The sequence below is a fragment of the Mustelus asterias genome, chromosome 18, assembly GCF_964213995.1.
Source record: "Mustelus asterias chromosome 18, sMusAst1.hap1.1, whole genome shotgun sequence".
Taxonomy (NCBI): Eukaryota; Metazoa; Chordata; class Chondrichthyes; order Carcharhiniformes; family Triakidae; genus Mustelus; species Mustelus asterias.
This window is the reverse complement of record NC_135818.1, coordinates 14923423-15067601: the sequence shown is the minus strand read 5'-3', so window position 1 is coordinate 15067601 and position 144179 is coordinate 14923423. Positions and strand designations below refer to the sequence as shown.

The 144179-nt window shown below is 47.0% G+C and overlaps 1 protein-coding gene and 1 non-coding gene across 7 annotated transcripts; one reads left to right on the top strand and one right to left on the bottom strand.

The window, feature by feature from the left end:
- Nucleotides 1-30185: 30185 nt before the first annotated feature.
- On the bottom strand, nucleotides 30186-141620 carry LOC144506971 (regulator of G-protein signaling 6). Of its 6 annotated transcripts, none has more exons than XM_078233446.1 (16): nucleotides 141527-141620; nucleotides 71869-71919; nucleotides 68679-68785; nucleotides 62658-62709; nucleotides 60451-60515; nucleotides 60203-60279; nucleotides 55630-55711; nucleotides 52359-52433; nucleotides 50951-51049; nucleotides 49917-49978; nucleotides 45277-45387; nucleotides 43760-43885; nucleotides 39026-39212; nucleotides 36171-36278; nucleotides 32273-32326; nucleotides 30186-30279 (listed from the first exon to the last, which is right to left on the bottom strand). In XM_078233446.1, the coding sequence occupies exons 1-16, from the start codon at nucleotides 141609-141611 to the stop codon at nucleotides 30232-30234; spliced, it is 1389 nt and encodes a 462-aa protein (XP_078089572.1). In that variant the 5' UTR covers nucleotides 141612-141620; the 3' UTR covers nucleotides 30186-30231. The 6 variants fall into 6 exon arrangements, with proteins under 6 accessions (XP_078089572.1, XP_078089570.1, XP_078089573.1 ...); XM_078233444.1 differs by having other exon boundaries at nucleotides 36189-36278; XM_078233447.1 differs by lacking the exon at nucleotides 45277-45387 and having other exon boundaries at nucleotides 36189-36278.
- LOC144507421 (U2 spliceosomal RNA) lies at nucleotides 106443-106641 on the top strand. Its single transcript, XR_013500102.1, has one exon. It is a non-coding gene; the product is annotated as a U2 spliceosomal RNA (small nuclear RNA).
- Nucleotides 141621-144179: the final 2559 nt, after the last annotated feature.

Sequence of the window (144179 nt, the reverse complement as noted above, 5' to 3'; positions counted from 1 at the left end):
GTTAGATGGACTGTACTACACTAGATGGCACAGTGGTTGCCTCGCAGCGCCAGGCACCCAGGTTCGAATCCTGGTTTGGGTCACTGTCTGTACGGAGTCTGCACCTTCTCCCTGTTCTGTGTGGGTTTCCTCCGGGTGCTCAGGTTTCCTCCTATAGTCCGAAAGACGTGCTGGTTTGGTACATTGGCCGTGCTAAATTCTCCCTCAGTGTACCCGAACAGGTGCCGGAGTGTGACAACTAGGGGATTTTCACAGTAACTTCATTGCATAAGCCTACTTGTGACACGAACAAATAAAATTATAGAAAAACACTGGAATAAAGGGAAGTGAAGAAACAGTTTTGTTACACATTGGTGCCGCATTTTAGACTGTTGAACACCAATCCTTTATTACGTGCCGCTTGCATCAAGAAGTGCAGATTGTGGTCATGTTCTTGCTTTGTTCTTCCCACAACAACTCTATCATTTGCTATACAGATGTATCCTGGCACAGTGCATGAAATGTGGTCCATGTGAACTTGAGAGAGATCCTGGGGCTCACACATAGCCCGGAAGGAAGTAGCTGGAAACAGAAACAGGAAATGCTGGAAAATCTGAGCAAGTCTGACAGCATCTGTGGAGAGAGAATCGAGCCAACGTTTGGAGTCTGGTTGAGCCTTCTCAGAGCAGCTCTGACATTTGCAGGAGAATGCAAGCCAGTCAATTGGTCCACCACATCAGTGCAGCATCCACAATGAGGACAAATGGAGAAAGATCTGATGAAGGGTCTTGAACGAAGGGTCATCCAGACTCAAAACCTTGGCTCTATTCTCTCTCCACTGATGCTGTCAGACCTGCTGGGATTTTCCAGCATTTTGTGTTTTAGTTTCAGATTCCAGCATCCGCGGTATTTAGCTTTTATCTTATTTGGAAGCAGTGTTGCCTGAATGCAGTACGGAATGTAGTAAGCACTTGGGACTTCTCTGTGAGATGAACTGTAACCAGGATTAGCATTAAACTTTGAGAATTGTGCACCTGCAAATCTCAGATTTAACTCTTCTAATTTGTTCGGACAAGATTTCAAAGCTGTGTTGAAATATTGTGGATTGAGGCCTATTCTCAATGATCTTTTGTTTAAGATACAAGTGAGTGAGCTGCACTGATCTGAGTACTCTTCTGATGAAGAGCTTCTAGTCTTTTTCCATTTGTCTTGATTTTGGATGTTGCACTTATGGAGGATCAATTGACTGGCTTGCATTCTCCTGCAAGTGGAATGTTGCAGCTCCCTTGAAACTGCCAATTTTGTCAAAACATTCTGGATTTTTCGCTGTTTGGTTATGAGCTGAGGTGATAAGAGTAATTTCCGAGTTTAATCCATCTGCAATGTCTGTCTGATTTGATGAATTGTTACTATTCTGTGGTAATGACATGCCAGCAAACTTGCAATTGCTTTAGTTTTCATGAAGTAGAACAACTGAGACACCCAGGGGGATCGATTATACTTTCACTCCAGGACTATGGATCTTATACATGGAATTAGTGAAACGTTGCATGCTGAAAGTTACACAAGTTTCACCATGGCCTTCTACATCTGTGGATACATGCCTTTTAGAATGTGCAGAGGGACTATGTTGGCATTTGCCCCTTTGTAAATCTTGGACAATTATAAATAGTTGCCAACTTCATTATAGCAGAGAATCCGAATCTAGGCAAATGCTTCAGATGGGGTGATGATATTGGTGTTGTCCACGAGGTTGATGGTGTGAAATCTGTGCTCACTGCTCTTTGTCTCATGATGCACTGAGCAAAGTGTTATAAAACAGAGGTGGATCCCCCCTCTGAGAACCAACACCCAAAGAGGAATACCTCACCTTATAATCTGTAAAAAGTGTGTGTGAAGTGGTGTGACCTGCTCTTCAGCAACCTCTAGTGGTTAAATAAAAATAAATTCTTGACACTTACTCTAAAATCAACATGTAACAACTTATTTCTCTAAATAACAGTGACCAATATACTAAACTATTAATAAACCCAATAAATCCCTTCTGACTATTAACTATTCGCGAATAAAACAAGATTCTAATGGTATGCTGTTCCAATAAATACAATTCCCACTCATTAACAAAAATAAAATTTAGTCACTCTCTAAATTACAACCAGGTTTTGTGTCTTCTGGAATATTCCAGGCTTTCTCTGTCTGGAACCTCTTTCTTCTTTGGTGTCTTTGCTATCCAGATGCTGCTTTCTCTAAGACATAGATAAAGCACAGAAAAAGCACCACCTTTTAACTTCCTACCTCCTAATCTACAATTACTCTACCCAACTTTGCAACAAAAGCAAAGATATGTGGGTTAGATGGATTGGCCATGCTAAATTGCCCCTTACTGTCCAAAGATGTATGGATTAGATGGATTGGCCATGCTAAATTGCCCCTTAGTGTCCAAAGATGTGCGGGTTAGATGGATTGGCCATGCTAAATTGCCCCTTACTGTCCAAAGATGTACGGATTAGATGGATTGGCCATGCTAAATTGCCCCTTAGTGCCCAAAGATGTGCGGGTTAGATGGATTGGCCATGCTAAATTGCCCCTTAGTGTCCAAAGATGTATAGGTTATGTTGATTGGCCATGCTAAATTGACACTATATAAAGGAGAGTAACAGGGTAAGTATGTGGGGTTACGGGAATAGGGTCTGGGTGGGACTGTGGTCAGTGCAGACTTGGTATGCTGAATGGCCTCCTTCGGCACTGTAGGGATTCTATGATTCTATGCATAGCATCGTTAATCTGTGTTTCTGACAGGACAATGGCTGATCATTCTTATTGCTTAACGGTACATGTTGTGTTCACTCTGGATCATTGCACAGCTCTTCCTATCTGCATCAACCTTTGCTCCAGTGCACTACCTTTCTGCCACATGCCTTGCATAATTGATGAAAATCTGGACATTTCTTTGGTGCATGCAGAAGTCCACACTTTCCACATGTCCTGCGAGGTTTGGGTGTTCCAGTAAGCACCTCAGAAATTGGATTTATCCTTTGCTTCACGGCCTGCGAGAATCCTGTGTCCATCCTTGCGTCGGTCTTCAATGCTAAAAAAAGATGGCTGGAATTCTCCAGCTGTTCACGCCCCCCCCCCTGCCGTTGCTGCCAGCGAGGATGGAGAATCAGCCAAATCTTCATTCACTGCAGCGGGACCAGAGAATCCCATCGGTGTGAATGGTTGGAGAATCCAGGCCCATCTCTCTGGAATACGTCCCTGGGAGTGGATGTGATCACCAATTCAACAATTCTCTCTGCTGGCTCTGCATTTGAAACATCGCTGGAGTGTGGCGACTGAGGGATTTTCACAGTAACTTCATTGCAAGGTTAATGTAAGCTTACTTGTGACACTAATAAATAAACTCGAAACCTTTCTTTAAATCTGCTGACGTTGTCAATGGATGGCACGGTGGCACTGCTGCCTCACAACGCCAGGGATGCGGGTTCGTTTCCCAGCTTGGGTCACTATTTGTGCGGAGTTTGCACATTCTCCCCGTGTCTGCATGGGTTCCCTCCGGGTGCTCCGGTTTCCTCCCACAGTCCAAAGATGTGCGGGTTAGGTGGATTGGCCATGCTAAAATTGCCCCTTAGTGTCAGGGGAACTAACTAGGGTAAATGCTGGGTTATGGGGCTAGGGCCTGGGTGGAATTGTGGCCAATACAGGCTCGATGGGCTGAATAGCCTCCTTCTGCTCTGTAGGATTCTATGATTCTATGTGGTCTATGGATTCTGTAGGCTGTTGTCAAAATGATATGATCTCTAGCCGATGAATACAGAAATTTAACCTGATTCTGAACCTGCCTTCCAATATTGTCCACATCTAACGGGGATCCTTTGGTTCTTCTTCTGTTAATCCTGATGTGTTCAGCCTGTGTAAATAATTGCGAGGTGAATTTTTATGGCTTGCTTCCCTGATTCAGACACACCCTGAAGCAAGAACCCATAACTCGGTCAGCTGTTTAAATATTTTGAATTTGGATAGCAGGTCAACTTGCGGGCATCCCATTTCCAACTGGGGAATCTTTCAGACAATTTCCTTTTGACCATCCTCCTTATGTAGTAACTGGAGCCACTTCTGTGGGCTTTTTCAAATTTCTGCCCACAAAGTTAAGCTGTGGCGGCTATGCAGCACAGAGTAATGGCATCATTGCTTTTCATTCAATTTAGAATCATAGAATCCCTACAGTGCAGAAGGAGGTCATTCGGTCCATCAAGTCTGCACCGACCACAATCCCACCCAGGCTCTATCCCTGTAACCCCACTTATCTACCCTACAAATCCCCCTAACACTAAAGGACAATTTAGCACAGCCAATCAACCAACCCGCTCATATTTGGAGTGTGGGAGGAAACCGGAGCACCCGGAGGAAACCCACGCAGACACGGGGAGAACATACAAAATCCACACAGATAGTGACCCTAGGCTGGAGTTGAACCTAGGTCCCTGACGCTGTGAGGCAGCAATGTGCCCCCGTGCCGCCCATTCAGCAAATCCCCGAGCCGCCCTTGTAATTGCAACCTTGAGATAAAAGCAAAATGCTGGAAGCTGAAACAAAAACAGAAAAACGCTGGAGAATCTCAGCAGGTCTGACAGCATCTGTGGAGAGAGAATGGAGCCAATGTTTTGAGTCTGGATGACCCTTCATCCAAGGGCCATCCAACCTCGTTCAGAGTCTGGACGAAGGGTCACTCCAGACTCGAAACGTTGGGTCTCTTCTCTCTCCACAGATGCTGTCAGACCTGCTGAGATTTTCCAGCATTTTCTGGTTTTGTTACTGTTTCAAAGGCTGTGTTAAGACATCACATTATTTTATATATATAAACCATCTGAGCCTCTCGATTAGATTCCAGTCTGTAACTCACTCCCGGGTATCCGTTATTCTATATATAAACCATCTGACCCCTTGATTAGATCCCAGTCTGCAACTCACTCCTGTGTATCCTGGGGCGGCACGGTAGCACAGTGGTTAGCACTGCTGCTTCACAGCTCCAGGGTCCCGGGTTCGATTCCCGGCTCGGGTCACTGTCTGTGTGGAGTTTGCACATTCTCCTCGTGTCTGCGTGGGTTTCCTCCGGGTGCTCCGGTTTCCTCCCACAGTCCAAAGATGTGCGGGTTAGGTTGATTGGCTAGGTTAAAAAAATTGCCCCTTAAAGTCCTGGGATGCGTAGGTTAGAGGGATTAGCGGGTAAAATATGTGGGGGTAGGGCCTGTGTGGGATTGTGGTCGGTGCAGACTCGATGGGCCGAATGGCCTCCTTCTGCACTGTAGGGTTTCTATGATTCTATGATTCTATGATTCTATCCATTATTCTACACATGAACCATCTGAACCCCTCGATTAGATTCCAATCTGTAACTCACTCCCGGGTATCCATTATTCTATATATAAACCACCCCGAACCCCTCAATTAGATTCCAGTCTGTAACTCACCCCCGGGTATCCATTAATCTATATATGAACCATCTGAATCCCTCGATTAGATTCCAGCCTGTGACTCACTCCCAGGTATCTATTATTCTATACATAAACCATCTGAACCCCTCGATTAGATTCCAGTCTGTAACTCATTCCCGGGTATCCATTATTCTATATATGAACCATCTGAATCCCTCGATTAGATTCCAGCCTGTGACTCACTCCCGGGTATCCATTATTCTATATATAAACCATCTGAACTTGTCAAATAGATTCCTGCGAGCCTGTAACTCACTCTCCTCATACATTTTTGCAGCGCCACCTTCTCTGAGTCCAATTTTATTGATGTAACTAAATCAACAGTTGCAGCACATTGGGTAGAAAAATATTTTTCAGCTAAGCCGCCGTTGGAATTCTAATTCTTTGTGGTGAGGTTTGAATATTCAACAGGAACTGCCTTGGTATCTGAATGTTTGATTAAGTGCCTGAAATGGGCACAGGAACAAACAAAAATAGCAATTAGATATCCTGAACGGAAACAGTTTCAGAACTAACTTTAGGAAAAGAAAAGAAGTTGTGTTGCATTTCGGAGGTATTTGCTCTCACAACCTTGGCCTGCTCGCTGTATTTTGCAGTGTAAAAGTTTACTATTTAACCCACCTTGCCACAAAGGTAGCTCTGAGTGAATCCGGCATTTACGAATACCACAAAACCATGAAGCTAGGCGCACATAACTGTGCCATTGAGAGCGGCTGGCACAGCCTGACATGATCAAAAGCTACATAAATGTTAGTTATGTTCAATGGCAGCATCAGTCGGTGTAAAAGTCCTACCTTCAGATCTCCTCTGTTCTGCCTTCACCTTAAGTTACCAAGATCTTCATGGTGGAGATTTTATTTTTGTTACTTTTTAATTCCATAGAATCATAGAATCCCTACAGTGCAGAAGGAGGCCATTCGGCCCATCGAGCCTGCACTGACAACAATCCCACCCAGGCCCTATCCCCATAACCTCACACATTTACCCTGCTAATCCCCTGACACTAAGGGGCAGTTTAGCACGGCCAATCCATCTCACCCGCATATTTTTGGAGTGTGGGAGGAAATCAGAGCACCCGGAGGAAGCCCACTCAGAAACGGGGAGAATGTGCATAATACGGACCCAGGCTATTCAGTCTCCCTTGATGGGATAACCCTCTCATCCCAGGAATTAATCTGGTCAATCTGCTTTAGACTACCTCCAATGTTACTGTATCCTTTTTTAGGTAAGGGGACCAAAACAGTACGCAGTATTCCAGGTGAGGCTTCACCAGCACCTTGTGAATTGCAACAAACTTCCCTGTTTTTAAACTCCAACCTCTTTGCAATAAAGGTCAAAATGCCATTTGGCTTCTTAACTACTTGTTGGACCTACCTGCTATCTTTTTGTGATTCATTCACTAAAACGACTAGATCCCTTGGTACCAATCCCTACATTGCAGAAGGAGGTCATTCGGCCCATCGAGCCTGTACCAACAACAATCCCACCCAGGCCCTATCCCCATAATCCCACATATCTACCCTCCTGATCCCCCTGACACTAAGGGGCATTTTAGTGTGGCCAATCAACCCAACCTGCACATCTTTGGAGTGTGGGAACAAACCGGAGCACCCAGAGGAAACCCACGTATACATGGGGAGAATGTGCAGACTACACACAGTGACCTGAGACCGGGATCAAACCCATGTCCCTGGCACTGTGAGGCAGCAGTGCTAACCACTGTTCCACTGTGCCACCCTAACTTCACTTGGACACTTTGCGCACAGAAATCTGGAGTTAAAGCAGGTTTTTTTAATTCTTTCACGGGACGTGAGCATCGTTGGCAAGGCCAGCATTTAGAGAACATAGAACATAGAGCAGTACAGCACAGAACAGGCCCTTCGGCCCACGATGTTGTGCCGAGCTTTATCTGAAACCAAGATCAAGCTATTTCCTCCCTATCATCCTGGTGTGCTCCATGTGCCTATCCAATAGCTTCTTAAATGTTCCTAAAGTGTCTGACTCCACTATCACTGCAGGCAGTCCATTCCACACCCCAACCACTCTCTGAGTAAAAAACCTACCTCGGACATCCTTCCTATATCTCCCATCATTTGTTGCCCATCCCAGTTTGCCGTTGAGCTCAGCTGCTTGCTCGGAAGGCAGTTAAGATTCAACCACATTCCTGCGGATTCAGAGACATCATGAAGTCTCTTACAAGGGCCTTAGTGAACCAGATGGATTTTCAGAACAGCCGACGATGGTTTCATATTGTGGGATTTTCCATTCCCGCTGCAGAGGCTGAGGCAGCCTGCCATTGGCCACCAGCGGGATCTTCCTGTCCCGCCACTGTCATCGGGGTTTCCCATTGTTCACACCCTCCGCCGCCAGGGAGCCCGTGTCTGGGGCGGGGGTGGGGGGGTGGAGGGGGTTGCTGTAGCTGGGAGCAGAACATCTCACTGACAGGAATAGTTGGAAAATCCCACCCCGTGGCTATCGTTGCTGAGGCTAGCTTCCATTGCTAGATTGTTGTCAGCTGACTTAAAATTCCACCAGTTGTTGCCATGTTGGGATTTGGACCCCAGAGCATTAACTAGACCTTTGGATTAATGGCTGCCTCTGGATACATGACCATGCTCCCATTATCTCCCTCCCTCCAGATGGCCCCTTCATGACTGATGATCATCAAAGAATCTCTACTGTGCAGAAGGAGGCCATTCAGCCCATCGAGCATGTGTCTTAATTTCCTCTAGTTGCCATGGCTCTATAATACCAAATAACCATCAAAAATCTCTCAACCTCAGACTTGAAGATCTCAGTTGAGCCTCGACAGCCATTTTGAGGGAGAGAGTTCCAAAGTTTCATTAACCTTTGAGTGAATTAAATGCTTCCCTGACTTCACTCCTAAATGACCCAACATCAATCGTAAGGTTAGCCACCTTGCTCTTGATTTCCTCACCTGAGTTTTTACTTGATCTAACCCATCATTTCACCAATTTAAAAACCTCGACCACATCATCTCTCAATCTTCTCAACTCGAGAGAACGAAAGCCAATGTGTAACCTGTGCTTGGCAACCTTAGCCTGGTGTTTCTTTGGTGACATTGGCCGGAACTCTACCACCTTGCCCGCCACGGAATCGGCGCGGGCGAGTGTCCGACAATGGAAATCTCTGTTGACATCGAGTGAGAATTCCGGACTCTCTCGGGCGAGACTAAAATCTGTGCCCACTCACGTTTGTCGCTTCTCTTTATCTTTGTGCTCGAGTTGATGTTTTATCCGATGGCCCTGATATATCATCAGGAGCTGGGTGACTCGTCCAAATGGCTGCTCTTTATCCATGGAATCCAGGCAGTGTGGCCCATGTCTATATCCCATCGTCCATCCATACCATCCAGGTGCTCCACTTACTCAGGTGCCGTCAGTTTGCACTGAAAGGCAGCAACATCGTCTGAATTTTCATCCTCTCTGTCTCTGCAGAATGAAAGATTAACCCATGGGCCCCGCCTCGGTCCTTGTGGAGGGATGGAGCCTTCTTGGTATGTGTAGAGTTATAATCATAGAGTCATAGGATGGAATTTTACTGCCTTGCTTGCCCCGGAATCGGGGTGGGCGAGGCTCACAGAACGCAATTCTCCGTTGGCCTCGGGTGGGATTTTATGAGCCTCACCCAAGCGAGGTCATAAAATTCCGGCCACAGAGTTTTATAGCACAGAAAGAGGCCCTTCGGCCCATTGTGTTTGTACTAGCCATCAAGTACCTATCTGTTCTAATCCCATTTTTCAGCACTTGTTCCGTGCCCTTGCATGCTGTGGCATTTCAAGTGTTCATCTAAATGCTTCTTAAATGTTGTGAGGGTTCCCGCCTCTCGCACCCTTTCATGCAGTGATTTCCATCACCCTCTGGGTGAAAAAGCTTTTCCTCAAATCCCCTTTAAATCTCCCACCCCTTACATTAAACCTGTTCCCCCCCTGGTTATTGACCCCTCTACTAAGGGGAATGTTTCTTCCTATCTACCCTATCTATGCCCCTCATAATTTATATACATTTCAATCAGGCCTCCCCTCAGCCTCTCTGCTCGAAGGAAAACAACCCCAGCCTAACCAGCCTCTCTTCATAGCTGAAACACTCCAGCCCAGGGAACATCCTGGTGAATCTCCTCTGCACCCTTTCACAAGAACACAAGAAACAGAATCAAGAGTGGGCCACCAGGCCCGTCAAACCTGCCCTGACATTCAATACCATCATGGCTGATCTGTGCCAGCCTCAGCTCCTTTTCTGTGCCTTTTCCCCACAGCCCTCTGTTCCTCAATCTATCAAATATTTACCCACCTCCACTTTAAATACTCCGAATGATCCAGCCTCCAGTACCCTCTGGGGCAGAGAATCCCAGAGATTCACCACCCGCTGCAAGAAGAAATGTCTACGCACCTCAGTTTTAAATGACTGACCCTTTATCTTGTAGATATGTCCTCTTGTTCGAGACTCTCCCACTAATGGAAACATCTCACCATCTACCGTCAAGCCCCCCTCAGGACCATATATGTTTCAATAAGGTCACCCCTCACTCTTCTAAACTCTAAGGAATGCAGACCCAAACTATTTAGTCTCTCTTGATGGGACAGCCCTCTCATCCCAGGAATTAGCCTGGTGAATCTGCTTTGGACTGCCTCCAATGTTACTACAAGTCTTTTTTAGGTAAGGGGACCAAAACTGTATGCAGTATTCCAGGTGAAGCTTCACCAGCATCCTGTACAAGTGCAACAAACTTTCCTATTTTTAAACTCCAATCTCTTTGCCATAAAGGTCAAAATGTTGTTTGCCTTCTTAACTACTTGTTAGACCTGCCTGCTACCTTTTTGTGATTCATGCACTAAAACGTCTAGATCCCTCTACACTTCATGGGGTCATAGAATCATAGAATCCCTGCAGTGCAGAAGGAGGCCATTTGGCCCATCAAGCCTGCATCAACAACAATTGCACCCAGGCCCTATCCCCGTAACCCCATGTATTTACCCTGCTAATCCCCCTGACACTGGGAGAATGTGCAAACTCCACACAGACAGTCACCCGAAGCTGGAATAGAACCCGGGTCCCTGGCGCTGTGAGGCAGCAGTGCTAACCATTGTGTCATCCCTTCACTCGCCTGAAGTCTCTCTCCATTTAGATAATAGTCTGCCTTTTGATTCCTCCTATCAAAGTGCATGACCTCACACTTCTCCAACTTAAACTCCATTTGCCAGGTTCTCGCCCAGTCCATACGATCATAAGACCATAAGATATAGGAGCCTAATTAGGCCATTCAGCCCATCAGGTGCTGCTCCGCCATTCGATCATGGCTGATATGTTTCTCAACCCCATTCTCCCACCTTTTTCCTGTAACCTTTGATCCCCTTACCAATCAAGAACCTATCTATCTCTGCCTTAAAGACACTCAATGACCTGGCCTCCACGGCCTTCTGTGGCAATGAACTCCATAGATTTGCCACCCGCTGGCTGAAGAAATTCCTCCTCATCTCGGTTCTAAAGGGTCGTCCCTTTACTCGGAAACTGTGCCCTGTCTCTCCTACTAATGGAAACATCAGTCACCCAATCTAAGGATATCTCATTACAGATTCACAATATCCTCAAGCACCTATAGTGTGGTGACCAGAGCACTCGACCCAAACACAGCCTATGTATTAACCTTATTTCTGTACCTCTTTTTCTGGTTTCACTTCTTTTGATCATTGTCCATAGTGGCACGAAGTGGCAAGGGGCGGCATGGTGGTACAGTGGTTAGCACTGCTGCCAGTCAGTTAATTACATTTTAAACTGCAATCATGGTTGCCATGTGGGAAATGTGGAACCCAATTTTCACAGCAAATCTCCCACCACCGCCAATGAGATGCCCCATTGCCCTGGTGATAAATACTGGACTGGACACAACAAGTAGACCCCCGCCCCCTCCCCCCCATTCACCTTTGAATATTTTCCAGGGAAATGTTGCGTCTACCTGAGAGGGTAGATGGCGGCCCAAATTTAACACAGAATCATAGAATCCCGACAGTGCAGAAGGAAGCCATTCAGCCCATCGAATCTACACTGACAACAATCCCACCCTATCTCCATTACCCCACGTATTTACTTCATTAATCTCCCTGACACTAAGGGGCAATTTAACATGGTCGATACACCTAACCCGCACATCTTCTGAGTGTGGGAGGAAGCCGGAGCACTCGGAGGAAACCCACGCAGACACGGGGAGAACATGCAAATTCCATACAGACGGTCATCCAAACCGGGAATCGAACCCTGGTCCCTGGCGCTGTGAGGCAGCAATGCTAACCACTGTGCTACCGTGTCAGAGGAAACCGCCAAACCATGCAGCAGTGCCGCAGAACCACACTGAAGTGTCAACCTGTATTCTGTGCTGACGAATTCCACTGAGGAGTCTTGAACCCATGGGCCTTTGACTCGTAGGCGAGAGTGCTAACCACTGCGCCATGGCTGGCACCCAAGCCGGTGTTTGTTGCAGCTATTCAGGTCAACCCTGACTGCCGCCAAGCATGAAACACTCATTTGTGCAGAGCGAGAGGTGGTGAATGGAAGTGAGGCAGAAACACTGAGGAGCTTTCAATGAACCGGTCTTACTTTGGGCTTGTTGATTTATAAACTCAAAGATATTTCCTCTGGGGCCTAACTTACAGGACTGGAGCCAGAGAAGCAAAACAGGCAGACTGGTCACGATCCCTCCTTTAAAAAGCTGCCGACATTTTCATACTTCAGTGAATCCCACAGGATTGCAGGAAATGTGTAAAACAGCGTCAAAGGAATGTCGTGGGAGGGGATTATATTTGATTCCAGATGACACAAGGCAGGTTAAAGAGGTCCTTCTGCTCCTGAAAGGGGTTGGGAGAACCCAAGGTTGATTGTGTTTTGCATGTGAGGGAGAAGATGGCCGCCAAGGGAGTGTTGCATTGTGGGAGACATCATCTGTTTGGATGAGACGTTAATTCTGAGACCTCATCTGCCGTCTCGGGTGGATGTTCGAGATTCCTGACCATTGCTTTAAGGAAGAGAGGCAACATGATACTCTGGCATGCCTGACAATATTTGTTCATAGAATCATAGAAATACGGGATCCTTATAGTACAGAAGGAGGCCATTTGGCCCATCGATTCTGCACTGACTCTCCGACAGAGCATCTTAGCCTGCCTTATCCCCGTAATCCCACATATTTACCCCGCTAATCACCCTTACTACACATCTTATGTTTTTTTGAGGTTATTTATTAATGTCACAAGTAGGCTTACATTAACAGTGCAATGAAGTTACTGTGAAAATCCCCTAGTCACCACACTCCTGTTTGGGACACTGAGGGAGAATTTAGCATGGTCAATGCACCTAACCAGCACGTCTTTCGGGCTGCGGGAGGAAATCGGAGCACCCGGAGGAAACCCACGCAGACACGGGGAGAACATTGGGCAGCACAGTGGCACAGTGGTTAGCACTGCTGCCTCACAGCGCCAAGGACCTGGGTTCGATTCCCGGCTTGGGTCACTGTCGGTGTGGGGTCTGCACATTCTCCCTGCGTATGGGTTTCCTCCGGGTGCTCCGGTTTCCTCCCACAGTCTGAAAGACATGCTGGTTAGGTGCATTGGCCATGCTAAATTCTCCCTCAGTTTACCCAAACAGGCGCTGGAGTGTGGAAACTAGGGGATTTTCGCAGTAACTTCATTGCAGTGTTAATGTAAGCCTACTTGTGACGAATAAATAAACTTCTTACTTTAACTTTAATGTGTAGACACCGCACAGACAGTGACCCACGCCAGGAATTGAACCCGGGTCCCTGGCGCTGTGAGGCAGCAGTGCTAACCATCGTGCCACCCACTGGGACACTAAGGGGCAATTTAGCATGACCAATCCACCTAACCTGCACATCTTTGAACATTCCCTTCGTTCAAATCGGTAAAATGGATTATCTGGCCATTTACCCACTGTAGCAGGATCCCTCTTTTTAACTCCACTGGGCTTATTTTAGGTTGGGTTCTCCATTACCCAAACCCCACCAATGCCCGAGTGATTCTCTCTCTTGCCGATGGAACAACGGCCACCTTGCGTCTACTTCATTAGAGTAGCGCTCCCAAGAGAGAGAAAAGGAAACTGCTGCCTATCCACTACCTGGCAGCCTTTCCTGACTGGGCGGTTTCGAAGCGCCCAGGGTACCCTCAGTTCTAGACTCCGGAATTATGGTAAGGGATATTTAATATTGTGACTTGGTCAGAGATCATTGGTGAGAAATTGAAAAGATCAAAACGGACTCCAATGGAAGTCAAAGATATATATATATATATATATTTATTAAAACATCAAGGTCAATATCACCAAACACCAGGAAAACAACACACCATGCCTTATGCTCTATAAGACTATAGCTATGGAAGGAATACTAAAACGGACACAACGGAATGCTTACTTTACACAAGTTTACCAGTGTCTTAAACTATGAAAGGTGCATGCAAAAGCCCCCCCTTTCCCCAAAGCCTCATTCCACTATGATGATCTCGGGAACTTTGCGAATTACCGGAGGGTACTCACAATCCTAGTTTAAATTGCTCAGTGGGCTTCGGGCTGCGTGCTGGAGACGAACGAGAGGCAGGAACAGGAGAAGAGAGTGGATGGTGCTGTCATGCTGGTCCGAAGAGAAAAGAGAGAGATGGCCGGCCTGACCATCCTTTTATATTGTAAAACTTGAATTTTTTTTCCTGCCAACTCCGCCCCCTTCCAACCGGCAGTTCCACAGACAAAGGCTTGCTAGTGTTATCTGCAGCTGCGATCTTACAGTCCATAGAGACCAGATGATCCCATCCCAGGTGATAGGTCTCTTGCTGTCCTTTATTGTTCCATCGGAGATCGTTTAATTGTTTTCCCATTATGGAAATGGGCTTCTCCTCGCTCTGGGACAAGGCCATTATCACCTGTATTGAGTCTAGGCCAGGTGTATTGTCTTGCTGCCGGCCTAGTCTAGTGATGTCGTCAGTTCCTTTTTGTGCTGCTGATAACCTAATCAGCAGTCCGTCTGGTTTCTGGCTGCTTGCAATTTTTGGACTGGGCCCCTTCACACACACACACACACACACACACACACAGGCTGGCTGGGCTCCCTGGGAAATCTTTGGTCAAGTCCTGCAGCCAAATGTGGCCACTTTCACAGTTCTTTAGGGTTCAAGTCCTTTTCCCAGCTCATAAACAAAGGCCTGAGTTGCCCGAAAAACTTACACCACCTTGATGTTTTTGAGATCTTGCTGTGCACAAAACTTCTCTTTCCTCCTTCCCATCACAATGTCTTTAAGATAACAGCACAAAATGCCAGCTTAGGCCTCACAAACTGTAGGCCATGAGCTGAACCACATCAGCAGATATTCGAGCAGGTGCCTGGAAGCTTGGTCAAAGAGGTTGAGGAACATCAGAAAGAAAGTGAGACACTTGAAGAGCTGGAGGGATGAACACCCGGAGCCAAGAGCCTGTGACACCCACCGAGAGACAACCAGAGGCAACGGCTGCCAATGGCTGGGTGATGGCAATCGGTGATGCGCCCAAAGGCCAGATTCAGAGAACTGCTGGGGTGTCAGAGACTCATCCGAGCCTTATACAACTAACACAACCTCCATCGCCTCATATTGTGGCCTCCTTCAGCTTTTCCCTCTGCAGTGATTAAGATCCCATTCTGAGCATTACTTCCAGTTCTGAGCAGCACACTCACAAAGAACCCATGATGTGGAGATGCTGGACTGAGGTGGACACAGTAAGAAATCTCACAACACCAGGTTAAAGTCCAACAGGTGTATTTGGTAGCACGAGCTTTCGGAGCGCTGTTCCTTCCTCACTCACCTGATGAAGGAGAAGCACTCTGAAAGCTTGTTGTTCCAAATAAAACTGTTGGACTTTAACCGCATGTTGTGAGACTTCTTACTGTGCTTACCCAGTCCAATGCCGGCATCCCCACATCATGGCTATCAACGACACCGCAAACTGCCGGCTCAAAGTGGAGAGGATCTCCAAGAAGATTGTGCATATCAACACAGACATGAAGTTTCTACACTCACTTGATGAAGGAGCAGCACTCTGAAAGTTCGTGATTCCAAATAAACCTGTTGGATTTTAACCTGGTGCTGTAAGACTTCTTCTTACTGTGTCCACAAAGAATCCATTAGCCTTGGAGAGGGTGGGAGAGTGGGGAGAGTGTGCAAATTCATTAGAATGATACCGGGGCTTAAAGAGTTAAGAAAAGAGAGTAGACTTGGCTTTTTTTCCTCTAGATTATGGAAGATTAAGGGGTGGACTAATTGAAGCGATTTAGGTGATTAAAAGATTTGATAGGGCGTCTCTGACTGGCAACATTCGCTCCAGTCACCAGCTGTCTCAACAGTGGAAAGTTCTGGCATGCAAATTCTTTTCCTGACAAACAGGAGGGGGTCCGCCCAACAGGAGAAAAGGGAGTTGTGGCTGGATCTGGACGGGAAGGGGACAGGAAACCGTAATGCTTCATCTCCCAGCTCAGGAGTCAAGCAAAGAGAAAGCTCATCATCGTTGCCATGGGATTGGCAATAGTGGGGTGGGGGGGAGGGGGCGGGGGGCGGGGGGGGGGGGGGTGGAGGTGGGTGGCAATGCACTGACTTTACATGGACTAACCAAATGTAGATCATGACTTGTGTTCACGGGCCTAGAGAATGCACCAAGAGCCAGGGGACTTAGTGAATCAACCTAGTGAGTGCCCAATGCCCTGGCACAAAGGGGAGTGCAGAGTGGTTGACATGAGTTGTTGTAGGGGGAGGGAGGGAAGGGGGCAACTTGTTAGCAAATCTCCTTTGTTCAGGCCACTGTTGTCCCAGGAAACTCAGCCAGCGGGATTAGAGAGAAAACGCATTCCACTCTCAGATTCAGAAAGACTATGTCGTTGCCATGGTGACCAGAAAATATGGCTGGAAGCAGGGGAGAGAATAGGCCAAGGCACAAAGGCAAATCACCACACACAGAGCGACGGGGATACAATAAGCACTCACCAGCGATAGGGATCAGACAGTGCCCCTCCACATGTTGCCAATACAGGGTCACATCTGCATTAGTAATGACGGGAGAACGTGTAGGAGGAAGGGGAGCTGAATGTATGAAACACAATGTTACAAGAGATCTATATATGCTGAAAATTGTGTTACTGGTGAAAGACTGGGTGTATTAGACAAGATGTGGAGATGCCAGCATTGGACTGGGGTAAACACAGTAAGAAGTTTAACAACACCAGGTTAAAGTCCAACAGGTTTATTTGGTAGCAAAAGCCACACCAAGGGAATAGTGGCTTTTGTTACCAAATAAACCTGTTGGACTTTAACCTGGTGTTGTTAAACTTCTTACTGTATTAGACAATGCATTACACAGGGAGAGCTGTGTATACTGAACAGTGTGTTACACACAGGGAGAGCTGTGTATACTGAACAGTGTGTTACACACAGGGAGAGCTGTGTATACTGAACAGTGTGTTACACACAGGGAGAGCTGTGTATACTGAACAGTGTGTTACACACAGGGAGAGCTGTGTATACTGAACAGTGTGTTACACACAGGGAGAGCTGTGTATACTGAACAGTGCATTACACACAGGGAGAGCTGTGTATACTGAACAGTGTGTCACACACAGGGAGAGCTGTGTATACTGAACAGTGCATTACACACAGGGAGAGCTGTGTATACTGAACAGTGTGTCACACACAGGGAGAGCTGTGTATACTGAACAGTGCATTACACACAGGGAGAGCTGTGTACACTGAACAGTGTGTCACACACAGGGAGAGCTGTGTATACTGAACAGTGTGTCACACACGGGGAGAGCTGTGTACACTGAACAGTGTGTTACACACAGGGAGAGCTGTGTATACTGAACAGTGTGTCACACACAGGGAGAGCTGTGTATACTGAACAGTGTGTCACACACGGGGAGAGCTGTGTACACTGAACAGTGTGTTACACACAGGGAGAGCTGTGTATACTGAACAGTGTGTTATACACAGGGAGATGTGAGGAGTCACATGATGTGTTGGTGGATTTGAAGCTCTGTGCACCATTATTTGGGACAATGGTTGCGAAGAACAAAGTCAGCTCAAGGCCAGGAAAGGAGTTATGCAGTTTATAGAAAAGGGTGTTGTGGAGCTTTAATTCAAGGCTTTATTTTACAAAGCTGGATTCAGCACTGAGGGGGTGGAGTTCCCACTCGGACCCCGTTATCCAGCCCCGCCCTGTTTCATGCTGCCATATTTGGCTCCAAGCTGCGATGTTTTCTGGGTCAGGGCAGGGGTGTGTGGAGTCCACCCCTTCTGTATTATTCAATCCTTAGGGTGGCAATGTGGCAGACTGCTTACTTGTCTTTGGATGAATCTATATAGCAAGTTCCATCGGAGGTGGAGATAATGGATCCCGTGGGACTTTACACTGGAGAGTGGAAAGCATTCCTAATGGCTAATATTCATCCCTCTGCAACACTAAAAGTCTTGATCCGATCTCTTTTATCACTTGTGAGAGCTTATTGAGTGCAGATTGGCTAGGTTGTGAGGCGGTAGATTTAAAACTGAGATGAGGAGGAACTTCTCGCAGAGGGTGGTGAATTTGTGGAACTCGCTGCCCCATCGCGCGGTGGAGTCTGCATCATTCAATAGTTTCAAGAAGGAGATAGATATATTTCTGATTTAAGAAAATGAGTTAAAGGGATATGGGGAACAGGTGGGGAGGTGGATTTGAGACCAGGGAGAGATCAGCCATGATCTGATTGAATGGCAGAGCAGACTCGAAGGGCTGAATTAGCCGACTTCTGCTCCTAATTCCTATGTTCCCTTGTTTCTTAAACATCCCCAGGTACCTTGCAGAAGTGTAATCAAGCAAATTGTGACGTGGTACGGAAGTTGGTATCAGGACTAAGAACTTGGTCAAAGTGAGGGGGCGGCACAGTGGTTAGCATTGCTGCCTCACAGCACCAGCACTGGCTTCAATTCCCGGCCTCGGGTCACTGTCTGTGTGGAGTCTGCACGTTCTCCCCGTGTCCGTGTGGATTTCCTCCGGGTGCTCCGGTTTCCTCCCAAGTTCAAAGATGTGTGGGTTGGGAGGATTGGCCATGCTAAATTGCCCTTTAGTGTCAGGGGGACTAGCTCGGGTGAATGCATTGGGTTATGGGGATAGGGCCTGGGTGGGATTGTGGTCGGTGCAGATTCGATGGACCGAATGGCCTCCTTCTGCACTGTAGGGATTCTATGAGACAGTTTTATGGAGCGACCTTAACTGACTTGTAGCTTTCTGCTTTCTTCCAAGTTTGGATACTCAGTAATGGTTTGACAATATAAAACCCACAGGTAAATGAACATGATGATAAGGACATTAATCTCCCTCCTGATCACCATGCTTTCCTCTCTTTTATATCATTGAATTCTGTGCTTGAGCTCATCAACACCCAGTTTAAATGGGGGTTGTTTGTCCAAAGTGTAAATGTTCATGTCTCCAAACCCTGGAGGTAGTGAATAAGGATGATACCTCGAGATTTCTTGAGTGATGAGCCTTTACATATGGGGATTGAGGTGTAGATCCACTCTGCCATAGAACGATGCTTTGAGGTTTTTTAATTCATCCATGGGACATGGGTGTCGCTGGCTGGCCAGCATTTATTGCCCATCCCTAGTTGCCCTTGGAGGGCAGTTGAGAGTCAACCACATTGTTGTGGCTCTGGAGTCACATGTAGGCCAGACCAGGTAAGAATGGCAGATTTCCTTCTCTGAAGGACATTAGTGAACCAGATGGGTTTTTCCGACAATTGACCATGGTTTCATGGTCATCAGTAGATTCTTAATTCCAGATATTTTTTATTGAATTCAAATCCCACCACCTGCTGTGGTGGGATTCGAACCCAAGTCCCAGAACATTGACTGAGTTTCTGGAATAATAGTTGAGTGATAATACACTAGGCCATCACCTCCCCTTATCTGCATTAGGAACTCAGAGATGTTCTTTAATTCGCTCCTTCACTTAGACCATAAGACGATAAGACATAGGAGCAGAATTAGGCCACTCGGTCCATCGAGTCTGCTCCGCCATTCAATCATGGCTGATATTTTTCTCATCCCCATTCTCCTGCCTTTCCCCATAACCGCTGATCCCCTTATTAATCAAGAACCTATCTATCTCTGCCTTAAAGACACTCAATGACCTGGCCTCCACAGCCTTCTGCGGCAAAGAGTTCCACAGATTCACCACTCTCTGACTGAAGAAATTCCTCCTCATCTCTGTTTTAAAGGATCGCCCCTTTAGCCTGAGGTTGTGCCCTCCGGTTCTAGTTTTTCCTACTGGTGGAAACATCCGCTCCACGTCCACTCTATCCAGGCCTCGCAGTATCCTGTAGGTTTCAATAAGATACCCCCCTCATCCTTCTAAACTCCAACGAGTACAGACCCAGAGTCCTCAACCGTTCCTCAACAAGCTCTTCATTCCAGGGATCATTCTTGTGAACTTCCTCTGGACCCTTTCCAAGGCCAGTACATTCTTCCTTAGATACAGGGTCCAAGACTGCTCACAATACTCCAAATGGGGTCTGACCAGAGCCTGTCACTTGAAGCTAGTGACAGATGCAGGGTCTTGATTATATTGGGGTTCGCAGACCTCATGGCTATTCTTCTTAAGCTCAGGCTCCATTGGGTTGTGTTGTCTGTGGTTGGGCAGCTGCCGAGATCGATTGAATTCAGGAAGCCCAGGCAAGCTTTAATTGAAACAGCAGGCAGGATTAATTTTAGGTGTGCAAGGTCCAGGTTTCAATTCCTGCCAACAGCCTGTGAAGATCCCCATGATGTCACACGGTGGTCATGTGACCATCCGCTTAAAAGGGCCACAGTAATTCCCCAAGTGCATAACACATTGTAAGGACAGTCAGAGCCAAATACAATCCCGCCTCCATCTGACACCCTCTCGCACACTTCCCACTTCCAGTGAGCAATGGTCAGATAGCTCTCCTTAGCTCAAATCGACCATGAACAATCCCGGCGACCTTATGGGTCTTGAGGCTGACAGCAACTCACTCAGTACAGACATAGAATTCCTACAGTGCAGAAGGAGGCCATTCAGCCCATTGAGTCTGCACCGACCACAATCCCACCCAGGCCCTATCCCCTAACCCCTCGTATTTACCCTGCTAGTCCTCCTGACACTAAGGAACAATTTAGCATGGCCAATCAACCTAACCCACACATCTTTGGACTGTGGGAGGAAACCGGAGCACTCGGAGGAAACCCACACAGACACAGGGAGAATGTGCAAACTCCACACAGATAGTGACTCAATGCCAGAATTGAACCCGGGTCCCTGGCGCTGTGAGACAGCTGTGCCACCCCAGGACCATTCACCCCTATGACCATTCTGCCTTCATGCAACGCTGGGTGCTACACTTACCCATTGAACCAACACAGGGAGAGGCTGATGGATCACACTGGAGGGTTCTCTCCTCCTCTCCTGCGCTAACTGGACCTTGGGCTAACATTGCAGAGGGACCCACCTTGTTCCAATGGGCTTGATGAGAACAGCAAACACATCATATATTGCCATTTTCAGTCATGTTTATTTATAAAAAACATCACAGAGTGATACAGCAATTGCTCAGATTTTGGTGCATTCAACTAAATTACCAAACAATCAGAAAGCTTTGAAGTGCCAAACCTTTGCAGTCTTTCCATCCATCAGTAAACTGTTATTCCAAAAAGCTGGAAGAGCTCCTGTACATATTTTACATGCATAGTTTTGTGCTCGCGTTTTTGTGCTTTCAAATGGAGTGATAAGCCCACTGGGGAGGTAATGTCATGAATGAACGCTACATTAACTTGCGGTATTTCTGAATACAGGAATAGAGACAGAGCGCCGCTTTGGTGTAAGGCTCAGCTGAAGTGCTTTGTCTATCCTCATGGATAAGAGGCCCACCATTAGCGTGACTGGAGTTCCCTCTCACAACATGGCCTTCTCTTTGCTCTGGGTTTGTTCATAATGGAAACTGTAATGACCGCAATGAGGCCCATCAGGTAGGCCTCTTGGAGTACGAGCTCCCTGATTGAGGTCACGATTGCCTGTCCAATCTGGGACTCTCACCTGTGTACATATTGAGGAGTAAGAAGTTTAACAACACCAGGTTAAAGTCCAACAGGTTTATTTGGTAGCAAAAGCCACACAAGCTTTCGAGGCTCTGAGCCCCTTCTTCAGGTGAGTGGGAATTCTGTTCACAAACAGAACTTATAAGACACAGACTCAATTTACATGAATAATGGTTGGAATGCGAATACTTACAACTAATCCAGTCTTTAAGAAACAAAACAATGGGAGTGGAGAGAGCATCAAGACAGGCTAAAAAGATGTGTATTGTCTCCAGACAAGACAGCCAGTGAAACTCTGCAGGTCCACGCAACTGTGGGAGTTACAAATAGTGTGACATAAATTCTGATTCTAGGATCGCATGATAAAGACTCAGGAGGAAAAAAGCAGAAATATTTATGTGAAATAGTGTGACATAAACCCAATATCCCGGTTGAGGCCGTCCTTGTGTGTGCGGAACCTGGCTATCAGTTTCTGCTCCGCGACTCTGCGCTGTCGTGTGTCGCGAAGGCCGCCTTGGAGAACGCTTACCCGAATATCAGAGGCCGAATGCCCGTGACCGCTGAAGTGCTCCCCAACAGGAAGAGAACAGTCTTGCCTGGTGATTGTCGAGCGGTGTTCATTCATCCGTTGTCGCAGCGTCTGCATAGTTTCCCCAATGTACCATGCCTCGGGACATCCTTTCTTGTGAGGACATCCTTTCTCATCTCACGTGAGAACACCATCCACCAGGTACACGGTACATACTCTTGCAACTCGGCCAACGTTGTCTACCTGATACGCTGCAAGAAAGGATGTCCCGAGGCATGGTACATTGGGGAAACTATGCAGACGCTGCGACAACGGATGAATGAACACCGCTCGACAATCACCAGGCAAGACTGTTCTCTTCCTGTTGGGGAGCACTTCAGCGGTCACGGGCATTCGGCCTCTGATATTCGGGTAAGCGTTCTCCAAGGCGGCCTTCGCGACACACGACAGCGCAGAGTCGCGGAGCAGAAACTGATAGCCAGGTTCCGCACACACAAGGACGGCCTCAACCGGGATATTGGGTTTATGTCACACTATTTCACATAAATATTTCTGCTTTTTTCCTCCTGAGTCTTTATCATGCGATCCTAGAATCAGAATTTATGTCACACTATTTGTAACTCCCACAGTTGCGTGGACCTGCAGAGTTTCACTGGCTGTCTTGTCTGGAGACAATACACATCTTTTTAGCCTGTCTTGATGCTCTCTCCACTCCCATTGTTTTGTTTCTTAAAGACTGGATTAGTTGTAAGTATTCGCATTCCAACCATTATTCATGTAAATTGAGTCTGTGTCTTATAAGTTCTGTTTGTGAACAGAATTCCCACTCACCTGAAGAAGGGGCTCAGAGCCTCGAAAGCTTGTGTGGCTTTTGCTACCAAATAAACCTGTTGGACTTTAACCTGGTGTTGTTAAACTTCTTACTGTGTTTACCCCAGTCCAACGCCGGCATCGCCACATCATATTGAGGAGTGTCAGGGCTACCGACACTCCAGATTCTGACTTTATACCTGAAGTGCTCTTAGGAGTGGAATCAAGTTTGTAAATAAAGGGAATCTGGTGACGGGCCAAGAAACCCTGACACACCTGTGAGGGTCCTCCAGAACAGGCTTTCAGGCCTAGTGCGCCTGCTCTGCCAACCTGATTTCACCTGCCTTCGCTTCCCAACAAAAATCTGTCAATGTCAGTCTTGAAAATTTCAAGTGACCCCCTCCTCACCACCACATCCACAGCCTTTGGGGAAGAGATTCCAACTCCCCTTTGTGTGTGGGGAAAGGTGCCTAAAATAGAAACATGACCATCCTAACTTGTGGGGCTCGATTTTAACTCTGTAAAGATGGATGGAATTTGGATTGAGTTAATTTCTCCCCCTCACTGATTAGCAGTTGTAATCATTTTCCTCTTCTTTGTTCAACATATCAAATCATTCAATTTTTCTCTCAGTCCCCGTTGGTCTCTCTGAGGCTGAACATGATTCCCAATGTTCTGAGCCTATAGTAGGTAAACAATAGCATCCTGGGATCTTTCTACCTGGTGGGAAACTCTGGTCTCCATGTCTCTATAGCAGGAATTCTCTGGAGCGAGGGGTCCGGCAGGTGGGAGATTGGGGGGAGTCGTGCTTGATATTGCCCATGGCGACCAAATGAACTTTTCCACTAAACCACTTATCGCTAGTTTCTTCCCACCTGGACCAGTTCATTGAATGATAGAATTCCTACAGTGCAGGAGGAGGCCATTCGGCCCGTCGAGCCTGCGGACAACAATCCTACCCAGGCCCTAACCCCGTAACCCCACATATTTAACCCGCTAATCCCCCTAACCTACGCATCCTGGGACACTAAGGGATAACTAAGCACGGCCAATCCACCAAACCTGCACAGTGAGAGGAAACCGGAGCACCCGGTAACGGGTCCCTGGCGCTGTGAGGTAGCAGTGCTAAGCACTGTGCCACCATGCTGCCCATAGGGTGCAGCTGGTGCCCAGTTATTGAAAGACTAAAGACTGATTAAGACAGTTGAGTACAACAGAGTGAGTTGAAAACCTGCTTCATGAAAGCAAAACTGAGAGGAGCACCAATTCACCTTTGCTGAAGTGTTTTAATCAGGTTTTCTTTGGAGTTAGTCTCTGCTGACAAACTGCCCAATGCCTTTTGAAGACCAGAGTTATCTCTTGGCTCTAACTCAACATTCCGCCATCTTGCTGCTTCTGACTGAATATCCAACACCTTTTAAACTCATTTTACTACAGATCCTAAAATCTAAGTTATCACTTCAGAAGAAGGGTGAGATTCTTTGGCCTCCCAGCCGTGTTTCCCCCCTCCCCGCCCCCTCCCCTCCGGTGGGAGGTGGTGCATTGTTTGCTCACGGCGGGATTCTCCGGTCCCACTGCTGTCAATGGGAATTCCCTTTGCTATCACCCCACACCGGCGGGTAACCCACAGATTGCTTTGCGGGGAAGGGGTGGTGGGGCGGGGGGGGGGTGGCGCTGCCGGCGGGGTCGGAGAATCCCAGCTCACATATTTTTCTTCTCTTCGACTGGAATTTTGTTTGTTTAAATTTGCCGAAATGTGTTTAGATTATGAAAATTTTCCTGACGAGAGTTACAATGATGCTTGTAGTTCGTAGCTAAGGTTCATAGAATCATAGAATCCCTACAGTGCAGAAAAAGGCCATTTGGCCCATTGAGTCTGCACCGACCACAATTCCTCCCAGCCCCTATCCCCATAACCCCACGCATTTACCCTGTTAATCCCCCTGACACTAAGTGACAATCTAGCATGGCCAGTCAACCTTACACATCTTTGGACTGTGGGAGGAATCCAGAGCATCCGGAGGAAACCCATGCAGACATGGGGAGAACATGCAAACTTCAGACAGACAGTGACCCAAGCCGGGAATCGAACTCGGCGCTCTGATGCAGCAGTACTATCTACTGTGCCACCGTGCCGCCCCAAGGGCATGATTCAGTATATCGAGATAGGTTTCCCTACATTACACTGTCTGCCTTGTTGCCTCCTCATGGTTACAATGCACAATGAATGTTCTGGACAGAAAATGTGCTACAAAATATGATGACAGGCTATCTCTATAACATACTTAACTGTGACAATGACCATAGGACAGACCGTTAACGTAATTTTAATTGGAATTGCTAATTGTGCATTGAACTGTACAACCCTGTCTCCTGCCCCCCTATTAAATGACACAAACAAGCAAGATAAAACAAATAAGTTTTTCTCCAGTTTTGTTATAAATATGTACATGCTTCAATTTATATGTTTTTACATGTTTTTCTACATATATATGCATGTGGAAATTTTTCTGCCATGTGATTTTCAAGAACGCAACCAATGATGAAACTTTCTTCCTGGCCTGGCACCGAGCTCCCTCCGTTATATAAGATGCTGCATGTGCATCTGACATTAAGAAGCTGCATTGACGCACCGTGACAATATTTCCTTCCTAAAGCCAATATTTACTGAAACGTAGTCATTCATAATTCGATGATGTTCTCTGCTGGACCAGTATTGGGTTGGATGTCATGAGAAGTCACACACCTCTTCAAATATTGGCGACGATGCTTCAGTTTAAATCCTCGAGGGCACCAACAGCAATGCAGCTTTCCCTCGGTACTGTGCTGAAGCATTAGCCCAGACTGTGTGAAGACAATTTGAGTTGATAGGTGGGCCCCTCAGTCTATCATTCTTGGGAGAAGTGCACAGTACCAGAAGGGCTGTTAATATTTTTCAAGATGGCTTCTACTTTCCCAGCTACAGCCAATCTCGAAGGCAAAGCTTGAATTACAGTATCAAACCCAGGGTTCAAAAGTCCCCTTCAAAAGAGCTGGCATCACCTTAAGTGTATTTCCCAAATATCTCATCGACCGTAGCAAACTAGTCGTAGGTGCGAAAACAAATGTTTTATCTTTCATAGAATCATAGAATCCTACAGTGCAGAAGGAGGCCATTCAGCCAATTTAGGGTGTACCGACTATCTGGCAGAGCATCTTACCCAGGCCTGTCCCCTTTGTTGCCTCTGAGTTTCGCGATTGACACAGTGAATCATCTACGATCATGCAAAAATATAATTTATTTACTTAATTAATTGGGCCGGCACAACGCCAGGGACTCAGGTTCAATTCCAGCCTTGGCTCACTGCCTCTGTGGGACTGACGGATTGCTATATTTAACAAGAGAGATAAAGCAAGTCCAGAGAACTATAAACCATTTGGCTTAATACTGATGGTCGGAAAGATAATGGAACCTTTACTTAAAGTTGTAATTGGAAAACATCTAGAAAATATAAGGAGCTTGTAACTATCAGAGCTCTAAGATGTGGGCGGCACGGTGGCACAGTGGTTAGCAATGCTGCTTCACAGCATCAGAGACCCAGGTTCAATTCCGGCCTCAGGTCACTGTCTGTGTGGAGTTTGCACATTCTCCCCCTGCCTGCGTGAGTTTCCTCCGGGTGCTCTGGTTTCCTCCTACACTCCCAAGATGTGCAAGTTAGGTGGATTGGCCATGCTAAATTGTCCCTTAGTGTCAGGGCAGGGTAGCAGGATAAATACATGAGGTTACAGGGATAGGGCCTGGGTGGGATTGTTGCCAATGCAGGCTCAATGGGCCAAATGGCCTCCTTCTGCACTGTAAGGATTCTATGATTCTATGAATTGGAACCATTTACTGGCAAGTAGAGGTAAGGGAAGGGGGAAAGTGAGTTTTACAGTGTGTACAGGACTTCATTTTAAATCAGTTCATGAGAAGTCAATCAAGAGAGGAATCACTGATCAGTCTAATAATGAATGGTGAACCAGAGCACATTTAAACAATGAACATAATGGTAGATCTAGGCAATAGCACAATGGGAGTTAAATTAAAGCTTGAGAAAGATTTAATTAAAACAGAAATCAAAACGACAGATTGGAAAATAGGTAGTTTTTTAAAGAATGGAAATAGAGTAAGGGAAGGTAACCTGGGAAAAAAATGAACAAATAAAGAGGTAGAACAGCAGTGGGAAATATTTAAAATGATCAATAGTGTTGAGGGGTAACATATTCCACTAAGAAACAAGAGCAAACCATCTAATAATGAAATGCCATGGATGAATAAAGAGATTGGGGTCAAATTGTTTAAAGTTTATTTATTCATGTCACAGGTAGGCTTACATTAATACTGCAATGAAGTTACTGTGAAAATCCCCTAGTTGCCACACTCTGGCGCCTGTTTGGGTACACTGAGGGAGAATTTAGCACGGTCAATGCACCTAACCAGCACGTCTTTTGGACTGTGGGAGGAAACCGGAGCACCCGGAGGAAACCCATGCAGACACGGAGAGAATGTGCAGACTCTGCACAGACAGTGACCCAAGCTGGGGATTGAACCTGGGTCCCTTGTGCTGTGAGGCAGCAGTGCTAACCACTGTGCCACCGTGCCGCCCACACTGAAACTGAAGAATAAGAGGTACTTCAAGTTCTTGGGCAATTAAGGCAAGGATGACATATTGGCCGGAACTCTACCACCGCGCCCACCACGGAATTGGAGTGGGCAAGGGTCCAACAACTGAATTCTCCCGAGCAAGCCCATAAAATCCAGCCCATGGGAATATGAAGATGTAAGGAAAGAAATTGATAAGAAAAACTGAGGGTGGCACGGTGGCATGGTGGTTAGCACTGCTGTCTCACAGCACCAGGGACTCGGGTTTGATTCCCGGCTTGGGTCACTGTCTGTCCGGAGTTTGCACGTTCTCCCCGTGTTGCGTGGGTTTCCTCCGGGTGCTCCGGTTTCCTCCCACAGTGTGAACGATGTGCTGGTTAGGTGAATTGGCCGTGCTAAATTCTCCCTCAGTGTACCGAACAGGCTCCGGAGTGTGGCGACTAGGGGATTTTCACAGTGACTTCATTGCAGTGTTAATGTCAGCCTACTCGTGACACTAATAAATAAACTTTGAACAATGAGGAACTAAAAAAAATGAAATTATCAAGGAACATAAAAATAAATAGAGAAGTATTTGACAGAGACTAAAACCACAGGGTAGGGATAGAGCCAGAAAACTATTCACAGATAAGGACAGGGAAAAATGATCGAAACATTGAATGCCTCTTTATCTAACTCTGGGAGGGATGGGGGGGCTGGGGTGTAATATCATTAGCTGATATAAAGACAGCCAAGAGAGCAAAGGGGGAGATCATTAATAAACTACTTAAACTGAGAGAGGATAAAACTCCAGATCCGGATGGAGGCCACCATTGCATATTGAAAGAAGTTAGGGATGGCAGGTGTGTCATATGAGGAGAGATTAAATTGATTAGGATTATATTCATTGAAGTTTAGAAGAGTGAGAGGGGATCTCATAGAAATGTCTAAAATTCCAACAGGGTTAGACAGGGTAGATTCAGAAAGAATGTTCCCGATGGGGGGTGAGTCCAGAACTAGGGGTCATAGTTTGAGGATAAGGAGTAAACTGTTTAGAACTGAGGTGAGGAGAAATTTCTTCACCCAGAGGGCGGTGAATGTGTGGAATTCACTCCCACAGAAAGTAGTTGAGGCCTAAACGTTGTCTGATTTCAAGAAGAAATTAGATATAACTCTTGGGGCTAAAGGGATCAAGGGATATGGTGGGGAAGAGGGGATTTAATGATTAGCCATGATCAATTTGATTGGCAGAGCAGACTTGAAGTGCTGAATGACCACCCCCTGCTTCTGGTTTCTATGTTTTTAAATAAATAAATTCATTAGAAAACTGTATAGCACTAAAGGACTGGTGGACTGCCAATACAATTCCTACACTTAACAAGAGAGATAAAACATGTCCAGAGAACAATCGACGGTTTGGCTTAATACTGATGGTCAGAAAGATAATGGAACCTTTACTTCAAGTTGTAATTGGAAAACATCTAGAAAATATAAAGAGCTTGTAACTATTGGAGCTCTAAGATGTGGGCAGCACGGTGGCACAGTGTTAGCTCTACTGCCTCACAACGCCAGAGACCGGGGTTCAATTCTGGCCTCGGGTCATTGTCTCTGTGGAGTTTGCACGTTCTCCCCATGTCTGCGTGGGTTTCCTCCGGGTGCTCTGGTTTCCTCCCACAGTCCAAAGATGTGCAGGTTAGGTGGATTAGCCATGCTAAATTGATCCTATGTCAGGGGGATTAGCAGGGCAAATATGTGGGGTTAAGGCAATAGGGCCTGGGCAGGATTGTGGTTGGTGCAGACTCGATGGGCCGAATGGCCTCCTTCTGCACTGTCAGGATTCTATGATTCTATGCAGCAATGTGAATATGAAATACTACAGCAGAGGCTTATAGCAATGTGCTAATGAGGTTATGCTGCATGTAGGTAGTTGGTGCCTGCGGGTACAATGTGTAAATGGCTCCTCTCATTAATCCTGAGGCTGAGGGTTGATTCGTGCAATGGTTCTGCCTGCCTTCTCTCCTCGCCCATGCCCTCATCCATTTAGAGTTTGCTTTAACGCCAGCCAACGTTGAACTAAAGGTCCTTTCAGCTCTGGGCTAGCGTCAGTGCTGTTCCCTTTTGGCTGACAGAAGGTGCGTTAATTACCATCCACCCTGGTTGCTTGAGATGCTTAAAGATGGAGGAAGAAACAGCAACAGTTGAGTTGAAGGGTGAAGCAGCCAGCAATCTACCTGTTGGGAGGTACAGTCAGCCTTGAAGAAGAGAAAGCGGTGGAAGGAAATGCCCCAAGTGGCCAGGCCAGCATGCAGTTCATAAATCTCTTGCTAACGTGTATTGCTTAACTAAACAGCGACTGGGTACAAAGTGGACCCGTGAATTTATGAGTGTTTCACGACCCCCTCCCCCCACTATTCAGATGGTCGGAAACTATTTTATAGTTTCACTGACAGACAACCATTCCATTTCTCATCTCGATGCCTCCGCTGCTCTTAAATAAAAAAAGGGAGGTTTTTTTTTTCAATGACATTTGCGGTAACTCAAATTCATTCTGCACAGAGGTGAGGTTAAAATGTTCAATGATGATCCTTGTGACTAATTGTACAGTGCGGCCCTTCACAGTGGCTCCCTCAGATGGCGACTCCCAGGAGTGCAGGTATAAGCCCCTTCTCGTTCTGCAGCAGGCAGCCCTGGATGAGTGTCAGGAGGACTGCATGAGACCGAGACGTTTAGCAGTCAGTGACTTACCCTGTAAAAGATAAGGTCAAGTTTCAATACATTTAACACAAAGTATTAAGATTCATTTATCGCCACCTATTGGGAACACAGGAATCAGGAGCAGAAGTAGACAATTCAGCCCTTCCAGCCTGTTCCACCATTCAATTATAGTCATAGAGGTTCACAGCATGGAAACAGCCCCAACTTGTCCATGCCACCCAGCTTTTACCACTAAGCTAGTCCCAATTGCCCACATTCCAGGGAAAAATGTCCCAGTCTATCCAGCCTTTCCTTACAAACCATCAAGTCCTGGTAGCATCCCAGTAAATCTTTTCTGCACTCTTTCTAGTTTAATAATATCCTCTCTATAATAGGGTGACCAGAACTGTACACAGTATTTCAAATGTGGCCTTACCAATATCTTGTACAACTTCAATCAGATCATGGCTGATCTCTCCCTGGTCTCAAATCCACCTCCCCACCTGTTCCCCATATCCCCTTATCCCTTTTTTAAAATTAGAAACATATCTATCTCCTTCTTGAAACTATTCAATGATTCAGACTCCACCGTGCGATGGGGCAGCGAGTTCCACAAATTCACCACCCTCGGCGAGAAGTAGTTCCTCCTCATCTCAGTTTTAAATCTACCGCCTCGCAACCTGTACCTATATTAACCATTGATATTGGCAGAGGTGTCAGAGGAGGTTGTAGAGATGGGCACAATGACAACATTTAAAATACATTTGGATAGGTACATGGATGGGAACGGTTTAGAGGGACATGGGCCAAACGCAGGCAAATGGGACTAGTTAGTTTAGGAAACTTGGTCAGCACGGACGAGTTGGGCCGAAGGGCCTATTTCAGTGCTGTGTATCTCTATGACTCTATTCAATGTTGCACATGAATATTTCATACCATCCTCACTTCCATCATCTACTGCATTACAATCACAGTTTTTTCTCTTGTAATCTTGAGTTGTCTTGGAGGAAGGGTTTTTTTCTGTAATAAGGGAGGATTGCATTTCTGTTAAAACTTACCCTATCGCCGGAATTCTACCACCCCGCCTGCCACAGGTATCGGAGCAGCCGAGGGGGGGACAATGGGAAGGTCCATTGACCTCGGGCGGGATTTTCCGGTCTCGGGTCAAGCGAGACCATATTGAAATGCTGTCACATTTTCAGTGCTGGCCCGATGGGCTGAATGGCCTCTTTCTGCACTGTAGGGATTCTATGATTCCAGTCTATGATTCTATACATGGGACACTATGGGACAATTTAGCATGGCCAATCCACCTAATCTGCACGTCTTCGGACTGTGAGAGGAAACTGGAGCACCCGGAGGAAACCCACGCAGACATGGGGAGAATGTGCAAACTCCACACGGACAGTGACCCAGCCGGGAATCGAACCCAGGCCCCTGGCGCTGTAAGGCAGCAGTGCTAAACACTGTGCCACCGAGCCTGAAAATTAGCCATGTTTGTACAGAATAGCGGAACAGGCTTGAAGGACCAATTGACCTATTCCAGTTCCCATTACGTTCTTCTCCTGAAAGCTCACGATTCCAAATAAACCTGTTGGACTTTAACCTGGTGTTGTGAGACTTCTTACTGTGCCCACCCCAGCCTAACACCCGCATCCTCACATCATTTCTTCTACTGAAAGTGTTAATGCTGCTAAGAGTCCGTGTTTACTGGGGGTGCTCTCCCAAGCAGCCTTCCTTCATGTGCAGGGCTAGACTGTGGGTGCCGCTGTTTGACAATGATGCTATTTGCATTTAGCTTGCAGTATAGAGCTTTGATTGCAATTACCTAATTCCGTGTACACAAGGTACTTACAGTCGTGTCTGGCCCAGTTCCACATTGAGTGGAATGTCCGGTATCCATCTCATTAATCAAGCATGGTGTTTTACAAAGAATACCATTGACATATTATTTACACAGCGTTCAGCTTCTCCCGCTCGGAGGATGTTTATGGGCCTGTTGGCACGCGTTTCACGTCAACAGGGCTGTGAAGCTCTCAACTTACCACGCTGCGAGTGAATTTTTCCAACGAGGTTCTGCGACCCTGCTCGTTCTCAGACTGGAGAGGGGATGTGGAGAAAACAAAGCAGAAAGAATCACGACAGGAAAACCAGCGTAACGCGTAGCAAAGCGATGCAGAAATGATGGGCAGAGAGGAAGTTAGGCCTGAGGTGCACAGAGCTCCAGGGGAGCGGTGACACTAATTGCTGTTTCAAGTGAGGGGGGCTTGAGCTGCTTTGAGGGATCCTGTGTATGCTTAGTCCTGTTTGCTTCAGTCTATGCAGAGACTTCATTATAAGATATTTCTGTCTAACTCTGCTAAGCTTAACAGTTGTAGCTAACTTGACCACATGTAGAATCAGAAGGTTAAAGGTTAGCTAAAAATTGACTGCATTCCTAAAGGGTACACAATGCAGGCAAACATGTTTTTCACAATAGTAGTTGCAAGGATTGTTTTTCCAGATGGAGACAGACTGTGAAAAACACTTCCAATAATGAGATAAGGGTTGAAATATAGTTTGGATTTTGGTGTGAGTTTTTTCAGTGTTTGTTTTCGAGATCCATTCAGTGTACAGGGCTGTACAGGGACTGGCAGTAGAAGCCAGTCTCCAAGTTCACTTTTGCTTTTCACTTCTGTCATGTAAATTTTAAGTTCTGTTCAATAAAAGAAAACCATTTTAAAACTCGTATCAGTGTTGTCCCCTCGTCTATTCAAATGAATGAATGGACCCAACATGCTTAAAGCCCCATTGGCCTGACAGGAATAACATAGCGCAGTAAAAGAAAATGTCTCCAGTCGACTAAAGAGGGTGTATTTTATTTATTTATCAGTGTCACAATAGGCTTACATTAACACAGCAATGAAGTGACTGTGAAAATCCCCGAGTCGCCACACTGTTCGGGTACACTGAGGGAAAATTTAGCACGGCCAATGCACCCAACCAGCATGTCTTTAGGATTGTGGGAGGAAACCGGAGGAAACCCACGCAGACACGGGGAGAATGTGCAGACTCCACACAGACAGTGACCCAAGCTGGGAATTGAACCCGGGTCCCTGGCGCTGTGAGGCAGCAGTGCTAACCACTGTGCCACCGTGCCGCCCTATTGTGCCAGAACTAGATACATTTCTAGGAGTTGAGGAGGGGTAAGATGAGCCTTCGTATCTCTCCCTGATTGGCAACCAGTCACAAGTTGGAAGTGTATATGTGGATGTTGCGTGATGCCTCCTGCAGTCGAACAACCTGCTGACTCTCGAGCCTCACCCATGAATAAAAATCAATTGGAAATCGGGCTAGGTGTCTGGCTCCCGGGAGAAAAAAAAATTTGCCCTCACTGAGGGAGGAAGGCAGAAAATAAGAGATTGAAGCACTCACTTAATTAAAATTCCTGATTGTGATAATTCCCGATGGCCTCACTTTGTGGGGAAAATGGAAGTGTTTTTCAATTGCTGCTTGCTCTGCAGACCCAAGAGTTAATGTCCAGCTCTTCTCACCAGATGGTGGTGAGCTGCTTATCGAGAGCAGGCAGACAGAGTCCTGTATCCCGACCTCTCATTTTCTTTTATTTTATTGCTGATCTCTCAGGTCTCGTACCCCCCCACGGGGTGATCTCCCCATGAGAGCCACATCAAAGTTCCTCTGGGATGATGCCCGAAAGCCGATGAGCTTGTTCCGTAGCAATAACGTGCCCTGTGGAGTCTCACAGATCAAGCTGAGAACCACGAAGGACCTAATCCACCAGATTCTACCTTAGAATCATCAAATCCCTACAGTGCAGAAGGAGGCCATTCGGCCCATCGAGTGCACCAACTCCGACAGAGCATCTTACCCAAGCCCTATTCCTGTAACCCCACATATTTACCCCATTAATTCCGCTAACCTATCCCATCTTGAGATCCCAAAGGATAATTTAACATGGTCAATCCACCTAACCTACACCTCTTGGGACACTAAGGGGCAATTTAGCATGGTCAATCCACCAAACCTACAGATCTTTGGACTGTGGGAGGAAACCGGAGCACCCAGAGGAAACCCATACAGACACAGGGAGAACGTGCACACTCCACACAGGTGGACAGTCACCTTAGGCCGGAATCGAACCTGGGTCCCTGGCATTCTGAGGCAGCAGTGCTAACCACTGTGCCACCGTGCCACTGTGTTCAAATGAATTTTTAATTTTGCTCTTGTTTCATGCCCCTGTGTCCTAGCTCTTGCTGAGGTGCTGTTCCACAAGCCCTCGCGCTCTCACCCAGATATCATTTCTTCTTTACTCTTGTCCGGGACGTGGGCATCACTGGGAAATCCAGCATTTGTTGCCCATCCCTGATTGCCCTGGAATCGTGTGGCTTGCTGGGCTGTTGCAGGGGGCAGCTAAGAGTCAACCACATTGTTGTGTACCAGGAGTCACAAGTAGGCCAGACCAGGTAAGGAGGGCAGATTTCCTTCCCTAAAGGACATTAGTGAACCAGATGGGTTTTTACAACAATCGTTTCATGATCACCATTACTGACGCCTCGCACTTTTTTGAACGTTTCAGATTTTATTGATGGAATATAAATTCCACCAGTTGCCATGTTGGGATTTGATCCCATGTTCCCAGGGCATTGGCCTAAGCCTCTGGATTACAAGCCCAGTGACATTACCATTATTGGTTTTCCCTTTCTCTGAGGGAATCTTTGGATACCTGCGATGAGCTTGCTGGGGGGTGAACAGATCTGAGGTTTTGGGCCTTAGTAACGCATCAGCATGGCCGATTTACCCAGGAGCTGAATTTCCCAGCCTGCCCCGGTGTCCATTCTGCCGGCAGAGTCAGCCCACCATTGGCTGGCGGCGGGATCTTCTGTTCTAGCCGAGAGATCCTGTGTATGCTTAGCTCTGTTTGCTTCAGTCTATGAAAATACTTCATTTTAAGATATTTCTGCCTATCCAACTAACTGTGCTAAGCTTAACAAGTGTAGCTGCCTTCACTATATGTAGAATCAGAAGACATGATGGGTTAGGTAAAAATTGACTGCATTCCTAAAGGGTACACAATGCAGGCAAACAACAGCATAACAGCAGCTACAAGGATTGTTTTTCTGCGAAGGATACTTCCAATAACGAGATGAGGATTGAAATATAGTTTGGATTTTAGAGTGTTTCAGTTCAGTGCTTTCAAGTTCAGTACAGGACCGGGCTGAGAAGCCAATCTTCACTTTTCTTTGCATCTGTCATGTTAATTTTTAAAAAGTTCTGTTCATTAAAGGAAAACTCGTACCAAGTGTCGTCCCCTTGTCTCTTCAAACGAATGAATTGACCCAACAGCGACAATGTTTGTGGGGTTTTGCATGCCCCGTGTCCTCCAGCGCCAGGAAATGCGCTGCCGAGGGGTCACCATCGGTGGGACTGGAAGATCTCGCCGGCCGGAAAGGCTGGAAAATTTCAGCCCCAGGGCCAGTCAGCTGAAAATGAACTTCACTGGGCAGCAAACCAAAACTGGGGAGGCGGTGGCCTGGTGGTATTATCACTAGTTAATTAATCTAGAAACTCAGCTCATGTTCTGGGGACCCGGGTTCGAATCCCACCACGGCAGATGGTGGAATTTGAATTCAATAAAAAAATATCTGGAATTAAGAACCACAAAACCATTGTCGATTGTGGGAAAAACCCATCTGGTTCACTAATGTCCTTGAGGGAAGGAAACCTGGCGGCCTTACCTGGTCTGGCCTACATGTGACTCCAGAGCCATAGCAATGTGGCTGACTTTGAACTGCTCTCTGAAATGGCCGAGCAAGACACACAGTTCAAAGGCAACTAGGGATGGGCAATAAATGCTGGCCCAGCGACGCCCATGTCCCACCAGTGAATAAAAAATTAAATCACAAAAAGAGATTCTCAAATATTATTTTGAAATGTCAGTGGGACAGGAATCTGGGACATTACCTTCTTTTTAGATTGTAAAAGCTCCTGATACCCATTGGAACGCAGGAAGCGAGCGTAGCTGTCACTTTTCATCAGCTTGTAGATGTGTTCCTGAAAAGCAAGGTGAATTTCAGCTGTTTCCCCATCACTCACTGTTGATCACATAATTGCTCACCTAGGACATCTGACAGCACATACCCACAGCGGAGGCAAACTCATCCGATCTTATCAGTGCGGTGTCTGAGGCATTTTAGTTCATAGAATAAAATCCCGACAGTGCAGAAAGGCCATTTGGCCCATCGAGCCAGCACCGACAACAATCCCACCCAGGCCCTATCCCCGTAACCCCACATATTTATCCTGCTAGACTCCATGACACTAAGGGTCAATTTAGCATGGCCAATCCACCTAACCTGCACATCTTTGGACTGTGGGAGGAAACCGGAGCACCCGGAGGAAACCCACGCAGACATGGGGAGAACGTGCAAACTCCGCACAGACAGTGACCCAATTTAGTCATGGCCAATCTACCTAACCAGCACCTGTGGAGGAAACTCACGCAGACACGGGGAGAATGCGCAAGCTTCACACAGACAGTCACCTGAGGCCGGAATTGAACCTGAGTCCCTGGTGCCAATTAAAGGTGGCATGATGGCACAGTGGTTAGCACTGCCACCTCACAGTGCCAGAGACCCGGGTTCGATTCCCAGCTTGGGTCACTGTCTGTGCGGAGTCTGTACATTCTCCACGTGTCTGCGTGGGTTTCCTCCGGGTGCTCCGGTTTCCTCCCACAGTCTGAAAGACATGCTGGTTGGGTGCATTGGCCGTGCTAAATTCTCCCTCAGTGTACCCGAACAGGCTCCGGAGTGTGGCGACTAGAGGATTTTCACAGAAACTTCATTGTAATCTTAATGTCAGCCTACTTGTGACACTAATAAATAAACTTTAAACTGTGAGGCAGCAGCGCTAACCACTGGACTTCCCATTTATCTGCTTTGTCGGTCATCAGGTTCCTCAAAGCTGTTACCCCTCAAAAAACACTCACAACTTAGTTGAACATGATTTGCCCTTAATAAATCCATGCTGGCTATCCTTAATTAACCCACATTTTCCCAAGTGACTATTAATATTTAATACCTAGTCCTGCCCTTCTTCGAGCCAGGTCTCTGTTATCACCACAATATCATATTTCCATGTGGCTAACTGCATCTGCCATTCACCAATCTTATTTACCACACTCCATGCATTCACATACATGCACTGCAACACTCATTCAGACTTTATTTCCCTCTTACCCACTTAATATTTTCCATCTAGTGCTATCTGTATCTCCATATATTCTTTTTTGCCTTGGTATCCCCTCTCTAATTTAATCTGCAGGCGTTCCCACTCCCCTGCCAAGTTAGGATCAACCTTCTCCAGGAGCACATGGGCAAATCACCCCATGAGGAAATTGGTCCCAGCTCTGTTTCGGCACCATTTATCCAGTCTGTACTGGTCCCATCTCCCCCAGAACTGATCCCAATTATAGAATCATAGAATTCTTACAGTGCAGAAGCAGGCCATTTGGCCCATCGGGTCTGCACTGACTCCCTGACATCTTACCCAGGCCATCCCCGCCGCCCCGCCCCCACCGCCCTATCTCTGTAATCCCCGTGCATTTACCCCGCTAATCCCCATAACCTACACATCTTGGGACACTAAGGGGCAACTTAGCATGGCCAATCCATCTAACCTGCTCGAGCAATGCAGCAAGTTGGGAGAATCCCGGACTATGACTTTAAGATGTTCAGTTCAGGTAATGGAGGCAATATCCAACTTGCCTCCAGGATGGAATCTCTCCTTTTCACTGGATCCACACAGGGATGAACAGCGACTGTCAGTGCTCTGAATGGTGGACCAGGACACCTGGCACAGGCAGCGGGGTGGAGGTTGCACATGCTTGTTGATATGGTCACAGGGAAGTTAAATTCAGGCTGGGACCTCATTACTATGAGTTGGGCCTGCGACCCATGCTAATAGAGCAATTCACTGTCTGCTTGGCCATTTGATGGGGGAGGAGGTGGTGGAATCGGAATCTGTTCAGATGTTCCTTCTGCAACCTCTTGCTGAACAGGTGCTGGCTATCTCCAAGTGGTGCCCGAGACACTGGATGCCCCTTCCCACCAAATAGATCCACCCCCAATGAGCAGCTCAGTTGTGCACTGTAGTTAACTTAGAATCATAGGATCATAGAATCCCCGCAGCGCAGAAGAGGCCATTCAGTCCATCGGGTCTGCACCAGCTCTCTGACAGAGTATCTTATCCAGCATCCCCCCCACACCCCCCACATCCCTGTAACCCCACACATTTAGCACAGCCAATCCACCTAACCCGCACATCGTTGGACATTAAAGGGCAATTTAGCATGGCTAATCCACCTAACTTGCAGCATGAATATCACACACTGTCTGAGCCAACACTAATAGCAGGATGCAGTGTCTAAGTGACTCGTCATGTGGGCAGCCCCATCCCTTGCCCATCCCTCTCACCTGATCCCCCCACCCCTTGATCACCCTGCCACTGTGCACCCATCTCTGGGCCCTGCCCCCAACTCCATCATCCCACCTCCTTGATCATGCCACTCCTACGCGTTCCTCCTTCTGCCTCTTTGGCACTTCACCAAGTGCCTCTCCCTCTCAGTGTGCCATGCCCTGGGTCCACCATCCCCTCTACTGGACAGCAGAACAGACTGGGGGGGTTGAGTGATAAACTCTCAGGCATGACCAGCTCTAACCATCTATCAGGCTGCCAGACCTTAAAAAAATACCCCCATGTTTGTTTTGCCGTGAGTGGCTAAAAAATAAACTTCAACAAACCTGCGCATCCTCAAATATGTACCTCCCGGGATCCTTGACATTCTGGCTGGTTATCTCGTATGAATGGGAATCCAGGTTGATGGCACTAGGAGCCCCTGGGGCAAGGAACTCCTGCCAGGTTTCTTGAACCTTGTCCGGGACTTCCAGAAGGGGACGCTTCTTCAGGTCCTCTGCAGCCAACCAGAACCTGCAGAGAGAAGGAAAGGACATGGATTGAAACTGGGCAAAAAAGGTCATCACTTAAAGAGAATTGGTCAATCCAATCTTTTGCTGACAGACAAGCAACCTCATCACGTTAGTTTATGTATTAATGTCACAAGGAGCATTGCATTAACACTGCAATGAAGTTACTGTGAAAATCCCCTTGTCGCCACACTCCTGTTCAGGAACACTGAGGGAGAATTTAAGTTGATTTATTAGTGTCACAAGGAGGATTACATTCACACTGCAATGAAGTTAATGTGAAAATCCCTTAATCGCCACATTCCTGTTTGGGGACACTGAGAGAGAATTTGATAATGGCCAATGCAGCTAACCCACACATCTTTTGGACTGTGGGAGGAATAGGCGGCACGGAGACACAGTGATTAGCACTGCTGCCTCACAGCGCCAGGGACCTGGGTTCGATTCCCGGCTTGGGTCACTGTCTGTGCAAAGTCTGCACGTTCTCCCAGTGTCCGCGTGAGTTTCCTCCGGGTGCTCCGGTTTCCTCCCACAGTCTGAAAGACGTGCTGGTTGGGTGCATTGGTCGTGCTAAATTCTCCCTCAGTGTACCTGAACAGGTGCCAGAGTGTGGCGACTAGGGGATTTTCACAGTAACTTCATTGCAGTGTTAATGTAAGCCTACTTGCGACTAATAAATAAACATTAAAACCAGAGGACCTGAAGGAAACCCACACAGGCACAAGGAGAACATGCAGACTCTGCATAGATAATGACTGAAGCCAGGAATTGAACCTGGATCCCTGGCACTGTGAGGCAACAGTGCCAACCATTGTGCCACCGTGCCAATAAGAGGTTACAGCTCTGAAGAAAGACGTGGAGATGAAAAAGTTTTCAAAGGGTCAGAGAATGTTAAAAAAAGAAAAAGATTTTAATTTAACAGGGACACCCTGAACACAGTTCCCTGGACTTGTTAAAGGAATCCTGGTAAAGTCAGGACTTTGCTCTGGTTAATCAAATTGTAAATGAAGGTAAGGCTGCCCTCAAGTGGTCACAAATCTTTTGGCAGAATGACAGAAATATTTTAATATGAATTCCCCAAGCTCTCCAGTGCCCTCCGTACACCAGCAGCGTGGTGGGAACTCTGTCAGCGTGGATTGGTGTGGGCTGCTCTGCAGTGCAGGAAGGGTTGGAATATACAATGGCGGAGTGTCAAATGAGACTCATGGCCCTGGGGGGATCTTCTTAACGTTAGGGCTGGGATCTTGCCGGTTTGGCACAGCGGTCAATTGGCGTGGCGAGAGGGTAAGATAGGGCAAGAGGTGAAAAATCAGTTTGGCACCTGGTTTCCCGTCTTTCACGATCTTGCCGGCCCTGTTTTGTCGGCTGATTTCAATATTAACAGTGTCATGAACAAGCCCAGGATGTGATAGCCCGGCCTCACTTATCTTAGTCCCCTCACCGGCTACACCCTGTGCCAATCAGGAACCCGACAAGCCAGCAGCTGGTCTTCTTCCGGGTCAAGGACCCCTGGAAGGCAGATTCCGCCTGCCGAGAGCTCCTGGCCAATCAGAAACTGGCAACCGCCCCCCCCCCCCCCCCCCCCCGGCCCCCCCACCCCCCTCCCCATACATCAGCAGCACCACCCCCGGCTTGTGGACGGAGCCAGGTGCAGGTGAGTGATGGCAGGGTGGGGGAATCGCGGCATGGGGGTCGCAGGGGAGGGTCAGCATCTCGGACAGGGTGGCACGGTGGCACAGTGGTTCGCCCTGCTGCCTCACAGTGTCAGGGACCCGGGTTCGATTCCCGGCTTGGGTCACTGTCTGTGTGGAGTTTGCACTTTCTCCCTATGTCTGTGTGGGTTTCCTCCGTGTGCTCCGGTTTCCTCCCACAGTCTGAAAGACGTGCTGGTCTGGTGGATTAGCCATGCTAAATTGCCCTTTAGTGTCTAAAGATGTGTAGGGTAGGTGGATTGGCCATGCTAAATGTGTGAGGTTTTGGGGATAGAGCATGGGTGGGATGCTCTATGAGAGAGTCGGTGTAGACTCGATGGGCTGAATGGCCCCCCTTCTGCCCTGTAGGTACTCGATGGTTGTATGACAGATGATCATTTGATTTTTTTTATGGGGTGTGCCCGAATACCTTTCATGCTCCAACATGGTTTTGCACCTGATTAAATATCCCCCTGGCACCAAACGTGCCATGGGGGGAGGGCACAAGAACATGCCCTCCATCCGCATTCTTGGTTCCAAAGTCTAAATCATCAATATAAGTTGTTGTTCAGTTATTTAATAACACAAACCGAACCCCCGTCTGTCTGCAACACAAACCTTTAATCATCGTAACATTCGAGTAATTACACTGAGTAATTACAGCTTGTGAATGTAATAGGCAGAGACAGTGGTGTAGTGATGTTGTTGCTGGACTCGTAATCCAGAGACCCAGGGTAATGATCCGGGGACCCGGGTTTGAATCCCACCACCACAGATGGTGAAATTTTAATTCAATACAAATCTGGAATTAAAAAAACTAATGATGACCATGAAACCATTGTCGATTGTCATAAAAACCCATCTGCTTCACGAATGCCCTTTAGGGAAGGAAATCTGCCGTCCTTACCTGGTCTGGCCTACATGTGACTCCAGAGCTACAGCAATGTGGTTGACTCTTAAATCCCCTCAGGGATGGGCAATAAATGCCGGCCTAGCCAGCGACACCCACATCCGTGAATAAATTAAAAAAAGAATGAGTAGAGTCTGAGCCACACTCACTGATTGCTGACATAGTTACTGTAAAGTTTATTTATTAGTGTCACAAGTCGGCTTACATTAACACTGCAATGATGTTACTGTGAATATCCCCTAGTCACCACACTCCGGTGCCTGTTCAGGTACACTGAGGGAGAATTTAGCACGGCCAATGCACCTAACCAGCACGTCTTTCGAACTGTGGGAGGAAACCGGAGCATTTGGAGGAAACCCACGCAGACACGGGGAGAATGTGCAGACTCCACAAAGGCAGTGACCCAACTGGGAATTGAACCCAGGGCCCTGGCGCTGTGAGGCAGCAGTGCTAACCACTGTGCCACCGAGCCTGATGGGGTTGATGCTGACAATGAAGCAACAGGGTTTTTATTGAGTAAGAAGCAGGGAAGATTCACAGCTTGACTAAAGTATTCAGCAACATTGAAAACAATTCAGGCAGATCCGCGCTGCACGCTCCTGCTGGACTCACCATGAAAGCGATTGATTGGAATTGTCATTGATGTTCACAATATAGAACTTGCAGCCCTCATCACGGGGAACAGTTTGTTACATCAAGGCCCCAGAGTGAAATTTAAACCCGCTAAAGTATCTTGAAGTGCACTCTTGTCTTTTCAAGCAACGATGAAAGAAGATTATTGCAGTTATTAAATATTGAACACCATGACTCTGTAACAGCATGAATGACAATGTTGGGTTTGGCAGCAGCCACACACTCTCATCAATTCAATGCTGATTCTTTCATCTCAGCGGTTTATGAAATAAATCCCTCCCCTCCTAAAAAATATAATGATCGGCTTCGTCTGGAAGCTTGGGGGTTCGTTCATATTTCCATCAGTGGCAGTACACAATGGTAAAGGACACAAGGGGTAGATTAGAGGTGAGGGAAGATATGGAGGTGAGGGAAGATATGGAGGTGAGGGAAGGTATGGAGGTGAGGGAAGGTATGGAGATGACGATAGGTGTGGAGGTGAGGGAAGATATGGAGGTGAGGGAAGATTTGGAGATGAGGGAAGGTGTGGAGGTGAGGGAAGGTATGGAGATGTAGTGGACCAGGATGTCATGGAGGGAGCGGTCCCTGTAGAATACTAATGGAGAAGCATGAGGGGAAGATGTGTTTTGTGGTGGCAGAACCATGATCGGGTCTCCCTTGTCCTCACTTTCCACCCCACCAGCCTCCACATTCAAAAGGATCACCCTCCGTCATTTCCACCAACTCCGACATAATGGCACCACAACCAATCCATTTTGGCATTTATTCCCCACAGGAGCACTCATCCTAAAGTATATTTCAACACCCATTTATTTCTGCTTTCAAACCTACCTAACATATTCTGAAATGTAGATATTTTCCTTACTGAGAATTCTACAGTTTCAAAACCCCCTGCGTTAATAAAAAACTCTCCCGTACTCTGTGCTAAATATTTTAGATTTCATCTTTTGTTTTTTTAACCCACTGGGATGTTTGCATTCCCAAACTGATGTTGGGGGCGGCACGGTGGCATAGTGGTTAGCACTGCTATCTCACAGTGCTAGGGACCCGGGTTCAATTCCTGGCTTGGGTCAGTGTCTGTGTGAAGTTTGCACATTCTCCTCGTGTCTGCGTGGGTTCCCTCCGGGTGCTCCGGTTTCCTCCCACAGCCCGAAAGACGTGCTGGTTAGGTGCATTGACCGTGTTAAATTCTCCCTCAGTGTACCCGAACAGGTACCGGAGTGTGGCGACTAGGGGATTTTCACGGTAACTTCATTGAAGTGTAAGCCTGCTTGTGACACTAATCAATAAACTTCAATGCAGCGATGAGTGTCTTACCTTAGATTCTCAGAGCTGAATTCAGATTCTAGAAACTTCAGAAATTGTTCCCGACCCGCAGGATCCTTTAGCATCTCATCGAAGGAGAACCCCCATCTCTTCACACGCTGCTGGTTCGGTTCTTTGCTTAACATACACAAGAAAGAGGGGAGATAAATTCTTTATTGCAACAGCAACTGTATCATTACATTGGGTGGGATTTTCTGCCCCCTCCCCCTTGTGGCACGTTTTCCATGGAGGCAGCTCGTCATTGGCCACCGGTGGGACCTCCCACTTGTGTTACACTTCATTGGACCATTGCAGAAGGCCAAGGACAGACACATGAGTTATGAGGGCAAGGTTCTGAGTTAAAATGGCAGGACACAGGAAGCTTAGCGTCATGCTTGCAGACTGAGCGAAGGTGTTCCATAAAGTGGGCACCCAGTGTAGGGCCCATTCATTCCTTGGAATAGACGAGGACAGCACTGGTACAAATGAAACCTAAAGAGAAAATGCTGGAAAATCTCAGCAGGTCTGGCAGCATCCGTAAGGAGAGAAAAGAGCTGACGTTTCAGAGCCAGATCTGAGATTTTCCAGCGTTTTCTCTTTTGGTTTCAGATTCCAGCATCCGCAGTAATTTATTTTTAACTGGTACGATGAATTTCTTTTATTGAACAGAACTTAAAGAAAATTAAACCATTGCAGAAGCAGAGAGAAAGCAAACATCGAGATTGCCTGTGAAGCCAGTCCCTGTACTGTATTGGACAGGATCGCAAAAGACAAACTGTCCACTGAACACGCACTGAAACCAAAACATATCTTAACTCTTATCTTGTTATTGGAAATGTTTTCCTCAAGCTCTCTCTGTCTAGAGAGAACAGGTTTAGCGGCCGTGTTATCAAAGTTTGTTTTGCTTGCTGTGTACTTGTCAGGAATGCGGTCAATTTTCAGCTAATCAGCATGCCTTCTGAGTTTTAAAATGTAGTGAATTTAGCTCTATAAGTTAGCAGTGTTAGTTACCCCCCAGCATTTAAATGTAATTGCAGAGACAGAAATATCTTAAAATGAAGTCTTTGCATAAGTTAAGCAAACAGGGCTCAGCATACACAGGATCCCTCACCCGGTTTGCATTTAGTCTCCCCAATGTAGAGGATACTACATTGGGAGCAGCGAATGCAGTCGGCCAAATTGAAGGAGGTGAGAGTAAAATGCTGCTTCCTCTGAAAGGGGACCAATGGTGACCCTCGCACACCACAGGTACTGCAGAGGCAGAGGGTGCAAACGACAAGAATCCCTGTTGACAGTGACAGGACTGAAAGATCCCATCACCGGCCAATGCCAGACTGTCTCTTCTTCCACATAACTGCCATGGAGGCGGGAGGGGGGGGGGGGCAGTGACCCGAGGCCGGAATTGAACCCGGGTCCCTGGCACTGTGAGGCAGCAGTGCTAACCACCGTGCCGCCATAACTGGTATCCATGCACGTTCCACTCAATTGCCAGTTTCTTTCAACAGTAAACAACAGACTTCCTTTCTTACCTGGCTTCCATATCCCAGAATGTGGTGTCCTCACTGATCCATGGGTTCGGTGGTTCCTGTGGTGTCAGCAGTGGATCATATTCCAGATACTGCTCTGCGTAACCAACCAAACTGCAAAGCAAAACACCAACAAGTGTAAGGACAAGGGCACAAGGCTGCAGATGTTGCATGGCCAATACACCTAACCAGCACGTCTTTCAGACTGAGAGAGGAAACCGGAGCACCCGGAGGAAACCCACGCAGACACAGGGAGAACGTGCAGACTCCACACAGACAGTGACCCAAGCCAGGAATCGAACCCAGGTCCCCTGTTCGGGTACACTGAGGGAGAATTTAGCACAGCCAATCCACCTAACTAGCACATCTTTCAGACTGTTGGAGGAAATTGGAGCACCCGGAGGAAACCCACGCAGACACGGGACAGCAATGCTAACCACTGTGCCAACTGAAAACAGGAAATATCCAGCAGGTCCGGCCTAATCTACGGAGAGTGAAACAAAGCTAATACTTCAAGTCATCAAATTTTTGACAGAACTGGAAGAAGTTAAAGATATAACATTTTACTTTCAACATGTACAGGGCCAGGAAAGGAAGGAAAGAAAGGAAATAAAGGGGAAGGTCAGTGATTTGGATAAAAAAACAGCAATGCTTGAATGACTCTAATGGTTTAATGAATCTAGAAGCAGTTGGTTATAGGATGGCACGGTGGCACAGTGGTTAGCACTGCTGCTTCACAGCGCCAGGGACCCGGGTTCAATTCCTGGCTTGGGTCACTGTCTGTGTGGAGTTGGCACATTCTCCCCGGCCATAACTTTCCTGTCCACCACGGGAATTGGAGTGGGTGAGGGGCGGACCATGGAAAGGTCCGTTGACCATGGATAGGATTTTATGGCTTCAGGACAAGTGAGGCTATAAAATTCCACCCTCCGTGTCTGCGTGGGTTTCCTCCGGGCATTCCGGTTTCCTCCCACAGTCTGAAAGACGTGCGTGTTAGGTGCATTGGCCATGCCAAATTCTCCATCAGTGTACCCGAACAGGCACCAGAGTGCGGTCACTAGGGGATTTTCACAGTAACTTCATTGCAGTGTTAATGTAAGCCGACTTGCGATTAATAAATAAACTTTAAACTGGTTAAAAATCATGTGTCGCTCATTTAAGGCAGAGATGCGGAGAATTATGTTCTCTCAGAGGGCCAGGTACGTCTCTGGAACTCTCCTCCTGAAAAGGCAGTGGGAGCAAAATAGATTCTTGATTAACAAGGTCGGGGTGAGGGTGAAAGGTTATCAGGAGGGGGCAGGAATGTGGGATTGAGTTATGGTTAGATCAGCCATGATCTTATTGAATGGTGGAGCAGGATCGAGGGGCCGAGTGGCCTACTCCTGAACCTCATTTGTATCTTTGGCGGAATTTTTCCGTCCTGCCCTCCATGGGAATCGTAGCGAGCAGGGGCGGGCTATGCAAAGGTCCATTAATTTCAAGCAGGAATTTCCGGCCTTGGGGCAAGTGCGGCCAGAAAATTAGCTGACTGGCAGAAGGCAGAGAGTGGGGATAAAGGGGTCTTTTTCAGTTCGGCAGCCAGTGACTAGTGGAGTGCCTCAGGGGTCAGTGCTGGGACCACAACTTTTCACAATATACATTAACGATTTGGAAAAGGAACTGGAGGCACCGTTGCTCCGTTTGCAGATGATACAAAGATATGTAGAGGGACAGGTAGTATTGAGGAAGCGGGGGGGGGGCTGCAGAAGGACTTGGACAGGTTAGGAGAGTGGACAAAGAAGTGGCAGATGGAATACAATGTGGAAAAGTGTGAGGTTATGCACTTTGGAAGGAGAGATAGAGGCATAGTATTTTCTAAATGGGGAAATGCTTAGGAAATCAGAAACACAGAGGGACTTGGGAGTCCTTGTTCTAGATTCTCTTCAGGTTAACGTGCAGGTTCAGTCAGCAGTTAGGAAGGCAAATGCAATGTTAAAATTCACGTTGAGAGGCTAGAATGCAAGAGCAGGGATGTACTTCTGAGGCTGTATAAGGCTCTCGTCAGACCCCATTTAGAATATTGTGAGCAGTTTTGGGCCCCGTATCTAAGGAAGGATGTACTGGTCTTGGAAAGGGTCCAGAAGAGGTTCACAAGAATGATCCCTGGAATGAAGAGCTTGTCATATGAGGAACGATTGAGGACTCTGGGTCTGTACTGGTTGGAGTTTAGAAGGATGAGGGGGGTCTTATTGAAACTTTCAGGATACTGCGAGGCCTGGATAGAGTGGACGTGGAGAGGATGTTTCCACTAGTAGGAAAAACTAGAACCAGAGGGCACAACCTCAGGCTAAAGGGACAATCCTTTAAAACAAAGATGAAAAGGAATTTCTTCAGCCAGAGAGTGGTGAATCTGTGGAACTCTTTGCCGCAGAAGGCTGTGGAGGCAAGGTCATTGAGTGTCTTTAAGGCAGAGATAGATAGGTTCTTGATTAATAAGGGGATCAGGGGTTATGGGGAAAAGGCAAGAGAATGGGGATGAGAAAAATATCAGCCATGATTGAATGGTGGAGCAGACTCGATGGGCCGAGTGGCCTAATTCTGCTCATATGTCTTATGGTCTAAATGATACTTAGTGCAATCTCCTTTTCACTGGGGAGACCAAACACAGATTGGATGACCAATTTGTTGAACAGGGAAGGGGTGGGGTAGGCCACAGTCAGGGGTGAATTAAATTATTTTAAAAATGCCTGTCACCACTTTTACCTCGACGGAAAACATGTTGTGTGAATGTACTATTTTGCCGAGGAAGACACTTCATTAGCACACTTAAGTTAGCGACCCATTTGGGGGGACCCTGAATTTAATTTACCTGCTGCTGGCCAAGATGTCCCAGGCTCAGGAAAGACGGCAACGAAATGAAGAGTGGAATTTATGAGGAGGCGATGGCCTAGTGGTATTATCACTAGACTGTCAATCCAGAAACTCAGCTAATGTTCTGGGGACCCAGGTTTGAATCCCGCCACGGCAGATGGTGGAATTTGAATTCAATAATTAAAAAAATATACATATATATATCTGGAATTAAGAATCTACTGATTACCATGAAAACCATTGCCGAATGTCGGAAAAACCCAGCTGGTTCACTAATGTCCCTTCGGGAAGGAAATCTGCCGTCCTTACCTGGTCTGGCCTACATGTGACTCCAGGGCCACAGCAATGTGGTTGACTCTTAACTGTCCTCGGAACAAAAGCGACTAGGGATGCGCAATAAATGCTGACCCAGCCAGCAACGCCTCTGTCCCACAAATGAATAAAGAAAATTTAATGCAGCCCACTAGAGGGGGCATGGGACCAAGAAAATAGAAAAGGAGTATGCACATCAGATTCCGGTGTCAGGAAAACTATGCCAGACAGCTCCAGTGGGTGGTGACCAGAGTTCCACCTTAGACGTCCAGGTTAACATCTAGAAGGAAAGCATGGATTGTCTCCTGCTTTCATTTGATGGGGGTCTCATAGCATACAGGGCCAACTAACAAGTGTTAAAATGGTTACAATCATAGGAGAAGCCTGTCAGTCTTCAAATACACACATAGAATCTATAACATAGAAAGAGGCCATTCGGCCCAACTGATCCATGCTGGTATTCATGCTTCACATGAACCTCTTCCCACCTCACCTCATCTCATCAGCCTATTCTTCCGACCCTGTTCTCCCTCATGCATTTATCCAACTTTCCCTTAAATGCTCTTAGTTTCCCCATGCTTTCTGTTTCTTTATTCATTCATGAGACATGGGCGTCGCTGGCTGGCCAGCAATTGTTTCACACAGAGGGTGGTGAGTGTATGGAACTAGCTGCCAGACGTAGTAGTAGAGGCGGGTACAATTTGGTCTTTTAAAAAGTGTTAAGACAGTTACATGGATAAGATGAGTATAGAGGGATATGGGCCAAACACGGGCAGTTGGGACTAGCTTAGGGTTTTAAAAAAGGGGCGGCATGGACAAGTTGGGCCGAAGGGCCTGTTTCCATGTTGTAAATCTCTATGACTCTATCCCTATTTGCCCTTGTTCAGAGGACAGTTGAGAGTCAACCAGATTGCTGTGGCTCTGGAGTCACATGTAGGCCAGACCGGGTAAGGATGGCAAATTTATTTTCCTAAAGGACATTAGTGAACCAGATGAGTTTTTCCGAAGATCGATAATGGTTTCATGGTCATCAGTAGATTCTCAATTCCAGATATCTTTTATTGAATTCAAATTCCACCATTTGCTGTGGCGGGATTTGAACCCGGGTTTCTGGATTAATAGCCTAGCGATAATACCAATGAGCCATCATCCCCCCTGCTAACACCTTCCACATTCTCACTGGACAATGATGTTTCTCCTGAATTCCATGTTGGATTTATTAGTGGCCACCTTATATCCATGTCCAATCACTTTGGACTTGCCCACAAATCGAAACATCTTCCCTATATCTACCCTATCAAACACCTTCATAATTTTAAAAGATCTCCAGCAGGTTACTGCTCCATCTTCTCACTTCTAGAGGAAACAGGGCTAGTTTGTTTAATCTTTCCTGATTTTCTCAATACCATCAGCCTTCCCCAAGAATGTAAAAATGTTGAATACAAAATCCACCTTAGCTCATTACTGAATGAAACCCTTACCTTTCCGCAACTTTGGACATTTTCAAACAATGTCTCTCAAGCTGGATATTTAATAAGGTTATCTGGAAATAGAAGGAGATAATGTTTAAGATGTGTATAAAATCAGGTGTAGCTACATGCTTACTCAATCAACTTATCCAACATATTGTGTGCACATTAAATCTGTCCAGGTCCCTCCACGCCGACGCTATTATTAAGAAAGACCACCAAAGCCTTTACTTTCTCAGGAGGCGAAGGAAATTTGGCATGTCCACGACAACTCTCACCAACCTTTACAGATGCATCATAGAAAGTATCCTTTCCAGATGTATCACAGCTTGGTATGGCTCCTGCCCTGCCCAAGACCACAAGAAACTACAAAGGGTTGTGAACGTAGCCCAGTTCATCATGCAAACCAGTTTCCAATCCACTGATTCTGGCCGATATTTTACGATGTCGCGAGGCTCATAAAATCCCGCCTGAGGCAAACGGAGAATTCCGGATTCTGTCTACACTTCCCGCTGCCTCGGAAAAGCAGTCAGCATAATCAAGGACCCAAGCACCCCGGACATTCTCTCTTCCACCTTCTTCCGTCGGGAAAAAGATACAAAAGTCTGAGATCACATACCAGCTGACTCAAGAACAGTTTCTTCTCTGCTGCCATCAGACTTTTGAATGGACTTACCTTGCATTAAGTTGATCTTTCTCTACACCCTAGCTATGACTGTAACACTACATTCTGCACCCTCTCCTTTCCTTCTCCCCTATGTACTCTATGAACAGTGTGCTTAGCTTGTATAGCACGCAAGAAACAATACTTCGCACTGTATGTTAATACATGTGACAATAATAAATTAAACCAAAATCCAGCAGTGTAAGCATCATATTCAAAATGCATGTACCATGTCGCAATTCACAACAGTCTATATTATCTTGATCGGTGTCACAGTTGGCGGATAAGTGAGCAAAGGCTATTCGATGATTAAGTTATGAAGTGACAAGGTTTACGATGCAATATTATGCAATGAATGGAAGCGCCTTTAGTCTTATGTTACCTGTTTCTTCAGATCTTCTTTTGCAGGTTGTTTTGCTATTGGTGCTAATGTATGTACAGGACTGTGTGTCTGTGATTCTTCTGAAATCCCGTACACTGACTGATTACAAAAAAAAAATGCCACGTCAGAAATGCACCGTCGATCCCTATTTCCTGTTCAAATTCTGCCACAAAACATGCACCATGTAGTCTAACCATGCACCTGAAAATGAGTGATTTAGGGCAGTGCACGGCAGGAAGTCTGCCATGACCGTTGTTTCTCTAAAGCACATCTGGCGAGATTTTCCATCCCGCTCCATCGGCGTGCCTGCTGGTGGTGGGGACATGGCGGGATCTTCTGGTCCAGCCAATGTCAACGGCACTTTACGTTGTCCGCCAGCCACTCTGGCGGGGAGCCCACCGCGGGGTTTCGCCATCAGCGGGACTGGAAGATCCTGCTGGCAGGATGGGCTGGAAAATTCAGAGCATCATCACAAAAACCGGGCGGGGTTTTCCGACCGTGCATGCCCGAAGACCAGAAATTCCCACTCGAGGTCAATGGACCTATACATGGTCTGCCAAATATTCTGTCCTGCCCGCTGCACTTCCCACGGCGGGCAAGATGGGAGATTTCTGGCCAAGGTATCTTACCATGAGTCACACAGTGGTTAGCACTGGGTTTGATTCCCAGCTTGGGTCACTGTCTGTGTGGAGTTTGCACATTCTCCCCATGTCTGCATGGGTTTCCTCCGGGTGCTCCAGTTTCCTCCCACAGTCCAAAGATCTGCGGGTTAGGTTGATTGGCCATGTTAAATTGACCCTTAGTATCAGGGGGATTAGCAGAGTAAATGTGTGGGGTTACGAGAATAGGGCCTGGATGGGATTGTGGTCAGTCCAGACTTGATGGGCCGAATGGCCTCCTTCTGTACTGTATGGTTTCTATTAGGACAATCTTTGCTCAATTAAAGGCAGCAGCGATGACTGACCAGTTCACCTTTAATTGTTTGTCTTTGGCAGAGGGAGGAATGTTGGCCCGGACTGAGAGAAAATGCTTTGTACCATCATGGCCCATCAAAAGAAGCAGATGGGAGTTTCGTATGGCATCTCATCTGAGTATTGGCATCAGTATTCAGTCCAGCATGCAATGCCAGCCTGGAGTGTCTGCTCAAGTCCAGCACAGTTGAACAGCTAAACCAGCCAACATGCAATCCATACACCCAATCCCTCCAGCCCAGATGGAGTGTCTGGTATGCAGAGATACTGTGGGTGCAAAGTGGATGCACATTTTTGGAACGCCATCATCATTTCCTTTCACCATCAACCAGAATTCAATCCAAAGGTGCCACGACAGTGATTTGTTTTGCGAGATTTCTGTAATATATTGAGTATTTCCACGAGGAACGGATTAAGGGGAGGATGCTTGTACGCACCTTCTTCACTTTGTTGGGGTTTTTCATCCTGCGACACTTCCTGATGTCCATTTCCGTGGTGTTCACACAGCCAGGCTGCAGGGAGAACGAGATAGAACTATTTTAAAGAGAGACCGTGAGAATCTCGATGGATTACTATCTAATCCACCACTGCTCATGACAGAGTTTACTTCCAATTGTTAGCCTGGGCAACTTGCTCTTCAACATACCTGAGACACAATATCATGGGTGAACCCCAGTCCTTCCCTCAGTAGCCATTATTCATATGTGAGACTTGACAATGAGTGCTAGCTGGTGGCACAGTGGTTAGCACTGCTGCCTCACAGTGCCGGGGACCCGGGTTCAATTCCAGCCTTGGGTGACTGTGTGGACCTTATACGTTCTCTGCATGGGGGTGCTCCGGTTCCCTCCCACATGTACAGCTTAGGTGGATTGGCCATGCTTGTCCAAAGATGTGTCGGCCAACTTCCACCACTGAGAAAAACTCTGAGGGGAGGCCAGAGAATTTCACTCCAAAGTAATTTTCTACACTTACGTTATTATTCCATTTATTATTTCTTCGTCACAAGTAGGCTTACATTAACACTGCAATGAAGTTACTGTGAAAATCCCCTAGTTGTCACACTCCGGCGCCTGTTTGGGCCAATGCACCCTAACCAACACATCTTTCAGACTGTGGGAGGAAACCGGAGCACCCGGAGGAAACCCACGCAGATACGAGGAGAATGTGCAAACTCCACACAGACAGTGACCCAAGCCGGGAATCGAACCGGGTCCCTGGTGCTGTGAGGCAGCAGTGCTAACCACTGTGGCACCTTGCTGCCCCCGCATATGTGAATGTGTATCCAGTCATTTTTGAATAAAATGGTTTATAAAATATCACGGCAAATGTGTGAATATATAGAATTCACTTTGCCGGAAAGCAAGTGAATTCTTTTAAAATGTTGTTTTTGCCCAAGTTGTTTTGGCAATTGTAGATTTGAACTTTGATCTCTTGTTCTTCCTGAGGTTCAAATATATCATGCTATGTTTTTATCTCCTCCCTGAATCTGTTGCGTATCATCCCACCATGGTCTATTCCAGCTCAGGAATCACCAGAGTATAAACCTGTTGAGTTCTATAAAGGGTTCCAGCCTCGGGTCACTGTCTGTGTGGAGTTTGCACATTCTCCTCGTGTCTGCGCGGGTTTCCTCCGGGTGCTCCAGTTTCCTCCCACAGTCCAAAGATGTGCGAGTTAGGTGGATTGGTCACGCTAAATTGTCCCTTAGTGTCAAGGGGGCGAACAGGGTAAATATGTGGGGTTGCGGGGATAGGGCTTGGGTGGGATTGTTGTCAGTGCAGGCTCGATGGGCCAAATGGCCTCCTTCTGCACTGTTGAACTTCTAAAGCTGATTACCACGTAGGGAATGAAGACAAAAATCTCCCCCCTATCTAAATTTGGTGTCATTTAGCCATAGTTATCCTGGGGTGGGATGTTCCGGCCCTCCCTTGGCATGTTTTCCAGCTGCAGAGGTGGCTCACCATTGGTTGCAAGGCAGGATCTCCCAGTCCCACCGATGTCTACGGCTTGTCTCACCCATCCTGCTGCTGGGGCACCTGCTGCAGGGAGGGGGGTCACATTCAGCAGGGCCAGAAGATCCCACCAGCAGGAAGGCTCAGAAAAGCCCACCCATTTCTCTCGTCTCTTCCTCTCTTTATTTTTAAGCTTTGCAGTGTGCGTTGCTCCTGTAAGTCATTCAGCAATAAACAGGCTGGCAATGGTCACTGATTTTATTTGGTTTTTGAGAAGACTCCAAAGAAATGCACTCGTAATCGCCAAGATCCTGCTGGCGTTCCTGCCGGTACAACCCTGACGGTACAACCCTGACGGTGAGGGATGCGTTGAACAGGAAATCCCATTGGCAACAGCGGGACTGTAAGATTCTGCCGCCAGCAAGCGGCACGTCGCCTTCCACTGCCGTGAAACCTGCCGCAGAGAGGGAACAAAGTCCCGCCCAATATCAGGATAAAATGACAGCAGACTGAAACCTTGCAGCTAAGAAGTGTGACGGAATGAACTTACAGGCTGGAATTTTACCGCTGCGTCCACCACGGGAATTGGAGCAGGTGGGAGGAGCGAACCACAGAAAGGTCCGTTGATCCCAGGCGGGGTTTTACGGTTTTGGGACGAGTGAGGTCGTAAAATCCCACCCTTGATTCCCGTTGGAGGTAAAACTTTCCATGCAAAGTGTAAAGTTCTTGCTTGTTGTTCATTAATCCATTGCCCAATATATCAGAGATTGTCATTTCACTGCTCTCAGTCACTACATCTGACTTTCACCTGAAACAAGTGGTGCTTTCATTCAGATTCACTTGTCGTATAAAGGCAGGATTTTCCAGTCGCGCCTATCCAGAGATCAGAAATTCCTGCTCGAGGTCAACAGACTTTTGAATGGCCCTCCAAATTTTCCAGTCCCGCCCGCGATGATTCCCGGTGGTGGATGGGACCAGATAATTTACCCCTAGGAGTCTTCACAGTGGCTCAGTGGTTAGCACTGATGCCTTGCAGCGCCAGGGACCCGGGTTCGATTCCCGGCTGGGTCACTGTCTGTGTGGAGTTTACACATTCTCCCTGTGTCTGCGTGGGTTTCCTCCGGGTGCTCCGGTTTCCTCCCACAGTCTGAAGATGTGTGGGTTAGGTTGATTGGCCATGCTAAATTGTCCCTTAGTGTCAGGGGGATTAGCAGGGTAAATGTTCGGGGTTACGGGAATAGGGCCTGGGTGGGATTGTGGTCGGTGCAGATTCAATGGGCCGAATGGCCTCCTGCACTGTTTAAAAAAAAGAGATTAAAAGAACTCAAACACAAAAGCTGTTGTTTCAACAAAAACAATTGAGAAATCGTAATGAAACATCCAGTCTGCACCGACAGCAATCCAACCCAGGCCCGATCCCTGTGACCCCACATATTTATCCCACTAATCCCTCTAACCTACGCATCCCGGGTCACTAAGGGTCAATTTACCATGGCCAATCGAACCCAGATCCCTGCCACTGTGAGGCAGCTGTGCTAACCGCTGTGCCACCGTGCCATCCTAAACCTAGGTACTTTTTTCTTATTCATTCCTGGGACATGGGCATCGCTGGCTGGCCAGCAGTCATTGCCCATCCCTTGTTGTCTGAGGGCTGTTGGGAAATCAGCCACACTGCTGTGGCTCTGGAGACACATGTAGGTCCGACCGGGTAAGAACGGCATATCAAACGTATGTGTGCTGATGGTCTAATGATACTCACAACGGGTCGATGAACATCCCAAAAAGCTCTTTCTTGACTGTCCAGAATCTTCCGTTCTGTCTTGTCCTTTTTCCTGTCAATTCTAAAAGAAGATGATATCAACTTCCAAAGACACACTGAATTCACAGGGCTGTTAACATTCTCAGCTGTACTCACACCATTCATTGCAAAGAGTCTGCAGCTGCAATAGTGCTTCTTCTTATCGATGCATTTTTTGCTCTTTACGATGCAGGCTGTGTACATTGCAATCCACCACTTTCTATGCAATGCAAAGAACGAGCAGTCCCATTGTTCTTTTGCACTGTTCAACTGGCACCCAACAAGATAATTTACTAATTCAAAGAGAACATTGTTTCCCTAACACCGCAGGACTGTGTAATAAGTCCTCAGAGGCAGAAGCCCATTCACCAAAATCCCTTTTTTTACAAGTCTGACAACAGCATACAGAGTGCTTTCAGTTTGGAGTCTACACTAGGAGTCCCAGAGGAACTGACACGCCTGGTTAAATACAAAGTAAGAGGCTCCCTGATGGGCCCATCAATTTGGCCCTGAATCAGGAAGCTCATATTCTAACAGGACAACCTCAATGGTCTGATTGAAGTCACTACAGACTGCCAAGTCCAAGGCTGAATGTAGGCAGCACTGGCAGAGTCAAGGCAATGGCTTTTCACTCCAGTTCTGCTGGCTGCTTTACTAATCCTGAGAATTAACTGAAAACTTTAGCTAATAGCAAGACTAGATTTTTTAAATCGATGGGCCGAAGGGTCCCTTCTGCACTATAAGATTCTCAATTCTATGATAAAACCAGAAACTCTTTGATCCAAAATCAGATGGCTCATTTCTTGACGTAGTTTCCAAGGAAGATTAATGCATTACTCATTGATTCCTGCAAAGCAAATAGTGTTCCTCTATTTAGACCCCTTCTGTAGGGAAGTGTAACCCAATATGGAGCTAAAGCATAAAGGTTGAGTTTAGAGGGATTTCAGGAAAGATGATTTTGGGAATTCCACACACATTGAAAGCCTGGATATTTCCCTCAAAGGGAAAATGTAATTACAGCGGATGGCCCTGGTTAAAGAGCTGGCACAGCACAACACAACTGTATTAGGCTGTCTGGTCTTCTGCACATTCTATAATACCAGGTTAAATATTCCAATTCCAATTATCTTCCAGCATCTAGCGATGCACTAAGGCAGACTTTCACCTGTTTCCATAGTTAGTTATTCCTGGAACAGGTTGCTAGTCTGTCACCAGGGTCTTCGAGCTCGAGGGACCACCCCTCCGCATCAAGCACAGCTGATCAGGAATCCCTCCCACTCTTATTTAAAAGACCTGCAGGTTGCTTTAAGAGCCAGTCACATGATTTGATGGTGATGTCATTCGGGTGTTGCTTCAGGCTACTATTCTACTTTCAGCTTGCACTTGGTGCAGCGCAGTGCTCTTCAATAAATATGCTGTTGTTACTTTGAATCCACGTGTGTAAACCACGGGGGCAATTCTCCCAGCCCGCTGCACTGCTCTAGCAGTACAGTGGGCTGGCAGATATCAGCAGAGGCCGTTTAGTGGGCTCTCCGCTGGGCGCCACGTCTGCCACATGTCTCCAGCCGCTCAAAAATGGCGCAGAGCTGATTAAAATATTTAAATTGCTGTTTGAATCTGATTAGCGGGCCCATGGAAGCCCCCCCCCCCACCCCAAGGAGGTTGGGGGTAAGGGAGGTGACCCCCTCGGCATTGCCAGCCTGGCAGTGTCAGCCTGGCCCCCTGGCATTGCCCAAGGGGAAAGATGGCAATGCCCAGGGGGCACCTTGGCACTGCCCACCAGGCATTGGGCAGTGCCAAGGGGGTGGGGCCTACTGGGGCAGAAGGGCCTGTCCCGCTGCCACTCCGCACTTGGGATCAGTGGCAGAGGGAGGGTGGACAACGATTGTGTCTGGCCATCGGAATGAAGGTTGGCCTGCTGGGGGATTGGGGCAGTGGAAGGGGGGATCGGGGCTGCGGGGGGAGCGTGGGAGAGGTGTTGAGGCAGGCTAGGGGGCCATTGGGGCTGGCCAGTAGACATCCAGAAGGCCAACGATCGGGGGATGGGGGATCGGAGGGGCAATGTTGCTGGGTCGCGGAGCTGGCCAGCGATTGGGAGGCCGGCAGTGCGGGGCTACTGCGCATGCGCCGATCTTGATGCTGACAGATCAGCACACGCGCAGTGGCCCACTCAGGCGGTCTCGCCAGCAGGAATAGGCCCCACCCCCGGATTTTCATCGTGAATCTCGCTCGGGCACCCTGCAGTGTGGGAGATTCATTTTGAAAATCCTGCTGAAAAAAGCAGCAGGATTCACTCCAGTTTTTCTACGAATTCGCACTTAGAATTTGTTTGGGAGAATCCCGGCCCAGGTCTTATCTTTATGTGAAGAACGCACAAACCCTAACATAGTTAGGACAATACAGCTCCCTTGGGCGTGGGCGATAGAAGGCACACTAAGGCCCTTCCTGGTAACCTTCCATCCATCTAAATAGTTCAAGATGAGACATGGAAAACCCAGAAGAAAATAATCTATATATATATTTATCAAGTTACCATCAGGAATAAATTGCAGTCTCTATATATCAAATCTCACAGGAGATACCTCCCTTCCAAATGCAGTGGGGATGTGTACATTATAAGTACGTACTGTACTTGTCACAAACAGCAGACAAGATAATAAAACATAATTTATGCTTATCTTAATATTTAAGTTAAGTATCTTAAATATTTAAGCAAGTTTTTTACTCAGAGGGTGGTGGGTGTCTGGAACTCGCTGCCGGGGGAGGTCGTGGAAGCAGATAGGATAGTAATTTTTAAGGGGCATCTGGACAAATACATGAATAGGATGGGAATCGAGGGATACGGTTCCCAGAAGGGTAGGGGGTTTTAGTTCAGTCAGGCAGCATGGTCGGTGCAGGCTTGGAGAACTGAAGGGCCTGTTCCTGAGCTATAATTTTCTTCGTTCTTTAAGGAAGTGTTCATCTCGTTTAGCGGCTGGTAGAAGCTCAGATCGAGGTCGGTGCTAAAAATATTTACCCACAGCTTCAAAATGACTTTTTCCAATAAAGTTTTGAAAATGCCCATCATTTTCCAAATATCGCTTTGCATAATTCACCAATAAATTACAACTGCACAATCCTGAAAAAAACGGATATCTCAATTACTTTGTTTAGATGTATAAACAGGAAAGAAATTAAAAACCTGCCAATCTAGGGGCTTAAAACAAAATTATTTTCTCAGAGTTGCGTAGGCAATGCGCAGAGGAGACGAAACAGGCCCTTAATCCATCTGCTTACTTACTCCAAAAACCGATTCGAATTGAATCCAATTAAGCACGGTGTGACAGTGGTTAGCACTGCTGCTTCACAATGCCAGATTACCAGGCTGTGTGGAGTTTGCACGTGGGTGGGTTTGTACAGTGACTCTAGTAAAAATTTCAAACCTGACTTCAACCCATTCGCTTCTAGTGTTTTGCCAGAACAGGGGAGGGTTGTTGACAACACAGCCACTCGCAGATGGCACCTTGATAGGTAACAAGTGAATATAGAAGCAGGAGGTTAAAATGGATGAATGTGTGGTTGGAGAGAAGGTGCAGGAGGGGGAGCTTCACATTCTTGGGATATTGGTGGCACAGTGGTTAGCACTGCTGCCTCACAGCACCAGGGACCCAGGTTTAATTCCGTCTCAAGTGGCGAGAATCATAGAATTTCTACAGTGCAGAAGGAAGCCATTCGGCCCATCAAGCTTGCACCAACCACAATCCCACCCAAGCCTTATCCCCGTAACCCCACGTATTTACCCTGATAGACCCCCAGACACTAAGGGGCAATTTAACATGGCCAGTCCACGTAACCTGCATATCTTAAGACTGTGGGAGAAAACCGGAGGAAACCCATGCAGACACGGGGAGAATGTGCGAACTCCACACAGGCGGTGACCCGAGGCTGGAATCGAACCCGTGCCCCTGGCGCTGTGAGGCAGCAGTGCTAACCACTGTGCCCACGTACCGCCCCTATCTGTGTGGAGTTGCACGTTCTCCCCGTGTCTGCGTGGGTTTCCTCCGGATGCGCTGGTTTCTTCCCACACTCCAAAGATGTGTAGGCTAGGGAGATTGGCCATGTTAAATTGCCTCTTAAGCCGGATTTTACCGGCACACCTGTCCCGATTCCGGGAGCGGGTGGGGCTCAGGGAACGGCATTCTCCGTTGGCCTTGGGCGAGATCGTACGGAACTCGGGCGGATGTGCCGATAGAATTCTGTCCTTAGTGTCCCAAGATGTGTAGGTTGGGAGGGGGAGGTTAGTGGGGTAAATACATGGGAATCGGGGCTGGGTGAGATGATCTGTTGGAGAGTCAGTGCAGACTCGATGGGCTGAATGGCCTCCTTCTGGACTGTAGGAATTCTGCGATGAAATATTACAATCCTGCTCGAGAACCTGATCAGCTGTGAGCAACGCTATGTGAGGTCACCTCCACACACACACAGAGAAAGCAAAGTCCCGCTCTTTCCTGATGGTTTCTCATTTTATACAGTGGTAAGGTTATCGGTTACGTACTTTACTTGGGCTTCCGCTTGCAAAAAGATGAACTCCCATTTTCGTGCAAATGCTCTTTGCAACCTGGCCAAATTTTCCTGCAGAAGGAATAGCTTTGTGTTAAAACAGAAAACAGGTTTCTGCTTTCCTTTCTAAAATCATTGATCTACGTTCGTGCAAGCACTGACTCGAATCCATGCTGCATCTTTCAAAATGACAAGTGCGGTATTACAATGGTATGCCATTGATTAGAAAATTAGTATACCTACGGCTTCATAATCCGCAAGTTCCAATCTGGCTTTATTCTGCATTGTCCGCTTGCACAGGTAGATGGCTGTGATAGTGAGAAAAAGATCAAGTAATTAACTCCACTGTTCAAATACTCTCCCTTTCCAAGCAGCGTTTTAATGAATGGGCTTTTCACTTTAGCAATACTGATGACAAGATCAGTATGTGGGGAGGCGGTGGTGTCGTGGTACATTAACACTGCAATAAAATTACTGTGAAAATCCCTGAGTTGCCACACTCCCGCGCCTGTTCGGGTACACTGAGGGAGAATTTACCATGGCCAATGCACCTAACCAGCACGTCTTTCGGACTGTTGGAGGAAACCGCAGCACCCGGAGGAAACCCACGCAGACACAGGAAGAACGTGCTGACTCTGCACAGACTGGAATCAAACCCGGTCAAAGGGTGAGTAATCCAGAGACCCAAGGGACCCGGGTACAAATCCCACCACGGCAGATGGTGAAATTTGAATTCAATTTGGACTAACCGTGAAAGGGGCAGCACGGTGGCACAGTGGTTAGCACTGCTGTCTCACGGCTCCTGGGACCCAGGTTCGATTCCCGGCTTGGGTCACTGTCTGTCTGCACGTTCTCTCCATGTTTGCATGGGTTTTCTCCGGGTGCTCTATTTTCCTCCCACAGTCCGAAAGACGTGCTGGTTAGATGCATTGGCCGTGCTAAATTCTACCTCAGTGTATCCGAACAGGCGCCAGAGTGTGGCGACTAGGGGATTTTCACAGTAACTTCATTGCGGTATTAATGTAAGCCTACGTGCGACTAATAAATAAACTTTACTTACAAGCCATTGTCGATTGTCGGAAAAAGCCATCTGGTTCAAAAATGTCCTTTAGGGAAGGAAATCTGCCGTCCTTACCTGCTCTGGCCTACATGTGACTCCAGAACCATAACAATGTGGTTGACGTTTAAATACCCTCTCAAATGGTCAGGCGAGTCCACTTATTCAAGGGCAAATGGGGATGGGCAACAAAGGCTGGCCTTATCAGTGATGCCAACATCCCATGAATGGGTCAAATGGCCTCCTTCTGTACTGTATGGATTCTATGAATGAAAAAAAGATGCATGTTCCTGTTCCTTCCCATCCACTCGAACCAAGATAGCCGGGTGGTTAACAGTGAGGCTGAGTGTCTTGGGCTACAAGACGATATAGAGGGATTGGTCAAATGGGCAGATAAGTGGCAGATGGAATTTACCCCTGCAAACGTGTGAGGTGATACACTTTGGAAGGAGTGATTTGACAAGGACGTACTCAATGAATGGTAGGACACTAGGAATTTCTGTGGAACAAAGGGAAATTGGCGTGTTGGTCCACAGATCTCTGAAAATGGAAGGGCACGTTAGCAGGGTGGTGAAAAAGGCATATGGGACACTTGCCTTTATCAATCGAGGTATAGATTACGTAAGCACAGAAGGCAGCTTGGAGTTGTAAAGAACTTTGGTGAGGCCACAGCTGAAGTACTGTGTGCAGTTCTGGTCACCACATTATAAGAAGGATGTGACTGCACTGTCGGGGATAAAGGAGGCCAGCGTCCCTTCACCAGATTCCTTTTACTTTACAAACTTATCTCCACTCCTAAGGGTGCTTTGGGTACAAAGTCAGAATCCGGCGTGCTAGTAGTACTATTGCCTCACAGTGCCCGGGACCTGGGTCTGGTTCGCAGCTTGGGTCGCTGTTAGTGTGGAGTCTGCACATTCTCCCCGTGTCTATGTGGGTTTCCTCCGAGTGCTCCAGTTTCCTCCCACAATCCAAAAGTGTTGGTTACATGCATTGGCCATGCGAAATTCTCCCTCAGTGTACCCAAACAAGTGCCAGAGTGTGGTGACTAGGGGATTTTCACAGTTACTTCATTGCAGTGTTCATGTAAGCCTACTTCTGACGCTAATAAATAAACTTAGTAGCCCTGACACTCCTCATTATATACGTGGGTGAGACTCCCTGATTGGGCAGGCAATCATTACCTCAATCAGGGGGCTCATACTCCAAGAGGCCAACCTCAAGGGCATCGTAAAGGTCGTGACAAGATGAATGGAATATAATAGAGTCAGTAGGAAGCTTGCGGCCCTATATCCACTCTGCTTGTGCCTGAATAAACAATATGCAAGGAGTTAATACACTGTTGTGTTACGTATTTTGTCAGCACTGTGGCAAATGAAATGAGAGATTCACTTACCATAGTCTGTGTTTTCTGGCTCCCAGCAGTTCGATGGCCAAAAGTATGGAGCCTGTAATAAAGATTTATTTGTTACTTCACTAAATCTGATAACAGTCCAGGCATTCAGGCTGCATGGTGGCCCGGTGGTTAGCACTGCTGCCTCACAGCGCCAGGGACTCAGGTTCAATTCCCGGCTTGGGTGACTGTCTGTGTGGAGTTTGCACATTCTCCCCGTGTCTGCGTGGGTTTCCTCCCACAGTCTAAAGGTGTGTGGGTTAGATTGATTGGCCATGATAAATTGACCCACGTTTTGGGGGGATGAGCAGGGTAAATGTTTTGGGTACGGGGATAGGGTGGAATTGTGGTCAGTGTCGGCTCAATGGGCCAAATGGCCTCCCTCTGTACTGTAGGGACTCTATGATTCTACTCTGTGATTCTATCTGACTGCAGAGAGCATGCTTATTAACTGAGGGAGCAAAGTCTACAGAATATTCAAGAAACACTTTCCTTTTCAGATTATTCTTGCCTCGTGACTATTTACATTGTTCTGGTATCACTCGGAGTCAAGAGTACGGAATAAGACCATAAGGATGGGGAACAGAAATCAGCCATTCTACCCATCGAGCGGCATTTTCCCATCCTGCCCGCCATGGGAATCGTAGCGGGCAGGGGGCGGACCATGCAAAGGTCTGTTGACCTCAGGCAAGATTTTCTGGTCTTGGGGCAAGTGAAATCATAGAATCATAGAAATCATAGAAACCCTACAGTGCAGAAGGAGGCTATTTGGCCCATCGAGTCTGCACCGACCACAATCCCACCCAGGCCCTACCCCCACATATTTACCCGCTAATCCCTCTAACTACGCATCTCAGGGACAATTTTTAACCTGGCCAATCAACCTAACCCGCACATCTTTGGACTGTGGGAGGAAACCGGAGCACCCGGAGGAAACCCACGCAGACACGAGGAGAATGTGCAAACTCCACACAGACAGTGACCCGAGCCGGGAATCGAACCCTGGACCCTGGAGCTGTGAAGCAGCAGTGCTAACCACTGTGCTACCGTGCCACCCAAGTGCCGCAGGAAAATCCTGCCCATTGCGTCTGCTCCGCCACCATTCAATGAGATCATGACTGACCCGATATGATAATCCTCGATTCCAATATTTTGTCTTATCCCGAGAACCCTTGATTCCTTTACTGATTATAGAGCAAGTTGGTAACAATGGGGAATACAACATAAAGAGTTTGAATAAGGTGTCAGTAATACATAGGAGGAGAGAGGGTGTGAACTAGCATTTACATTCTAAGAGATAAAATCATGAAATGAAGTTAATTCAGTTCGACTTCTGAAGAAGTTAATTCAGATACATGAAGATCAAAAGGGGTAAAACTGTATCCCAGAAACAATTCAACCTAAACAAGTGTAGCTGTTTCGAGACCTCAGCCCCCGCACAGCAGGAATAGCTGTTTGTACTCCCAGAAAGCCATGCCTGTGAAGAAAGCCTGCCTTGAACAACCAGTATTTTTCCCCCTACATCAGAAGCAGCTCCACAAAGATATAAGCAAAAATCAAAGCAAAATACTGCAGATTCTGGATTTTGAAACAAAACAGAAAATGCTGGAAAATCTCAGCAGGTCTCACAGTGTCTGTGGAGAGAGAATAGAGCCAACGTTTCAAGTCCAGATAACCCATCATCAGAACTGAAGATATAAAAGAGATACGGAAAATATATAACTGCCTTGTGTAGTAACTGTTGCTGGATTTTGTTTATAGTTTTTAGAAACCTATAAGGAAGTTTGGGGAAAAGTAGCTCTGGAGGTAATGAAATAAAGGTGTTTGGAGCTGTGCAAAGTTAGGGAGGGATACTCCACTAAGTATAACCACTGTTTTAAGTGCACTTCTAGTTGATTTTATTGGTGCTAATTTTATTGTTTGATAAACATTTATTTGATTTAAAATCATCACAAAATATCTGGAACATTATTCTTTGGTTTTCAAATCAAATTTGAGGGGAGGTGATGGCCTCTTGGTATTATCGCCAGGCTATTAATCCAGAAACTCAGCTAATGTTCTGGGGACCCGGGTTCGAATCCCGCCACAGCAGATTGTAGAATTTGAATTCAATTTTAAAAATCTGGAATTTAGAATCTACTGATGACCATGAAACCATTGTCGATTGTCGGGAAAACCCATCTGGTTCACTAATGTCCTTTAGGGATGGAAATCTGACGTCCTTACCCGGTCTGGCCTACATGTGACTCCAGAGCTACAGCAATGTGGTTGACTCTTAACTGCCGTCCAAGACCAATTGGGGATGGGCAATAAATGCTGGCCAGCCAGCGACATTCATGTCCCATTAATGAATAATCAGAAAATCTTTCCTTACATTATATCAAATTGCACAATAAAGTCGAGGGCAGTAAAGTTTTCCTTTGAAGATTTGGGATAACCCAATATTAACCATCGGCCGTCCTCTCCTTGAATCATAGAATCCCTACAGTGCAGAAGAAGGCCATTCGGCCCATCGAGCCTGCACCAACCACAATCCCACCCAAGCCCTATCCCCGTAACCCCACATATTTACCCTACTAATCCCTCTGACATTGAGGGTGAATTTAGCATGACCAATCCACCTAACCTGCACATCTTTGGAGTGTGGGAGGAAACTGGAGCACCCAGAGGAAACCCACGCATACACGGGGAGAAGGTGCAAACTCCACACAGACAGTGACCCAAGCCGGGAATCGAACCCAGGTCCCTGGAGCTGTGAAGCAGCAGTGCTAACCACTGTGCCCCTGTGCCGCCCCCATATTGAGTCTGAATCAGATAGTTCACAACCCTGAAGTCTAGTTTGACTCTGAACTGAGCTTCCAACCTCTGACTATGTAACTGTCTCCACCCTGCTGATGCTGAGAGCCCTGATCCATGACCTGTTACCTCGAGACTCGACTATTCCTATCCTTTCCTTGCCAATCTCCAATTTTACACTCTTCATAAAATCTCTGCTGCCTGTACCCTACTGCATAGAGCAAACAACAAATAAAATTACAGCACAGGCCCATCAGCCATCCAAGCCTGCACCGACCATGCTGTCCGACTGAACTCAAACCCTCTACCCTTTCTGGGACCATATCCCTCCATTCCCATCCTATTCATGTATTTGTCAAGACGCTCCTTAAAAGTCACTATCGTATCTGCTTCCACCACCTCCCCAGGCATCCCCCACCTTCTGTGCAAAAGAACTGCCTCGTAGATCTCCTTTAAACCTTGCCCCTCACATCTTAAACCTGTGCCCCCCAGTAATTGACTCTTCCACCCTGGGGAAAAGCTTCTGACTATCCACTCTGTCCATGCCCCTCATAATCTTGTAGACTTCTATCTGGTCACCCCTCAACCTCCGTCGTTCCAGTGAGAACAAACCAAGTTTCTCCAACCTCTCCTCACAGCTAATGCCCTCCATACCAGGCAACTTCCTGGTAAATCTTTTCTGTATCCTCCCCAAAGTCTCCACATCCTTCTGGGAGTGTGGCGTCCAGAATTGAACAATATATTCCAAGTGCGGCCTAACTAAGGTTCTATAAAGCTGCAACATGACTTGCCAATTTTTAAACTCAATGCCCCAGCCGATGAAGGCAAGCATGCCGTATGCCTTCTTGACCACCTTCTCCACCTGCATTGCCACTTTCAGTGACCTGTGTACCTGTACACCCAGATCCCTCTGCCTATCAATACTCTTAAGGGTTCTGCCATTCAATGTATATTTCCTATCTGTATTAGACCTTCTAAAATGCATTACCTCTTATTTATCCGGATTAAACTCCATCTGCCATCTCTCCGCACAAGTCTCCAACCGATCTATATCCTGCTGTATCCTCTGATGATCCTCATCGCTATCCGCAAATCCACCAACCTTTGTGTCGTCCGCAAACTTACTAATCAGACCAGTTGTATTTTCCTCCAAATCATTTATACATATTACAAACAGCAAAGGTCCCAGCACTGAGGAACGCCATTTGTCACAGCCCTCCATTCAGAAACTCACCCTTCCACCGCTACCTTCTGTCTTCTATGACCGAGCCAGTTCTGTATCCACCTTGCCAATCCACCTCTGATCCCATGCGACTTCACCTTCTGCACCAGTCTGCCATGAGGGACCTTGTCAAAGGTCTTACTGAAGTCCATGTAGACAACATCTATTGCCCTAGACTCATCAATCATGTTCGTCACTTCCTCGAAAAACTCGATCAAGTTAATGAGACACAACCTCCCCTTCACAAAACCATGTTGCCTCTCGTTAATACGTCCATTTATTTCCAAATGGGAGTAAATCCTGTCTCGAAGAATCATCTCCAATAATTTCCCTACGACTGATGTAAGGCTCACCGGCCTGTAATTACCTGGAATATTCTTGCTATCCTTCTTAAACAAAGGAACAACATTGGCTATTCTCCAATCTTCTGGGACCTCCCCTGTATGTGGAGTTGCCGGCGTTGGACTGGGGTAGGTATCGTAAGTAGTCTCACAACATTAGGTTAAACCTTGGACTGGTGTTGTGAGACTACTTACTGTACCTCCCTTGTAGCCAGTGAGGATACAAAGATTTCTCTCAAGGTCCCCGCAATTTCCTCCCTTGCCTCTCTCAATATTCCGGGGTAAATCCCATCAGGCCCTGGGGACTTGCCTACCTTAATGTTTCTCAAGAACCCCAATACCACCTCCTTTTTGATCTTAACATGACTCAAACTATCTACACACCCTTGCCCAGACTCATCATCCACCAAGTCCTGCATGTACGATGCAGTCTAGAATGGGGGTGAAAGTATGCTAAATTTCAACATTTCCAGCAGTCTAAAAAGTCCTTGATTGGACCTAACAAGTTATCAATCTTCTACAATTAGCAGCTATCAACCTCCCATCATAGCTCATGGGGGTGGCATAGTGGCACAGTGGTTAGCATTGCTGCCTCACAATGCCAGGGACACGGGTTCAATTCCGGCCTCAGGTGACTGTCTATGTGGAGTCTGCACATTCCCCCCATGTCTGCGTGAGTTTCCTCCGGGTGCTCCTATGTTTCCTCCCGCAGTCCAAAGATTTGCGGGTTAGGTGGATTGACCATGCTAAATTGACGCTTTGTGTCCCAGGATGTGTGGGTTAGGGGGATTAGCAGGGTAATTACATATAGTTACTGGGATCGGGTCTGGGTAAGATGCTCTATTGGAGAGTCAGTGCAGACTTGATGGGCTGAATAGTCTCCTTCCGTACTGTGGAGATTCTAAAAGGAATGTGAACAAGGTAAGGTATGAAACAATATAAAAAGTTCTGTTTGGTGAGCTGGGGCCATTTAAATTGCCATTGCATGGGTTTGCTTGATCTCCTAAGGTGTCTTTATAGCACTCCTTGTGGGCCAGAAGGAGAAGCAGTGTTACCCAATAAATTAACCCCTTCTATCACTGCAAACAGCCCAACCTCAGCATTGCCTCTACAATTTACTCCCAGATCGCACCTCACTATCATCAACCTTACTCCAATCTTGAACATTGCTGAAAAAAGAGACATGTTGCTGAAGTTTTTCACCTTGCACTCATCAGGACAAATCCAAAAATGCCAAATTTCGAAAGATCACACCTATTTATACTGCAGGAGAAAAGGGTTGTGATTGGTTGACAAGTCAGTTCTGATTGGTCGAGGTGTTGCCATGCAGAAAGAAACAGTGTACAATAGGCTCCCCATGCATCTCCTAAAGACAGAAGCAAGACTTGAACATTCGGACCCCCTGATCCTTCCGTGATACCCAATTCCATCATCTCGTCCCTCTCAAGGTCTGATGCGGAAACTCTTGACACTGATTCTTTGACAGATGGGTCAAATGGAATTCCCCAGCTATCTGAACCCTGCCCTATTTTCCTGGCGGATTCACTATAGTCACTTCGGAGGAACGCCGGAATGGTGCTAAACACTGGCAGGTGACCTTCTTAAGTTTAAAGTATCTTGTGTAAAGGTTTTCTAGTTCTGGCAAAACAGACATTGTTGACTCACCTGAAACCTGTAAAATGTCCCATCATCCTTTAACATCAGCACATGATCTGAGATAGGAAACAGGTATCCTTGCGCGGCAATGAGGCTCCCCAAGTGTATCGCTTCACCTATGAATAGGGGGAGAAAAACATTATAAATGGAGTTATTTTTCTGTTACCAATTCTATTTAAAGTTTTCCCCAAGTGATCCCCATCTCCCATACCTATTTATTTGGTTTGAAAGTACCTCATCATTTTCTTTTTGTATTAATTTGTGGGACATGGGCATTGCTGGCTGGCCAGCAATTTTGTCAATTGGTTCACTAATGTTCTTCATAGAATCAAAGAAACCCTACAGTGCAGAAAGAGGCCATTTGGCCCATCGAGTCTGCACCGACCACAATCCCACGCAGGCCCTACCCCCATATCCCTATCATTTATTGCCCATCCTTAGTTGCCCGAGGGCAGTTGAAAGTCAACCACATTGCTGTGGCTCTGGAGTCACATGTAGGCCAGACCAGGCAAGGACAGCAGATTTCCTTCCCTAAAGGACATTAGTGAACCAAATGGGTTTTTCCTGCAATCAGCAATGGTTTCACGGTTATTATTAAGTTTAAGTTTATTTATTAGTGCCACAAGTAGGCTTACATTGTCACTGCAATGAAGTTACTGTCACCACACCCTGTTGAGGTACACTGAGGGAGAATTTAGCATGGCCAAGGCACCTAACTAGCACGTCTTTTGGTATGTGGGAGGAAACCGGAGTACCCGGAGCAAACCCACGCAGACATGGGGAGAATGTACAGACTCCGCACAGACAGTGACCCAAGCCGGGAATCAAACCCGGATCCCTGACGCTGTGAGGCAGCAGTGCCAACCACTGTGCCACCGTGCTTAATTCTAGATATTTTTTATTGAATTCATATTCCACCATCTGCCGTGGCGGGATTCGAACCCAGATCCCCAGAACATTAGCTGAGTTTCTGGATTAATAGTCTAACAGATAGTACCATCAGACTTTTGAATGGACCTACCTCGCATTAAGTTGATCTTTCTCTACACCCTTGCTATGACTGTAACACTACATTCTGCAGTCTCTCCTTTCCTTCTCTATGAACGGCATGCTTTGTCTGTATAGCGTGCAAGAAACAATACTTTTCACTGTATGTTAATACATGTGACAATAATAAATCAAATCAAATTAGGCCATCAGCTCCTCACTGTTCCATTCAACAATGTACGCTACGTGGCCCAACAGCTTTCATCAGTACAATGAGTAAAATACACCAGATGGACATGGAGATACAGAGTTATCAGAACAATTCTTGCTGGGAGCAAGAGTAAATTCTGTTGTCGTTTTTCAGTTAATTTCCTCTCCCTCTGAAGACTGACCATGATGGATCAGTCTTGGTTACTGAACCAAGGCAGTGAGCTGCTAAGGTTGAGCAGAGCGAAAGAGATAAAGGGAAAAGTGACTATTATGTGACATGGGTGAGCCGAGTGGAAATTAATAACAAAGGCAGCTAAAGGATTATGAGGTCTTAGGCCAGAATGAGTTCAAATAGAATACCATGTGTGGCTTGATTCACTCTAATGGAGATGCAAAGGTGAGTCGGAGTAGGGCCGGTGCACTGACAGGGAAAAAAAGAAATTTCCTTTCGACTGTAGAAATTGGGGTCGGATTCTCCGATCTTTCTCATGGCTGAGATTCTCCAGTCCCGCTGCAGTGATTGGAGTTTTGGCTGAATGCCAAATTCTCCTGAGAGTGGCAGTATAAGACCGGAGAATTCTTTCTGCAGTACCAGGTCAAAAGGGACAACATAGGCAGTGGGAGGTTGGAGACAGGAAATGAGGTAGGAACATTTATTAAACTGCAAAACCCACTGCAGTAACTCACTGATGCGCGACAATCAAGCACGTGGAACAAGGCTTCAGTATTGAAGGCTTTTATTGTCAAACAATGGAACTAACTAACACGAATACACCAGTTCAGACTGAAGGGGTCCTGCCGGAGCAGAGGGTCTTATACCTCTCCTCCGGAGGCGGGGCCCCACCGGGATGTGCCATAATAACATTTACAACAGGTAAACACCCTAACCCAACAACATTGTACAACCCCCACAGTGACAACACCCTAACCCAACAGTAACATAAGAACAACCCCCAGTGGTAACCAACGATGGTTCACCACACTCACCAAGCCTCCTTAGACAGCACCTTCCAAACCCCCGTGTGTGTGCTGCTACTGGGGGTATCCCCAAGAACTGACTCCACAGACAGATGTCGAGGAACACTGGTTTTTATTTGCAGGTCTCACTCGCTCCACACTCCAACTCCTACTGCCCTCCCAGGGCAGTCCCCAGCAGATTGCCAGACAGCCAGAGTTACATGACTCATTCCCTTAAAGGAGCGTTCCCCCCCCCCCCGCCCCCCCACCATACATAACAACAACCACTACCATCTAGAAGGACAAAGACAGCAGATACCTGGGAACACCATTACCTGCCAGTTCCCCTTCAAGTCACTCACCTTCCCGACTTGGAAATATATCGGCTGTTCCTTCACTGTCACTGGGTCAAAATATGGAACTCCCTCCCTAACAGCACTGTGGTGTACCTACACCTCAGGGGCTGCAGCGGTTCAAGATGGTGGTTCAGCACCACCTTCACCAGGGCAATGAGGGATGGGCAATAAGTGTCAGCGATGCCCACATCCCGTGAATGAATGAATTATTCCTATTCACCAAGTCTGAGCTCAGCTTTTGAATTTGTTTAATCTTAGAATCATAGAATTTTTACTGTGCAGAAGGAAGCTATTCGGCCAATTGTGCCTGCACCAACAACAATCCTCCCAGGCCCACTCCCTGTATCCCCATAAATTTACTTTGCTAATCCCCCTTGACACAAATGGACAATTTATCACGGCCAATCCACCGAACTCGCACATCTTTGGAGTGTGGGAGGAAACCAGAGCACCTGGAGGAGACACGGGGAGAACATGCAGACTCTGCACAGACAGTGACCCCAGGCTGGAATGGAACCCGGGTCCCTGGCGCTGTGAGGCAGCAGTGCTAACCACCGTGCCACCCCCCTTGTCGCAGCATTGAGTTGCTTGGTAAAAGTGTTTGCAAGATGGCCTGTGGAAAGTAGGTTGTTAGTGCAGAATTCTGCCTTCCCATAATTAAATCCATAACCGTCACACACTTCCTTTACCTTGATCTTCAATATTCAGGCTTTTCATTAGCCACTGCACAATGTCAGCACCTGCAAGGGAAATGTAATGAAAACAAATGATTGAGGCCAGAACCCAAGGCAGCCGAACGGTTATTTTTAACAAGTCTATCACAGTGAATGATCTGGGAGCGTTGATGAAAATTATTCTTACACTCAGTCTGAGTCTAAGGCCAAGTTCTGAGTTAGAAAGTAACATCGACATAATTTAAATCAAAGCCAAACACGTCTGCCTGCTTAAACCCATGCTCGCTGCATGGTAACCTCGCAGGGTTACAGGGAGAGAACAGTTTCGATAGTACAAACACATCCACCATTGCTGTTTTAAAGTTTATTTATTCGTGTCACAAGTAGGCTTACATTAACACTGCAATGAAGTTACTGTGAAAATCCCCCAGTCGCCACACTCTTGTTCGGGTACACTGAGGGAGAATTTAGCACAGCCAATGCACCTAACCAGCACATCCTTCGGACTGTGGGAGGAAATCGGAGCACCCTGAGGAAACTCACACAGATACGGGGAGAATGTGCAGACTCCGCACAGACCCGAGCCGGGAATCGAACCTGTGTCCCTGGCGCGATGAGGCAGTAGTGCTAACCACTGTGCCACCGTACCGCTCACCAAAAACTTGTTTAGAAACTTGTTTTAAATCAATGTCCATGGCTTAACGTTGAGCTGTGAAGGAAATAAGATAGGAAACATTAGATGTTTCACAAGATTTAAAAAAAAACATTTTTCTAGAAATATGAATCAGGAATGCTTCAATTACTAGGGGCATAGGTTTAAGGTGCGAGGGGCAAGGTTTAAAGGAGATAAGGAGATGTACGAGGCAGATTTTTTACACAGAGAGTAGTGGGTGCCTGGAACTCGTTGCCGGGGGAGGTAGTGGAAGTGGATACGGTAGTGACTTGTAAGGGGCGTCTTGACAAACACATGAATAGGATGGAAATAGAGGGATATGGTCCCTGGAAGGATAGGGGGTTTTAGTGAAGTCGGGCAGTATGGTCAGGTTAGTAGGCTTGGAGGGCCGAAGGGCTCGTTCCCGCGCTGTATTTTTCTTTGTTCTTTGTTCTTTGAAATGCAAATCAGCCGAAATTTTCCAGCCATTCCCACCAGCGAGATATTCCAGTCCCGCTGATGGCGACCTCCTGCCGCAGGATCCACAGTTGGGGGTACGAACAACAAGAAAACCCATTGGCAGCGGTGGGCCTGGACAATCCCATTGTCGGCCATTGGGGGTCGCCACTGCTGCCACAGAACGCACCACAGGGTAGCAGAAAATCCCACCCAAATGACAGTTTGGGGGAGGTGTTTTGCCAGTGTGTTCAATATGCCACACTTAAAATACCTTTTAGAATCATAAAGGCACAGAAAGAGACCATGCAGCCCATCAACTCTATGCTGGCTCGCTATAGGACAACCCAGTCAGTCCCATAGACACATAGAAACTAGAAGCAGGAGTAGGCCATTCGGCCCTTTCTAGCCTGCTCCGCCATTTTGATCATGGCTGATCATCAAGTTCAACATCCTGATTCCCCCTTCCTCCCATATCCCTTGATTCCATTAGCCCCAAGAGTTATATCAAATTTTATGGAAACTATTCTCTTGCTCTATCCCTGTAACCCTGCGAGTTTATCTCACTCGGATGCCCATCCCAATTTCTCTTCCAATCATGAAGATGCACCACTTCCAGCATATTCATCAGCAGCAGGCTCCAGGTCATTATCACGCACTAAATAAAAATGTTTTTACTCATATTCCCCCACATGCCTTGCTCAAAACCTTACATCTATGTCCCCTGGTCCTTGCACCATTCATTGTCTACTTTTTTGAAACTTCTCTTAATCTGTCACTGTGGTGGCACAGTGGTTAGCACTGCTTCCTCACAGCACCAGGGACCTGGGTTCGATTCCCGGCTTGGGTCACTGCCTGTGAGGAGTTTGCACGTTCTCCCCATTGCTGAGTGGGTTTCCTCCAGGTGCTCCACTTTCCTCCCACAGTCCAAAGATCTGCAGGTTAGGTGGATTGGCCGTGCTAAATTGCCCCTTAGTGCTGCAAGATATATGGGTTAAGGGGATTAGTGGGGCAAATGCATGGGGTTACGGGGATAGAGTGGGATGTTCTGTCCAACAGTTGGTGCAGAGTCGATGGGCTGAATGGATTATTCTATGATATTAGGGCTTGATTTATAACCAATAATATTTATAGGAGGTGAGTGAGAACTAAAAATAGCCCTGCCGGCTAACTTGCCAGTTCCCTGATTTCCATTCTGTCCCAGCACCATTTGTATGGTGGCAGCGTGGCTACCCGCCAGTCAGCGACATGGTGAGATGTTAAAAGCCAATTAGCAGAGACAGACTGGATTCCGGCAGGCGGCAGAGAACCAGTTAGGCACCTGGAGGGCCAGTGCTCCAAGTAGGCCTCAAGGCCTGCCCTCATTTCTGAGTGCTGCAGAAGTCCCCATAGGCCATCCTGCAGAGGGGCTTCCTTCTATTTTCATGATGCCCAATGGATGCTATAAGACTATAAGATATAGGAGCAGAATTAGGCCATTTGGCCCAACGAGTCTGCTCCGCCATTCAATCATGGCTGATATGATTCTCATTCCCATTATCCTGCCTTCTCCCCTGAACCCTTGATTCCCTTATTAATCAGGAACCTATCTATCTCTGTCTTAAAGACACTCAAAGACCTGACCTCCTCAGCCCTCTGTGGTAATGAGTTCCAAAGATTCACCACCCTCTGGCTGAAGAAATTCCTCCTCAGCCCAGTTTTAAAGGAGCGTCCCTTCACTCTGAGGTTGTGCCCTCGGATCCTAGTCTCTCCCAACCATGCGCAGACCCCAGGAAAGATAATAAATCCATAGCACGTTCTGCATATATTGTATTTTTGATAGTTTGCTGCAGAATTTGGTGCCACCATTTTATTCACAGTTCCGTGGTGCCAACACCTTCAAGCGGCAGTCACCATTGATGCCCAACATCAAAAATAGACCCCACTTAAAAGAGAAAACATTCCCGCAACGTGTGAAGGGCGATAAATGCCAGCCGAATTCAGATTGGTGTTTGCAATTTTTTCCAAAGCTGCTTGATGTGGTCACCGCCTCGACACTCACTGCTGAATCCTCTCAGACAGACTATCTACTGCTAATGCACACACATTGATAACAAAATACACCTTCTCACAAGATTCCTTTCACGAGTGAGTTTATAACTGCAAAGTCAGTGACTTTGTTGTTGGTTGCCTTCTAAATTAGAACATCGGAACTGGATTTACGGGTGGCGTGGTGGCACAGTGGTTAGCACTACTGCCTCACAGCGCCAGGGACCCTGGTTCGATTCCCGGCCTCGGCTCACTGTCTGTGTGGAGTCTGCACATTCTCCCTGTGTCTGTGTGGGTTTCCTTTGGGTGCTCCGGTTTCCTCCCACAGTCCAAAGATGTGCGGGTTTGGTGGATCAGCCATGCTAAATTAACCCTTAGTGTCAGGGGGACTAGCTAAGGTAAATGCATGGGGTTATGGGGATAGGGCCTGTGTGAGATTGTGGTCGGTGCAGACTCGATGGGCCGAATGGCCTCCTTCTGCACTGTAGGATTCTATGATTCTAACTCACCAGCCAGCCGCCTTCAGAGTCTTTATCCTGTTGAATCTGATCGATAGCAAGCTAGGCACTGAGCTCTGGAATCCCCACTTAGAGGACGACCATCAAAGATCCCTGAAAGAATGCGCTTACTATCAACCGATGCAGTGCCCTCGACTGTCGCGTTAGTATTGGCAAAACATAAGCATCTGCTGAACAAGCCTGCTTCTTCCTACAAATGCCCCAAGCAGCTTCACCAGTGAGAATCTCTGTGGAAAAGATCAACTTGTGGTGGCTCTTCCCAAGAAAGCCAATCTCATGCCACGATGTTTACCTATTTGGCCGGTTCGAGCTTCCAACTTGTAATGACCTCAAATAAGGCCCATGAGACGGACGTCTTGGAGTACGAGCTCCCTGATTGAGGTAATGATTGTCTGCCCAGTCAGGGAGTCTCACCTGTGTATTATATAGAGGAGCGTCGGGCTACTGACACTCTGCATTCTGACTTTGTACCTGTCGCACTCTTGGGAATGGAGATACGTTTGTAAATAAAGGGAATCTAGTGAAGGGATACCGGCCTCCAAGGAGTTATTTCACAACTCCTCTAAGTTTCAGTTTTTAATTTTATTTATTAGTGTCACAAGTAGGCTTACATTAACACCGCGATGAAGTTGCTGTAAAAATCCCCTAGTCACCACACTCTGGTACCTAGCGACAGGACTCATGGGCCATGTCACCCTCCAGTGTGCTGGGACCCATGCAATCATTGTCCCTTACCCTGCCTGCAGGGTACTTGTGCTCAGTATCTCACCACTTGCAGAGCCCACCTATCCTCATTATTCTCCCCCTTTCTGAGGTTGGGTCTCTCCATTGGGCACAATACCCATTAACAAGCCCCCTCCTCACTCCCTCCAACCCCTGGAAGGCTGATGGCAAAGGGTCGGCCACTCCCAGGCCTACAACTGGTGGAATACTAGCTGCTTTGGAACTTTAGGGTGGCACAGTAGCACGGTGGGTAGCACTGCTGCCTCACAGCACCCGGGACCCGGGTTCAATTCTGGCCCCGGGTCATTGTCTGTGTGGAGTTTGCACATTCTCCCTGTATCTGTGTGGGTTTCCTCCGGGTGCTCCGGTTTCCTCCCACAGTCCAGAGATGTGCGGGTAACTGGATCGGTCACACTAAATTGCACTTTAGTGTTACATGTGTAGGTTAGGGGGGGTTAGCGGGATAAATGTGTGGGGGTTACAGGAAAGGGCCTGGGTGGCATGTTCTATCGCAGAGTCTCCCACAGTCTGAAAGACGTGCTGGTTAGGTGCATTGACCCGAACAGGCGCCGGAGTGCGGCGACTAGGAGAATTTCACAGTAACTTCATTGCAGTGTTAATGTAAGCCTTGTGACTAATAAATAAACTTTACTTTACTTTAGAGTTGGTGCAGACTTGATGGGCCGAATGGCCTCCTTCTGCACTGTAGGGATCCGATGATTCTAAGTAATTGGCAACAACTATTTGCCATTTCTGATAAGCTAATTAAAATGGAGCAACTCCCTTTTAATTCTTGTTTATTGGAAGTCAACAATTGTCCCCAGTTCGATAATATCTGCCCTGAGAAAAACATGCATTTCTCATTTTCATGTCGCATTATACTTTATTCTAATTTCATATGGCTTCATGAATCATTAGCCATCTGGTTTGCAGTTTGTTCCATCTTGATATTCATTAATTCTTTAATGGAATTTCTCTTTCCAGTCACGCCATATTTCATCGTTTGGGTTACGTTCAATTCTTTCCCCCCCCCACATCTGTCTCACTTCCTGCTATTACCTGCCTCCTCGGGCCTAGTCCTCAGCCAGACCTCCTTCAGAGTGAGAGTTAATCAAATGGGCGACTGCCCTTTCGTTGGGGGTTTCAATTTATTGTTATAGGTACGGCGATGATCCAAAGATCAGAGCGATGTTAGGCACGGTCTACAACAATGTGCAATTTGTGGAGAAAGCAATGATTCATCCACCAAAACAAATCAGAACTTAGGACTTCTCCCAGTCAGGAATGGAGAAAGAAGCAAAATTATTCCAGTTAGGCAGGCGATTTTTGACTTGGCTGTTGTCTTATTGTTTATTTATTTATTCCAGTTGTGTTCCTTCTCCCCTATTTAATGTTTATTTATTAGTGTCACAAGTAGGCTTACATTAACACTGCAATGAAGTTACTGTGAAAATCCCCTAGTTGCCACACTCCTGTTCGGGTACACTGAGGGAGAATTTAACATTGCCAATTCACTTAACTTGCACATCTTTGGAGTGTGGGAGGAAACCGGAGCACCCGGAGGAAACCCATCCAGACACGGGGGAGAACGTGTGGATTCCGCACATACAGTGACCCAAGCGGGAATCAAACCCGGGTCCCTGGCGCTCTGAGACAGCAGTGCTAACAACTGTGCCACCAAACGCCAGCATACCTGAAAGCTCATCATTTATTCAACCCAAGTTTCCTTTTGTTCAAATCCATAGTCTGATTTCTCCTCTGAAGGTTGTTCATCACCCGCAGGGATTCAGATCACCACGACTGGTTGTCCCCTGAGCTGCGATCTCAGTTTGCTCAACCAGACATGCATCTTAGTGCGCCTGATGTTCGCCTCACTCAATGGGCGGGGTTTTATGACCTCGCTCGTCCCAAAACCGTAAAATAAAAAGAGACTGCCACCTCTAGTTACAGCAATCAGATTTATCCATCCATTCACCCTCCAGGGACAGTAAACCATTCTCACCGAGAGTCATATAATCATACAGCATGGAAACAGGCCCTTCGGCCCAACTCATCCATGCCGATCAGGTTCCCTGAACTGAACTAGTCCCATTTGCCTGCGTTTGGCCCGAATCCCTCAAAACCTTTCCCATCCATTTACCTGTCCAAATGTCTTTTAAATGCTCTAATTGTACCCGCCTCTACAACCTCCTCTGGCAGCTCATTCCATACATGCACCACCATGCATTAAAAACTGTCCCTCAGGGCCCTTTTAAATCTTTCCCCTCTCAGTTTAAATCTTTTCCCTCTAGTTTTGGACCCCCCCCCCCCCACTATCCTGGGGAAAATACCTTGTCTATTCACCTTATCTATGCCCCTCATGATTTTATAGACCTCTATAAAGTCTCCCCTCATCTTCCTACACTCCAGGGAAAAAACTCCCAGCCTCTCCTTATAATTCAAACCTTCCAGTCCCGATAACATCCTTGTAAATCTTTTTTTGCACCTTTTCCGGTTTAATAACATCCTTCCTACAGCAGGGTGACCAGAATTGTACGCGGTACTCCAAATGTGGCGTACCAATGTCTTGTACAGTTGTAACATAACGTCCCAACTCCTGCACTCAATGCTCTGACTGATGAAGGTAAATGTGCCAAATGCCTTCTTCACCACCTGTCTACCTGTGACGCTTTCAAGGAACTATGTACCTGCACCCCTAGGTCTCTCTGTTTGACAACACACCCCAGGGCCCCACCATTAACTGTATAATCATGGGGTCATCTGCTTTTCCTGTCTAGGTAGCTCATGCATCTTAATTAACCTGTCACTATTTAATAAACCTATCTAATAAATTACTCTCAGATCACTTATGAGTGTGACCCCTCCCTCCCTTTGTTGGACAATCTCAAATCTCACACTGGTCACTCGTTAGGCAGCACTGTCTGACCGCGGAATGAAATATCAGGCACGCTGGTGTTCGAATGTAACCAGCAATAACTTTGTATTGGATATAAGGTGACCAATGGTAACAAGCTGTAAGGGTCAGCTGACCCAGTAAACCGTGAAACCAATTACAGAATGATGTGAAGGTCAGCTGACCAGCTGACTCACTATAAATAAGAACCTGTTGGGAATTGTGAGAAGCTTTGAATGGCCCGGGTGAGGCCCCAAGTTTGGAGTAATGAAGTTTCTTAATTAAACACTTTCTTTGATTTATAAGTTGGAGTAAGTTTTGTTGTCTGCATTCGAAGAGTTCTTTCCAATGGAACAGTTGGGCTGGGATTCTCCGACCTCGCCCGCGGCTGGGATTTTCCGGTCCCGTTGCTGTGAACGGCGATGTGGCTGAGCGCCAACTCTCCATCCTCCCTGGCAGCGGTAGCAGGGCATGCGAGATCAGAGAATCTCCGGCGATTGTGTGATGGATGGGCAGCAACATTCGGCTCAATGGGCCGAATGGCCTCCTTCTGCACTGTGGGGATTCTATGTATCAATTCCATCTGCATCGTCTCCACTTTGGGGACCCATTTCACCACTTGTTTGCCTGAGTCATGAACTGCCAGACGGCACCTGTCCAATTCTTTAAGCAGTAAGGTGCCTCATTGATTCCCGAAGGAATTCTGTTCCCTTTCCCCTCTCACTGATGGATATTTGCCGAGTGGAAAATTAAACAGGGCGATCTCTGGGGCCTTGATGCAGGGGACAGATCGAGTGGATCAAGCATCTTGCATAGAATGATTGAAATGCATTTTGATCGGAACATACAGGCTGCCAAGCCTCGAATGACAAGGCAAAGTGATAGCTAATAATTAATACATTACATCGTGGATTTGTGCAGGCAGATTTAAATACCTTAGTTCAATCTAAGGTATTCCCTTGGTGCTATTTCAGTCCAAGATCATTTCCATTCAGTACATTCGGAAATATGAAAGATCTTTTTTTACCTTCAATGATACCCTGGAGGGTTGGGTACATTATCTTACTGGAAGCTGACAGGGCAATTTGGCTGAGAGCTTCAAGTTTTTATGTGTCCAGATCACCAACAACCTGTGCTGGCCCCTCCATGCTGACACTACAGTTAAGAAAGCCCACCAACGCCTCATCCTTCTTAGAAAACTGAGGAAATTTGGTATCTCCACTACGACCCTCATCAACTTTTACAGATGCACCATAGAAAGCATTCTTTCTGGTTGTTTCACAGCTTGGTGTGGCTCTTGCTCTATCCAAGACCACATGAAACTACAAAAGGTCATGAACGAAGCCCAGTCCATCACTCAAACCAGCCTCCCACCTATTGACTGTCTACACTGCCTCGGAAAAGCAGCCTGTATAATTAGGGACCCCATGCACCCCGGACATTCTCTCTTCCACCTTCTTCCATCGGGAAAAGGATACAAAATTCTGAGGACAGGTACCAACCAACTCAAGAACAGCTTCTTCCCTGCTGCTGTCAGACTTTTGAATGGACCTACCTCACACAAAATTGATCTTTCTCTACACCCTAGCTATGACTGTAACACTACAGTCTGCACTCTCTCCTTTCCTTCTCTATGAATGGTATGCTTCGTATAGTGTACAAGCAACAATGCTTTTCACTGCACACCAATACGTGTGACAATAATAAATCAAATCAAATCAAAATTTGTTGAAATCAATTGCAGAAAATGCTGGGTATGGATGGCAATTTTTGTCACATTAGCAAAGGGAAAGGGTGGCTTAACATTCTGAGCCGAACACTGAGTCGGAGTTGAGTTCTGGCAAATATTAGCCAACTTTCTCCTGATGGCCGTTGCCGAGGTTCCGCAGCAATCCAGAAACTTCTGTCTTTTTCAGACCGACAGAATTTGCAGGTTTTTAAAAAATTTTCTTTGTGGGAGCAATCCATTTAATGTGAGGGAACAGAGGGAAGGGTGAGCTGGAAAGACAAAAGATATTAAAGAAGTTCACTAATACGCTGGAGCGTAATTTTGATTCAGAGCAAGAGAGAAATGGTCACTTTCTCAAGAAACTGAGTAGGCCTTTGGGATAATTAAATCCTTCTGGAATTGTCATGACAACACAAAGAAATCCAGGCGTTTTAGCACCAAATTTGAGAGGTTTCCTGTGAATTCGATTGTTCTTGGATTGCAAAAAGAACGATGGGACTTTCTCAAGGAATTAAAGCTTCCACTTCCGTCAAGTGAAAAAGGAGGATATTGGTTATTCTTTTTCCCACCTCCGGGTCAGCTGAGATGAAAGCAAATGGACACCAGAGCCAGACGCTCCTGGGTTCTGGCTCCCAATCCAGAACCTTCAAGCATCATCTTGGTTGATATTTCAGTGCAGAATTCAGGGAATGTTGTGTGATTAGTGTTTTGTTGTGTGGTCAGGGGTTAGATGCGGTTTCGTGGTTGTCTAGTCTTCCAAAAGTACACTACTCACATCCATGATTTCTTTAATCAGAACTACTAAGGATGACACGGTGGCACAGTGGTTAGCACTGCTGCCCTACAGCGCCAGGGACCCGGGTTTAATTCCAGCCTTGGATGACTGTCTGTGTGGAGATTGCATGTTCTCCCCATGTCTGTGTGGGTTTTTGTCTGGCTGCTCTGACTTCTTCCCACAGTCCAAAGATGGACATGTTAGGTGGATTGGCCGTGCTAAATTGCCCCTTGGTGTCACAAGATGTGTAGGTTGGGGGGATTAGTGGGGTAAGTTGGATGCATTGGCCATGCCAAATTCTCCCTCAGTGTACCCGAACAGGCACCGGAGTGTAGCGACGAGGGAATTTTCACGGTAACTTCACTACAGTGTTAATGTAAGCCTACTTGTGACTAATAAATAAACTTTACTTTAAATGCATGGAGTTACTAGAAAAGACCTGGGTGGCATGTTCTGTCGGAGAGCTGGTGCAGACTGGATGGGTCAAATGGTCGTCTTCTGCACTGTTGGCATTCTATGATTCTAAGTAATTGGCAATAACTATTTGCCATTTCTGGGATTAGCAGGGTAAATACATGGGGTTACGGGGATAGGGCCTGCGTGGGATTGTGGCCAGTGAAGACTCGATGGGCCGAATGGCTTTCTTATTCATTGTAGGGATTCTTCTATGATATTTACTTGCAGCAAATATTTACACATTTGGACCTTCACACAAAGAAAGAGTTTCTATTCTCTTCAAGGGGGCGAGATTCTCTGTCCTCACCTCAGCGGGCTTCTCGGTGGCGGGAGACGATACGTCGTTCCTCTAGTCCTGTCGCTCGCTGTCAATGGGAATTCCCATTGAACCATCCCCACCACAGGGAAACCCACGGCAGGGACTGCAGTACGGGTGGGGCCAGAAAATCCCGCCGGCACGAACGGCTGGAGAATCCCAGCCAAGATCTCACTCTCTCAGTCATGTGATCTGATATCATTATTATATCAGCATCAGGGGCAATTAAGGATGGGCAATAAATGCTGGCCTGGTCTCTTATTTTTAAACTGCATCCTCTGTTCATAGCCTCTCCCACAAGAGAAAGCATCCTCCGGATATCTATCCTATCAAATCCCCTCAGGATTTTATAAGTTTCAATAAAATCACCTCGCATTCTTCATATTCTTCATAACAGCGGAGCCATTTTCCAGATGAGGCAATGAATTGAAGATTTGAACATAAGGCAGCAAATAACATGGCCATGGTGGGAGTGCCCACTTGTGCCTGCCAATCATATTGAGGGTTATGCTGCCATGTCTTCATCGGGCACACCCTGCCATAGTTAGTGAACCATGGGCTAGCTGGTTAGGGTTAGAAGAGAAAAATAATGGATCAGGCATCATAGAATCATAGAATCCCTACAGTGCAGAAGGAGGCCATTTGGCCCATCGAGCCTGCATCTACAACAATCCCACTCAGGCCCTATCCCCATAACCCCATGCATTTACCCTGCTAATCCCCCTGACACTAAGAATCAATTTAGTATGGCCAATCCACCTAACCTGCACATCTTCGGAGTGTGGGAGGAAACTGGAGCGCCCAGAGGAAACCCACGCAGACACGGGGAGAATGTGCAAACTCCACACAGACACCCAAGGCTTGATTTGAACCCGGGTTCCTGGAGCTGTGAGCCCCTTAGTTTCCCAAGATGTGTATCTTAGATGGAATTAGCCATATCATAGAATCATAGAATCTACAGTGCAGAAGCTGGCCATTCAGCCCATTGAGTCTGCACTGACAACAATCCCACCGAGGTCCAATCCCTATAACCCCACATATTTACAGTCCTAATCCCCTGACACTAAGGGACAATTTATCATGGCCAATCAACCTAACCCGCACATCTTTGTAGTGTGGGAGGAAACCGGAGCACCCGGAAGAAACCCACACAGGCACAGGGAGAATGTGCAAACTCCACATCGACAGTGACCCAAGGCCTGAGTTGAACCCAGATCCCTGGAGCTGTGGGCCCCTTAGTCTCCCAAGATTTATAGGTTAGATGGGATTAGCCGTAATAAGTGTGTGTGGGATTACAGGGATAGGGCAGGGGAGAGAGGCTGGGGAAAATACTCTGTCAGAGAATCGGTGCAGACTCGATGGGCCGAATGGCCTCTTCTGCACTGGAGGGATTCTATGAATCATAGAGTCATGGAGGAATAGAGGATGGAAACAGGCCCTTTGGCCCAACTTGTCCACACCGCCCTTTTTTAAGCACTAAGCTAGTCCCAATGACCCGACTCTATATGACTATTTAAACACACAGTCCCTGCCTCATCTGTCACTCTCTGGATGCAATCAGTGATGACCTGAAAAACATCCTTCAGGGAGATGAATTATTCATTCCATGAACTACTTTTGCTTTAAGAGTACTAGAGTTGGCGTGAATATTTAGCTCTGGGGCACGAAGGCAAAACGATTAAATTCCCAGTCGATGGTGCGAGTCAAAATGTAATCATATCACGACGTGATAAATTTTTGACCATGATACCTCACTAATTGCACAGTGCCTTTCAAAGCAAGAGGTGCATAAAATCAAGGGGTTTATTTTGGTGAAAAGGTGAAAACAGGTGCTTATAGTGAGTGTTTCTAGTAATAAAGATAATTCCATGGTCTTTGATAACATACAGGGGGTACGTACAGGTTTTATTCTGTAGTAAGAAGGATATAGAGAGGAACAAAGTTTAGAGAGGATATAGGGTGAGTTAGAGTTCAACGTAATAAAGAGACAGAAAGAGAAATAAGAGGGATAGAGATTCAACTGAAAGAGGAAAAAAAAAGACAGAAAAATATAAATAAACACAAAGGGCAGATGTGAAAATGATACAAAAGTCTGAGGTCACATACCAACCGACTCAAGAACAGTTTCTTCTCTGCTGCTGTCAGACTTTTCATACCATCAAAGAATCCTACAGTGCAGAAGGAGGTTATTCGGCCCATCGAGTCTGCACCAACCACAATCCCACCCAGGCCCTATCCCCATAATCATACATTTACCCTAGCTAGTCCCCTGATTCTAAGGGGCAATTTAGCATACACAATCAACCCAACCCACCCATCTTTGGACTGTGGGAGGAAACCGGAGCACCTGGAAGAAACTCATGCAGATACAGGGAGAACATGCAAACTCCACACAGACAGTGACCCGAGGCCGGGAATCGAACCCAGGTCCCTGGTGCTGTGAGGCAGTAGTGCTAACTGTTGTGTCACCGTGCCACCCTGCTGCACCTACTTTATATTAAGTTGACCTTTCTCTACACCCTAGCTATGAGTGTAACACTACATTCTGCACTCTCTCCTTTCCTTCTCTATGAACGGCATGCTTTGTCTGTATAGTGCGTAAGAAACAATACTTTTCAGTGTGTACCAATACATGTGACAATAATAAATCAAATCAAAATCAAATGCATTTTCCCCAGTGGCTCACTGCTGTAAAATGTCTCTGTTTAATGAGCCTCGCAGGTTGGATCGAGATCTCTGCGGTACAGAGGAAGTATTCTGATTCTGCCTCTGAAGAAGAACCAGATGAGTCTTCGATTCCTCCATGGTTGAGCAAGCATGTTCACGGGGCAGTAAATAGCACTAAAACCGCTCCTCCTTCTCTCCTCCCCCATATTTGATACAATAAGGTCAATTAATAAAAGTTCATAAAGTAAAAAAACCCAGCAGAAGTGGCCATATCCGAAGACATATTTATTTGTCTAATTCTCGAAGATGCGAGGATTTAACGGGACAATGCCAGTGTCTGAATACGACAGCAGACTCAACTGAATGGCTGGAGTTTTTCCCTGGTCTGTCAGAGTGTCAGACTCGGAGGAAAAACTGTCGCGTTTCTCTCCAGATGCACAGCTCAGATTTCAGATCTTCAGCCACTCAGACAAAAGTAAATCAGGGGATGTGGTTTACACTGGCGGGACGGGGCCTGATAGAGTCAGCAAGGTTGTCTCCACAGAGATCAGGGCGCCATCTTCTAAGGGCGCCTCGATCAGTGCTGAAGTTGAACCTCCCCCCACCCGCCCCCATGGGCACAGTGGATCACCACCCACCCCCCTCCCCCCCCACCACCCACAAGCTTCAGGGCGACCCCCAACACCAGCACAAAGGGCTCTCTCCCACTCTTCAATATCACACAAGATATCCCCTTCACTGATAACTTCCCCCCATTCACTGCCAAGTGGGGGGCGGGGGGGGGGGGACGACCCCACCCTGAGAATTCATGCGGCACGGTAGCACAGTGGTTAGCACTGCTGCTTCACAGCTCCAGCGTCCCGGGTTCGATTCCCGGCTCGGGTCACTGTCTGTGTGGAGTTTGCACATTCTTCTCGTGTCTGCGTGGGTTTCCTCCGGGTGCTCCGGTTTCCTCCCACAGTCCAAAGATGTGCGGGTTAGGTTGATTGGCCAGGTTAAAAATTGCCCCTTAGAGTCCTGGGATGCGTAGGTTAGAGGGATTAGCGGGTAAATATGTGGGGTGGGATTGTGGTCGGTGCAGACTCGATGGGCCGAATGGCCTCCTTCTGCACTGTAGGGTTTCTATGATTTCTATGATTTCTATGCCCTCTACTTTACCAAGGGACTCCTGCAAAGCTGCACTTCCTTCAGCTGCTTTAATATTTATTCCGGATTGTGGTTGTTATCCTTGGCCTGCAGTGAGGCTCCATGTTAACTGCACTCCTCAGATGCACTCTGCTGTTTTTGAAATGTTATTCCTAATGCACACGAACACTTTAGTGCGATTCAGTGGCTTCGATTAACCCAAGGCCTATTTCATCTCATGTCACAGTGACGTGCTTTGGTTCCATTGATTGAAGGGAGAGCGGTGCAAAGGCTAACATCCTGTCTGTTCACTAATTAACCTTTCTGCCACCCTTCCCAAACCCTCCAGGGACCTGTTGCTATCGGCACAGGCTCCCTCCGATGCATTGCCGCATGTTAGATTTAGAGTAAGCTGCTCGCGACTGATCTTTTACACATCATTAGCAACCCTGTTGAGAACTAGAATCATAGCATCATAGAACCCCTACAGTGCAGAAGGAGGCCATTCAGCCCATCGAAGCTGCACCGACCATCTGCGGAGAACTCAGAGCTTGGGGTGCATCAGGTGTCAGTTTTCATTCATTCACAGTGTGGTGGTGGTAATCCAGCAACCCAGTCCAGTGTTCTGGGGGACATGAGTTCAAATCCCTCCCCGACAGCTGGTGAAATTTAAATCCAGTGAGTTAAAATAACAATTCTGGAATATAAAGCTAGTCTCAATAATGGTGACCGGGAAACTATCATCCAATTGTCATAAAAACACTTCTGCCTCGCTAATCTCCTTCCATAGAATACTTCATAGAATAGGACAACGCGGTGGCATAATGGTTAGCACTGCTGCCTCACAGCGCCAGGGACCCGGGTTCAATTCCGGCCTCGGGTCACTGTCTGTGTGGAGTTTGCCCGTTCTCCCCGTGTCTGCGTGGGTTTCCTCCGGCTGCCCTGGTTTCATCCCACACTCCAAAGATGTGCGGGTTTGGTTGATTGGCCCTAATGTCAGGTGGATTAGTAGGGTAAATGAGGGTTATGGGGATAGATCCTGGGTGGGATTGTGGTCGGTGCAGACTCGATGGACCGAATGGCCTCTTTCTGCGCTGTAGGGATTATATAATGGATTTTTCACCCATGCGCAAGGCCATTCGGCCCATCGAGTCTGCACCAACAACAATCCCACCCACGTCCTATCCCCATAACGCCACGTTTTTACCTTGCTAATCCCCCTGACACTAAGGGCAGGATTTTCCAGCCGTGCTCACCCCAAAACTGGAAAATCCCAGCCGAGGTCAACGGTCCTCCCCTCGCCCGCTATGATTCCCGTAGCGGGTGGAACGGGAAAGTCCCCAAGAATCAATTTAGCATGGCCAATCCACCTAACCCGCACATCATTGAACTGTGGGAGGAAACTGGAGCACCCGGAGGAAACCCACGCAGACATGGGGAGAATGTGCAAACTCCACACAGACAGTGACCCGAGGCCGGAATTGAACCCGGGTCCCCGGTGCTATGAGGCAGCAGTGCTAACCACTGTGCCAGCGCGCCGGCCCTTAAAGGAAGTAAACCTGCCATCCAATGGCTTGAGACCCGCCATCATATGGTTGATTCTTAACTGCCCACTGAAATAGTCACTCAGTTCAAGGGCAGTTGGGGATGGGGAACAAAATGCTGGCCTCACCAGCAATGCCCATATTCAATGAAAGGATAAAAAAGCACACTGATTACAGCGTTTGCCTGATTAAGACAGCACAGCAGAAGAGGATCACCTGGCTTGAAGGACCAATGGGAATGGAGAGCGAGTAATCACCCCAGAGGGTGGAGTCCTCTCTCAGGCAGAATCATCGAGCAGCCCTGCAGCAAGCATGTAAGAACTGGGGCTCTGTCCCAAGGCACGGCACGGTGTCACAGTGGTTAGCACTGCTGCCTCACAGCGCCAGGGACCCGGGTTCAATTCCAGCCTCGGGTCACTGTCTGTGTGGAATTTGCACATTCCCCCCGTGTCTGCATGGGTTTCCTCTGGGTGCTCCAGTTTCCTCCCAAACTCCAAAGATAGAAACATAGAAAAACTACAGCACAAAAACAGGCCCTTCAGCCCCACAAGTTGTGCCGAACATATCCCTACCGTTTAGGCCTACCTATAACCCTCCATCCTATTAAGTCCCATGTACTCATCCAGGAGTCTCTTAAAAGACCTTATTGCGATGTGTGGGTTTGGTTGATTGGCCATGCTAAATTAACACTAGTGTCAGGGGGATTAGCAGGGTAAATATGAGGGTTTACGGGAATGGGGCTTGGGTGAGATTGTGGTCGGTGTAGTATCGGTGGGCCGAGTGGCCTCCTTCTGCACTATAGGGATTCGATGTGCTGCAATTCCCTGTAGCTGATTTCTCTTTATCAATAATACCTTTTGCTTCTATCGAAGCCTGAAATGTCTCGCCATCACCCAAAGGGTGCCAAGCTGGTTCACTAGTGTCTTCAGTGATGACTGCAGATCGTTAATCCTCCATTAAAAATGTTAGCGTTCGTCTCTGTTGAGTCTGTGTATGGTTTCCTTCATTCAAGCAAAGACTTCATTTTAAGATAGTTCTGCCTATGTACAATTACATTGAAATGTTCATTTTTAAAAATTAACTAACTCAGCCTTAACCTGACTACATTTTTAAACTCAGAAGGCACGCTGGATTCGTTAAAATTGGCTGCATTACAGTGCTGTGAACAGCAGCATTTCATGGCTGCAGCTGCGAGGGTTGTTTTGGTAGGCAGAGACAGCATGTGCCAAACAATTTCAACAACAAAGATAGCAAATCACATATATTGTAGCTTCAGCTCGATGCGTGCAGCCTTGTTTTTCTATATTTGCTCACGGGATGTGGGCGTCGCTGACTAGGCCGGCATTTATTGCCCAACCCTGAGGGCATTTAAGAGTCAACCACATTGCTGTGGCTCTGGAGTCACATGTAGGCCAGACCGGGTAAAGATGGCAGATTTCCTTCCCTGAAGGACATTAGTGAACCGGATGGGTTTTTCCGACAATCGATTCACATCCATCATTAGATTTTGAATTCCAGATTTTTATTGAATTAAAATTTCACCATCTGCCGTGGCGGGATTCGAACCCAGGCCCCCAGAGCATTAATCCTGGGTCGCGGGAGTGCTAGTCCAGCGACAATACCTCTACACCACTGCCTCCCTAAACCTTCAGTTTAGTTCAATCTGTTTTGGGAGTTCTGTTTTGATCAGTACAGGGACTGGCAGGAAAAGCCAGTCTCTCTCTCTCCCTACTTTTTTTCTCTTTCTGTTCACTTTTGTAATGATTTAATTTTAAGTTCTGTTCAATAAAAGAAATTCTTCGTACCAGTGCCATCTCCGTCTATTCAGAGGAATGAATGGACCCTGCAATCTCCTAGTAGCTTGCTTGAAAAGCATGCTGCTCAGTGTTGGGTTAAGTCGTACCGATTGGAAAGGTTCCAGTGCTGAGTCTCCACTTTGTGCTGAGTTCGCTGCTTTAAGCTTTAAGCAATGGGTTTCGCTCCGACTGGTTCTCTGCCTTTGGCAAGAAAAAAACCAACACAGCCAGAGCTGCTGTTCCAGTTTATTTCTCATCAGCCCCCTCTGCAAAGTGCATGGGCAGGCACTAAGTGAGGGGCTGCCCACAGCTTGGTACATTTCAACGGTCTATTGCCGCTCATAGACTAGGTTTACACAAACAACTCGCCAGAGAACTGGGCAGCTAATGTAAAAGGAATCAGCTTGGAATGGTATGAGTTACACAGGTATATAAAGAGGAACCACAAAACATAGGAACAGGAGTAGACCATTCGGCCCCTCAAGCCTATTCAATAGGATCATGGCTGATCCGACACTCCTCATGTCCATTTACCTGCCCTTTTCCCATAACCCTTGATTCCCTTACTGATCAAGAATCTATCTATCTCAGTCTTAAATATACGCAAGGACTCTGTCCCCACAGCTCCCAGGAGCAAAGAGTTCCAAAGACTCTTAACCCTCTGAGTGAAGAAATTCCTCATCATCTCAGTCTTAAATTGGCACCCCTTTATTCTGAGACTAAGCCCTCTTATCTGAGATTCTCCCATGAGGGGTAAAATCCTTCAGCATTTACCCTGTCAAGCCTCTTAAGAATTCTTGGGCATGATCTTACCGACCATTCACGCCACGTTCCAGCGCAGCTGGAGAATATGGTGGCCAACCCAATCTCTGTTCACTGCGACGGGATGGGAAAATCCCACCGGGGTGAAGGGTGATAAGATTCCGGCTCATATGTTTCAGTGAGATCACCTCTCATTCTTCTAAATGGCGAGGTGTAGCGTCCCAACCTGTTTAACTTTTCCTCAGAAGACAATCCCTCCACACCAGGGATCATCCCAGTCAACCGTCTCTGAACTGCCTCCAATGAAATAATATCTTTCCTTAAATATGGGGTCCAAAACTGTTCAATCATCCTGTCCCTTCTCATCAGCAAATAGTTTAGCCCCGAGCTTTAGTTCAACTTAATACCAATTCCTCTGGTATCCAACATGATCGCTACATATGGTAAATCAGACACAGGCGAGGCAAATCTATGTCTTCATCAGCTGAGACCTTTTAATCAGATGGACATCTGGATCATCAGGGATGGCACAGTAGCATAGCGATTAGCACTGCTGCCTCACAGCGCCGGGACACCAGGGTTCGATTCCCAGCTTGGGTCACTGTCTGTGCAGAGTTTGTGCGTTCTCCCCGTGTCTGCGTGCGTTTCCTCCAGGTGCTCCGGTTTCCTCCCACAGTCCGAAAGACGTGCTGGTTAGGTGCATTGGCCATGCTAAATTCTCCCTCAGTGTACCCGAACAGGCGCCAGAGTGTGGCGACTAGGGGAATTTCACAGTAACTTCATTGTGGTGTTAACGTAAGCCTTACTTGTGACTAATAAATAAACTTTTATTTTACTTTAACTAAATTGCCCCTGAGTACCCTGAGATCAGTAAGAGTTTGAACAACACCAGGTTAAAGTCCAACAGGTTTATTTGGTAGCAAACACCATTAGCTTTCGGAGTGCTGCTCCTTCGTCAGATGGAGTGGAAATGTGCTCTCAAACAGGGCACAGAGACACAGAAATCAAGTTACAGAATACTGATTAGAATGCGAATCCCTACAACCAGCCAGATCTTAAAGATACAGACAATGTGGGTGGAGGGAGCATTAAGCACAGGTTAAAGAGATGTGTATTGTCTCCAGACAGGACAGCCTGCAAGTCCAGGAGGCAAGCTGTGGGGGTTACTGATAATGTGACATAAATCCAACATCCCGGTTTAGGCCGTCCTCATGTGTGCGGAACTTGGCTATCAGTTTCTGCTCAGCGACTCTGCGCTGTCGTGTGTCGTGAAGGCCGCCATGGAGAACGCTTACCTGAAGATCAGAGGCTGACTCTGATCTTTAAGATCTGGCTGGTTGTAGGGATTCGCATTCTAATCAGTATTCTGTAACTTGATTTCTGTGTCCCTGTGCCCTGTTTGAGAGCACATTTCCACTCCATCAGACGAAGGAGCAGCACTCCGAAAGCTAATGGTGTTTGCTACCAAATAAACCTGTTGGACTTTAACCTGGTGTTGTTCAAACTCTTACTGTGTTTACCCCAGTCCAACGCCGGCATCTCCACATCATGCCCTGAGATGTGCAGGTTACGTGGATTGGCCATGCTAAAGTCCCCTTTGGTGTCCAAAGATGTGTAAGTTCAGTGGATTGGCCATGCTAAATTGCACCTTCGTATCAGGGGGATTAGCAGGGTAAATGAGGGTGATGGGGCCTGGGTGGGATTGTGGTCGGTGCAGACTCAATGGGCTGAATGGCCTCCTTCTGTCCTGTATAGATTCTATGATTCTATGACCTCAGGGCAGCCCATTCCACTGAGAAGGCATTTGACACACTCCGTGACCTTGTCAGCAGTAAGTAGAAAGTCCTGCAGGGGACACAATCCTCAGTGATAAAGAGCTGCAGCCTAGCTCAATTACAGCGTGTTGTGAAGAGATTCCCCCACTGGAGGATGTGTGAAATATTTTAGTTGCTACACCACAACAGGCTGCAATTAAAAATATTCTTTGACAAGATCTGCGGTCACGGTGCGGTCCTGAGATCCCAGATCGCTTCTGGGAGTTTCTTTATCCATCCTTTATATAGATGTTGGACCACGAGGTGAATATCAGCTGATTGCCACAAGTGTGGCGAGCATCAAATTCCTTCTGGATAACATTTCTCATAGAATCCCGACAGTGCAGGAGAGGCCATTCGGCCCATCATGTCTTCACTGACTCTCTGACAGTGTAACTTACACAGCCTGTCTCTCCTGCCCTATTCCTGTGACTCCATGCACTGAACACAGCGAATCCATCTACCCTACGCATCGTGGGACACACAAGGAGCGATCGTACCGCCTATTCACGCCACGCTCCTGCTGCGGTGAGAATTTGGCAACAAGCCAAATTTCCGTTTATTGCAGCGGGATGGGAAAGTCCCGCTGGCATGATCGGTTGGCAAATTCTGCCCGAAAGGGCAATTGAGCATTTGATTTGATTTATTATTGTCACATGTATTAACATACAGTGAAAAGTATTGTTTCTTGCGCGCTATACAGACAAAACATACCGTTCATAGAGAAGGAAACAAGAGAGTGCAGAATGTAGTGTTACAGTCATAGCTAGGGTGTAGAGAAAGATCAACTTAATGCAAGGTAGGTCCATTCAAAAGTCTGATGGCAGCAGGGAAGAAGCTGTTCTTGAGTTGGTTGGTACATGACCTCAGACTTTTGTATCTTTTTCCTGAAGGAAGAAGGTGGAAGAGAGAATGTCCGGGGTGCGTGGGGTCCTTAATTATGCTGGCTGCTTTGCCGAGGCAGCGGGAAGTGTAGACAGAGTCAATTGATTCGGTGTTGGTTTGAGTGATGGATTGGGCTACATTCACGCCTTTTGTAGTTTAGAAAAAGTAAAAGTAAAGTTTATTTATTAGTGTCACAAGTAGGCTTACATTAACACTGCAATGAAGTTACTGTGAAAATCCCCTAGTCGCCACATGCCGGCACCTGTTTGGGTGCACTGAGGGAGAATTTAGCATGGCCAATGCACCTAACCAGCACGTCTTTCAGACTGTGGGAGGAAACTGGAGCTCCCGGAGGAAACCCACACAGACACGGGGAGAACGTGCAGACTCCGCACAGACAGTGACCCAAACCGGGAATCGAACCCGGGTCCCTGGCGCCGTGAGACAGCAGTGCTAACGATTGTGCTACCTATAGTGGGAAAGGGAGCGGGGAAGGTGGTGGGGCAAGAACAGAAGACTGGGGAGAGGTGTGGGAAAAGGAGATATGGACAGGTGTGTCCTGGATATGAGACAAAGGGGAGTGTTAATGGTGCTATTTAGGCATGAAGAGTGCTAATAGTGGTGAAAAGTGAGATATCGGAATGTGGATCTGATTGGCTGGGATATTCCTTTCGGTCAACAGCTTGCCAATGTTCGGGATGCTCTTTACGGTCAATGTTTATTTTACTGATATAGCAAGTGTCAGAGTGCTGGATGCACCTGAGCCATGACAGTCCCACACTAATGGGACTCAGTCATTTCTCGGCACCTCTCCGTGAAATGGGTATATTTAGCTCTCCACCTGTCATTAGAAGTGGAGAGGAGATGATGGAGAAGGTGAATCAGAAAGCTACTGCCTCACAATTAGACCAACGAAGGATTTCAGAGACAAGGTTCCCTGACAGCGCCGAACCCTCTCAATAATCATTATAGAAATTGCACATTTTTATAATTGCTGAGAGAATCACAGAATTCCACACGTACTGGGAACTCTTCTCAGCCTCTGTCCCTGGCAAAGTCAATAACAGCAGTGTTTGCCTTTCATTGCAGGCAGTGTTGTAGCAGTGATTTTCTTTCCCTCCAATGTTAAATGTCACCGAACATTAATTTGTTTGTTTGCCTCAGTGGGGCGGTTGGCATCGCTCTGCTCCCTCTCTGGCTTCCCTCAAGCCTCCCTCAGTCCACAACCTTACCCACCCACCCACAGGGTGGCACGGTGGCTCAGTGGTTAGCACTGCTGCCTCACGCGCCGGGGCCCCAGGTTCGATTCCCGGCTTGGGTCACTGTCTGTGTGGAGTCTGCACATTCTCCCCGTGTCTGCGTGGGTTTCCTCTGGGTACTCCGGTTTCCTCCCACAGTCCGAAAGACATGCTGGTTAAGTGGATTGGCCGTGCTAAATTGCCTCTTAGTGTCAGGGGGACTAGCTAGGGTAAATGAATGGAGTTATGGGGATAGGGGCTGGGTGGAATTGTGGTTGGTACAGATTCAATGGGCTGAATGGCCTCCTTCTGTACTGTAGGGATTCTATTTCATTCTCTTTCTTCCACTTCCGTTTTTACCTTCGATTTCTCCTTCAGTTGTTGCCAAGACAAGGTTGTCAGACCCTTGTTTCCAAAGGCCGTACCTGACAATCTTTTTCGAACTGTTCTTCACAACCCTTTTGTTTCCTGAATGAATGATCCCCTTGCTCTAACCCACCCACTTGCCTTTCTGTCCATCCAGTTGATTCTCAGCATCCTCCTCCACACAAAGTCACAGGGTCATAGAGATACACAGCATGAAATAGGCCCTTCGGCCCAACTCGTCCATGCTGACCAGGTTTCCTAAACTGAACTAGTTCCATCTGCCAGCGTTTGGCCTATATCCCTTTAAACATTTCCCATCCATGTACCTGTCCAAATGTATTTTAAATGTTGCAATTGTACCCGCCTCTACCACCTCCCCTGGCAGCTCATTCCATATATACACCACTCTGTGTGCGAAAAAGTTGCCCCTCCGGTTCCTTTTAAATCTTTCCCCTCTCACCTTAAACCTATGCCCTCTAGTTTTGGACTCCCTTACCCTGGGGAAAGACCTTGACTATTCACCTTATCTATACAGCCCCTCATGATTTTATAAACCTCTATAAGATCACCCCTCATCCTTCTACGCTCCAGGATAAAAAAGTCCCAGCCTATCCAGCCTCTCCTTATAATTCAAAGCTTCCAGTCCCGGTAACATCCTTGTAAATTTGTTTTGCACCCACATTTATTCCACTCATCTTCTCTTTTTTTTAAGAATCCAGCTCTGCATATCCATGGAATGCAGGACTCCACACACGAGACTGTGCCAGGCATTTTTTTCCCAGCTTCTCTGTTGATGCTTTTGGATTTCCAGGTACTGTTTGAGTGGCCGGTCATGCCTTTTCCCAGAGCCAATCTGGATTTCATTCTTTCATCAAGCCAAGGTACCTGTCACGTAACATCAGCAGCCAAAACATCAGCAGCTCAGTTGTCGTGTTTCAAGTTAAATCTGCTTGTAGTTACAGACTATGGCCACTGAATGTCACTGTGGACCTGCTGTCGTCATCGAGCCTTTCTAAACTCGAATAAAGAATTGCAAGGATAAGATTGTAGAAGTTACTTTTGAACTTTTTTGTCAATATTTTGCCCCTCCCAGCCCTGACTCATTCCCACCAGTTATCCCTTCTTTCCCACTCTCACCTAGAGTTACACTTGATGCCCTCATCCTGTGAAGAAAGCCACCAACGCCTCTACTTTCTCAGAAGACTCAGGAAATTTGGCATGTCAGCTGCGACTCTCACTAACTTTTACAGATGCACCACAGAAAGCATCCTTTCCGGATGTATCACAGCTTGGTATGGCTCCTGCTCTGCCCAAAACCGCAAGAAACTACAAAGGGTTGTGAACGAAGCCCAGTCTATCACTCATAGAGTCATAGAGATTTATAGCATGGAAACAGGCCCTTCGGCCCAACTTGTCCATGCCGCCCAGTTTTTACCATTAAGCTGGTCCCAACTGCCCGCATTTGGCCCATATCCCTCGATACCAATCTCAATGGGCAGAATGGCGGCACAGTGGTTAGCATGGCTGCCTCACAGCGCCAGGGACCCAGGTTCGATTCCCGGCTTGGGCCACCTCCCATGCGGAGTCCGCACGTTCTCCCCGTGTCTGCGCGGGCCTCCTCCGGGCGCACCGGTCCCCACCCGAAAGATGCACTGGTAAGGGTGCATTGGCCACACTAAATTCTCCCTCAGTGTACCCGAACAGGGGCTGGAATGTGTCGACTAGGGGATTTTCACAGTAACTTCACTGCAGTGTTAATGCAATACGCGGGATTAAGGGGCTAGGGCCTGGGTGGAATGTTGTCGGTGCTGGCCCGATGGGCCAAATGGTCTTCTGCACTGAAGGGAATCATAGAGATTCACAGCATGGAGACAGGTCCTTCGGCCCAACTTGTTCATGCTGCCCAGTTTTTAACCACTAAGCTAGTCCCAATTGCCCGCATTTAGCCCATATCCCTCTATACCCATCTTACCCATGTAACTATCTAAATGCTTTTTAAAAGTTAAAATTATACCCATATCTACTATTACCTCTGGCAGCTTGTTCCAGACACTCATCACCATGTGTGTGAAAAAATTGCCCCTCTGGACCCTTTTGTATTTCTCCCCTCTCACCTTAAACCTGTGCCCTCTAGTTTTAGACTCCCCTACCTTTGGGGAAAGATATTGACTATCTAGCTGAGCTATGCCCCTCATTATTTTATAGACCTCTATCAGATCACCCCTCAGCTCCCTACACTCCAGAGAAAAAAGTCCCAGTCTATCCAGCCTCTCCTTATAACTCAAACCATCAAGTCCCGGTCGCATCCTAGTAAATCTTTTCTGCACTCTTTCTAGTTTAATAATATCCTTTCTATAATAGGGTGACCCAGAACTGTACACAATATTCCAAGTGTGGCCTTATTAATGTCTTGTACAACTCCACCAAGACATCCCAACTCCTGTATTCAATGTTCTGACCAATGAAACCAAGCATGCCGAAAACCTTCTTCACCACTCTGTCCACCTGTGACTCCACTTTCAAGGAGCTATGAACCTGTATCCCTCGATCTCTTTGTTCTATAACTCTCCCCAATGCCCTACCATTAACTGAGTAAGTCCTGCCTTGGTTCAATCTACCAAAATGCATCATCTTGCATTTAGTCATCGAGTCATAGATGTTTACAACATGGAAACAGGCTCTTTGGCCCAACTTGTCCATGTCGCCCTTTTTTTAATCAATAAGCTAGTCCCAATTGCCCACTCAAACCAGCCTCACATCCATTGACTCTGTCTACACTTCCCGCTGCCTCGGCAAAGCAGCCAGCATAATCAAGGACCCCACGCACCTCAGACATTCTCCCTTCCACCTTTTTCCATCAGGAAAAAGATTCAAAAGTCTGAGGTCATGTACCAACCGACTCAAGAACAGCTTCTTCCCTGCTGCTCTCAGACTTTTCATTGGACCTAGCTTGCATTAAGTTGATCTTTCTCTGCAACCTAGCTATGACTGTAACACTACATTCTGCACTCTCTCCTTTCCTTCTCCCCTGTGTATTCTATGAACGGTATGTTTTGTCTGTATAGTGCACAAGAAACAATACTTTTCACTGTATCCCAAAACGTGACAATAATAAATCAAATCAAAGCAAAATCAAATCCTACTCTCAAATCTGACAGACCAATCACTGAACTTGCACGGTGGCACAGTAGTTAGCACTGCTGCCTCACAGCGCCAGGGACCTGGGTTTGATCCCCAGCTTGGGTCACTGTCTGTACGGAATCTGCACGTTTTCCCCCTGCCTGAGTGGGTTTCTTCCGGGTGCTCCATTTTTCTCCCACAATCCAAAGATGTGCCGGTTAGTGGGATTAGCAGGGTAAATGCGTGGGTTTACGGGCACAGGGCAGGGGAGTGAGCTTGGGTAAGATGCACTATCAGAGAGTTGGTGCAGGTTTGGTGGCCTGAATGACCTCCTTTTTCACTGTAGGGATTCTGTGACTCTCTCCTAACCTCATGGTCTGTTTATAGCCTGTATTTAAACCTCAAACATAATAACTGGTGACCAGGTTCAGCCACGGCCCACAGACAGTGTGTTACCGCATTTTTTTCTGGAAGAGTGGCACGGTGGCACAGTAGTTAGCACTGCTGCCTCACAACACCAGAGACCCGGCTTGGGTCACTGTCTGTGCGGGGTTTGCACATTCTCCCCGTGTCTGCGTGGGTTTCCTCCGGGTGCTCCGGTTTCCTCCCACAGTCCAAAGATGTGTGGGTTAGGTGGATTGGCCATTTTAAATTAGCCCTTAGTGTCAGGGGGATTAGCAGGGTAAATATGTGGAGTTACAGGGATAGGGTCTGGGTGGGATTGTGGTCGGTGCAGACTCGATGGGCCGAATGGCCTCCTTCTGTACTGTAGGGATTCTATGAAGGGAGAAATGTCAGACATCGCCAGTGATTAAGTTTGAGGCCTACTTACGGGCTATAAAGAGACCACAAAGTAAGTAGAAGTAAATCAAACAGGAACGGTTTATTCTACATCGTAATAATGGCTCAGCCGGCAAAAGACTGAACAAGCAAACTCCACCGAAGGGGGAGCTTGTACCCTGGGTCATCTGACCCATTCTCTTAAAGGGGAATGCACCCCCAACTACATACATAGCACAAACCATTGAATAACCACCCTTGTCATGATTCCATACAGAGCAACCAAGATTGACATCCCGTTCTCCAACTTAAACATTCACTCCTTCCACCACCCACATAAAGTGGCATCCTGTGTGCTATCTTCAAGATGCACTGTAACAATTCACCAAGGCTCCTTCGACAGCACTTTCCAAACCTGTGACCACTTCCATCTGGAAGGACAGCAGATACCAGGGAACACCAGCACCTGGAGGTTCCCCTCCATGCCACTCACCATCCTGACTTGGGAATATAATTCACTGTCGCTGGGTCAAAATCCCTCCCCGACAGCACTGTGGGTGTACCTACACCACAGGGACTGCAGCGATTCAAGAAGCAACTCACCACCACCTTCCGGAGAGCAATGAGGGATGGGCAATAATTGCTGGGCCTAGCTAACGATGTCCACATCGCAAGATGAGTTAAAGATGCCCCATTCAGCATCCAAGAACGGATCAATGCCTCATTCCCATCCCTACATCAGAGCTCCGCCTCCAGTTATCAATCTCAAAATCAGCCGCATTGCCAATTTCGAAACCACAAATTGCAAAAGCAAGTATGCGGCGATCGCTGAAAATTGGGCTGTTTGGCTTGAGTGGAATCATTGGCCCAGATTTTTAGCATGAGAAACAGCCTCACCAGTGTGACATTAATGAGAGAGGGACTCGGAAATCCAAACCCCGCCCTCGAATACAAAACTTCCTCTTTTTGTGGGGACGAGTCTGGAGGTTTCATGCATGTGCAGTGTAGAAAGGCAGCTGGGCATTTAAATCATCAGCTGCCTCCACTGAGGTGGGATTTTGGTGAAATCTGTAGTGTGTAGAATTGACCAAGATGAAGCTGGTCAGAACTTGGTGGATTCATTTGGATACCCCTTGCAGCGTTAAGGTACTCCTTTGGTTATCACCCCGGGACACCTTTTGGAGAGGTAAAGCACCCTTTGGGAACCTAAACATGATTGTGTGTATAACTGTCAGAACTGTCAAAGAACTGTCAAAGCTGTTAAAGAATTGTCAAAGGGTACTAGATGAGTTGACATGGAGGGGGTAAGCAAAAAGGATGGTGGCTGGGATGTTGGCATGGGTTACCACTAAGTTGGAATAGGAGCTATATAAAGGGCCTTGGGATGTGGGAGGCATAGGAAGTGTGAGGGACCATAGGAAGTTGGGAGAGGGGCAGGGATTGGAATGGAAGCATGAGGGGCAATGAGGGGGAGATGGTGGGAGGCATGGGGGGCATAGGTTGGCATGGGTTACCACTAAATTGGCATAGGGGCTATAAAGGACCATGGGAATGTGGAGGGCACAGGGGTGTGAGGGGCCATGGGGGGAGAGTGGGTAGTGGGGTGTAAGTTGGAATGAGAGTATGTAGACATAGGTTGGCACAGAAGGGGCATGAGGAGTATGTGGAGGGGTGAGGGCTGTTTTTTTTTGTTTTAATCTTTATTTTATTGCATTCAGGGGAGTGCCAGAGAATGGAGGCAAGCCTTCCGGCCTGTCTGTCTCTGCACCCATCAATCTCCACACTCAGTTCCGGGGCCAGTGAGCCCAGCTTCTAAAACAGTCCCTACCCCCTCCAACCACCCACTACCCCTCCCCCCCACCCACCCCACCCCCAACGCCACCAAACCCCCACAGCACCGTTTGCCCCTGAAATTCTGGTGGCCATTTTGAAATATAGCCAGGAATTTTTCCACTTGATCCGGGGGTGAAAATCCGGGGCCCTACTATCTATAATTTGTTCCTGACATTTATCAGCAAAGTGTTTGTTCTGGCTTCTCAATGTTGTTTATTATGTTCTTCCATTATTAGTTCATTCTTGACGGAGTTATGATTTCAGTTCTGTTGTGGTAAATCCCTCCTGCCACGGAGTGTCGCCTCCGGATGTTTGACCAAGTGACTCACCCCATCGCTGAGCACTGCTCTGTAAGGAGCTTGCCCGAGAGCACACAGACTGGGTACACACTCCAGAGAGTGGGACTTGGATGTTTATTATATCACACTGAAACATCCAAAAACACACAAATAGCTAATTCTGTTTGGAACATTATGGGGCGGGATTTTCCAGCCGTGCTCACCTCAAAACCAGAAATTCCCATCCAAGGTCAACGGACCTTCGCATGGTCCGTATCCCGTCCGCTACGGGTGGGCAGGATGGGAAAATTCCCTCCAATGACTGCTCACCCGCTGTGGAAATACAGCGTCCATTGTGTCTGTCCGCAGCACACGCACAGACAGCAGGGAGACTATCTCCTGGTGGCACCGCTGTCTCACAGTGCCAGGGACACAGGTTCAATTCCCGGTACGGGTCACTGCCTGCGCAGAGTCTGCATGATCTCCCTGTGTCTGTGTGGGTTTCCTCCGGGTGCCCTGGTTTCCTCCCACAGTCCAAAGATCTGCGGGTTAGATGGATTGGCCGTGCTAAATTGATCCTGGTGTCAGGGGAACTAGCTAGGGTGAATGCATGGGGTTATGGCGATAGGTGGGATTGTGGTCGGTGCAGACTCGAAGGGCCGAATGGCCCCTTTCTGCACTGTAGGATTCTATGATTGAAGGTGAGAACAGCTGATGATTAATGTTGGGTTATTCTAAATCTTCAAAAGGAAACATCTGCCCTCGACTTTATTGTGCAACTCGATATAATGTAAGGAAAGATTTTTTTTATTGTTCATTAATGGGACATTAGAGTCAGAGGGGAATAGCTATGGTAAACGCAAGGGGTTATGGGGATAGTGTCTGAGTGGGATTGTGGTCGGTGCAGGCTCGATGGGCCGAATGACCTCCTTTTGCATTGTAGGATTCTATGATTCAATTCTATGATAACTGATAAAGGAATGTGGTCAAAACACCATGAGAATGCTTTGGAGGATTACTTACAGGATGGTGCTTCCAAAGATGCACCGAGCGCCCTAATGGGCTGCCAGTTTAAATTACAAGCTTGGCCTGTTGGGTGGCACTCCCTACCTGATGCCCCTGAGGCAGCAGCTTTCTCTCGCGGAGGCCACTGACTGGTTAACTGCCCGAGGATATAGCAGAATCAAAATCACGCTCACCTTCAGCCCACGTATTCGCACTTTGTTCAATTCGGCCCAGTGCATTCGCAGCTCACAGTGCGCTCTCCCCGACACTGGGGAGGCCAAATGCAGATTGCGTGACCGCTCTGAGGGACGCTTCTGCTCACTCACCCGAGCTTGACCCCTCGCGAGGGGTCACGGGTTCACTGCACCGCACGGCTCTCCCGCTCACATGTCTGCCCTCAGCCGGCGACAGGGTTCCAGTGAAGCTCAACACAGGCTCAAGGAACAGCACCTCATCTTCCGATCAGGCACCTTACCACCATCCGGAGTCAAGCCACGCACTCTATCCTCCATTTTAAACCTGTTTTCATGCCAGTTTAAATCTTTGTCCTTCACGGTTTCTGCTTTTAGACAGAGCTGTTCATTATTCTGCCGTGAACACTCACTCAGGGCCAATAGAACATAGAACAGTACAGCACAGGAACAGGCCCCTTCGGTCCACGATCTATGTCGAACAGGATGCCAAATTTAACTAACCCCTTCTGTCTACCCTTGGTTCATATCCCCCTACGGCACGATGGCACAGTGGTCAGCACTGCTGCCTCACAGCACCAGGGACCCAGGTTCAATTCCCATTTTGAGTCACTGTGCGGAGTCTGCACGTTCTCCCCGTGTCTGTGTGGGTTTCCTCCGGGAGCTCTGGTTTCCTCCCACAGTCCGAAAGGCGGACTAGTTTAACATTTAAGCGGTTATTGGATAGGCACATGGAGCACACCAGGATGATAGGGAGTGGGATAGCTTGATCTTGGTTTCAGATAAAGCTCGGCACAACATCGTGGGCCGAAGGGCCTGTTCTGTGCTGTACTGTTCTATGTTCTATGTTCTAGTTAGGTGCATTGGCCATGCTAAATTCTCCCTCAGTGTACCCGAACAGGTACCGGAGTGTGGCGACTAGGGGATTTTCAGAGTAACTTCATTGCAGTGTTAATGTAAGCCTGCTTGCGACACTAATATTTAAACTTAACTTCTATTTGTTGCATATTCATGTGCTTATCTAAATGCCCCCATTGTATCTGTTTTGTTTCCTCTGACCGTGACTGTTCCTTTTGCCTCTTGTGCCAAGACATTTTTATTATTTGATCTCACCCGCCCTTTACCCTAACCCAGACCTTTCCTCTTGTTCATCCTCCCCCTCCACGCTTGCGATGTAATGAAACTCATCTCGTTTCTACCCTCCTTCACTTCTGATGAAGTCAGGTCTGCCGCAAAGCCTTAACTCCATTCCTCTCTCGGTAGACGCTGCCAGATTTGGTGAGGATTTCCATCGCTTTCTGCTTTAATTCCACAAGTCCTTACGCCGGCATTGAACAGCTCAATTCAGTCGCTCGAGCCCAGTTCATGGCTGGAAGCCATTTTTATTGCGATTAATGAGATCAGTGTTAAATAGGCTCCAGTGCCTAATGAATTCCTGTGATAACAGTTAACCATGTTTTGAAAGGAATGTGTCAGAATGTACAATGCCTGTCTCCCCACGCTGTTCATCATTCAATTTATGCCTCGTACCCACCACAGAAATCAAAAAGTGAAAATTAAATCATCTAATCCCATCTAACTGGCTCAGCAGCATTTAAGACTCATTATTCACAAGCAGACAGTGGTCTTTGCCACTAGCACTCATCCATGTAAATAACCAAGGGAAAGCCAGGGTGGGAAAAGGCCATTCCGTCCATTATAGCAGAATCCTGGAGTATTGTTCCTCCCTCATCGTAGCACCCAGCAATATTTTGAACAGCGCAAAATATTTCTGCCACTTTTGGCATGTCATTCCAAACCTTTAGCCTGATGTGTGTCTACTTCATCCTTCATGAAGGGTGGCACAGTGGTTAGCACTGTTGCCTCACAGCGCCAGTGTCCCAGGTTCAATTCCGGCCTCGGGTCACTGTCTGTGTGGAGTCTGCACATTCTCCCCGTGTCTGTGTGGGTTTCCTCCCACAGTCCAAAGATGTGCCGGTTAGGTGGATTAGCCATGCTAAATTGCCCCTTAGTGTCCCAAGATGTGCAGGTTAGATGGATTGGCCATGCTAAATTGTCCCTTAGAGTCCCAAGATGTGCAGGTTAGGTGGATTGGTCATGCTAAATTGCCCCTTGGTGTCCCAAGATGTGTAAGTTAGGGGGATTGACCATGCTAAATTGCCCTTAGTGTCCAAAGATGTGCAGGCTCGGTGGATTGGCCATGCTAAATTGTCCCTTGGTGTCCCAAGATGTGTAAGTTAGGGGGATTGACCATGCTAAATTGCCCTTAGTGTCCAAAGATGTGCAGGCTAGGTGGATTGGCCATGCTAAATTGTCCCTTAGCATCCCAAGATGTGCAGGTTAGGTGGATTGGCCATGCTAAATTGTCCCTTAGCATCCCAAGATGTGTAGGTTAGGTGGATTGGCCATGCTAAATGTGTGGGGTTACGTGGATAGAATGGGGGAAAGGCTAAGGTAAGACACTCTGTCAGAGAGGCGGTGCAGGTTTGTTAGGCCAAAAGGCCTCTTCTGCTCTTAAAGGATTCTATGATAAGGCGCTTTGCAGCTCATGAAATTCTTTTGAAGATCTTTTTTATTCATTTGTGGAACATGGGCGTCGCTGGCTGACCAGCATTTATTGTCCATCCCTAGTTGCCTGAGGACAGTTGCAAGTCAACAACATTGCTGTGGCTCTGGAGTCACATGTAGGCTGGACCAGGTAAGGATGGCAGATTTCCTTCCTATTGTGGTTGCCAGGTAGGCAATGCGCACAGCAGGATCCCGCAGACAACAGTGTGGTGAAGACCAGATCTTCTGCTTCCATGGTGTTGGTTAAGAGATGAATATTGGCCAAGCCAACAAGATAGCTCCAACTGCTCGTCTTCAACACAGTGCCAGGGGATCGCTCACCCCAACCAGAGAGGCAAGGCAGGGTCCTGGTGTAACGCCACGGGCCCCTCCCCAGACTATGCTGCACTCCCTCAGTTCTGCAGTGGAGCGTCAGGCCATTTTTCTGTGCTCAGGCCCCCAGGATGAGATTCGAACATGCATTCTTCTGATTCGGAGTTCAGAGTGCGACTGAGTCACGGGAGACAGGTATTTACAAGGTAAAGACTACAATTGTGAATGTCGGCTTCCATTTACTTCAGTGGCCTATGGCTGCAAGCTTTACGCTGGTCGACAGTATGGCCCCATCAAACACCAGCAGAAATAGACGGACTCACCATTCATTCACCTTGCTGCTTGTGGGATCTTGCTGTGCCCAACAGGAATGTCACATCTTCCATGTACTGCATTTCACAGTATTCTATTGTGTGTGACACACCTTCAAACACTTCCAAGAGAGGTGATAATCCAGAAGGAAAAAACCATGTTAGCCCAGTATTATCATTTCCCAGTTTTACTGGTGTCCCATTTTAGAATCATAGAATCCTACAGTGCAGAAGGAGGCCATTCAGCCCATCGAGTCTGCACTGACCACAATCCCACCCAGGCCCTATCACCACAATCCCATGCATTTACCCCAGCTAGTCCCCTGGCACTGAGGGGCAATTTAACATGGCCAATCAACCTAACCTGCATATCTTTGGACTGTGGGAGGAAACTGGAGCACCTACAGGAAACCCACGCAGACACGGGGAAAATGTGCAAACTCCACACAGACAGTGACCCAAGGCGGGAATCGAACCCGGGTCCCTGGCGCTGTGAGGCAGCAGTGCTAACCACTGTGCCACCGTGCCGCCCAGTTCAGGACAAGACCAGCTTGGACCAGTATTCTCATTTCCCCATTTTACTGGTGTCCCATTTTAAAGCACGGCGGCACAGTGGTTAGCACTGCTGCCTCACAGCACCAGGGACCCGGGTTTGAGTCCCGGTTTGGGACACTATCTGTGTGGAGTTTACACATTCTCCGCGTGTCTGCGTGGGTATCCTCCGGGTGCTCCGGTTTCCTCCCACAGTCTGAAAGACGTGCTGGTTAGGTGCATTGATCCGAACAGGCACCGAAGTGTGGCGACTAGGGGAATTTCACAGGAACTTCATTGCAGTGTTAATGTAAGCTTTACTTGTGACTAATAAATGAACTTTAACTTAAACTTTGAAGTATGCAAGACCCGTTCAGACCAGTATTCTCATAATTAAGGATCCCACGCACCCCGGACATTCTCTCTTCCACTTTCTTCCGTCGGGAAAAAGATACAAAAGTCTGAGGTCACGTATCAACTGACTCAAGAACAGCTTCTTCCCTGCTGCTGTCAGACTTTTGAATGGACCTACCTCGCACTAAGTTGATCTCTCTCTACACCCTAGCTATGACTGCAACACTACATTCTGCTCTCTCCTCTCCTTCTCTATGAACGGTATGTTTTGTCTGTACAGAACGCAAGAAACAATACTTTTCACTGTATACTAATACATGTGACAATAATAAATCAAATCAAATCAGAAAATGATTTCCCTGTTTTACTGGTGTTCCATTTTAAAGTATACATGATCAGTTCAGGCCAGTACTTCTATTTCCCCGTTTACTGTTCTTTTTCCTTCCAGGAAGATACAATATAAATGTGACTTCCTTTGTCTAACTCTGTCTACACTGGCTGCAATTTGCCCAAGGGCATAAATAATTTATGTGGCCCCTAGAAAAGAAATTGCACCCAAATCTATCACTTCTCGGCCTTTTGGCTAAGATCAAGTGTAGTTTTAGGTCCTGCGCTTGATAGAAGTCAATGAGGTTACACTGAAGCTTCATTTGAAGTAATTTTTTAAAGTGGCATCTGGGCCATTTGGCGAAGATGCAAATGAGATCAAGCACTGGAGTGGGTGCAATGCCTGCTCCAATCAGCTTGGATCATGTAGATCAAGCCCAAGCCAGGAAGAGCTGTCTTGTCAGCTTGGATCGGGAATGTCTCACTGGTAGAGACTTTGATTGGACTTTGATTGAATTTGATATAAACAAAACAAACAAAAATAAATTCCACCTAAACCACCCTTCCCTCTGTTTTTTAACCTGATGGACTGTTGGCACCATCACCCTGTAATCGGAAATGAGCCAAGCTCTTCCGTATTCTCATGTGCTAGCACACAGCAGCACCTTTCACCAGTAAAAATAAACCCAATTTTAATGGTGGCAACTCATCTGCTCTCCCCCGAGAGAAGAACATTGACCACAATCATCGTTAGATATCTTCTTTCAAATGTTGCTCTTCAAGTTCACCGTATACTTATCGCTGCTTTATCAATTTCCTCATTCACGTATCTTACCCCATTGAGGTTTCTTACAGGTTCACCCTCACGGTACTCGGATGTGAATCACGGAATCACACAGTGACAAAGTGACCTTTCAGCCCATCGAGTCCATACTGACATGTGAGAAACACCTGGCCTCCCATCTAATCCCAATTACCAGCACTTGACCCATAGCCTTGAATGTAATAAAAGCAAATTACTGCAGATGCTGGAATCTGAAACCAAAAGAGAAAATGCTGGAAAATCTCAGCAGGTCTGGCAGACCTTTGAGAAAGGGTCATCTGGACTCGAAACGTCAGCTCTTTTCTCTCCTTACAGATGCTGCCAGACCTGCTGAGATTTTCCAGCATTTTCTCTTTTGGCCTTGAACACAACGCTGTGCTAAGTGCTCATTCAGGTACTTTCTAAAGATTGTGAGGCAACCCTCCTCTACCACCCTCCCAGGCAGTGCATTCCAGACCATCACCACCCTCTGCGTAAAACGTTTTGCCTCACATTCCCCCTAAATCTCCTGCCCCTCACCTTGAACCTATGTCCCCTTGTGACTGACCCTTCAAATAAGAGGAACAGCTGCTCCTTATCCACTGTGTCCATGCTCCTCATAATCTTGTACAACTCGATCAGGTCTCCCCTCAGTCTTCTCTGCTCCAGAGAAAACAACCCAAGCCTATCCAACCTCTCTTCGTAATTTAGGTGTTACCTCCCAGGCAGCATCCTGGTGAAAGCAGTGATCATCCTTGTTGAAACTGATAGCAAGAGGCACAAGCAGTTAGGGAAATGTGCGCACTTACTTGGGGTGATTTCCAACGGCACTTTCACGTGCTGTGCAGCCTCTGAGATGGCCAAGGAATGGTCTTGAGCTGAGACACTGTGTTAACCCATGCAGGCGACGCCATCTTGGAAAAGGAGTTGAAGACTGCGCTGGGATTGCTAAAGGGTCGATCACCACTGAAATTGTCAGCTAGTGCTCAGTAACAAGGCTGCACAATATTTAATTGGCGGGTTACACTTGGCCTATTTCTAAGTTTAAAGTATATTTATTCGTCACAAGTAGGTTTACATTAACACTGCAATGAAGTTACTATGAAAATCCCCCAGTCGCCACACTTTGGCGCCTGTTCGGGTACACTGAGGGAGAATTTAGCATGGCCAATTCACCTAACCAGCACGTCTTTCAGGCTGTGGGAGGAAACCGGAGCACCCGGAGGAAACCCACGCCGACACGGAAGAACATGCAGACTCCGCACAAACCCAAGCCTGGAATTGAACCCAGGTCCCTGGCGCTGTGAGAGAGCAGTGCAAACCACTGTGCCACCCCAATATGGCCCAAAAGTGTTTGCTATGATCTTCTGAAAGAGTTATGCATTTAATCCCTCTCTGTTAACCAAAATAAAGGCATATGGAATTGGACACAATCTATTGGTTTAGATTGAGATTTGCCGAAAAGATAGGAGCCAAACAGTAAGGATAATGGTCACAGACTCAAATTGGGAGGATCCGGCGAGTGGTGTCCCTGAGGGACTGAGGCCTTAGCTTTTCCCCGAGGGACTGAGGCCTTAGCTTTTCCCCATATTTATATCGATGGGCTGAATGGTCTCCTTCTGTACTGTGGAGATTCTAGGATTCAATGATTCATGATGCTATGATTAGGATGAAGGAAAAGAGAACCATACATCCAAGTTTGCTAAAACTAAGTTAGCGAACAACATGGATGGATGCAGAAGGCTGAAATGATACATTGATGGATGAAATGAGTGGGGGAAGTAGTGGCAGATGGAGTCCAACGTGGGGAAGTCTGTGGCCATCCACAGTGCTTCACAAGATCAAGAGAATATTTCTAATATTGAGAAGTGAGGAACTGTGGAGCAATGAAGATAGTTAATTGTCCAAGGGAAGAGAAATCATTCTCAGATCACCACAACTAGTGGACAGGCACAAAACAGATCATCAGAAAGGCTCATGGGATTATAGAATCATAGAAACCCTACAGTACAGAAAGAGGCCATTCGGCCCATTGAGTCTAAACCAACCACAACCCCACCCAGGTCCTATTCCCATAACTCCAGACATTTACCCTCCAATCTCCCTGACACTAAGGTGAATTTAGCACGGCCAATCAACCTAACCCACACATCTTTGGACCATGGGAGGAAACCGGAGCACCCGGAGGAAAACCACGCAGATACGGGGTGAATGTGCAGACTCCACACAGACAGTGACCCAAAGCTGGAATCAAACCTGGGTCCCTGGCGCAGTGCTAACCACGATCATTGGTACTTATCTCAAAGAGTTGGAAGTTATGTTGACATGTGTATAAAGCTCTGGTTTAATGCTATCTGGAATACTGCATTCAGATCTGGGCAGCACATCTTAGGAAGACTGTTCTTGGCTTCAGGAGGCTGATACCAGAGTTAAATGGATTAAATTATAAAGAGGTATTACACGTAGGACCCTGAACAAAGGATTAAGAGATGATCCAATTGAAGGGATTACGATGATTAAAGGATTTGAAAGTGGAGATAAAAAGGGGATCCCTTTCACCTGGTGTGGGAGGAACTAGAACAAGGCAGATAACCTGTGATTGAAGCTAAATGGTGCACGGGTGATATTAGACAGCTTTTCTTCACTCACAGGGGAATCGAATCTGGAACTCAAAATGGTTCCCCACGGAGAAACACAGGAAATCAGGGATGTTGACTTAACTTGTATAACAAAGACAGAAAGTGCTGGAAAAACTCTGCAGGTCTGGCAGCTTCTGTGGAGGGGGAAACAGAGTTAATGGGCGGTATTTTACCACCTCGCTTGGGCGAGGCTCATAAAATCCCGCCCGAGGCCAACGGAGAATTTTGTTCTGCGAGCCGCGCCCACCCCGGCCTCAGGGCGGGCGTGCCGGTAAAATTCCGGCAAATGGGCGCAATCTTACGCAAGAAAACAGGTGCGTTTCTCTCCAAATATTACCACCCTCTATCACAAAAAACTCAACAGAGCGTGTTTCACGCTGTCATGCAGAGGAGCGGTGTCTCGGTACGCCGGCATAACCCGGCTGCACTGAGATCGGGACGCCATTTCTAAAGGCATCCCAATCAGAGCACCAATAAACATCCCCCATCACGGAGGTCTCAGAGGCTCCCCCCACCCCACTGTTTGGAGCCAAATCTGCCCCCCGCACCCCCACCATCGGAGCCGACATTCACTCTGACACTCTGACCCTGCCTCCATGTTCATTGGTCCCAACCCCTTTATCATCAGCCCTTGCCCCCAATTACACCCCACCCCATGATCATTGGCCCCTTGCCCCAACACAGTTGGAACCAGCACCCATCCCCACTTCCCCCCTGCAGCCCCCCCCCCCCCCCCCCCCCGCTCCCACCACAGTCACAGCTGGCACACCCCAACCCCTCACCGCAATCAGTGGCCCGTTAATCACCTGTGATCATCGGCCATCCCCCCCCCATGAATATCGGCCCCTTCTCCCCTTTCCCCACATTATCAGCCCCTTCCTCCCCCCCACAAAGTCAGAGCCAGCATCCACCTACCGCCCCCACCTCTGAAATGGCCACTACCAGCATCCCCAGCTCTTCCATCTGCTCTGGCCCCCATACAAATAAATGAACCCCCCACCCCCCCGCCCCAAGAGGCTCTCCCTGGGATCCACCTCTGATACTGCCCCATGGCACAGGTTGGCAAAGTAGTTTGGCAAAGCTAGGTTGGCATGGGCATAACAGGTGCACGTCTGGGTGAACCTGTTGTAAAGCTTGCCAATGTGATGTCACGGAGGATGGTGAATATCTGCCAAGGGAGTGTGTTAACCTGATGATGTCACCAGCGAGGGGCAGGGAAGAATCAAAATGTCAAACTCACCGGTGAGATTTTGATTTGATTTATTATTGTCACATGTATTAGTATACAGTGAAAAGTATTGTTTCTGGCGCGTTATGCAGACAAAGCATACCGTTCATAGAGAAGGGAATGAGAGAGTGTAGAATGTAGTGCTACAGTTATAGCTAGGGTGTTGAGAAAGATCAACTTAATGTGAGGTAGGTCCATTCAAAAGTCTGACAGCAGTAGGGAAAAAGCTGTTCTTGAGTCGGTTGGTACGTGACCTCAGACTTTTGTATCTTTTTCCCAATGGAAAAAGGTGGAAGAGAGAATGTCTGGGGTGCGTGGGGTCCTTAATTATGCTGGCTGCTTTGCCGAGGCAGCGGGAAGTGTAGACAGAGTCACTGGATGGGAGACTGGTTTGAGTGATGGACTGGGCTTCATTCCTTGTGGTCTTGGGTAGGGCATGAGCCATTCCAAGCTGTGATACAACCAGAAAGAATGCTTTCTATGGTGCATCTGTAAAAGATAGTGAGAGTCGTATGGACATACCAAATTTTCTTAGTCTTCTGAGAAAGTAGAGGCGTTGGTGGGCTTTCTTAACTAGAGTGTCGGCATGGGGGGGACCAGGACAGGTTGTTGGTGATCTGGACACCTGAAAGCCTGAAGCTCTCGACCATTTCCACTTCATCCCCATTGATGTGGACAGGGGCACATCCTCCACTACACTCCCTAAAGTCAATGACAATCTCCTTCGAGATCTGCAACGTCTGGATCTTGAACCCCCGCCAGCATTCGCACGGTCAGCAGGAATGGGCTCAAGATCACCCCCTTTTGAGTCCGTATGACCCTTCTTCAGAACTGTCATGAACTCGGTTTCTCTCCACAGAAATTGCCAGACCTGCTGAGTTGTTCCAGCATTTTCAGTTTTTATTTCAGATTTCCAACATCCAGAATATTTTGCTTATATTTTATCTTTTTTAATCTCGGGCTGTTAAATTCTGAGCAATTTTGATTCAGGCCAATCACCAGGGGCAATGCAAAGCATTGCAGCATTTTTAACACATCTAACCTTTGGCTGGGCTCTGAACAAAACTATCAAAATTGGCACTTAAAAAAGAACAAGTCCAGGATGATTCAATATTCTTTTGCCCATTTTGGTGAGTGGCTGACAAGTGGCAGTTTCATTTGAGCCACTCAAGTGCCAGGCAAAGACCATCTCCCCGTGAGTTTCGATGGCATTACCGAATCCTCCATTATCAACATCCTGGGGGTTGGCATTGACCAGAAACTGAACTGGACCAGCTGTATAAACACTATGGCGACAAGAGCAGGCCAGAGGTTGGGAATTATGTGATGACTAACTCATCCTGAATTCCCAAAGCCTGTCCACCATTTACAGAGGAACAAATCAGGAGTGTGATGGAATAGTCTCCCCTTGAGTGCAACTCCGACACACAAGAAACTTGGCACTATCCGGAACAAAGTAGCCCACTTGATTGGCATCCCATCCACATACATTCACTCTCTTCACCACCGATGCAAGTGGCAGCAATGTGTACCATCTAAAAGATGCACTGCAGCAAATCATCTGAACTTAACCTGGGCAGTGTTTTGGTTCAGGTCAGAAACTCCAAAGTGTTTTATGAAGCACACTTTGATCATAAGTTCTGCATCTTGAATTTGGTTGGGATAAGCATGATAGGTTTCACTTCAGGTATGATTAAAATGACCCAATAGGGAGCTTTTATCAAACAAAGTTTATTTAAGAATATAGTTAACATTAGCACGAACCTTTATCACTTACAAACAAGGAACAAACCAACCATTATAACGAATAACCCTTAATGAATATCTCTAAGATGTTCCAATCAAAACCAAAACCTCCCTTAGACAAAACCATTTCAACAAGTTCAACACCGCAAAATCTACTGCTCATGTGATATTGGAATCGAGTCCTTTGGTTGAAGTCTGCAGTTCTCTGGATTCACTCCGAACAGTCTGAAGGCAAAACAGCTTCTCAGAACCCCAGGGAGAGACTCTCTGGTCAAGCCACCAACCGCAGAATCTTTACTGCAGGAAGGCAAGACCTTGCTTTCAGATAACCAGCAGAATTTCCAAAATAAACCGGGGAGAGAGGAAACACTTACTTTCAGCTGGCGGCCCCTTCTAAAAACCAAACTGTCGCTCAGAACTGAAAACAAAAGAGCTCCTGTCACCTGACCTGCCAGCCAGATTTTTTCCCCCCTAACAATGCAGAGTTATAAAAATCCCCAAAGCAAAAACAAATAACTCCCATCCAAACCACTTAGGGAGAAAAAAAAAGACATCATAGTGACATCAGCTAAGGCTGTGAGCTGATTAAACACTGACTGAGAGCTGCAGAGATCATGATTTTAAAAAACCCTTTCTTAAAGGTACACTAACATCACAACAGGCTTTGGCTCCATAGGCAGCACCTTCCAAACCCATGACCACTACCACCTAGAATGACAAGGGCAGCAGATACATGGGAACACCACCATCTACAAGTTTCCCATCCAAGCCAATCACCATCCTGACTTGGGACTTAATTCCCTTACTGTCGCTGGGTGACAATCCTGGAACTCCCTCCCGAACAGTGCACCTACTACACCACGTGGACTGCAGCGGTTCAAGAAGGCAGCTCACCATCTTCTCAAGGCAATTAGGAATGAGTAATAGATGTTGCTCTGGCCAGTGTCACCCACATCCCATCAACAAATAAACTGGTACAACTGACATTGGAAGATCCCGGAATGGGAAAAGGGAGGAATGACCGAGGAGCTTTATTTCTTGTGTGAGTGTGCAAGAATTTATTTTTATTGAGGAATGTTTGGGACATGAAAGCACGGTTAAAATCAATTTACATGTTTTTGGCCGGTATTGAATTACTTAATAAGCATTTACGAATTTTCCCCCAGTAAACAAGACTGTAATTGAAAACATCTGCTGACACAAGAAAAATGTTGAATGGTGGAAACAAAGAGTATGCAAATCACGAAAATCGAATGGAACATAGTGGACAAAACTGCTAAGTTTAAATTTGAATTTTAAAATTATTTATTAATGTCACAAGTAGACTCACATTAACACTGCAATGAAGTTACTGTGAAAATCCCCTAGTCGCCACACTCTGGCACCTGTTCGGGTACACTGAGGGAGAATTTAAGTTTTTGAATTTATTTATTAATGTCACAAACAGGCTCACATTAACACTGCGATGAAGTTACTGTGAAAATCTCCTATTTGCCACACTCCGGCGCCTGTTCGGGTACACTGAGGGAGAATTTAGCACGGCCAATGCACCTAACCAGCCCATCTTTCGGACTGTGGGAGGAAACCGAAGCACCCGGAGGAAACCCACGCAGACACGGGGAGAACGTGCAGACTCCGCACAGGCAGTGACCCAAGCCGGGAATCGAACCAGGGTCCCTGGCACTGTGAGGCAGCAGTGCTAACCATTGTGTCACCATGCCATCTTATGCTATGTGTCATACCTGCTTTTCAAGGCAGAAATTGTCGCAAATCATTCTAAGCTAGCAGTAGCATGGCCTGCACTCAACGTGGACAGGCTTTGGTTCCATGATTGAGTAGCTGTGAGCGGTTTTCATTGATAAATTTGCTGCTGGCAATTGGTGTAGGTGTGTGAGCAAGAACGGGAGTTTTCTTCCTGCATGCTCCAATCACCACCTCCCTCTCTGATTTCATTGTTGTGCCTGAACTGCTTATACCCAGCCCTGACAGAAAGCAACTTGTTCAAAACTCCTGATCGAGAGCCCCAGTTCGTGTTTGGGTAAAAATAGAAGTTCCATTAAAAATTCAGGCGACTGCAGATGCTTCAATATGGGGAGGCAATGGCCTAGTGGTATTATCGCAAGACTATTAATCCTGAAACTCAGCTACTGTTCTGGGGACCTGGGTTCGAATCCCGCCACAGCAGATGGTGGAATTTGAATTCAATATAAAAGGAAATCTGGAATTAAGAACCTACCATGGATCCATTATCGATTGTTAGAAAAACCCATCTGGTTCATTAATGTCCTTAAGGGAGGGAAATCTGTCATCCTTATCCTGGTCTGCCCTACATGTGATTCCAGAGCCAGAGCAATGTGGTTGACTCTCAACTGCCCTCCAAGGGCAACGAGGGATGGGCAATAAATGCTGACCAGCCAGCGACGCCCATGTCCCACAAATGACTAAATCAAAGTTGGCTGAGCCCCATACCATTTAACCATCTTATCCACACCCCTGTGCATTAATTGCATACACACCAGAAATTGCCAGGTGGGTTTTTTAAATGAAGAATAAAGACAAAAAAGCATATTCCAGTGAACTTTGGGCCTTGTGGTTCAGGCTGATGATGCAGCACTTCGGGCCTTGTGGTTCAGGCTGATGATGCAGTACTTCAGCCTGGACACATTTCTCAGCTGTTGCGTTTTGTTCAAATTTGAAATTTGAAAGCAAAATTTACACCTTTTGAAAAATTAATAAAATCTTTCAGGAATCAAAGGAGATGGAATTATAAAATCAAAAGGTTTTTAATGCCAGTTTGGTCAATCATCGTATCATCATTAGTTCCATATTTCGTAGAATCATAGAATCCCTACAGTGCAGAAGGAGGCCATTCGGCCCATCAAGTCTGCACCGTCAACAATCCCACCCCAGGCCCTATTTCCATAACCCCGTGTATTTACCCCACTAATCGCCCTAACCTACACATCTTGGGACACTAAGGGTCAATTTAGCATGGCCAATTTTTTTTAGGTTTAGTTTCATTTTATTTATTAGTGTCACAAGTAGGCTCACATTAACACTGCAACAAAGTTACTTTGAAAATCCCCTAGTTGCCACGCTCCAGCACCTGTTCGGATACACTGAGGGAGAATTTAACATGGCCAATGCACCTAACCAACACGTCTTTTGGACTGTGGGAGGAAACTGCAGCATCCGGAGGAAACCCACGCAGAAACGGGGAGAATGGGCAAACTCCACACAGGCAGTCACCCGAGGCCGTAATTGAACCCGGGTCCCTGGCACTGTGAGGCAGCAGTGTTAACCACTGTGCCACCATGCCGCCCACATTTGTGTCTGGATTTCACTGGTCAAAGATGCTGGGTTAAATTATTGCTTATTCCCATCGTAAATGAAGTCTCTCCTTTCCTTCTCCAATTCAGAGAAACGTGAAATTTTATTGCTGTGGCGGCATGGTAGCACAGTGGTTAGCACTGCTGCCTCACAGCGCCAGGGACCCGGGTTCAATTCCCAGCTTGGGTCACTCCCTGTGTGGAGTTTGCACATTCTCCCCCTGTCTGTGTGGGTTTCCTCCGGGTGCTCCGGTTTCCTCCCACAGTCCAAAGATGTGCAGGTTAGGTTGATTGGCCATGCTAAAAAAAAATTGCCCTTAGTGTCCTGAGATGCGTAGGTTAGAGCGATAAGTGGGTAAATATGTAGGGATATGGAGGTAGGGCCTGGGATTGTGGTCAGTGCAGACTCCATGGGCCGAATGGCCTCTTTCTGTGTTGTAGGGTTTCTATGATTTCTATGATTCTATGAAACTGGAAAATCTGGCCTGAGATTAACAGACTTTTCCATGGTCCGCTCCTCACCCGGTATGATTTCTGTGGCAAGCGGGAAAATTTGCCCCACCAGCTCCTAAAAATATTGGCATGCTCTATTCCTTCGAAACACCAACAAGAAATAAAATAACCCTCATCATTAACATTTCAAGATGTCAGTGTTAGCACGGGAGCTGCACTGAGTGTAGTCTGCCACTATCTGATCACATACTCACAAACCACTCAGGAGACGAAACAGTGAGGGGGATAAAACCCATTCTAATAATTATGGAGGCGAATAGTTACCATATTAATAGATGTGTCCAGTAAAAAGGTTAAACCACAGAAAAGCCTGCACACAGTTTAACAGCAGAAACATGCATATCAGGATAGTAAGCTGCTGGTTCCTAACAAAGAACACTGTCCGAGTTACAGACCTTGCAGATAAGCAGAAGAGGAGGAAGGCGTCTTAGTCAGGGAGAGGCCATTAAAGCAGACATTTGGAATGGGAGGCTTGATTTGTGTTCTAACATTCAGACGCAGCTGGGGCATCCAAAGATAGTTGGAACAATAACCTACTGATGCAATTAAAACCTCACGCTGATTGGATATTATAATTAAACAGGCATTAGGTGATTGTGATTGCTTTCAATATCTGCACCTTATGAATGACGTAACCTTAATCAATAACTGTGAGTGGATAGAGATAACTCCTATACCTTGATTGGTTTATGCTCATTGCTTATTCTCTAATTTGAAACTATAACTGCTTGCATATTTCTGAATTCTCTACTCTGGCTGGCCTTGATGACCCAAGGTGGAGTCCTATAACTGTACCGTCATAGATTCATAGATCACAGAATCCCTACAGTGCAGAAGGAGGCCAATTCGGCCCATTGAATCTGCACTGACCACACTCCCACTGAGGCCCTATTCCCGTAACCCCACATATTTACTCTGCTAATCCGCTGACATTTGGATCAATTTAGCACGGCCAATCAACCTATCCACACATCTTTGGACTGTGGGAGGAAACCGGAGCACCCGGAGGAAACCCACACAGAGATGGGGAGAACGTGCAAACTCCACAGAGACAGTGACCCGAGGCCGGAATTGAACCCGGGTCCCTGGCGCTGAGAGGCAGCAATGCAAATCATTGTGCCATCGTGCCGTCCTTCAGTAAATCATTTTGAACCACTCTGTGCCTTTTTCTGGCTACTTGAGGGGAACGGTACTTATAACTACATTAACAAGTGAAAGATTAAAGAAATCCCACAACAGTCAGTATTGTAAATGTCATGTTAAAACTCAGGGCTGAGATTTGCTTTGTGTAGTAGAGGGATGATAATGTTCATTCCCATTCCCTTGTGTTCCTCTGCATTGTGTGTTGGCATCCTTTATATTGATGGGGTTGGGGTGGGGTGTGGTGAGCCGAGGCCCATAGATGTACGCCATACACCTATCACTCAATTATGGAATGGTGCAATGTTTCCAGAGTTCAGAACCTGTAACAAGAAACTACTGCACTGTTTACTCCTTCCATCCACCTACCACGTGTTTCTGGGCTTGTCATTCACATTGTTAGCGCTGTATTTGCCAGACTTACAAATCAATTATTTCCAAATAAGTAACATTTTTACTAAAAAAAAGAGCCATGCTGTGGAAGCTTTTCATCTTGTATTCACCAGCGGCACGGTGGCACAGTGGTTAGCACCGCTGCCTCACAGCACAAAGAACCCAGGTTCGATTCCGGCCTTGGGTGACTGTCTGTGTGTGCCTGGGTTTCCTCCGGGTGCTCTGGTTTCCTCCCACACTTCAAAGATGTGCAGGCTAGGTGGATTGGCCATGCTAAATTAGTGTCTTAGTGTCCAAAGATGTCGTTCAGGTAGATTAGCCATCATAAATATGTGGGTTACTGGGAAAAAGAAGGCGGGTGGACCTGGGTAAGATGCTTTTTTAGAGAGTGAGTGCAGACTCGATGGGCCAAATAGCCTCCTTCTGCACTGTCGGGATTCTCTGGCCAGTTTCACAAAAATACCAAATATCAAAGGGAACAACAATTTATTCTGCAAGAGAAGAGAGTGTTGATTGGTTGGCTCTACTGCTTAGTAGAGGCATTGCCATGGAAAATGCACCAGGGTATAGTTAACTGCCAGTCAATGTGTTCAACACCTCCTCCTAAGCATAGGAAATTTTTCCCATAGAGTTATCCAATTGTATCATTAAACTTAACAAAACATTTCATACCTTTCCTTGGATTTCTCCTATTTCTCCAATTTCATTTAATGCTTCTTCCTAGCCACTGTTTTTTTTAATGTTTTCATGACCTTTCTTTCGAGGAATGAAGATGCCCTATTTAATTGTCAAACCAATGCCAGCTGCTTGGAGAAGTTGATGAAAGCCAGCAGAATCCTTGGCATGTTACCATGGAAACCCACCTACGCCCTTCCAACTCACCCAGGAACAGTTCCACCGAGGAGCCAGCCAGTAGGCATGCACAGGAATTCTTGATGATTTGATTTGATTTGATTTTATTAGTTTACACTGAAAAGTATTGTTTATTGCGCGCGATATAGACAAAGCATACCATTCATAGAGAAGGAAAGGAGAGAGTGCAGAATGTAGCGAGACAGTCATAGCTAGGGTGTAGAGAAAGATCAACTTAATATGAGGTAGGTCCATTCATAGCCGGATTCGGCAGGAATTGGTGGATGTTGATTGGAAGAGGATGTTCGAGGGTAAGTCCGCGTCTGGCATGTGGGAGTCTTTTAAGGAACTATTGATAAGGCTGCAGGATAGGCATGTGCCTGTAAAAAGGAAAGATAGGAAAGGTAGGATTCGAGAGCCGTGGATAACCAGGGAAATTGAGGATCTGATTAAAATGAAAAGAGAGGCGTACGTTAAGTCCAGGCAACTGAAAACAGATGGAGCTCTGGAGGAATACAGAGTAGGAAAGAACTCAAACGGGGAGTTAGATGGGCAAAAAGAGGTCACGAAATGTTCTTGGCAGGCAGGATTAAGGAGAATCCTAAGGCATTCTATTCATACATTAGGAACAAAAGAGTTGTCAGGGAGAAAATCGGACCTCTCAGGGACAAAGGAGGGGAATTATGCTTAGAACCCAAGGGAATAGGGGAGATCCTAAATGAATACTTTGCATCGGTATTCACGAAGGAGGAGGGGCGTGTTAACCGGGAGTGTCTCGGAGGGAGGTGTTGACCCGTTAGAGAAAATCTCCATTACAAGAGAGGAAGTGTTAGGTTTTTTAGGGAACATTAAAACTGACAAAGCCCCAGGGCCTGATGGCATCTATCCTCGACTGCTGAGGGAGACGAGAAATGAAATTGCTGGGCCTCTGACGGAAATCTTTGTCGCTTCTTTGGACATGGGTGAGGTCCCTGAGGATTGGAGGATAGCGAATGTGGTCCCGTTGTTTAGGAAGGGTAGCAGGGATAACCCAGGAAATTATAGGCCGGTGAGCTTGACGTCCGTGGTAGGGAAGTTGTTGGAGAGGATTCTTAGAGACAGGATGTATGTGCATTTAGAACGGAACAATCTCATTAGTGACAGACAGCATGGTTTTGTAAGAGGGAGGTCGTGCCTTACAAATTTGGTGGAGTATTTTGAAGAAGTGACAAAAACGGTTGATGAAGGAAGGGCCGTGGATGTCGTCTGTATGGATTTCAGTAAGGCATTTGACAAAGTCCCACATGGCAGGTTGGTTAAGAAGGTTAAGGCTCATGGGATACAAGGAGAAGTGCCTAGATGGGTGGAGAACTGGCTTGGCCATAGGAGACAGAGGGTAGTGGTCGAAGGGTCTTTTTCCGGCTGGAGGTCTGTGACCAGTGGTGTTCCGCAGGGCTCTGTACTGGGGCCTCTGCTATTTGTGATATATATAAATGATTTGGAAGAAGGTGTAACTGGTGTAATCAGCAAGTTTGCGGATGACACGAAGATGGCTGGACTTGCGGATAGCGAAGAGCATTGTCGGGCAATACAGCAGGATATAGATAGGCTGGAAAATTGGGCGGAGAGGTGGCAGATGGAGTTTATTCCGGAGAAATGCGAAGTGATGCATTTTGGAAGAAATAATGTAGGGAGGAGTTATACAATAAATGGCAGAGTCATCAGGAGTATAGAAACACAGAGGGACCTAGGTGTGCAAGTCCACAAATCCTTGAAGGTGGCAACCCAGGTGGAGAAGGTGGTGAAGAAGGCATATGGTATGCTTGCCTTTATAGGATGGGGTATAGAGTATAAAAGCTGGAGTCTGATGATGCAGCTGTATAGAACGCTGGTTAGGCCACATTTGGTGTACTGCGTCCAGTTCTGGTCGCCGCACTACAAGAAGGACGTGGAGGCGTTAGAGAGAGTGCAGAGAAGGTTTACCAGGATGTTGCCTGGTATGGAGGGTCTTAGCTATGAGGAGAGATTGGGTAAACTGGGGTTGTTCTCCCTGGAAAGACGGAGAAGGAGGGGAGATCTAATAGAGGTGTACAAGATTATGAAGGGGATAGATAGGGTGAACAGTGGGAAGCTTTTTCCCAGGTCGGAGGTGACGATCACGAGGTGTCACAGGCTCAAGGTGAGAGGGGCGAAGTATAACTCAGATATCAGAGGGATGTTTTTTACACAGAGGGTGGTGGGGGCCTGGAATGCGCTGCCAAGTAGGGTGGTGGAGGCAGGCACGCTGACATCGTTTAAGACTTACCTGGATAGTCACATGAGCAGCCTGGGATACAAACGATTGGTCTAGTTGGACCAAGGAGCGGCACAGGCTTGGAGGGCCGAAGGGCCTGTTTCCTGTGCTGTACTGTTCTTTGTTCTTTGTTCTTGTTCATTCAAAAGTCTGATGGCAGCAGGGAAGGAGCTGTTCTTGAGTCGGTTGGTACGTGATCTCAGACCTTTGTATCTTTTTCCTGATGGAAGAAGGTGGAAGAGAGAATGTCCGGGGTACATGGACCCCTTGATTATGCTGGCTGCTCTCCTGAGGCAGCGGGAAATGTAGTGGGAGTCAATGGATGGGAGGCTGGTTTGCGTGATGGACTGGGCTACATTCACAATCCTTTGTAGTTACTTGTGGTCTTGGTCGGAGCAGGAGCCATACCAAGCTGTGATACAACTAGAAAAGATGCTTTCTATGGTGCATCTGTAAAAGCTGGTGAGAGTCGTAGTGAAAATGCCAAATTTCCTTCGTTTTCTGAGAAAGTAGAGGTGTTGGTGGGCTTTTTTAACTATAGCGTCGGTGTGGAGAGACCAGGACAGGTTGTTGGCGAGCTGGACACCTAGAGACTTGAAGCTTTTAGCTCTTGATGGTCTTAGTAATGAGGGCAAGCCCCATTGCAATCAGCACAGGAACCACCACCCACATAAGAATGACATGTCCCAGCTTACTCAACCTCACTGTGTTACCTTAACCCCCGTCTGTAGTTAAAACGGATGAAATAATAATCCGCAAAGCTGCTTTCACTCTGACCGGCAAAGCACAACGAGGTGTACTTCATTGTCTTACTGCATTGCCGGAATTTTCCAACTGTTCATGCCAGCGGGATCTTCTGATCCCACGAACGGTGCCCCCCTCCCCAACTGCTATGGGTTCCCAGCGGTAACTGTGCATTCAATGGGAAACCCCATTGGCAGTGGTGGGACCAGCAGATCCCAGCCTTGGCCAATGGTGGAAATCCCACCCTTTGAGACTAAGTAGAAACAACATCAACTTGCATTTGTGTGGCATCTTAAATCTAACAAATACACCCCCCAGGTACTTTGCCAACATTCTCATGTCAAGTGTAACACCAAGCACACGGAAGTTCTCATAGTCAACAGTTTCCTTAGATACGTAGGTCTTAAGCAGAACCTTAAAGGAGGAAGGAAAGTGGGTTTTTTGCGTGAATGCACGGGTAAGTCCTGTGTTTTGAGCTTAAGCCTCTGCCCTAAGCTCAGGTTCAGAGACACTCTCAGGGGATCGTGGGCAGCAGGGAATCACCCCATGGGAAGTTTAAATTTCCTGGGGAATTCTCACACATGTCTGCAAGTCAGAAATTCCACAGGGTCCCCGATGAGTTTCTCCCAACGTGCGTCCAATCTCTGACATTCTGGAGAGAGGAAGATTTGGGCCAATTTCTATTGGCAGGCAGTGCTATGTGGATATGGGAGCTGTGTCCTTGGTACAATCTGAAGACTGACAAATGGGTTTTTCATCAGGCCAGAGTAAAATGATGACAATTCACTTTGAGAAACATTGAGGATATTGCCAGAATTTGGGCCGATCTTATTTATGATTTATTTATTAGTGTCACAAGTAGGCTTACATTAACACTGAAATGAAATTACTGTGAAAATCCCCTAGTCGCCACACTCCAGCACGTGTTCAGGTACACTGAGGGAGAATTTAGCATGGCCAATGCACCTAACCAGCACGTCTTTCGGATTGTGGGAGGAAACCGAAGGAAACCCACGCAGACACAGGGAGAATGTGCAGACTCTGCACAGACAGTGACCCAAGCCAGGAACCGAACCCGGGTCCCTGGTGCTGTGAAGCAGCAGTGCTAACCACCGTGCCACCGTGCCGCATGAGGTCTAATATACTTGCCTTCGGGCTGCTTTGTGTTGACACGTGATGGCTGGAATTCTCTGGCCGTTCACCCCTGCGGGTTTCTCTGGTCTCTTTGGCAGCGCACCCCCTGCCTGCGGGTTTCCCGATGGTGTGGGGTGTCGTCAATAGGAATTCCCATTGACAGCGGCAGGACCAGTGAATTCCGTCACCAGCAAGTACCACGTTGCCTTCCAAGAAGGCCAAGAAACACGCGATTAGGAGGCCAGAGTATCTCGCCCGATATCTTTGCTCCATCAGTGACTCAGAGGTCAGACAGGTGTTAGATCCTAGTTTGTCCTTCACATTGTGGGTGAGAGAAGTTTTGCAATCAGTTTCTACTTTGTCACTTCAGGACAAGAGTTCTACCCCGTGGTGAGGTACCAGAGGATTGGAGAGTCGCTAACCTTGTTCCTCTGTTTAAGAAAGGCAGAAGAGACAATCCAGGAAATTACAGGCCTGTGGCCTTACATCAGTGGTGGGGAAATTATTGGAAAAGATTCTGAGGAACAGGGTGTACTCACATCGGGAAGACAATAGGCTTATTAGCGATAGGCAGTATGGTTTTGTCATGTCTCACAAACGTGATTGAGTTCTTTGAGAAAGTGACAAGAAAAATTGATCAGGGTAGGGCAGTGGATGTTGTTCACATGGACTTTCGTAAAGCCTTCGATAAGGTTCCTCATAGCAGACTGATACAGACGATAAAATCATATGGGATCCGAGGTGAGCTGATAAGATGGATACAAAACTGGCTTGAGCATAGAAAGCAGAGAGTAGCAGTGGAAGGATGCTTTTCTAACTGGAGGTCTGTGAGAACTGGCGTTCCACAAGGATCAGTGCTGGGGCCTCTGTTGTTTGTAATATATATAAATGATTGCAGGAAAACGTAGATGGTCTGATTCGTAAATTTTCAGTAATAAAAAGATTGGGGGGCTAGCGGATAATGAGGAGGATTGTCAGAGGATACAGCAGGATATAAAATGGCTGGAGATCTGGGCCGAAAGATGGCAGATGGAATTTAACCAGGACAAATGTGAGGTAATGCGATTTGGAAGGTCTACTGCAGAAGGGAAGTATACAGTAAATGGGAGAGCCCTTGGAAATATTAGCATACAGAGGGGTCCAGGTGTGGAGATCCACAGTTCCCTGAAGGTGGCAACTCAGGTGGACAAGGTGGTCAAGAAGGCAGATGGCATGCTGGCCTTCATCGGTCGGGTTGTTGAATATAGGAATTGGAAAATCATGTTGCAGCTGTATAAGACTTTGGTTAGGCCACATTTGGAGTATTATGTACAATTCTGGTCGCCGCACAACTGGAAGGATGTTGATGCATTGGAAAGGGGACAGAAGAGATTTACCAGGATGTTGCCTGGTTTGGAGGAAATGGACTATGAAGAAAGGCTGATCAAACTTGGATTGTTTTCATTGGAGTGTCAGAGGATGAGGGGGGACCTGATAGAGGTTTAGAAGATTGTGATAGGCTTGGATAGAGTGGATAGTCATAGTCTTTTTCCGGGGGTCAAAGGGTCAATTACTCAGGGGCACAGGTTGAAAGTGAGAGGGGGAAAGTTTAAAAGAGATGTAAGGGGCAAGTTTTTCACACACAGGGTGATAAATGCCTGGAACGCGCTGCCGGAGGAGGTGGTGGAAGCAGATTCTATAACAATGTTCAAGAGGCATCTGGATACATGAATAGGCAGGGAATAGATGGATGTGGACCATGTAGAGGCAAGAAAATATTAGATTAGATCAATCAGACCACGATCAGTAAGGATAGGCAACAACACCTCCACCACGATCATCCTCAACACTGGTGCCCCACAAGGCTGTGTTCTCAGCCCCCTACTATACTCCTTATACACCTGTGACTGTGTGGCCAAATTCCCCTCCAACTCAATTTGCAAGTTTGCTGACGACACCACCGTAGTGGGTTGGATCTCAAACAATGATGAGACAGAGTACAGGAACTCGATAGAGAATCTGGTGAACTGGTGCGGCAACAATAATCTCTCCCTCAATGTCAACAAAACGAAGGAGAAAGTCATCGACTTCAGGAAGCGTAGTGGAGAACATGCCCCTGTCTACATCAATGGGGATAAAGTAGAAATGGTCGAAAGCGTCAAGTTTTTAGGTGTCCAGATCACCAACAACCTGTCCTGGTCCCCCCCATGCCAACTTTAGTCTTCTGAGAAAGCAAAGGTGTTGGTTGGCTCTTAAGAAAGCCCACCAATGCCTCTACTTTCTCAGAAGGCTAAGGAAATTTGGCATGTCAGCTAAGACTCTCACCAACTTTTACAGGTGCACCATAGAAAGCATTCTTTCTGGTTGTATCACAGCTTGGTATGGCTCCTGCTCTGCCCAAGACCGCAAGAAACTACAAAAGGTCGTGAACGTAGCCCAATCCATCACACAAACCAGCCTTCCATCCATTGACTCTGTCTACATATCCCACTGACTCGGAAAAGCAGCCAGCATAATTAAGGACTCCAGACACCCTGGACGTACTCTCTTCCACCTTCTTCCATCGGAAAAAAGATACAAAAGTCTGAGATCAAGTACCAATCGACTCAAGAACAGCTTCTTCCCTGTTGCTATCATACATTTGAATGGACCTACCTTGCGCTAAGTTGATCTTTCTCTACATACTAGCTATGACTGTAACATACATTCTGCACTCTCTCTTTTCCTTCTCTATGAACGGTATGCTTTGTCTGCATAGCGCACAAGAAACAATACTTTTCACTGTATGTTAATTCAAGTGACAATACTAAATCAAGTCAAATCAAATCAAAAATCAAATCAAATTAATTCTGTGTTAGCACAGTCTTGGTGGGCCGAAGAGCCTCTTCCTGTGCTCTACTGTTCTTTGTTCTTTGAATGAAACACAAGAGGTGAAACTAAGCTGTCCAGGCACAGAGCTCCAGAGGTGCGACAACTGAACCTCCTTCCCTCGGACAAGCTGCCAGGTGAGGAGGTCAGCAAGAACCGGGAGGAGGTGAGAGGGGAGAGGAAAAGGGTGAAAAGATTATCCTGGTTCACAATCAAACACATGTAAATGCATCCTTTGAAGTTGGCACAGGTTGGCAGAGATCTGCTCAGCAGCAGCAACAGGCCAGAGCTATCAATGCCGACCACTCAACAACACAGCGCCAAGTTAGGATGAATGACCTTACCAGAACAGGCAAGATAAGAGGAGCTACCAAGATTGCAAGTCCTAAGCATGACAAGCACTTACAAAATCCTTTCATCTTACATGTTGAATTGCTTACTATCTATACACTGGATAAAACAAAGTGTTCTTAAGCTCCCTACCCTCATCTGGAAGCCTGCCTCCCCTCACTACCTCACATTTGAAAGCCATCTGGAATAGGAGGCTGCCAATTTCTAATCTGCTTAAAGCCAGATTCAGTCCAAGTTAATTATTCAACAGCTTGTCATTGTTTATTAATAATGTGCCTCTAATGTACCGTTAATAGCCTCAACCTAAATAAGGCCAGGGCTTTAAAACATAGTCCTCTTATTGGGGTGTTGTCAGTAAAGAATGCTCTTTCTTAACACAGCAGATAAAGCTGTTCATCGACTTGGTCATTGAAAATAAGAGGTTTTATTAAAACAGATGTTACATAAGGAGCGCTGACACACACTGATAGAATAGAATCATAGAATCCATCCAGTGCAGAAGGAGGCCATTCGGCCCCTTGAGTCTGCATCGACAACAATCCCACCCAAGCCCCATCCCTGTAACCCCACATATTTACCCTACTAATCCCCCTGACACTAGGGTCAATTATAGTGTGGTGAACCATAGATGGTTACCACTATGGTACTTGTACATATGTTACTCTTGGGATTAGGGTTGGGGTGTTCCACCTGTTGGTATTGTTCTGTGGTACACTCCGGTTGGCTCCGCCTACCTATAGGAGTATAAAGGTCACTGCGCTGCCTAGTGACCCTTTGGTCTGGGATTGTATTGTTAAGTAGTATGCTCCATTCTTGTTACTAATAAAAGCCTTTATTTCCCGGGTACGATCCAGCCTCCCGAGTGAATTAATCGCGCATCATATAGTATGGTCAATCAACCTAACCAGCACCTCTTTGGACTGTGGGGGGAAACCGGTGCACCCAAAGGAAACCCACACAGACAAGGGGAGAACATGCAAAGACGTGCTGGTTAGGTTGCTTTGACCCGAACAGGCGCCGGAGTGTGGCAACTAAGTTAAAGTTTATTTCTTCGTCACAAGTAAGGCTTACATTAACACTGCAATGAAGTTACTGTGAAATTCCCCCAGTCACCACAGTCTGGCACCTGTTCGGGACAATGCACCTAACCAGCGCATCTTTCAGAATGTGGCAGGAAACCAGAGGAAACCCACACAGATACAGGAAGAATGCGCAAACTCCATACAGACAGCGACCTAAGCTGGGAATCAAACCTGGGTCCCTGCCACTGTGAAGCAGCAGTAATAACCACTGTGCCACAGTGCCAACTAGGGGAACTTCACAGTAACTTAATTGCAGTGTTAATGTAAGTCTTTCTTGTGACTAAAAATAAACTTCAGAACTCAGCACAGACAATGACCCAGGCCAGGATTTGAACCCGGGTTGCTGGTGCTGTGAAGCAGTAGTGCTAACCACTGTGCCACCGTACTGCTCTTGTAAAAATTGGAGCTTAAATCCAATGCCTTAGACCGCTCGGCCACACTACCATATTACAGACTAATAACTGATCCACCACGCAAACCAGTCTCCCATCCATTGACTCTGTCTACACTTCCCACTGCCTCAGCAAAGCATCCAGCGTAATTAAGGACCCCACACACCCCGGACACTCTCTCTTCCACCTTCTTCCATTGGGAAAAAGATACAAAAGTCTGAGGTCACATACCAACCAACTCAAGAACAGCTTCTTCCCTGCTGCTGTCAGACTTTTGAATGGACCTACCTCGCATTGTTGATTTTTCTCTACACCCTAGCTATGACTGTAACACTACATTCTGCACTCTCTCCTTTCCTTCTCTATGAATGGTATGCTTTGTCTGTATAGCGTGCAAGAAACAAGACTTTTCACTGTCTGTTAATACATGTGACAATAATAAATCAAATCAAATCAATTTTGTTATCACCTTTTTTTCTTGCCTGTGTTAATTTTTCTCTCCCAACTTTTGACGCACCACATTGGGATCCTCACTTGGGAAGGGGTAGATCATGAAAGCTGCTTCTAAACTCCTGGATCTGAGTGGTAAATGCCACTGATGTGCAGGCCAGGAGGGGCCAACAGTTTGTGTAGGACCTGGTTCCATCACATCACCGTGTCCCCCCCTCCCCCCATGCCCCCACCTCACCGCCAAACACACACCCTTCTCTAGTGTGTAGTATTGGTGCAAGATGTAGTGTACTTGTGTATCATTCCAGATGGAAGAGGATTCCATAATAGCAGCTTCCCAATGGCAAAGGCAAATTTTGGTTTTATTTCCATAAAAATGTCTAAGTTTTGGCTGGAAAGGTCTCTCCCTTCGATGGAACACATTCCTAGCCTTTCCATACAGGGGGTGTCCAGGAACCAGCTGGAAATGACACATATGGTGACCTCCAGGGTTGGGGCAGGCAGGTGGGTGGAATCTCACGTTGGAAAGTGGAGTCCTAGAGGTTTCAGGCTGGTTTCATTTCCTAAGCAAAGGATGGATGTTGAACACCAGAGCTGTGTCAATGAAATGTGCATGAGGTAGGGTTGCCACCATCCTATCCTGGAAACTATGTGACGCAGGGTAAGATCTAAATGTCCAGTCACGGCTGTCCAGGTAGTTCCTGGTCACAGAGGGATCATCTGAGTCAACATAGGGTCTGAACAAATCACGTAGTCGTTAGCGAGGGACGGTACGGTGGCATGGTGGTTAGCACTGGACAGGAAGTGAGGTTGTAATCATGGCTGACGAGGAGAGGAGTTCAGAATGCAGATAAACTCCAGCTACATTTGAGCGTCTTCTAGCAGCCAATGGCAGAGCCCTTTGCTGACATAGGTTTTAAGGGCGGCACGGTGGCACAGTAGCTAGCACAGCTGCCTCCCAGCACCAAGGACTCGGGTTTGATTCCGGCCTTGGTTCACTGTCTGTGTGGAGTTTGCACATTCTCCCCTTGTCTGCGTGGATTTCCTCTGGTTTCCTCCCACAGTGCAAAGACGTGCAAGTTAGGTGGAGTGGCCATGCTAAATTGCTTCTTAGTGTCAGAAGGTATATAGGTTAGATGGGTTAGCCATGAGGATTCCATAATGGAATATGTTCTATGGGTCCCTCTGGTGTTGCCTCCAAGTGGCCATTTATTCATGTGTGTGGCGAGGTAGTGGATGACTCGTCCAACATCTGCATATATTCGCTTTCCAAAAGGAGTGGGACAGTGATCCAGAACATGATCCATGGCGAACGTTGTTCTCCTTAAGTCAGGAGCACTGAACCCAGTTGAAATGTCCCTACATCAAGCCTGTTAAGATTAGTTCACTCAGCATAAACTTGGCTTCCCACCTCTGACCCGATTTGATGTCTGCGGCTCAACAACACCCTCAATAATCTTATCTAACCAATACTGAGGCAGCTGCATCGGTCAAATTCAGAACAGCAATTTTGTCTTCTTTGGATCCACAACAGATGACCTATACCTCTCTGCTTCATTGTCCAGTCTTCTGGTAATCCCCTGCGCCCATCTTACTGATTCTCCTGAGTGCCATGAATGTACAACTTTCTGTTCCTTCATCCAAATCATCGACAGTTAAGATAAAAGTCTGAGGCCCGGGTACAGATTCCCGAGAACACCATTCCTCCAATCCGATAACATTCCCACATTCTGTTCCCTCTCTCCCAAGCTGAAGAATCCAGCCTCAGACACCACAAAGTAGAATTCCTGTCTCGAGTCTTCATTAACAACTCACAACTATGTACATTTACAATGGAATTTAAAGATGTGGAGCTGACCCCACTCTAAGCCTCAAAACAATTGTGACCATCGACCAGATTGAGCCTCGGTCCATGTGGAGAGGATCGCCAAGAAGATCGCGCATATCGACACAGACATCAAGTTTCTACAAAGATGCAAGAAAGCAGACAAGATACCGAAAGGACTACAGATCACAAACCCACTCAGGTCAACCTATAACGCAGACTACGCTGAGAGACTTTGCCGTCGCACCTCTCTCACACTCCTCAACCACCTCATACACCAGCTCTACAGCAAACGCCGTATCCTGGAAACCAAAGAACAAAGAACAGTACAGCACAGGAACCAGGCCCTTCGGCCCTCCAAGCCTGTGCCGCTCCATGGTCCAACTAGACCAATCGTTTGTATCCCTCCATTCCCAGGCTGCTCATGTGACTATCCAGGTAAGTCTTAAACGATGTCAGTGTGCCTGCCTCCACCACCCTACTTGGCAGCGCATTCCAGGCCCCCACCACCCTCTGTGTAAAAAACGTCCCTCTGATATCTGAGTTATACTTCACCCCTCTCACCTTGAGCCCGTGACCCCTCGTGATCGTCACCTCCGACCTGGGAAAAAGCTTCCACTGTTCACCCTATCTATACCCTTCATAATCTTGTACACCTCTATTAGATCTCCCCTCATTCTCCGTCTTTCCCGGGAGAACAACTCCAGTTTACCCAATCTCTCCTCATAGCTAAGACCCTCCATACCAGGCAACATCCTGGTAAACCTTCTCTGCACTCTCTCTAACGCCTCCACGTCCTTCTGGTAGTGCGGCGACCAGAACTGGACGCAGTACTCCAAATGTGGCCTAACCAGCGTTCTATACAGCTGCATCATCAGACTCCAGCTTTTATACTCTATACCCCGTCCTATAAAGGCAAGCATACCATATGCCTTCTTCACCACCTTCTCCACCTGTGTTGCCACCTTCAAGGATTTGTGGACTTGCACACCTAGGTCCCTCTGTGTTTCTATACTCCTGATGACTCTGCCATTTATTGTATAACTCCTCCCTACATTATTTCTTCCAAAATGCATCACTTCGCATTTATCCGGATTAAACTCCATCTGCCACCTCTCCGCCCAATTTTCCAGCCTATCTATATCCTGCTGTATTGCCCGACAATGCTCTTCGCTATCCGCAAGTCCAGCCATCTTCGTGTCATCCGCAAACTTGCTGATTACACCAGTTACACCTTCTTCCAAATCATTTATATATATCACAAATAGCAGAGGTCCCAAGATAGAATCCATATTCTCAACTTGCGCTCAGGACGCAGACCAGCTGCGAAACACTGCCAAGCAGACGAGACAAAGGAACTACACCATCTACAAGGAGTGTTCTCTTCCTGTTGGGGAACACTTCAGCAGTCACGGGCATTCAGCCTTTGATCTTCGGGTAAGCATTCTCCAAGGCGGCCTTCACGACACATGGCAACGCAGAATCGCTGAGCAGAAACTGATAGCCAAGTTCTGCACACATGAGGATGGCCTCAACTGGGATCTTGGGTTCATGTCACACTATCTGTAACCCCCATGACTTGCCTGGGCTTGCAAAATCTCACTAACTATCCTGGCTGGAGACAATACACATCTCTTTAACCTGTGTTTAACCCTTTCTCCACTCACATTGTCTGTACCTTTAAGACTTGATTATCTGTAAAGACTCGCATTCCAATCATTATCTTGTAAATTGAGTTTGTGTCTTTATATGCCCTGTTTGAGAACACGACTCCCGCTCACCTGATGAAGGGGCAGTGCTCCGAAAGCTTGTAGCTTGTGCTACCAAATAAACTTGTTGGACTTTAACCTGGCATTGTGAGACTTCTTACTAGCTCATCCAGTACCATAGAATCCCTACAATGCAGAAGGAGGCCATTCATCCCATTGGGTCTGCAGCGACTCTCAAAAAGAGCATCTTACTCAGGCCCTTCCTTTCACCCTATTCCCATAACCTTGTGCATTTACCATGGCTAATCCACAAAACCTGCACATTTCTGGACACGAAAGGGCAATTTATCATGGCTAATCCACCAACTACTTTGGACATGCTGGGATTGTTTAAGACTTATCTAGATAACCACATGAACAGACTGGGAATAGAGGGATACAAAAGAATGGTCTAGTGCGCACATGAGCAGCACAGGCTTGGAGGGCCGAAGGGCCTGTTCCTGTGCTGTATTGTTCTTTGTTCCTTGTATGACACTGAGGGGCAATTTAGCATGGCCAATCCACCTAACGTGCATATCTTTGTATACTAAGGGGCAATTTCGCATGGCCAATCCACCTAACCTATATATCTTGGGACATGTAGGGGCAAATTAGCATGGCCAATCCTATGAGGAAACCGGAGCACCCTGAGGAAACACATGCAGTCACCCAAGGCTGGAATTGAACCTGGATCCCTGGTGCTGTGAGGCAGCTGTGTTAACCACTGTGCCACCGTGCTGCCCCAGGGCTACAAGACCTCTGTAATTTAGGCGTCCCACTTGTCAAATGGAGATTGCACTGTAGCTGTGTGGCTACAGGGAGCAAGAACATTCCCAACATTTCGAATCCATGATCCGTAATTCAGCTCTCTGCATGGAGAAACACCACAAATCAGTCAAGCAACATTTAACTAAACCCCGAGGCTGGCACTATTTGGAATATGAAAATACTCAGAAAGCAAATTTTTGAAAAATAATGTCTCTGGACAACTTTTGCGGTGGCTGTCATTGCATTGCTCTGCCCAGTAGCATGTGTATCTACCGCGCACCAGGTGCTTGGCTTTGTGACATCAATTTATTCCTTGCTAGAAGCACATTTATTTGCTGCTTGCTTAAGGAAACTTGTTCTCCCATAAAATAGGCAGCTAATTTCCAGCTGCTCCAGGGAAAAATAAATCTACTGACAGGTCAAGCATCCAGGTGGAAAATTGAGCCAAGTAACGTAATTGCATCAAAGACTAGCTGGCATTGTAACAGGTTACCGTTACACATAATTGTTTCTCTCTTAAGTTGTAGCTCGGAATATAAATGATTTGCTATTTTGTAAATAATTTTTCCAGATTAAAAAACTGGATTTGAAGAGTTTGACTTATAGAATCCGACAGTGCAAAAGGAGGCCATTTAGCCCATCGAGCCTGCGCCGACAATGATCCCACCTAGACCGTATCCCCATAACCCCCACGTACTTACCCTGCCAATCCCCCTGACACTGAGGGGAAAATTTAGCTTGGCCAATCAATCTAACTCACACATCTTTGGACTCTAATGAAAGGAATTAAGAAGTAGGAAGCACAATTGTTTTTTTGGAATCCTTACAGTGCAGAAGGAGGCATTAGGTCCATCGTGACTGCACCGACTCTCCAACAGAGTACCTTACCCAGGCCCTATCCCCGTACCCCCACGAATTTATCATGGTTAATCCCCCTAACCTATACATCTTGGGACACTAAGGGGCAATTTAACATGACCAATTCACCTAACCTGCACATCTCTAGACAGTGGGAGGAAACCAGAGCACCCGGAGGAAACCCACGCAGATACAGGGAGAAGTCACCTGAGGCTGGAATTGAACTCGGGTCCCTGACACTGTGAGGCAGCAGTGCTAACCACTGTGCCATTTGTTTGGGGAGGACCAGTTATATTTTAAAGTTTGAAGGCATTCTGGCATCTCTGGGCTAACGGAAGCTCCTCAGGGTGCTCCTACTGCCACTTGCCAGCACTGGGCCATACCAGGGAACAACAGCAACTCCAAGCACCTGAGAGCTTCCAGTTCTGTGAGGGCCATGAAAAGGGGCAGTCCATCAAATCTGGGAGAGCTTGGTCTGGACAGGCACAAATCAGTTCAGTAATTCGGAACCCGACTAGCAGTGGGGGAGATATGGTGATCAGTAATTCAGAGGACATGGGCGTCGCTGGCTGGCCAGCATTTATTGCCCATCCCTACTTGCCCAAGAGCAGTTGAGAGTCAACCATATTGCTGTGGCTCTGGAGTCACATGTAGGCCAGACCAGGTAAGAACGGCAGATTTCCTTCCCTGAAGGACATTAGTGAACCAGATGGGTTTTTCCGACAATCGACAATTGATTCACGGTCATCAGTAGATTCTTAATTCCAGATTTATTTTATTGAATTCAAATTCCACCACCTGCCGTGGGTCCCCGGGTCCCCAGAACATTAGCTGAGTTTCTGGATTAATAATCTAGCGTTAATATCACTAAGCATTTTTTTTTAATCAACAAGATCAAAGCATTACTTTATTTTCTAAGTGACTGCAAATCCTTTATTTGTTGTTGGCGTAAAGGGTTAAGCTCTGTTGCAATTCTGTACTGGTGTCGTCAGCCAAAAGATAGCCGTGCTTTATCCACTGACACCATGGAGGATTAAGTGTTGTGAATGACACTTTGTCCAGAATATCACCAGGCTAATAATGTCTCAGCTGTTGGCTACCACATTAGATGTTAAAGTGACCTTGGGACAATACCCAACATTATTAGTGAACATGTGAGACTTAGTTCGATTTCACTGTGATTTATATTAATTTCTCTGATATTCCTTTGTAACTATAAATGGTGTTGTCAAGATTCAAGTTGATGGTCACATATTTGTTTGGATGCATGCCAATGTGGCATGGCGGCACAGTGGTTAGCACTGCTGCCTCACAGCGCCAGGGACCTAGGTTCAACTCTTGGCTTGGGTCACTGTCTGTGTGGAGTTTGCACGTTCTTCCAGTGCCTGTGTGGGTTTCCTCCGGGTGCTCCGATTTCCTCCCATTGTCCAAAGATGTGCAGGTTAGATGGATTGGCCAAATTGCCCCTTAGTGTCAGGATAAATATGTGGGGCTATGGGGATAGGGCCTGGGTGGGATTGTGGTCAGTGCAGATTCGATGGGCCAAATGGTCTCCTTCTGCACTGTAGGGTTTCTATGATTCAATGCAAAAGAGAGTGAGGCTCAATGTCCAACACCTCCGTTCTTCACTCCCCGTCTATTGCATCATTAGTACTGTTGTTTGCCTCCTCTTTCGCTGCTCCCATCCCCTAACAATATGTAGCTTTATCTGTGCTTGATAATGCAATTATTCTAGCAGTTATTGGACTGGATTTCCATCCTTGAAGTGGGTGGCAAGAGTTCAAAAGATTCCCAGGTCAGCCTGCCCTCATTACACATTCTTGGCTGACAACCCGGAAATCCAGTAGGGTACTGAAACACCTGAACTCCAGGGGAAACATTGCTTTATTCACAGTTCTGGCTCTCTGATCTCTTCTGTCAAATGCACAATGTTTATTTACACAAGGTAAAGATGTTTCAAGTGCTTGCACTTCTTTTTCAAGAAAGTTGATAGTTATCAATGACGACTGTTTGGCTTTTTATTTACACATCTTATTGTTACTATAGGATACATGGCTTCTATACAGTGTATAGTGGGTGAATGGGCATGGAAATGCCATAGCTTGGCATGGGGGCATTAGTGGCCATGGAAGCTGGATGGGGGGGCATGGCGTGGTATGGATGGGACATGAAGATGATATTTTGAACTTAGCTTTTGAAGGGTCCCCTCTTGCAGGCTGTGGTCCATGAAAGCTCTGTGACGCCGTGTTTCAAAAATCTGAACCAACTCCTTGAAAGTTGCAGAAGACGTGGACATGCCCATCCCTGAAGTGGAGTCGGCCAGGTTGGGAGCGCAGGACCCGAACCAACCCGCACCCTTAACAGGCACTCCTGCAAATCAGAAACCCTGGGAATGGGGCTGGGAATCGCAGAATCGGGTCCTGGCTGCCATTTCTACCACTCCACGGAGTATTCAGCGCGGTGTTGAGAGAGTGGCACATTGGATGAGATGTGGCACTATTTTTTAATGATATTCAAGGAAAGTTAGGAAACTCACTTTCATTGGCCAACGAAAAAATTGCTGGAAATCAATGTCGCCAATGACTGATGAACGATTATTTATTGCTGTACGTAGGGAACAAAGTGACTGCTATATTTAACTATCTTGCAACAGGCACTGCTTTTCAAGGTAACATATTGCTTGTGAAGTGTGTTGAGATATTGTAAAGAAACACTTCATAAAGACAAGTCTTTTATATTTTGTTTCCTCTTAAAATCACTAACGTGCACCAGTGTAGATTCACAGGTAAGGTTTTTTTACTTCTTTGGGGGACATTGGCGTCACTGGCTGGCCAGCATTTATTGCCCATCCCTAGTTGCCCTTGGAGGGTTATTGAGAGTCAACCACATTGCTGTGGCTCTGGAGTCGCATGTAGGCCAGACCAGGCAAGGATGGCAGATTTCCTTCCCTAAAGGACATTAGTGAACTAGATGAGTTTTTCTGACAATCGACAATGGTTTCATGGTCATCAGTAGATTCTTAATTCCAGATATTTCTTATTGAATTCAAATTCCACCAACTGCCGTGGCGGGATTCGAACCCGGTTCCCCAGAACACTAGCTGAGTTTCTGGATTAATAGTCTAGCAATAATGCCACTAGGCCATCGCCTCCCCAAGCGAATAGTGCTCAAGTATTAGCCTTCGTACTAAATGCTACTAAACCACTCAGCTGTGATAAAAAATGTAGCCTACCCTGTCCTCGCATCTTCCTGACACTTCCCTGCAGAAGCCAACTGATTAATTGAAGAATCCAGTGCTAATTTATTATTTCCCAGGGGAGACGCTGTGTGGCCAATTGTAACATCTCTGCTGTCACCTGAGTTGAGGTCAGCTAACTCAGTGCAAACTGGGATTAAACCTGCATGGCTCATGTTTCATATTATTCAGCGCCAAAGGGAAATGCATATGTGGCACTATCCCAACATAAAAGCTTGCTGCCAGCTTTTAATCCTTATGCCAAACTGAAAATACACAAAGCAATGAACAATCCAGTATCTCACCATGAAAACCGATAACGCAACACTCAATATCAGTCATATGATAGCATATCCTGCGTGTTATAACGCTGGAATACCACACTTATTGCAATCATCTGAAATCATGCACATTACAATTTTTTCACAGCACACCCTTTTGAAAGATCATCAATATATTTTAACCCAAACAACCACTTAAATTAATTATCTTGGTTATAAAATAATAAGAGGAGGATAGAACTGAAGGATAGAAGCTTCTATGTTTCTATAGGTTATGGGGAGAAAGCAGGATCAGTTGGATGATCGGCCATGATCATGTTGAATGGCGAAGCAGGCTAGAAGGGCCAAATGGCCTCCTCCTGCTCCTGTCTTCTATGTTTCTATGAGAGGGAGAGTGAAGCTTACAGCGCCAGGGACTGGGTTCGATTCTAACCTCGGGTCACTGACTGTGTGGAGTTTGCACGTCCTCCCTGTGTCTGCGCGGGTTTCTTCCCGGTGCTCCAGTTTCCTCCCGCAGTCCAAAGATGTGCCACTTAGGTGGATTGGCCGTGCTAAATTGCCCCTTGGCGTCCACAAATGTGTCAGGTTGGGGGATTAGTGGGGTAAATACGTGGGGTTACGAGAATAAAGTGGGGGAGGTGGTGGGACTGTGTATGATGCTCAGTTGGAGAGTCAGTGCAGACTTGATGGGCCAAATGCAATGTAGGGATTCTAACTTTGGTTTGGGGTTTAAAAGACTTGCAAAGGTCAGCCCGTTTTTCTCCCTCAATTTCTATTCTCTGATCCCAGTGAGCGTGTTACTGCCCCTTGCTTTGGTGCATTTCTGCCCCACACCCATCACTGCCTTTCAAGAGGGTTTATCACTGAGAAATGAGATCTGATCTGCACCACCTGAGGGGAAAGTTGTTACAACAGCACACAGATGGTACAGTAGTCGGTGAGCTAGGTCTAGTTAGCTCTCCAAGCCGTGACACTGACCTTATATCACTGCTGCCAGTCACATATTCAAGCAAATAACCTTGCAACATACTTATGGCTACGACTTATCAATGAACAAATATTTCTGTAGCTTTGTACATGTTTAGAGTCATAGCATCATAGAATCCCTACAGTAGAGGAAGAGGCCATTCAGCCCATCGAGTCTGCACTGAACACAATCCTACCCAGGCCCTATCCCCATAACCCCTCATATTTACCCTAACTAGTCCCCCTGACACGAGGGTGAATTTAGCAATCAACCTAACCCGCGCAACTTTGAAAGAAAGAATTATTATCTGGACATGCTACTTTGTTGAAGTGATATTGGAAATCTGATTTTACTGAGTGTTAAAGTTTATTAGTGTCAGAAGTAGGCTTACATTAACACTGCAATGAAGTTACTGTGAAAATCCCCTAGTCGCCACACTCCGGAGGCAACTGTTCGGGTACACTGAGGGAGAATTTAGCATAACCAATGCACCTAACCAGCACGTCTTTTGGACTGTGGGAGGAAACCGGAGCGCCCGGAGGAAACCCACGCAGACATGGGGAAAAAGTGCAGACTCCGCACAGACAGTGACCCAAGCCGGGAATTGAACCAGGGTCCCTGGCGCTGTGAGGCAGCAGCACGAACCACTGTGCCATGTAGCAATGGACAATCAAAAGCACAGCTTTGAGTGACCAGCTATTAGCCTTCTTGATACATTTTGTGTTCATTCAGGTGATGAATGTCAATGCTGCAATATGAAACACACCTTTCACAGAATAGATATTAGAAAATAGAAGCAGAAATAGACCATTCGGCCCTTCGAGCCTGCTCTGCCATTCATGTTGATCATGGCTGACCATCAAATCCAATATCCTGATCCCGCCATAGAGACAGAGAGGAATACCCAGTGTCAGCAACAAACACTCTTGTCTCAGGTATGGTTTGACCACAGCAGTGGGCAGTGGGTGCCAACTGCACTAGTTTGAGGTGCCCACTCCAACTGCTCTTGTGATTTTCCGGAGTGAAATTGTCCAAGTTGTGATCAGCTTTGGGCTTTTTGGTCTGTACCTTCAAGTGCTTTAATTTAGCTCTGACGAAGGGTCATCTAGACTTGAAATGTTGGCTCTATTCTCTCTCCACAGATGCTGTCTGACCCGCTGAGATTTTCCAGCATAGGTACATAGAATCATAGAATCCCGACAGTGCAGAAGGAGGCCATTTGGCCCATTGAGCCTGCATCGACCACAATCCCACCCAGGCCCTATCCCCATGTATTTACCCTGCTAATTCCCCTGACACTAAGGGTCTATTTAACATGGTCAATCAACCTAATCCGCACATCTTTTGGACTGTGGGAGGAAACCGGAGGACCCAGAGGAAACCCACGCAGACACGGGGAGAATGTGCAAATGCCACACAGACAGTGACCCAAGCTGGGAATCGAACCTGGGTCCTTGAAGCTGTGAGGCAGCGGTGTTACCCACTGTGCCACCGTGCTGTCCCAAGGACACAGGACACCCCCCACTTCCTGCTTTTTTTTACAGTCTGTGTATTATAGAGTGGGCAGCGCATTTTTCAAGTCAATTGGCTCAGTAAAAAGCTTAATCGGCTGTTGATTATTTATTTAAAAATGGGGAGGAGTGCGGGCTACTGTTCTCGGTACCCTCACACCTACTGCATCATGGGGGGGCAGCTCAGTGGATGGGGGAATGGGCGTGAAGATGGTGGGCTATTCAGCCCTCATATTTTACATGTCCCACACCTCGCCCACCAAGAACACATCTGGGTGGGGCGGGGGCGTATAATTCAGCACCAGGAACCGCATCGAAACATATCTGACAAATGTTATGAGCCAAGCTAGCAACTCCAGGGTGTTTTACAAAGTCAGCCTAGACCATAAGTTTTGCACTTTGACTTGGGCACGGGTGAGCATAAAATGTTTCACTCCAGGTATGATTCAGGTGACCCACTAGGGAGCTTTTACCAAACAAAGCTTCTGAAAGAGCACTGTGACAACATAAAACAAAACGTTGTACAACTTCTACCAATTGCAGATTTTAAGCATGATGCAGTATAAAATTTAACAGCCAGCTATCTATGATCATAGAATCATAGAATCCTACAGTGCACAAGGAGGCCATTCGGCCCATCGAGTCTACACCAACCATAATCCCACCCAGGCCCTATCCCCATAACCCCATGCATTTACCCTAGCTAGTCCCCCTGACACTAAGGGGCAATTGAGTATGGTCAATCCACCTAACCCGCACATCTTTGGACTGTGGGAGGTAACTGGAGCACCCGGAGTAAACCCCCGCAGACACGGGGAGAATGTGCAATCTCCACACAGACAGTGACCCAGGCCGGGAATCGAACCCGGGTCCCCGGTGCTGGGAGACAGCAGTGTTAACCACTGTGCCACCATGCCGCCCTTCCAAGTCAAGCACCATCCTATAAACATTCTTTGACTTGGCACAAAAGCTCATGTCACGTGATGCTGGGTTTTGCAGCTTTTTAACACTTGCAGTGAATTGGTCATTTGGAATGTTGGATTATAACTGAGACTTCCCAATCTTGGCAGTTTCAGTGCACCTCGAGGGACACAGAGAGAGACGGAGACACTGCTTGGCTCTAGCTTCTCGCTAGCAACCCACAGACAACAGGATTTTCAACACCAGGGAGAGGGAAACAAGAATCAATGCTTCCTGTCCACATTCCAAACAGCTTCTGAGCCTAAATGAAACTAAACCCTTGGGCTTTGCTGTGGACAAAAAAAACTGTCCCTCAGGCAGCACTTGACCCATCAATCATTCACCAGCAACAATTCAAAAGGGTCATTAAACCCCCCAGGACACTGCATTAAGTCATATTAAAAATACAGATTGCTTCAATTATCCTGCTTCAGCAACAATGTAATGATGCTAGTTACAGACAGCAGGGTGCCCAAACAGAAATGCAAGGCCTACTTGAGAAAACATAGAAACATAGAAGATAGGAGCAGGAGGCGGCCATTGGACCCTTCGAGCCTGCTCCACCATTCATCACCATCATGGCTGATCATCCAACTCAATAGCCTAATCCTGCTTTCTCCCCATAACCTTTGATCCCATTCGCCCCAAGTGCTATATCCAACCGCCTCTTGAATACATTCAATGTTCTGGCATCAACTACTTCCTGTGATAATGAATTCCACAGGATCACCATTCTTTGGCTGAAGAAATGTCTCCTCATCTCTGTCCTAAATGGTCTACCCTGAATCCTCAGACTGTAACACCTGGCTCTGGACTCCCCCGCCATCGGGAACATCCTCCCTACATCTACCCTGTCTAGTCCTGTCAGAATTTTATAAGTCTCCATGAGCTTCCCCCTCATTCGTCTGAATTCCAGTGAAAACAATCCTAACCCTAGTCAATCTCTCCTCATACATCGGTCCCACCATCCCTGGAATCAGCCTGATAAACCTTTGCTGCACTCCCTCGAGAGCAAGAACATCCTTCCTCAGAAAAGGAGACCAAAACTGCACACAATACTCTTGGTGTGGCCTCACCAAGGCCTGTATAAATGCAACAACACATCCCTACAAACCCTGCATAGAATATGATTAAAATACATTTCTTCCAGGTTCAGTACCGACGCACAAATACCGGTGGTGTTTGCTCTGTAAGAGTGGGGGCACCAATTTTAGGGAGGTTTGTTCCGCAGATTCATGGAAATATCAACTTGCCTGTGATGACGCTGGGAATCTTTGACAGGAAACTCTTCACCGTACGGATCGGCACCCCGCCCGCTTTGTCGTCCTGCATCCGCATAATGATGTTTTCAATCTGTCAGGGAAAGAAACATCAGTGTTTATTAATGACTTTTTCCAGTAATCTTTCTTTTCTGTGCTCATCAAGGCAAGTGACATTAGCCCCGGCAAACTGTCTCGACATCAACCTCTCCTCGGTTACCTCCAGTGCAAAGCTTGTTATCAAAGAACCAATGATAACAAGCGGTGAGGGTCAGCTGACCAGGCAGACAATGTAACCAATGGTAAAATGATGTGGTGGTCAGCTGACCTGGTGTAAATAGAAAGCAGATGGGGACTGTGGGAAGCATTTGTTTAAGTTTAAGTTTATTTATTAGTGTCACAAGTAGGCTTACATTAACACTGCAATGAACTTCGCAGAATCACAGAATACTGCAGTGCAGAAGAGGTCCTTCAGCCCATCGAATCTGCACTCATGAAAGGCCCTGACCTGTGCCCCTAATCCTATTTGCCAGCACTTGGCCCATAGCCTTGAATGTTATGGCGTGTCAAGTACTCATCCAAGTTACTATGAAAATCCCTCTGGTCGCCACACTCCGGCGCCTGTTCGGGTACACTGAGGGAGAATTTAGCACGGCCAATACACCTAACCAGCACGTCTTGCGGACTGTGGGAGGAAACCGGAGCACCCGGATATTGTACAAACTCCACACAGACAGTGACCCAAGCCGGAATCGAACCCGGGACCCTGGCAGCGGTGCTAACCACTTTACCACCGTGACACCCCTGGGCCATTTGTGATTTGACTTAGTTTGTGAAGTTAGTTCTTTTATTTGCTGGAGTATCCTTACTGCCGGATGGACAAAGCTCTCTATTCGCGGAGCAGAGTCCCACTTCAGGTAACGCGCCATTTTCATTTCTCGTGGCACCTGTCCAACATTGTGCTTGCCACATTGAATTATGTTCAAATTGTGTTTTTTGTGTTGCTGCCACTCACAGGCTGGGAGGGGATGGCCCAGACCCGTGCCACTTTCAGTCCTTCACAACTGTAGTGATGTCAGCTGTGTCTCAGCGGGTAGCACACCTCCTTCTGTATCACCAAGTTCTGGCTTCAAGCCCAAACCTAGCATTCCAGCACACAGCAAACATCAATACTGACGCCCCAGCGCAGTACCGAGGGAGTGCTGCACTGTCGGAGGTCCCGTCTCTCAGATGAGACATAAACCGAGGCCCTCTCTGCCGACTCAGATGGATGATGATGTGGAGAAGATCCCATGGCATTCTCTTGAGTGAATGCTTTATGAGTGGCACAGTGGTTAGCTCTGCTGCCTCACAGCGCCTGGGACCTGGGTTCGATTCCCGGCTTGGGTCACTGTCTGTGTGGAGTCTGCACGTTCTCCTCTGTGTCTGCGTGGGTTTCCTCCGGGTGCTCTGGTTCCCTCCCACAATCCGAAAGACGTGCTGGTTAGGTGCAATGGCCATGCTAAATTCTCCCTCAGTGTACCCGAACAGGCACCGGAGTGTGGTGACTAGGGGATCTTCACAGTAACTTCATTGCAGTGTTAATGTAAGCCTACTTGTGGAACTAATAAATAAAGAAAAGCAGGGTGAATCAGAGTGTTACCCTGGGCAACATTTATCCCTCAACCATTGTTACCATACAGCTAATCTGGTCATGATCACATTGCTGTTTGTGGGATCTTGCTGTGCACAAATAGACAGATGTGTCCCCTGCATTACAACAGTGACTGCACTGAAAGGTAGTCCATTGGTTGCAAAATGCTTCAAAGCAGCCAGTGGAAAGTGCTATAAAAATGCAAATATTTCTTTTATGTGAGCGAGTGCGTGTATACGAGCAGAATAAATTGAAGAAGTTATTTCTTTAACAAGATTACTGCATCCACCTTTATTACTATTTAAATTCTTGTTTCAGGAGCAATAATTTAACAGGTTATTGATTCTGTAACTCTCAGCCAGAAGGTTTCTATGACTAACCGTGTCTGCTGGGTGTATTTGCAATTAGGTGAATTGGTCTTCAACACGACAAGCCAGCAGAGTAGGGAGAAACTTCCTCAGCCTTGGCAGGATTCGAACCCAGCTGCCAGAGGGAAAGGAAAGCTATCTTATCGACTGAACCGCTTAGCCCCTGCCATTATCTGAACTGACACCACCTTGCGGTGAAAATTCCAAATACACACTGCCATTTCAAAACTGCAGTATTGTAAAGCCACAATAAAACCATAAGACATAGGAACAGGAGTAGGCCCTTCGGCCCACCGAGTGTGCTCCACCATCCAACGAGATCATGACTGATCTGATATGCTCCTCAACTCCAACTTTCCCACCTTACCCCGTAACAATTGTGGTTTGATTCAGAGGAACATAATAGGAAACCACGAGCATTCCAAATTAAATCACAGCGACACTCAGAAAATGGCCCAGGGCAACTCAAAAGGCCTTCGTTTAACCTACAACTGCAGGCGACGCTGACATTATTGAAATCCAGCACGCTTTGATCTTCAAATCTGTTTCTTTTTAAGACAGAATGTAAGCGAGCTAGTCCAGTACCATCACTCTTTTTGGTATAGTCCAGTAGCCACAGATCCAACAAGAATGGACCTTTCCCAAT

Excerpts from the sequence above, each read along its gene's own strand:
- LOC144506971 (XM_078233446.1), bottom strand. The coding sequence starts at position 141,611 with ATGCGGATGCAGGACGACAAAGCGGGCGGGGTGCCGATCCGTACGGTG. Across the intron at positions 60,516-62,657 it reads GCCAGAAAACACAGACTATG|CCATCTACCTGTGCAAGCGG; the intron begins GTAAGTGAATCT and ends TCACTATCACAG. Across the intron at positions 39,213-43,759 it reads TTCAGCTCTGAGAATCTAAG|GTTCTGGTTGGCTGCAGAGG; the intron begins GTAAGACACTCA and ends TTCTCTCTGCAG.